At 32.1% G+C, this 118,405-nt stretch overlaps 2 protein-coding genes and 1 long non-coding RNA gene across 6 annotated transcripts in view; 2 read left to right on the top strand and 1 right to left on the bottom strand.

Moving 5' to 3' along the window:
- LOC127705065 (V-type proton ATPase subunit S1-like) overlaps window positions 1-20,191 on the top strand; it is a 25,858-nt gene extending 5,667 nt beyond the window's left edge. Inside the window, exons 2-9 of the mRNA XM_052209344.1 lie at window positions 11,021-11,141; window positions 12,831-12,908; window positions 13,658-13,877; window positions 14,299-14,384; window positions 14,930-15,156; window positions 15,895-15,939; window positions 17,691-17,922; window positions 18,158-20,191. Coding sequence (XP_052065304.1) covers window positions 11,021-11,141; window positions 12,831-12,908; window positions 13,658-13,877; window positions 14,299-14,384; window positions 14,930-15,156; window positions 15,895-15,939; window positions 17,691-17,922; window positions 18,158-18,367 — 1,219 coding nt within the window. The 3' untranslated portion in view covers window positions 18,368-20,191. The remainder of the gene's footprint in view (window positions 1-11,020; window positions 11,142-12,830; window positions 12,909-13,657; window positions 13,878-14,298; window positions 14,385-14,929; window positions 15,157-15,894; window positions 15,940-17,690; window positions 17,923-18,157) is intronic.
- On the bottom strand, window positions 795-4,331 carry LOC127705334 (uncharacterized). The gene is made up of 3 exons (XR_007983837.1): window positions 4,247-4,331; window positions 2,706-2,866; window positions 795-1,793 (listed from the first exon to the last, which is right to left on the bottom strand). It is a non-coding gene; the product is annotated as an uncharacterized LOC127705334 (long non-coding RNA).
- Window positions 20,192-32,208: 12,017 nt separating the features above from the next.
- LOC127705124 (cAMP-dependent protein kinase type II regulatory subunit-like) lies at window positions 32,209-101,315 on the top strand. Of its 4 annotated transcripts, XM_052209395.1 has the most exons (16): window positions 32,209-32,605; window positions 39,008-39,043; window positions 44,395-44,444; window positions 51,892-51,975; window positions 58,928-58,969; window positions 71,801-71,865; window positions 73,601-73,742; window positions 77,469-77,570; window positions 83,562-83,636; window positions 87,168-87,233; window positions 90,541-90,601; window positions 92,049-92,117; window positions 94,846-94,937; window positions 95,619-95,645; window positions 96,419-96,458; window positions 98,366-101,315. In XM_052209395.1, exons 1-14 carry the CDS (start codon window positions 32,371-32,373, stop codon window positions 95,637-95,639), a joined length of 1,140 nt encoding a protein of 379 aa, XP_052065355.1. In that variant the 5' UTR covers window positions 32,209-32,370; the 3' UTR covers window positions 95,640-95,645; window positions 96,419-96,458; window positions 98,366-101,315. The 4 variants fall into 4 exon arrangements, with proteins under 4 accessions (XP_052065355.1, XP_052065350.1, XP_052065343.1 ...); XM_052209390.1 differs by lacking the exon at window positions 96,419-96,458; XM_052209383.1 differs by lacking the exon at window positions 95,619-95,645.
- The last annotated feature ends 17,090 nt before the right edge of the window (window positions 101,316-118,405 follow it).

Below are 118,405 nucleotides of genomic sequence, written 5' to 3' on the forward strand. Positions count from 1 at the left end.
AGGTAATTCAGTGGTTGTCGTTTGTTTATGTGTTACATATTTGTTTTTCGTTCATTTTTTGTACATAAATTAGGCCGTTAGTTTTCTTGTTTGAATTGTTTTACATTTGTCATTTCAGGGCCTTTTATAGCTGACTATGCGGTATTGGCTTTGCTCATTGTTGAAGGCCGTACAGTGACCTATAGTTGTTACTTTCTGTGTCATTTGGTCTCTTGTGGAGAGTTGTCTAATCATGCTCATTGGCTATCATTCCACATCTTACAATAATTCCACACCAAATATATTTTTCTGTTTGTTTATCATGTTTATAGTAATCGAGATGCAGACTTGACCCCGAATATATGCTTGTTTCATGAAATGAGGTCAAGATTAGGCGAATCTGCAACCATTTCTGACAGACATGGCAGACATGGTTTTCTCTTTTGAATTTTTTCATATTTTTCTGGTCAGGGCTTTTGTAGCCGACTAAAGGCATGGGTTTTTCACGTTGTACTACAATGCTTAAATCAAGTTATTGAAAAGTCTGGAGGGTAGTTGTCTGATTGGCAATCATACCGCATCTCTTTATTTTTAAGATGAAAACAAGTAAATATCTTATGATGTGTGTCAATCAGTTACTGTCTCATTTGTTTTGTATACGCTACATCTCTTTTTAGTCACATTGACAGCTTCAGGCATGACATGAACCCAGATCTAGAGTGGCAATACAGCAATTGTAAGGGGGTTAAAAGTCAAAAAAATTTGAAGAGTCTAAAGTTGAATAAGTTACAGAAACTAGATACTGAAAAATTAAATAAATAAATATCAACTGTTTTAATCATCTTGTATTTCTAATAAAGCCATATCAAGATCTTCGAAGTATTCATAGGCCGACAAATTGTAGTCTTCAGTATCGCTATCTGAAACAGCAGAATCTTCTTGCTCCTCGAGCTCCTCAACAACTTGTTCTGACAGAAATAACTTCTCAAGAGGTAACATATCACAGGATTCACAATTACAAGACTTAGTACACAAGTCACAGCATGAATGTTTCCTGCTTTCTTTCTTCATCAAATCATCCAAGTCTGAATTTCTGAGGAAATTACACATTAGATCCTTTCTCCTACAATCTTTAGCTTTAAGAATTGCCTTAACTTCCGGTTTCAACTTCTGCAAGTGGTATCCATTGTATAGGATAATGGCAACTGATGGATTTCCATCCCTCCCCACTCGCCCTATTTCTTGCAGCAAATCTACCAGATTATTTGGAGGTCCAAATAATACCACTCCACTACACTTTTTTACATCTAAACCCATTCCCAGGGCACTGGTTGACAAAATAAGTATCAAAACACTACTTTCCTCCTTCAATGCATTAATTATGATGTTTTTGTTAACATCTGGAGTTTCAGAATGGAACATCTCAATATACTTGGCACAATGTGGCAATTCTGTTACAATGTATTTATAAAGTTTGGAAGTGTCATTTATCGATGAACAATACAAAAGTGTACGTGGGAAGTCCTGACTTTTTTCCTCTAATGCATCTACTAACCATGTCATTCCCATTTCAATTTAATTTTTAATTTTGGAAGATACATGTACTAGTTTTATATTAGACTTGTTTGGTGATAAATTAATTTCTGTTGTGTCCTCCGCTAGCTGCAATATTTTCATGACTTTTTTCCTAAAGCTTACAGTGCAAGTTGCACTTAAAGCCAATACTGTAGCATCGGAAAAGAGTGATCTTAGTTCACCTACATTTGAAAACCATTTTTCGAAAAGCCTTTTTTCTGTCTCCTTCATCTTGGCCCCTGAAAGAAAAATAGAAATAAGTACTTCTATAAAAACTTTTATAAAAGGTTAATATCAGCACCTCTTGCCTAGATTGTTAATTCTTATGGCAAAACAAAATTAAATACATGTATGTGCTTGTCCATATTGTTATGTAACAGCCTATCATTCAGTGGTTGTTGTTGGTTGCTGTCTATCACATTTGTTTAGGGTTTTATTTTTCATACATTCTTATAATTACATTGTAATGGTTCATCATTTTGCAAGTAGTGGTCTTAAAAGAGCTTACTTTTTAGTATTAGGTTATCTCGTTCTTGAAAGCTGTACAGTTCTGTACCAGTGGTCTTAATTTTTTACTTCTATATTTTTGAAAATCTAAATTCATAAAAATGGGAAGGGAGTACACATCAATATATAGAAACAATTCATCAAAGTTTCATGCAAATTAGTTGAATAGTTTTTGAGTTACTGTCTGACAGGTTGACGATTGAAAGACAGTCACAGGTTAGGGGAGGGTTGGGATCCCGCTTACATGTTTAATTAACCCTGCCACATTCTTTATAGTGCCTGTCCCAAGTCAGGAGCCTGTAATTCAGTAGTTGTCATTTGTTTATGTGTTACATACATTTGTATTTGTTTTTCGTTCATTTTTTATGCATAAATTAGGCCTTTTGTTTTCTCGTTTGAATTATTTTACATTGTCATTTCGGGGCCTTTGATAGCTGACTATGCGGTATGGGCTTTGCTCATTGTTGAAGGCCGTACGGTGACCTATAGTTGTTTATTTCTGTGTCATTTGGTCACTTGTGGAGAGTTGTCTCATTGGCAATCCTACCACTATTCTTTTTTATATAGACAACGGTATACCATAATACGTCCTGTAAATGTGCGAATAGAAATGAACATGGGGAATAAACATTGTATCCACTTACCAAATTGCTATTGTGTGAAACTCATCAATTACAACCAACTTAATGTTCAACTTCTTTCAACAAGTTCTCCAATAGGGATCACCAACCAATGTTTCTGGAGATGCAAAAATGACATCTATCAACCCCTCTTTGATTTGATCGTCACTCTGGGGAAGATGATCCTAAAACGCAAAAAAAAATGTAGGTGGGCAGTCTCCAAAAAGACATATTTCTATGATAACTTCTATAATTTAAATGTACACTGTACAAATACCCTTTCTCCATTTCACTGCGTTTGATTAAAGATTGAAATCCAATGAAATAATTCTTATTGTTGTAAAGTCCAATACAGAAATGAATATAGCTGAGATTTCAATGAATGCATAGCATATTTTCTCGATTGTGAGATGTTTCTGCCAATGTATCTGTTTGGCCATCCAACAAGGTCTTTTAGACTGCACTTTTTCATATTTTTTTTTTATTTTTTCATTGTTTAACACAAACATGACAAATAACAATCTAATTTAAAAATTAAGTTTCCCGCACGTTTCTGAGCCATGTAAAGCTGATTATGCTGTATGATTTTGCTCATTGTTGAAGGTCAGATGGTGACCTATAGTTGTAAACTTTGTCATTTGTTGTCTGGTGGAGAGTTGAGTTGGCAATTTTACTTCAAGTCTTGTACATGTACGACATCTTCTTAATCTTATATGCATGTATATTTGTTTTGAGATAGATTATTAGTACATGTAATTAACAACATTTCCCTTGGACTCTGGTGCTTCATTAATACAACATGTAGTATATATCTTTATACAAAGTATGAAGAACTAGCATTATGGCCAAAACGACTGTAAAATACTGGCAATATGACCGATACAATCTGTTCTCGGTGAAATGAGACAAATTTATGTGCTACCATGGCTATGATCAACTGCTTCTGCAGTTTTTTTTTAACTTTGCTCATGTATATCTAAGTTTCATATTACTGCTTTGTTACTGTTAGTCATGTGTATGTGTTGATATACTGAAGTTTAAATGTATGTTCCTGCAAATAAATTTTATTTTATTTGATAAGGCATACGTGTACATCTTTGCCTGGTCAGATGCGGATCCAGGACTATGGAAAAGGGGGCCCTGCATCTAGACACCATAAGGTGTGGGAATAATGTCTTAATACATTTTTGTAAGATAGAGGCATTGCATTAATTATATAAGTAGCTCAAACAGCATAGGCGGATCCAGGGGGGCCTGGGCCCCCCTTTTGTTGGAAAAATTTAGTTGATTATATAGGGAATCACTGAAGCATGACTGGAGCGGGCCCCCTCTTAGGTCAGTCAGTGGGCCCCCCTTACAAAAAGTTCTGGATCCGCCACTGTACAGGGGGATAACATGTCACCCCCTAACTGATTTCTCATGTGTTATAAACATCTTTATTATACAACACTGCCAACATAATAATTATAATATAAATTAGGTGTTTATTGGCATTAAATACTATAGTATAGACTATTCCATTTATTGAAGCCTTACTACCACTGCATGCTTAAAGTTATACTAACCTTTGTATGCAGCAGATATATTTCCAATGTGCGAGAGTTTTTCCACCTGGTCCTGCATCAGAGCTACTAAGGGACAAAAGACTAAAACTTTTCAGTCAGAACTGTTTTCAATAACCTCCCGGACAACTGGAAGGTACAGTTGAAACGGCAGTGTCTTGCCAAAACCAGTCGGTAGTACAGCCACGCACTTCTTCTTGTTAACTTAACACTCTAAAATTTCCTTTTGCTCCTTCTTTATATCATTTATACCAAATTTTGGCAAAACTTTTGTCAAAAACGTTGTCCCAACTGGGCGCATCCATGTTTTTTAACGATCCGATAATGGTATACAAGCCCCGGCGTGACTTTTTACCCCAATATACCCCAATATACCCCAACATACCCCAATATACCTCAAAAAGCAGATTAAACATAATTTGGTTGAATAACAATGTTACACTAGGCATTTAAATGTTATTTTAACGACATTAATACTTTATTTTATGAATATATTTAATTTTAAATCACTTTTTCCCTCATAACTTGTTCTGTTCATGTCAGCCGCTTACGATCACAAAATGACTTTTTACCCCAATATACCCAAATATACTCGAATAAACAGTTTCAACACAATTTCCACGATAAGAAATGATATAACAAGCAGATATATTAAAATTGAACACAACTGTTTACATTTTTTGTGCATTGAGAGGCTTTTAAAACACGGGTTCTTTATTCATGTATTGACGAAGGTTACACTAAAAACCCGAACGAACGAACCTAAAAATATACCGGTAAATTTTTGCAATTTCTTTTTTCTCCCTTAAAATTTTGAGATTGTAAATGCATTTTGTGTTTTGTTTTCTATATGATGTTTTTTTCTAAAATAAAACTCGAAATTTTTTCTCAAATTTGGAAATATTTTCTCAAATATTTGTTTTCTTTGAAAATAATATATAATCCTTATATGTTAAACATTTAAAGTTTTCTTTTTATGTTTATAAAATGTTTGTATCTTTCACTCAGTTAGGACATTGGTCAGCAGAAATTCTATGTTGGTCAGGTCGGTGTGTTCACGCTTCTTGGACCAACATCTGAAATTGTTTGTCATGCCAAGAAATCCTTGCTCAAAACTCCGATGCCGTCCCTCCTACGGCATCCATTACTAGTTAAAGATTAAATAGAACAATATAAACCTTTCAAATGTAGCGTTTATAAAATAAAAATATTCCCTGTGGAACACCCCCAACCCCCTTTTTTGCGCTCTCTATTTTCAACCCTCGAATTAAGCTTTCCAATCTAATTAATTTAAAAATTAAAACCTAGCTTTCTAACCGATCTATTCGTGTACCGGACCGGCAACTCTCGTTATCATTATAAGAAAATCTACAATGCCGTTATACACATGCGTGTTGTCTGCTTGGAGTCTCCGCACAGGCACTTGACTCAGAATAAATACCGAATATGGAAAGTGGAACTACAATTCAAAACATAAAGTCCGAAGGCACATAGAAGAATTTTTTTTTTTTTTTTTTGCAAAGGATGCCGGGGTAACCCTCCATGTGTTCAAAATATACATGAAATATCATAACCCCGAGTTTTCGATCTGTTACATGCCAAGAAATCCTTGCTCAAAACTCCAGTGGTCCTCCTACGGCACCCATTTGTAGATTTGATTTTATTCAACAAAATAATGTATGTCCTGCATGTACGTATCGCTTTGAACACGGACATATGCCTATACCAAATGGTCAATATTAATCATCCATGTAATTTGCTCTATGGTAATTTTTTAGCTTGTAAAGGTAAAAAATCCATGTCGGAGAAAGGTGTTTTTTTTTGTCCAAGAGATTAATGAAATTTACCGGTAAATGGAGTTACAGTGAATCCAATTCAATTTAACAATGGTGGGTTGAACCTGGTTTTATGGCAAGCCAAATCTCTCTCTTATAGGCAATGTTAGAAATACCGCTAAATTGACAATAAAATTTGTATTTATGGCGAAATAATACACTATAAAATCTTGAAATTACTGAGGCAAAGGGTTTTTTTTTTCATTGCGAACATATCAAAAGTATTATGCATAAAAAAAATCGGCACTTTACAATCTTTAATTAAGCACAAAAAAATTTATCAATAAAAAAAAAGAGTGCACTCAAATATCTTGGCTGCTTTATTTATCATGATTGAAGAATGTTGAAAATCTGTAATATATCTTGATTGCTGTTTCATTGAATATCTCACATCTACTTTATTAATATTCAGAATGCTTTAAAATTGTTTTTAAAATCAGGAAAAGAAACTTGAATTGTGTCTTGTGTCTTACTAATCGTTGACTGAGGAAGAAAAAAATGAAGACACATATTTGCTAATTCAATCTTTATATTTCTGTGCTCTATGACGGGTACGTCATAAGTATAGGAGATATCGATATGGCGAGGAGTGAATTAATCGGGTTATAAAAAATTGGTGTTTTTTTTTTCGAATGATTTTGATTTTTTTTCTAAAATAAAATTTTCTATACAAATTCGCATTTTTGCTATTACAAAGGTATATATAGCTATTCTATAAGAATTAAACAACTTGAATGATACAATTGTCCGAGGAAAATGCTTTTGATGTTCTGTTAAAAGAGGAGAAAGTTTAAGATATCCAGGGGACTCCACAAGATTTGAGAAAGAAAATCGTTTTTCCAATTCAGTTAATCATATAAATTTACATACTCTTAAATAATTGAAACAGTGTACTTGTCGGATTTCCTATCAGCGAACAGAATTAATCATCATTCTATAGAGAAACACTCCGCATTATTTTCTAGGACTCTCACGCAGTACTAGTTATCTCTCAAAAAGCCTGGAATACATTACCGAAATCGACAGTGAAAGCTCCAACTATATGGAAGCTTTCAAGACTGATTACATAGATGAAGGAATGTTTTTATCCTGCTCCAACTGTACAGCATGCACCATATTTTTTTTTTATCTTTGGTCTTTTATTGTAAATAGACATTACCAGCACCTACGTAACGCACAAGTATTGAGTACTCATTACTGAGTTTTTTTAACTACTATATCAAAGAAGAAGAAGAAGAGTGTTGGCTTAAAAAACTTTTTTCTTCGAATAAATATTAAATATGCTATCTGCAGAATGGTAGATACAATTCGGGAACATTCAGACTTTTTTAGATATACCTCCTTCTATCATCTAAAAATATTTTTTTCTCGTTTTCAGTCCTAACTATAAAGGTTGGAATTAGTGATTACTTATGAAAATAAATAAATAAAAAAAAATATACAGAATTTCTTGTCTTGATGTCTTTCAATGTTAACGTTTAGGTCCAAGTTTTTTTTATTTATTACAAACATATAATTCTTTAAAACTTGGTTGATTTTAATTGAATGACTAGCCTCGACTTTAAAATAAGAAGGAAATCCAATGAATAAATAATTCTTAAGTTTAAATGAATCCAACCGTAAGATAGATGTCCGTTAAAGTCTTTAAATCTCCCCATTCAGTCCTGAGTCGTGGCATCAGAAAAATTATTTTCCCGTCTAGATGAATGGAATTTATAACTTTTTAATTTGAAATTTATCTATTGAAAAGTGAAAAATATAAATAAAACTACCATCTTTGTAGTTTCTGGTCCGTCCAAGTTTACGTAAATTTTAAGCATGTGATGATTAAACATAATTTGTTCAATGAAAATTCGAAAATCTTATTTCATGTAGGAGAACATTTTTCAAATTTTATTTGAGACAATTATTTTAAAAATATAAATATGAGAAAAAAAAATCAAAATTGAAAAAAATATTTCAAAACATGAGTAAAATATTTCTAATTTTATCTACATGTATGAAAAAAACATTTCAAATTTAATTCAGAAAACACAAATGTTATTGAATAAAACTTAAATTTGAAGGAGTGAAAAAGAAATTGCAATTTAAAAATTGCCCTGTATATTTTCAGGTCCATTCTGGTCTTTAGTGCTACCATTATCAGTATTCGAGTTAACTATAGTTTAAAAAGCTTCTAAATGCACACAAATGTGCATAGGATTTTTTTTTGAAATAAATATGGTTAAAATATCATTCCAGAACATGAATGTTGCACTGAAACGTTTTATTGGAGTATATTTGGGTATATTGGGGTAAAAAGTCATTTTGTGATCGTAAGCGGCTGACAAGAACGGAACAAGTTTCAATGAAAAAAGTGATTTAAAATTAAATATATTTATAAAATAAAGTATTGTTGGTGTTAAAATAACATGGAAATGCCTAAATTGCTATTATTATTCAATAATATTTTGTTGAAACTGTTTTTTGATGTATATTGGGGTATATTGGGGTATGTTGGGGTATATTGGGGTAAAAAGTCGCACCCTACAAGCCCGTCGCTGATTGGTTAATCGAAATTGATTTTTCTGCACGCTGATTGGTCGGTCAAAGTTCACCAAATTTGACCCTAGACATGACCCTCAAGCGGCTGTTGTTAGATCTCCCACGCGCGACATATAAACAACGAGGAGCAAGTGCGGAGATTTAATTTTAATTAGATTGAAGTGTTTCTCGTTTCTCGTTTTTTATATAGATTAGACTGTTGGTTTTCCCATTTGACTGGTTTTACACTAGTAATTTTTTGGGGCCCTTTATAGCTTACTGTTCGGTGTGAGCCAAGGCTCCGTGTTGAAGACCGTACTGTGACCTATAATGGTTTACTTTTATAAATTTTTACTTGGATGGAGAGTTGTCTCATTGGCACTCATACCACATCTTCTTATATCTACTTAATGTCTGTAATGGTGTCGTAATTGAATGCTTTTAAGTTTTAAGTCAGCTTTAAATATTAGAACTGGAACCTGTATAAGCTCATGTTAATTGCACATTCCTATATAAGTTTTATTCTTTATATGTATTTATACTAATATTATTTTGCACTTCTTGGAGAAATTCTCGTAAGTACATTTCAAGATGAGGGATCTGTATGGCTTATTTTTTACCCGAAGACAAAGGTATAAAGGTACATCTTCAAGGACACATACACCTTATCGCTATTTGTAAGACATTGCTGGCCACCAACAGATGTTTCTTTTAAAACTTTGACATTATAAAAGAAAATGACTGATGCAACAATGCAAAAAATATTGTTTTATGACATCAATAGTTCTAATGTAATAAAAGCATTGGTCAAGTAACACAGATTCTGAAATAGTGATGAGGTTTTTTCACACCTTGTGAATGCATCAAAATCCCCTTTATATACATAAATAAGAAGATGTGGTATGATTGCCAATGAGACTACTCTCCACAATAGACCAAATGACGAGACATAAAAATTAACAACTATAGGTCACCGTACTGCCTTTAACAATGAACTAAACCCCAAACCGCATAGTCGGCTATAAAAGGCCCTGAAATAACAAATGTAAAACAATTCAAACAAGAAAACTTATGGCCTGATTTATGTTCAAAATAATGAACGAAAAAACAAATATGATTAACAGCAACAAGCGACAACCACTGAATTACAGGGTCCTTACTTGGGACAGGCACATACAGAATGTGGCGGGATTGAACTAGTTTGAAGGTGCCAACCCTCCCCTAACCTGGGACAGTGGTGTAACAGTACAACTGAAGAATAAACTATAAAAATCAGTTGAAAAGGTCTTAACTCATCAGATCGATACAAAGCAGAAATACATCTGACAAAAACACAGACCAGATGTGGAAGGGTACTTATACATCCTCACAACAAAAAAGACACTATGTACAGATCTGAGAGTACTCGCAGTTACTGACAGCTAGTTCAAAGCCAATAACAACTAATAAAAAATCATGCATCTAAGACTAAAATATCAATCAGTACTCATCCAACATCCAATGGGTTTAGTGTAAAGGTGCCATATATTAACAGTCAGAGAAAAACATGACCCTGTGCAATTCCAAGATACAGGTATCGACAGATTGTAGAGCCCATGAATGTGCATATATGTATATAAAAATAATATTTTGTTTGATTTTAAGTTACTGATAACAAAATCAATTTTAATACCAATAAAAACAATATTCGAAGTTCTAATTAGGCCAAATAAAAATATATATGTGCTTCCAGTAACCCGACCAACCCTATAACTTTTTTTTCCATTTCTGTAAAATAAATTTTGAAGAATTCATTTTGGGGAATGTGAATTTGTCATCTGAATTTGCAGTAGAAGTATCCACTACGGCTAAAAATGCAACAAATTCTTAACAGAATGCAACAAAATTTACTAAAAACGTAACATGCCTGTTTATTTTACAACCAAACATATAGAAAATGGTGAACTTCCGGTAGGGATGTGTCTAATACCCAACCTCGGTGAACACACAATTTTTGTACGGATTTTGACAATCCCAAAGACAAATTTAAAAAAAAAAAGCCAACCTACCGACCCTATTTTTTTTTCAGGATATAACTGGAACCACACATATATTTTTATTTGGCCTTACAGTGTTGAATTGGTAACCTTTTGGAATAAGTTTATTTAAAGAATCGATTAGTTTACCCGGATCCAAAACTCTTTTAAAGCTAATTTGAAAAGTCTCCAACATACATGTATGATCAGTGTCCTTTATTTTGTCTTTCTCCCTTCGCGGATCTCTCAGTCAGTGGAATATCAAAATTAGCTTATAATTCATGAATGTTTTCTGTTTTCTATAAAGAGCAATATTAATATAGTACATTTGTAGTAAAAGTACATTGTAACAATGCATAGATGTTAAGCAGTATTAGTTTGTATCTTTCCCTATTGTTTTGCAGGGGATTAAGTGATCTGCCACAGAGCTACACAGGACAGACCATTAATTCAGATGACTTTCAACAGTCCTATGTGAAACCTTTAACTAAAGATAACAACTTAGTGGTTTTTCTTCAAGACAGAGTAAGCTACATGTAGATAAATCATCATTTGTTTATCACTGTCCAGTACCGGTATATACAATTTTTGTTTTTAATACCTGCAATCAAAAAGGAAACTTCTACTAGTACAAATCGTTCTTTGATTTATCACTTGTCTTTTGAGTTTGCTTTTAATAGTTCTTATCTTGGTAAAATACATATTAAAAGGAAATAAATAGTGTTTTTTTTCAAGACAGAGTAAGCTACATGTAGATAAATCATCATTTGTTTATCACTGTCCAGTACTGTGGATTCATTTTTATTCGTGGTATACCAATTTTCGTGAGTTTCGTGGGTCACAGCGAACCACGAATTTAAGAATTCAACGAAGAATAATCCCGAGAAATGTGTATGGAGTCGAATGTTTATTTCCGGTTATGTTATGCAGTTCTAGTATAATGTTGACTAGCGATAAACATGGTAACATAACACATGTTTTTATTGAAAGAAGATACAAGTATTTTGATTAAATCAATAATAAATATATTGAATATCAGTGATAATTTACTTTTTAAAATTGATTAAAACTGTTCATGGAAAATTTGGTAATTACCGTGTCATAGTTTGGTTTACTGGTGATTAAAAATCAATAGGATTAAGTTCGGGTATATTGCCCGTAGGTAATATTGTTTATGACAGGAACATTTATTTTCACACCTTTTACTTATATGACTGTTTATTATATCGTGATTAGGGAAATGAGCTTTCAATCATAGTTTTGGATGCCTTATAAAATTTCGACAAGAATTTATAAATTGTAAAACAAACAAATAATTAGTTGTCTCTGTCCATTATTGTAGTAGAAGTTTTCAATGAACACTTTAACCTAGAATGACCAAGAGAGGATTTTGACAATTCAAAACTTGTTCAATGAATTCCTTCTTTTTTGTTTGTGTTATTATTGATCAAACCAAGGAGGTTATGTGATCTCCTAAATCAAAAAGAAATCCACGAATTACGTATCTGAATTTATTTTTTTGTTGTAATCAGCGATCCACAAATTTACGTATACCACGAAACGTCTTTTTTTCTCTATCCACGAAAATTGATACCCACGAAAATAAATGAATCCACAGTATATACAATTTTTGTTTTTACTACATGCAATCAAAAAGGAAACTCCACTAGTACAAATTGTTCTTTGATTTATCACTTGTCTTTTGAGTTTGCTTTCAATAGTTCTAATCTTGGTAAAATACATATTAAAAGGAAATCAATAGGTGTAACATTTGTTGTAGCAATTTGTTATTTTGATTAAAAAGATATTGTGTGAATGAGTGTCAAATTTGGTATTACGGACTCCGAGTTATTTATATGTAATTAGGTCGGAGAAATATATCAAGTATATTGTTACTTGACTTTGTAGCTTTTAAAACTTATATCGATAGGAAATTTCATATGTTTTGCCATCCACTAATTTGCATGGCAACAATTTATTGTTTGACAATGACAGTAAAGCAATTAATAGATGTATGTAAAGTTCCATAAGCCTGTTATTTGTAAACCAGTTTTTGGTTTGGTTAATTATAATAAAGTAAAGAAAGTATTTTTTGAACTACTGAGTATACCAGAATAGTGTAACCAGATAATGCTTCAATCTAGCATTTTATAGTGTCTGGTATTTAGACACATTCCCAATGGCTACCTAATAACCATTTTGTTTCCATTTCAGTTGAGTCTTCAGGATTTGAACCACCATGCAGATGTTTACAATCCATACAGTGATGGAGGAGCTTTTAAAAACATCAAGGTAGGGGATTGTTATGAAGAAGGTTAATGTGAATTAAAGAAGGCATTGGGTATATATCAATCTTGATCTGTGTCTATTAGGTGCTTTGAAATGATTTTCAGATATTCTGTATACAATAGAAAAACAAAGGATATGGGGGGGGAGGGGTATCCATCCAAAAGACCATGACACAAGATCAGTACATGCACAGCAAAAAAATAAGCAAAGGAGTAGCCATTTTAATATATATTGATACTGTAAAATAGTTGATATTTTACTGTATATTTATGATGAAAATCTGATAATGGGTTGATTGGGTTGTTTAAGTGTATTTTTAATGATGGATCCAATTGTTATTCTTTGTTTCACCGCTGAACTGGAAGAGGCCTGATAAGATCAGGTGAAACTTATCAACATTGATTCAAACACTATGAGGTTAGTGATATATCAGTGTGTTATGCCAAAGCTGGGTCCTTATATTTGATGTTACAATGCTGTGACATGAAATTTTATGAGGAGCTGAGCAGAATGATGCAGGCAGAGAGAAGACCTGTTAAAGCACTTATCAACAGAAACAGACTAAGTTTCAAGCAATTTACTTACAATTGTTTATACATAGATTAATTTAATTATTACCCATACCAATGTAGTGAACTTAATTTGAATTATCCTGTTATATAGATTGTATTAACAATATACAGGTAGCAAAAGAATAAAGGAAATTTGTTTAAACTATTTTTGATTTCCAATTTTTTACATTTTTGTTTTAGTCCTTTATGGAAGACCATTTTTCGGCACAGATATCATCAGTTATGTCTCCATGGACTGGTCTAGAGAACATAATGAAAGACTTTGAGGGCAAAGTTCATAAAGTTATGGAATCTGCTGACCTTGACAAACTTAATCTTGGAGGACAAGCTAACATAATCGTTGTTCACTTAAAACCAGTTCAGGGATCTAGTAATGAAGGGAAAGTTTTTTCAGACAATGGTAAGATTAGGTGAAAAATAAATTATTTGGATAACTTTTATATAAAAAGAAGTCAATACCCCAAAGCCTAAATGTATGGTAAGATGAAATACCAGGTCTGCGCATTAAATACTCATGTGGTATTGAAATTGTATCTGTTTCTGCCCAGAGACTGGTAATGAAATTGAATGTGTTTTGTTAGAATACACTGCAATACAGGATTTGTACCTACCCGGTATACAGATTATACATGGCCAATTACCATATTTATTAGTTCATTGTAATACATTTAAACTCAAATGACAATTGATTACTTTGGTAAGCATGCATTGTATTGGGTAAAAAAAAAATGAAATATTGATTCATAGTACTTTATAATCTTCTATTGCAATATGTTAAATTTAATACTGTCACTTAAAATGTATGTATTATCTTCCTACAGATGTGAAAATGGCTGAAGTAACTAAACAGCTAACAAAACGAGGGGTCAAATACACAGCTGTGTATACAGGAAAAAGTGCAACAAAGGTATACATTGATCATTATGTGTAGTTCTGTGGTAAATCATTTCATACATGTGCTTGTAAAGGAGTCCTACTAGACAGTACCCGCTGAATACCACTATAATTATTCACATATGGTGAATAAGGAAGTTTAATAGTGCTTCAAACTTTTCACTTGCATGATCCTTCTGACAATCACCTGAATCTGTTAGTTTAAACTTTACTGAGAAAATATTTAGAGGTTTGTTTTGTCCGAGAATGAAAGTAATTTTTTCAGATTATTTTATTTCCCTATTTCATGTTTAAAAATTATTAATATTTGTCTCAGCCAAGTTTTAAACTCTTATATTCCTGTCAATAGGAATACACAATATTTAATTGATGCTGTTTTTTTGGGGAGGGCTCTTCCCAATGTCTGGATATGATAAAAGTAGCAGACATGATACCATGATACATGAACCAGGTTTATATTAAGGGATAGAAGCTCCTGGTGGCCTTTAATTGTTGTATATTAGTCTTTGAAGCTATCATCATTACCATGAAATTACAGTTTTTATGAACTCTTTCCAGACTTCTAATGTTCAGGGTTCTGGTGCAAGCAGAAGACTACAAGCTGTAGATGATGTGGCTAACAGCAATGCCACATTTTTGAATATTACCTGTCCTGGCAGGAACTCACCATTCTACTTCTATCTGAGAGGTCTAGAAGTAATGGCGCAGAGTAACGAGTCAAATTACAATAATAATAACGTCACACTGGAAGATGATGGCACCTCTTGTGACAATGATACAGCTGTGTAAGTTTTAGATATACATTTATTTACATTTTGATGCATTTCTGACCAGGAGATTTAACTTGCTGTGGATAAGGGGGGGGGGGACTTTTCTTTTTAATCATTACAGAAGTATATTCAATCTTCCATGTCATAGCTTGCAATATTTATTAACAGGTTGTTATGGAAGAATCTATATTTATCATACATTATCATACAGTAATAACAATATTTACAAATACAAAAAAGAAAAAAAATATGAGGGGTGGGGCAGGTAATTCAGATAATATAATTTTGTAATAGAATTAATAAATTACATGTAATCTGTAGGCACTTTTTGTCTATTTAATCATAAAATAGTCCCCACAACTAGTAGCTTAAGACTACTTAGCTAAGACCCTGCAGTATCTTTCTATCTATCTTCAGTTTTGTGGTAAATAAATTAGTGTTCTTTTTGAGATCAGTCTACTGGTAATGTCTGTACCAAACATATGAAATGTAACATATTTGTTTGCTTGCACTTGAAATTAAATTTTTTAGTAAGAATGTTGTTGTATTGATTCCAATTGTCATATAGAAATCATGATTGATTTTATATTGGCTTCATATAGGAACAAAAGTTGAAACACATTTGGTAGATATGGACTTTCATGGAGAAAAAAAAGTATGGGTCAACTAGATGAGATAAATAAGTTTTATATTTTGCTCCATAACTGGATGAATTATAACAAATAAGATATACATAAATTTACCAAATTCCAGGTTAAAGCTGAAAGGCAGTGCAGAAGAAATGACATTAAAATTGGAGTAAGTAATTATTAATACACAAACTTTGCTATTTGTCTTCCAGAATTTTTATAATCTGCATATGTAATGACTGTCTTGTCTAAAATCTACTCTCGTGATGTTGAAACAATATAAAAATAAATATAAGTTATCAGTTTAAATGATAGTAAAATTGATTTATGAATGTTTAAGACTCAGTGCAAAATAGAACATGGATATTCTAAATAATAACTTGTACATGTAAATGTGAGATGAATATACCTAGGCAATCCCTGCTTTGTACTAGACCAATCAGATATTGAACATGCTAGATGGAAACAGCCTGCAGGAATATTTCATCAGCCAGGCATATTATTTTGTCTCTGAACTGACAGTTCTTTGCCCTTACTCAAATATATAACATGCTTGTCAGTCAAACAGCAACACATTTTAAGTCTTAGTTATGTCCGAGGTTTGAATGGAATTGTGGACCTCAACCACATAAGAGCCACTTAAGACATAAATGTGACTACCTTGGCAATTAAGTTAATTTCTAGTGACTGTATATAGATATAATAATACATTGTAGATATTAATATTCAAAACATTAACATTATTTGACTTATGCTTTTTTATCACTTTGGACATTCAGAAATGACTTACATTCTTAATTTCTTAAAAACTACAAAAATGTTGGCCAATATTACTCTATATGGCATTTCCCAAAAATCACTGATAAAAAACCCTCCATGAAGTGCTGAAGAGACAGACCAAAATACAAAACACTAAAGAATTCATAACTGTTTGTCTCCAACAAAATAATATATAAAATACTATCCTTCAGAGTATTATGTTCATGTAAAAGACTTGCTTTTGCATTTGTTTTTTTTTATATTGTCCAAAGTCACTTTGTTAAAACTAAATAAGATTTTCTAATAAATGACGTTTATTTGTTAAAAAATATTTTATTTTAAATTTATGAACATAGTATTTATTAATTGACTGATAGTTAATACTTAAAAGGTACAGCTGAATACATTTCAAGCAAATTCAGCATGAGAACATTTAAATGTCAAATGATATTCACTGCTTTGGATAGACCAACATAAGATGATATCGAGGTCAAATTTTATATTCACTAGCCGTCAAGGTAGCACTAATCTGGATGATATTATTCAGTCTCAAAGCCTACCAATCTTTTATTTGCTCATCATTTCCTAAATGCAAAATGCTAAGTGGATAAATAGCTTATACTTATTTCATAGTAAATGGGTTTTTGCCATCCTAGTGATCAAACCCACATGTCTTCCATTAGCTTTATTGATAAGGACCACTGATGTATATGTAGTTGACATCGTATTTAAAAGACACAATTGATATGACACAAAAGACGGACTTTCAACAGTAGGTAACTTACATCAAGCAAAACTTGTTCATATTAGAGGGGGCTGATGGGTTATTTTCGTCCTTCGTGATCGTGGATGTTTGCTTTCCGTGATTCGCTTTTTCATGGATTTATTATCCGTGACTCGTGATTAGTGCATTTCGTGACTCGTTTTCAATTCAATTTGATAACCGTTCTCCGTGATGAAGGTTTTAAATCGTCGTTTTTTTGTGAACAGTGGTGAAGATGTTTAACTGTTGTTTTTCGTGAACAGTTTTGTTGTATTTCCTGTGAACTGTGATCATCAAATTTAACATTTCTTGAACCGTGATGAAAACCCCCCATTACCCCCCTCCTATTTTAATTTTTGTAACTAACTTTTATCCTTGTAAATATTTTCTTATAACAGATGGTCCATGTGGATTGACAACATAACAGAATTCTGGATTATTAGAGAGAATATGGTATTCCTAGAATGGAAAAACAGCAGTAAGACTGTCAGTGCTAATGAGACCCTAGTCATCAAACCAGGAGACCTAATGGCACCAAAACACTTCTCTTACCATTGCTCGATGTACAAGATTACCACCTTACGTGCCAATTCAACTGCTAATATCACATTGATGTTTGATGGTCTTCAGGTATACTTTAAGTCCATGGCTATTTTATACTGTCTAAATGATATTTGATAACCATAGAGGGGGGCAGTCATTTTTTAAGGAATGATTGTGTCAGTAAGTAAGTCTTTGAATAACATTTATAATGTATTAGTATAGAAGAAATAAGTATGAACATCTTTGTCTTTATTCAAGGTGACGACTTGTACCTATGTGAAATAATTTTAAATTAACTTAGTTTTTTTATTATACATTTCAGTTCCAGCCATTCAATATAATGGATGAACAGTTCTCTGATGGTTGGGACTGTATAGTATTCTTCACGCCAGGGATATGGATGGCCATTATCAGTGTCTCCATCATGATATTGATTGTTCTGTATGGATTAGGGATGATTGCTTCATTGAAAACCATGGACAGATATGATGATCCTAAAGGAAAGACAATCACAGTCAATGTTAATGAATGATCATAGCAAAATATGAGAGATCTTTGTTTCCATTATCTAAAGTCGTAACTAAAATGGTCTATTTTTTCAATTAAATACTTGAATCTGTAATTAGAGATACAATTGAATCACTTGTGAGAGAGAGAAATTTCCATTGCCAGAAAGAGTAAATTTATTGTGGTAAAAGTGTGTAATAACAGTATCAAATCAGTAATTGGCAAAGATCATACTGGATATACATCTATATGCTTATTTTTTTTATTCTTTGAATGTTCTGTATTTGTCCTATTTTGTAACATGACTGGAATAGTTGATGTTAGTGTATATTTGTTACTACAAAGATTAAATGATTAATGGAAACTTAATCTCTCATTTTGAATTGTACTGTAGACACTAGTTCTCTTATATTTAAGGAAATCATTTTCTTTAATTTCATTCATACTTTTAATGTCTTTAAGTTTTCTTGATTGTTATATTGTACCTGATAATGCCAAAAAAAGAACTTAAAGTTATAATTTTTCTGTTGCTTTTGAAATTTTGGTTAAATTTGTGCATTTTCTATGTAGCTTAATTGTAGAAATCACATTTATTAGAGAGATGAGAGACTAATCTCTAATTATAAACTATATTAAAAATAAGTGACAAATTAAGAAGGAAGCAATTTTATTGGATTTGGTCTGTACATTCTGTTGCTGTCTTTTCAGGAGAACATCGTGACATACTACTGACAAAGTTGTTTTGATTTAAAAGTGGTTTAAGTACCACATTTTGGGAAGGATATAAAAATCAGTTCATCAATTGAATAAGTAGTTCCCACACTTTATTTTTCTTTTAACTAGATAGAAATAAAAGATAGACCATATAATCAATAATTTCATTTATATATTCAGATGTATTTTCTTTAATGCTTATAATATTACCTTCTACATACCTAATACTTCAAAAACTGTAGTCAGCATATTTTAACAAAAGTTTACCAAAATTGACTTAATAACTAAAGTTGTCATGAACTTTGGGAGTTCAGATTTCCTACACTTCTGGTCTGGTAAGGTCAGAGAAATCTTAGGTCAGGGATAGTCCAACTTTGGTAGCTTAATCTGCACTGGACATATGCAACATTTAAAGACCATATAAATGATTGGTTTCTCCTTCATCATCCTCTTGAACTGGAAAAATGTAACAGTAACAAAACAATTTTTTTTTAACTGAAGAAAACCACAAAAATTGTACCAGAACTTTAATAAATTAAACAAAGGATGATCTTTATTAACAATATAAAATCATACAAAATGTTTTGTCAACAGTTTTTCCACATTGGAAATGACCCATTAAGAGTGGCCTTTTTCTTTTTGCAAGGACTTACCTTGATTTATAGAGAACAACATATTTGTGGTTTATTTTAGTGAGTAAAGCAATCTATCAGTTTTCATAGAGAAATATATCTGATAGTTTTTCATACTGAAGTTGGAGTTAAGATTGTTGTCAGTTGTTTGAGATACTTGTGTATCAGTTAAAAGACAGTTTTCAAAGAAATTGTAATGGACATGTATGTTTAAAGTGAAACAAATACTTTAAACAACTAAATTTCTTGAGCTTTTTCTATGCAACTTTAGCAAGTATCAATTGATAACATCAACAAAGTTCCAAAATTGAGAAAATGAATTGCTCTGAATTCTGCTGAAATGGGAAAAATAAATTTGTTCCTGATTACAAAACAAAGTTGCACCCCAAAAAAATCCCCTTTTCTAAGTGACATATTCTGTTAAATTGTGTGTCTTGCATTTTCTATAGAAATTCTTTAAGTACTTTTTGTATCCTAGTAATAAAATGAGGAATAGAAACTTGTTTCCTGTTTTGTTATTTAAGATAATTGTTGACAATTTTATCGATTTGTGCTGTGTGTTAAGATAGTTTTATTATGTTTTTTGGCATAGAAGAAATACATTAAGGCATTTTTCTGTCAGTCCATATGCCTTCAATATTTTAGACCAAATAGAGTTATAATATATGTTTTAGCTTCTTCAAGCTTTAGGTAATGGATCATCTTGTTGAATAAATGTTACCTGATGAACAATAAATCTTGCTTCTTACATTGGTTAAACATTGTGCTTTGGTTCCTTCTTACATTGGTTAAACATTGTGCTTTGATTCCTTCTTACATTGGTTAAACATTGTGCTTTGGTTCCTTCTTACATTGGTTAAACATTGTGCTTTGGTTCCTTCTTACATTGGCTAAACATTGTGCTTTGGTTCCTTCTTACATTGGTTAAACATTGTGCTTTGATTCCTTCTTACATTAAATAAACATTGTGCTTTGGTTCCTTCTTACATTGGCTAAACAGTGTGCCTTGGTTCCTTCTTACATTGGCTAAACATTGTGCTTTGGTTCCTTCTTACATTGGTTAAACATTGTGCTTTGGTTCCTTCTTACATTGGTTAAACATTGCTTTGGTTCTTTCTTACATTGGCTAAACATTGTGCTTTGGTTCCTTTCACATTGGTTAAACATTGTGCTTTGGTTCTTTCTTACATTGGCTAAACATTGTGCTTTGGTTCCTTCTTACATTTGCTAAACATTGTGCTTTCCTTCTTACATTGGTTAAACATTGTGCTTTGGTTCCTTCTTACATTGGTTAAACATTGTGCTTTCCTTCTTTCTTACATTGGCTAAACATTGTGCTTTGGTTCCTTCTTACATTGATTAAACATTGTGCTTTGGTTCCTTCTTACATTGGCTAAACATTGTGCTTGGTTCTGCATGAAAACAAAATGAGCCCTATAAAATGATTAATTGTTTCTTGCTCAATGTCCAGTTGGCAATATTTAATGGGTATTCAGAATGAGAACAAATTTACTAATAAAACAATATTCAGCCCTGTTAGAGGTCAGAGGTCAAAGGCACTGTCCATATTTTCACATGCAAATTATTTTTCTAAAAGCACCTCAAATTCAAATTTGAAGTAAGGTCTGGAAAATTCATATGGCTTTGCATTTTTTTTTATCAGAATAAAATAGATCTAGTATGGTTTAAACTGTTTTAACTTGATTATTTTACCTTTACAGTCCTGACATACAAGTAGATATATTGATGTGGTTGACAAGATAAGAAAATATTGAAACATAGAGATTTGTGGTTTTGGAGGCTTTTTCTGTATTTGATCCTATTGGTTATTGCTGAATGATCAACAAAACCTTATTAAATTGGTCATTTTAACAAAAAAATATTAAGGGGAACCCTTTACCTTAAAAATCTATGTCACTTGACAGCAATACAGAAAAAACACTGTTGTGTGCCATCTTCATCAAACTTAGAAAAGTAGTTTTCCATTAGTATATGATGCCCATTTGATAATAAATTCAAACATGATCAGTAAAGGAGGAGAGGCATTTTAGCGCACACTTGTTTTTTTTTTGTAGCAAAAATCAGGTCGTTGGTTTTCTCTATTGGATTGTTCCACAATTTGTATTGCCAGGGACTTTTATAGCTTACTATATAGTATGGGTTTGGCTAATTAACGAAGGCTGTAAATTACCTATAGTTGCCTACATCCCTATCCTTTGTTATCTGCCATGTAGTTGTCTAGTTGGCAATCATACCTCGTTTTATTATTACATAAGCAATGTGGTGTGGTCAAACATGATTATTAGTGCTGAACCTTCTCCCTAGCCAGGGACACATAACAAGAACAAACTATCAAAAACATTTGGGCTTGGAAGGGGAAGGTCAGTAATCAAGACCACCTGAAAGCAGTCATTCAAATTATTGTTATATTGAATTTTGAAAGGCACTCTGCATTAATGGTGAAATGATATATTGTCAATGAAAATAACATTTGATAAATTTGGTGCATCATAGACTCTCAAAAAACCGAGAAAAATTTTCTACTTTTGAATTTTGTTATTTTGTATAAAGAACATTTTCTATTAATTTATTAAAACAAACAGGAGTGCAATTATTGATTTTATGACAAAAGCTTTTAAGATAAAGGTTTTACTACAAGCATAACATAAATTTACCATTATCAATGATCCATATAAATGATGTCCAGGTCTGATAAATCCTGCCAGACGGACATGTACACCTTACAATCGTTTCATACACTAAACATAGTGAACTTCCTGCTCATAGTATCTGAAGAACACACCTATCCATGAAAACTTAACATTGACCAATTAACCGTGAAAATGAGGTCAAGGTCAGATGATACTTGCCAGACAGACATGAACACCTTACAATCATACCATACACCAAATATAATTGACCTCTTATAATATATGAGAAATTGACCTGACCACATAACTTTAATATATTGCTTAAAGTTTAAAATTTCTTAGAAACAGACCAAAACACAAAACTTTACGTTGACTTAGGAAACATAAAAATGAGATCAAGGTCAGATGATACCTGGCAGATAGACATGTGCACCTACATTCATTCCATTCACCAAATATAGTTGACCTACTCTTATAGTATCTTAGAAACGGACCAGACCGTATAACTTTAACTTTGATCACTGATGCATGAAATGAGGAAATGGCCAGATGGTCCCTAGTGCCCGACAGGTATGTATATGGACACCTTACAATCATTCTATGCACAAAATATAGTTGACATTTTGCTTATACAAATTTATCTGAGAAACTATTCAAACCACGAAAACTGAATATTGACCAATGAACAATTCAAATGAGGCCAAGTTCAGACGAACCCTGCTAGATAGACATGTGCACCTACAATCATTCCATGTACCAAATATAGTAGTCTCAGCCTACTCTTATAGTATATGAAAAACGGACCTAATCACATAACTTTATCCTTGATCACTTTCCATGTACTAAATATAGTAGTCTCAGCCCACTCTTATAGTATATGAAAAACGGACCTAATCACGTAACTTTATCCTTGATCACTTTCCATGTACCAAATATAGTAGTCTCAGCCTACTCTTATAGTATATCAAAAACGGACCTAATCACGTAACTTTATCCTTGATCACTTTCTATGTACCAAATATAGTAGTCTCAGCCTACTCTTATAGTATATAAAAAACGGACCTAATCACGTAACTTTATCCTTGATCACTTTCCATGTACCAAATATAGTAGTCTCAGCCTACTCTTATAGTATATAAAAAACGGACCTAATCACGTAACTTTATCCTTGATCACTTTCCATGTACCAAATATAGTAGTCTCAGCCTACTCTTATAGTATATGAAAAACGGACCTAATCACGTAACTTTATCCTTGATCACTTTCCATGTACTTAATATAGTAGTCTCAGCCCACTCTTATAGTATATGAAAAACGGACCTAATCACGTAACTTTATCCTTGATCACTTTCCATGAACCAAATATAGTAGTCTCAGCCTACTCTTATAGTATATCAAAAACGGACCTAATCACGTAACTTTATCCTTGATCTTTCTATGTACTTAATATAGTAGTCTCAGCCTACTCTTATAGTATATGAAAAACGGACCTAATCACGTAACTTTATCCTTGATCACTTTCCATGTACCAAATATAGTAGTCTCAGCCTACTCTTATAGTATATGAAAAACGGACCTAATCACGTAACTTTATCCTTGATCACTTTCCATGTACTTAATATAGTAGTCTCGGCCTACTCTTATAGTATATGAAAAACGGACCTAATCACGTAACTTTATCCTTGATCACTTTCCATGTACCAAATATAGTAGTCTCGGCCTACTCTTATAGTATATGAAAAACGGACCTAATCACGTAACTTTATCCTTGATCACTTTCTATGTACTTAATATAGTAGTCTCAGCCTACTCTTATAGTATATGAAAAACGGACCTAATCACGTAACTTTATCCTTGATCACTTTCTATGTACTTAATATAGTAGTCTCAGCCTACTCTTATAGTATATGAAAAACGGACCTAATCACATAACTTTATCCTTGATCACTTTCCATGTACTAAATATAGTAGTCTCAGCCCACTCTTATAGTATATGAAAAACGGACCTAATCACGTAACTTTATCCTTGATCACTTTCCATGTACCAAATATAGTAGTCTCAGCCTACTCTTATAGTATATCAAAAACGGACCTAATCACGTAACTTTATCCTTGATCACTTTCTATGTACCAAATATAGTAGTCTCAGCCTACTCTTATAGTATATAAAAAACGGACCTAATCACGTAACTTTATCCTTGATCACTTTCCATGTACCAAATATAGTAGTCTCAGCCTACTCTTATAGTATATAAAAAACGGACCTAATCACGTAACTTTATCCTTGATCACTTTCCATGTACCAAATATAGTAGTCTCAGCCTACTCTTATAGTATATGAAAAACGGACCTAATCACGTAACTTTATCCTTGATCACTTTCCATGTACTTAATATAGTAGTCTCAGCCCACTCTTATAGTATATGAAAAACGGACCTAATCACGTAACTTTATCCTTGATCACTTTCCATGTACCAAATATAGTAGTCTCAGCCTACTCTTATAGTATATCAAAAACGGACCTAATCACGTAACTTTATCCTTGATCTTTCTATGTACTTAATATAGTAGTCTCAGCCTACTCTTATAGTATATAAAAAACGGACCTAATCACGTAACTTTATCCTTGATCACTTTCCATGTACCAAATATAGTAGTCTCAGCCTACTCTTATAGTATATGAAAAACGGACCTAATCACGTAACTTTATCCTTGATCACTTTCCATGTACTTAATATAGTAGTCTCGGCCTACTCTTATAGTATATGAAAAACGGACCTAATCACGTAACTTTATCCTTGATCACTTTCCATGTACCAAATATAGTAGTCTCGGCCTACTCTTATAGTATATGAAAAACGGACCTAATCACGTAACTTTATCCTTGATCACTTTCTATGTACTTAATATAGTAGTCTCAGCCTACTCTTATAGTATATGAAAAACGGACCTAATCACGTAACTTTATCCTTGATCACTTTCTATGTACTTAATATAGTAGTCTCAGCCTACTCTTATAGTATATGAAAAACGGACCTAATCACGTAACTTTATCCTTGATCACTTTCTATGTACTTAATATAGTAGTCTCAGCCTACTCTTATAGTATATAAAAAACGGACCTAATCACGTAACTTTATCCTTGATCACTTTCCATGTACCAAATATAGTAGTCTCAGCCTACTCTTATAGTATATCAAAAACGGACCTAATCACGTAACTTTATCCTTGATCACTTTCCATGTACCAAATATAGTAGTCTCAGCCTACTCTTATAGTATATGAAAAACGGACCTAATCACGTAACTTTATCCTTGATCACTTTCCATGTACCAAATATAGTAGTCTCACCCTACTCTTATAGTATATGAAAAACGGACCTAATCACGTAACTTTATCCTTGATCACTTTCTATGTACTTAATATAGTAGTCTCAGCCTACTCTTATAGTATATGAAAAACGGACCTAATCACGTAACTTTATCCTTGATCACTTTCTATGTACTTAATATAGTAGTCTCAGCCTACTCTTATAGTATATGAAAAACGGACCTAATCACGTAACTTTATCCTTGATCACTTTCTATGTACTTAATATAGTAGTCTCAGCCTACTCTTATAGTATATAAAAAACGGACCTAATCACGTAACTTTATCCTTGATCACTTTCCATGTACCAAATATAGTAGTCTCAGCCTACTCTTATAGTATATCAAAAACGGACCTAATCACGTAACTTTATCCTTGATCACTTTCCATGTACCAAATATAGTAGTCTCAGCCTACTCTTATAGTATATGAAAAACGGACCTAATCACGTAACTTTATCCTTGATCACTTTCCATGTACCAAATATAGTAGTCTCAGCCTACTCTTATAGTATATCAAAAACGGACCTAATCACGTAACTTTATCCTTGATCACTTTCCATGTACTTAATATAGTAGTCTCAGCCTACTCTTATAGTATATGAAAAACGGACCTAATCACGTAACTTTATCCTTGATCACTTTCCATGTACCAAATATTGTAGTCTCAGCCTACTCTTATAGTATATCAAAAACGGACCTAATCACGTAACTTTATCCTTGATCACTTTCCATGTACTAAATATAGTAGTCTCAGCCTACTCTTATAGTATATAAAAAACGGACCTAATCACGTAACTATATCCTTGATCACTGATCAATGAAATCAGGTCGAGGTCCAGTAAACCCTGTCTGACGGACAAAAAGCGAGACACAGTTGGTGTCCATATATAAGAATTCCGATTGTCTGTTGAAAAATACTTCTTTTAAACATAACAAATCTGTTGTCAATAAAAAAGGAAGCATCTTGATTATGTCAGTGTCAGAGAAATTTTTGGGATTTTATATTATATGTTTTGTCTATTCACAAAACAACATATTTTTATTTGCGTTGGTCATTCTTTTTTAGCTCAAATAACTCTAGTGGTCATGTGAGCTATTACCATCACTTGGCGTTCGTTGTCGTCATGGTAAACTCTTTTTTTAAATCTTCTCTTCATCTACCAGACCAACTAGACCATACTTTGGCTGAATCGTCCTTAGGGTTTCTAGCTTCAAGTTTGTTTATTGTTTCCCTTTCTATTAACAAGCGCGGCTGCCGTGTTTGAAAAAGATCATAAAGGGTAAAATGCATTTAGTGTCTTATAACTTGAAATCATATTAGATAGGAAAATCTGACAGATCAAAAATGCACAGAATTTTTCCTATTTTCACCAAAACTATCAGATGACTCTCTAAAGGAGTTTTTATACGCTCGTTTACGGGACGTATCATTGTATACCGTTTACGTCTGTCTGTCCGTCCGTCTGTCCGTCCGTCCGCCGTCCGTCGTCAACATGTCGGACATTAATTCAAAAACGCTTTAACCAATATGCATGAAACTTTGGTGAATTGTTAATATCTATTGACGTGAGCTCCCTTTCGTTTTTTATAAATTTCAAATTTACCATTTCCGAGTTTTGGGGTTTTATTCATTAAAAAAGGGTGATTTTCCAGTTTTCGGACAATAACTGAAAGACGATTTCTCCAATTTGCATGAAACTTTTGTGAATTGTTCATATCTATTGACTTGAGCTCCCTTTCATTTTTTATAAATTTAGGATTTACCGTTTACGAGTTTTGGGGTTTTATTCATTAAAAAGGGGGGATTTTCAAGTTTTCGGACAATAACTCAAAACAAATTTCACCAATTTGCAAGAAACTTTGGTGAATTGTTTTTTTCTATCGACATGAGCTCCCTTTTGATTTTTATGAATTTCAGACTATACGTTACCGATTTATGGGCTTTTATTCATTACAAAAAGGGGAATTTTCAAGTTTTCGGACAATAACTCAAAAATGCTTTCAGCATTTTTTATGAAACTTTGGTAAATTGTTTATATCTATTTTTGTAAGCTCCCTTTTGATTTTTTTAAATTTTCGATTTTATGTTTCCGAGTTATAAGATTTTATTTGTTTATAGTCTGACAACAGATTTACTAAGTATTACGCAACAGCACAGTGTATTGCACAACAGAAAGTTATCTTTCATATAACCAATTTCAAGTTCTTTGACTACATTTATTCAGAAACCAATAATACTTGTATATCAAATATTTAATTACAATCCAAATTCAGACCTGTATCAAGCTTGAATATTGTGTCCGTTTTTGCCCCAACTGTTCAGGGTTGGACCTCTGCGGGCGTATCCAGCTGCGCTCAGCGAAGCAGTTTATTGCCTTTAAATGACAATTTTTGACTTATTTTCGTTTTTAACCTTTCATTTCATAATGATCAACAATAAAAGTTCTACTTAAATGCCAATTTGACCGATAAGCACTAGATGATTCCACATACGAGTTATTGCTCTTTAATGACATTTTTTGACTATTTTTTCTTTTTTTGTCTTACAAAACTATAATAGATATAGATAGAAACTGTAAATAGCAAAAATGATAAAGATATACAAGAGCTAAAAAATTTACCAATTACCGAAACTATTGGATGACTCCTTTAGGAGTTATTATCCTTAAATGACGATCTTTAACTAAAATTTTGTGTGTTTGCCTATATATTATCTAGAAAACTATAATAAATTGGTATAAACTGTAACAGAAAAATTATCCGCAATACAAGATCTACTGACAAAAATACCAATATGACAAAAACGGCCATAAGATGAATTATAGTTAATGCCCTTAAATGACGATTTTTTACTCATTTTCGTGTTATGGACAATTATCTCCAAAACTTTAATAGATGTGATAGTAAGCTATAAACAGCAAAAATGATCAGCTATACAAGATCTACAAAAATATGAAATAATAAAAAAAAAACAATGAATGACTTCTTACAAGAGTTAATGCCCCTATAAGATTTTTTTTTACTAATTTACTTGTTTTGACTAATATCTCATAAAATACAATTACAAAGGTTGAAACTGTAAACAGCAAAACGTGATCAGCAATACAAGATCTACAAAAATGCTAAATGACCGAACCATTGGATGACTTCTTATAGAAGTTATTGCCCCTATAATAATACTGTTGACCTTTTTTCTTGTTTTTGACTAATATCTCCAAAACTCTAATAGATAATAGAAACTAAATCATAACACAGAGTGTGCATGCCTAACAGGAGACGTTCATCCTTTCGAGGCAGTGGTCCCTCTTGGTTTCGAGTTCATGCGATTCCTTCTGGTTTCTTTTTCTATTGGTTTGTGTATGATAAATGTATTTTTGAGCTTTGAACATATGTTTGTCAAATATCCCGAATCAAAAAAAAGTTTTACTTACTTACTTAATATCCCAGTGATTTTGAGATAAGAATATTACCGAAAGAAGGTTTGCTTCATAACTAATCCTTGACACTGTAAAATTTGTTCTGGAACTAATTTTTTGGCCAAATGTGAAATAAGTTCCGGAACAAAAATCATAGCTCCATGAATTTTGTTTCAATTAATATTAAAAAGTTTTAAATAAGTTCCTGTGACATTAGTTTAAACGAACATGTGAATATTTCATAGAAACTAATGAATAAGTTCCGCTCAAACATTATTGCACACCGAAACATTTTCTTGTTACACTTAAATTATAATGCAAGCTAAATGCTGTACTGAGTGTACGTGCATGGGATACTTTGCAATTGAAGGCATGACTGTAACTATAGGATGAAGATAAGAAATAAAAGCGATGGTAAAGTATCATAATTTGTATTTATGTTTTATGCGGTATTCCTCCTTGTTTCCTGTTAACTGTCATGGCCCCGTGTTCTAGTCATACATGTACTTAGGACATGGCACAGTTTCAAAAGAGTGTGTCTTTTTTTCTACATGTCTTTTGATATATATAAATGATCAAGTCACTTTGTCCTTTTCAAGAGGGACGAAAGATACCAGAGGGACAGTCAAACTCATAGATCGAAAACAAACTGACAACGCCATGGCCAAAAATAAAAAGACAAACAGACAAATAATAGTACAGATGAAACAACATAGAAAACCAAAGACTAAGCAACATGAACTAGTACAATTTAGTACATATGTTCCTTTTAAACTATACTTTTTTTTCTGAATGATTTTTCTTATTCTAATCTTTTCTGGTTCAAAAGTGTCATTTAGATATTTTTTACAGAGTATATAATTAAACATTTGCTATACTCCATAGGATCCAAACTGGATGATTTACACTTTTTATCTATTTTATTATTAATATAATAATTATTTTTATAATGCACTTGAATGATAACTTTAAACTCACTGATGACAAATGCTCAGTATATCAGATAACTTGTTTAACCAGTGGAACATATTTCACAGACAAGGAACTTATTTCACCAGGTAAGGAACAAATCTCATAAACCCGGAACTTATTTCACTAGGTAAGGAACAAATTTCATCAACCCGGTACTTATTTCACCAGGTAAAGTGTGGAACTTATTTTATAGAGATGGAACAAATTATATAGAAATTACCTGTGAAAAAAGTTCTCCCAGAACATATTTCCTGTGAGATAAGTTCCACTGGAACTTTTTTCACAGGAACAAATTTTGGCTCACATATTCACATTTAAACAAAGTAACATATAAACAATGTCATTGACAAAACATTTGGTCTTTTGGAAGCCACTGTGACCTGGGGGAAAATACGTTTTCTTATTCGATTTGTAGACCTAGGTTCATGCAGAGACATATGTGTATATATGTCTATATGGTTCATTCTGGGACTATTATACTAACAGTATAATAGTCCCAGGTTCATTGGAGACAATTCCTGCTCGATTTTTTTTCTTTTTCAAACAACATTGATATTTTCTAGAACTTCAAGTTTCTTTCGTTCTTCAACTTTGAATAGGGAGTGCAATAATTTAGATAAGTTTGAATTGACAAACAAATTTTCATATGAAAGAATCCAAAAAAATAATTCATTTCATTTCATATTTACTACCAACGAAAACCATATTCAAATTAACCCGCTGCATTTTTATGCACCTGTCCTAAGTCAGGAGCCTGTTGTTCAGTGATCTTCAGTGGTTGTCGTTTGTTGGTGTGGTTTATAGGTGTTTCTCGTTTCTCGTTTTTTATATAGATTAAACCGTTGGTTTCCCTGTTTGAATTGTTTAACACTAGTCAATTTTGCGGCCCTTTATAGCTTGCTGTTCGGTGTGAGCCAAGGCTCCGTGTTGAAGACCGTACTTTGACCTATAATTGTTAACTTTTTATACATTGTGACTTGGATGGAGAGTTGTCTCATTGGCACTCATACCGGCCACATCTTCTTATTTATATCTCTTATTACAATGTTAAATTGCTAACCTCTGATAATAGGGAGCTACCATTTGATTTTTATGGGAGGGGGGGGGGGGGGTGGCTAGAATGAAATTTGAAAAAAATGATAGGCAGGACAGGAGTTTTGAGTAAAAAAAGGCAGGATGAGACACTGGCAAAAAAAAGTCAGGATGACAATTTAGGTAAAAAAAAATAGTCAGGATAAACTTAAAAAAAAAAGGCAGAACCGAATAGAGTGAAAAATAAAAAGGCAGGACAGAGATTACAAATTAAAAAAAAAATGGCAGAATAAAATTTTTCATCCTAGCCCCCCCCCCCCCCCCCCCCCCCATAAAAATGCAACGGATCGATAAACTTACATGGTCTTACATCGTATCTAAATTCATGGACTCTTAAAACAAAATCACCGTAAAAAAAATTAGGATGTGATATCACGTATTAAAGTGATATATACGTTACAGTTCTACAGGATTAAACCAAACTTCCAAACCAAATATCTGCATCTATAAAAGAATTTAGTGAAGGTTTTAAGTAATTTGTGCTAACGAAATCCTTGACTTTTAATCTATATTACAAAAATGTGTACATAAATACAAACCGTGTAGGTGGAAAGTGCCATTTCACCAATATCAGTGCAGTTGCTCGTTATTATTGTCACTAGTAAATTGTAGGTTCTTAGATGTATTAATGGTTATGCGCATTGATTTTAGCAGACGATGCACGTATTGCTAAAGATATATTTTCAGAAAAAATGAATTAAAATCTCAACTTTTAATTGTGTTTGTTAAGGAAAGATCATATAAAATAGTGTTTATCCGATGATCTTATCAGTTACACTTATTTGCGTGACCAGAAACGTTCACAATCGATGGCGCTTCCGCCAAAGATGTTTGTGAAGCAAAATATAGTGCAACAGATTAAAATATATTATATCAAATAATTGCCTTGTTTTAACTTTTTTTTAAATTTCGAAGCAGTTAATAAAATTGAAGACCAAAATAAATCAATTTATCATAATAAATTGTTTATGAAAGCAAAAGTAATTATTATTATGTACGAAACAGTGGTGACGTAAATTATTGGCAATCAGATAGAAACAGTGTGGCGAACGGTTCAACAGAGATGGGCGACTAAGACCCTTGACAGCTATTGATGTTTTACATCGTGTTATTAGATGTTTTGATTAATTTGCATTCATTATCAATTGTATTTCTGTAGGATTATACTTTCTTTCTAACCATGAATTTTGAAATACCAACAGGACTTACGGATCTTTTACAAGACTTCACTGTTGCTGTTTTAAAAGAGAGACCACCAAATTTAAAACAGTTTGCTGCTGATTATTTTGCAAAACTTAATGAACAGAACAATGAAGAAGATGGGGAAGACAAACCAAGGGGTGTTAGATTTGCTGGTTCGCCAAATCCTGAACCAATGCAGACTGAAGATGATGAGGATTCTGATGAACCAATGGGTAATTACAAATCCACATGATTATAAAAAATCAGAACCTTTAATTTACATTGTACTTAGTTTAGGATCATTTGTTTTTGGGGCTTGATAAACCTCATTTTAATGGGTCATCTCTGAGTGAATACACTTGAGGCTAGATGTGTTTGTCCCCTTACTACATGTACATGTATATATAGTATATATATATATATATATATATATTGGAAAATATTTTTAAGGTGCTGGGCTTTCAAGTCCTTCTAAAAAAAAATTAATAGACAACTGCAATTTCCTGCACATTTCCTACATGTATGTCACAATGCTTATGTCATTACTTCACATGATTTTTCAAAGATGTCATTTACGCAAAATGACATCTAGTCAACTGTTAAACTCATTGAAAAAGAACTTTCTATATGTGCCTGTCCCAAGTCCAGAGCCTATAGTTCAGTGATTGTCGTTGGTTCGTGTCTGTCATATTTGTTTTTCGTAAATTGTTTTGTTATAAATTAGGTCGTTAGTTTTCTCAATTGAATTGTTTCATATTTTCATGTTGGGGCCTTTTATAGCCGACCGTATATTATGGGTTTTATCATTGTTGAAGGCTGTACGTTTGCCTATAATTGCTTAAATCCACTTCATTTGAACTTTAGTGGATAGTTGTGTCATTGGCAATCATACCACATCTCCTTATATTTTATATGGAAATTGGTCTATGGTTTGCATGCTTTTTTAAAATGTGGCAGAGTAGAGAATTTTAGAAAACCAATAGTTAAGCTGTATTTTTATATCCGAAGTAATTAATGAATGCCAGACATCAAATTGTAAATAAAGATATTTTTTGTACATGTAACATCACTAACTTGTTCAGTGTTCCATGATCATGAACCCAGCTTTGAACTGTGCATGAATAAAGTACATGTAGATGGGGTATACACAATGTTCTAGCTACTGTTTGAAAATAAGCACTCTCTTTAGCCCTTCCACACTTGTATAAAAAGGGGCATTTACCATACATGTACAAATGTACTACACACACGTCTACAAAATCATTTTATGACATTACAAAGAACTATGATCATATCTTTTAAATATTCTAGAAAGATATGGTCATTGTCATTATACATGCTATATTGATATGAAAAAAAGTATGTGAATAACTTCATGCTTTGTTACTTGCATCTTTGAATAAATTTGTCTTGTGTCCTATGATCATCTTTTGCATTATCAGACATTTTTCCTTTACAAATTTAGGAAAGAGATCAGGTATTTCATTGAACATTGATTACTGTGTTTGTTTGTACTTCAGTACTTGGTTTCAATTATTTTGTTAATCTTTAATTATAATTTGTTTTAGGCAAAGTTCTAGAATAAATATGTGTGTTTACAGTACCTGGGCCGACCCTAACTTTTCTAAAAGAAAATTGTGCAAAGTATATTTATTTTCAAAGGTATTTTTATTGAGATGTTCTTGTTGTTTAACTGCTAGCTTGATATTGAAAATCGTCAACAAGTGTTGTGTAAAATCAAGTAAAAACATATCTGACTGACAAAAAACAATTTCCAAAAAATGGCCTCCATTGGCTTCAACCAGAAATTCAATACCTTATTAGATTCATGAATTGGATAAGGCTGTTTCCAGGTTTGCAGATCAAATAAAAAAAAAAAGAAAATGTTTTACTAAACTATCAATCCTATTTTTTTAGTAGATGGTAGTAAACACACATACATTGTATTTATCTTTGCCTTATAACAATCATACATTAGTTTGTTTATGCCGTAAGTTTTCTCATTTGATTTGTTTCATATTTTTCATGTCAGGCGTTTTATAGCCGACTATACGGTATGGGTTTTTCTCATTGTTGAAGGCCGTACAGTTGCCTATAATTGCTTACATCCACTTCATTTGAATTTTTGTGGATAGTTGTCTCATTGGCAATCATACCACATCTCCTTATGATTATTTTTATATACATAAAATTAAATCTTTAATAATCATCCAAATGTTTAATTTGTTATTGTTGAGATCGATGTAGAAGGGAGACATAGCGATCCTACATTCTGGCATTTGCAGTTTCAATATTTAGGTTCAGTCTATGTTTAAAGTTTATTCGGAAATCTATATTTTTATCAAACTTTCATTGAAATTTAGAAATCTTGGACAGAATCTTTTTTATGATCAAAAGTCTTATCCATTTCATAATAAAAATTTTGTATATATTTGTTTCATTTTTCTGTATTTTGCTAATAAAAGGACTTACATGTAGGGTTTTTTGACAGTTAACTTGAAGATAAAGTCTGGGGACAGAGATTTAAAAAAAACTTTTTCAAACCTTCATGGAACTTTTTGAAACTTTAGCAGAAACTTTTTATGGACATTTTGAATTTTTTGTTTGTTATCGATTAATGGACTTAGTTTTTGGCACTCTACATTGCACCTTTACCATGTTTACAGTGACAGCAGCAATTGCAGTCGAGATTTACAAATTTTTGTTCATTTTTTTCAAAATATTATATATTGTTTATTGTTATGAATTTAATGATTATTCTGCTCAGCAATGGGCATCATGATAGGCATAATATATCTTCTGTCCTTCATCTCATTTCATTGATCTTCAACGTTTTTAGTGAACTATCTTCTACCTTCTTCAGTTGAGGAAGTTTAAACAAACCACTGTTATTAGTTTTACTTTATTTATTTGCATACATATATACATGTATGCATAAAAAATTGAAATAATTTAAAGACCATTTATGAATAAATTTGCGTTCGATTTTCCATTATTTTCATTTTTATCCGTAAACATATTTTAAATTTCAATTTTTAGAATGAGGCTGGACAAGTGAAATAATTCAATATCTACATGTGTTGACCTACATGTATGCAAGTGTATCACCTCAGTCGGGGAACACTGGTTTAATTTTCAGTTAAATGTTTAGGAGTGACCTATAGTTGCTAACCTTCTACATGTACATGTAGGTCATTTGGTCTCTGATGGAGAGTTGTCTCGTTGGCAATCAAACCACATCTTATTATAGGACCTTAAATTATTTTTTTAAATTGACATCCAATTGGAGTCAAAATCATAAATTTATTGACGAAAAATCAATATGTCTACCATTTGTGGACCAATGCTTCAATGCACATAGATTTGTGAAGGTAGTAATAACTCTGATTAAAACCTACACATGTATTGTACATCGTCACAATTATATCAGGTACATGTATCTTTATTCAGCTTTGAAGACATCCAGTTAATGAATGATGGTTATGAGATTATAAAACATTGTTAAAACTCTTTTCTTACTTGAAAAAGGTGCAGAGGCACAACTTTTTTTTTTCATTTCCTCCTTGATGGGATACTGATTCATTATACCATTATAACTCAATGAGACAGCAACCCAAAGCAAAATAAATACTCTACATGTGTACCTTCAGATTATACTAAATTTAAGTGGCATATACATGTGTATAGTCAGTGATAGTCCTGAGCACTACATTTTGTACATGTCATTGCATGTAGGTGGATATATATATATATACTAGCAAGTACCAATTTTAAAGTTTTTGGTTAAATAACCTGGCCTTGACATCAAAGATAGAGTAGACACAGACTGAGCAAATTTCGATGGTCCTGTACAATATTTAAATGACCTCATTCCTTAATATCTGTCCTGATAACCAATGAAGTGCAGTTCTTCTGGAGACTAAAGTTTGTTTTATACTCCTGTTATAGGTGCAATACTGTAAATGTTGAAATCTTTACATATATATATATTACTGTGATTGTTGAACAATGGACAAAAAAACTAGAACAATTATGTCAATTTCAGGAAAGGCTGAATACAAATAATGTTATCAAAATTAAATATATTTACATGCAAGTTTTTGTTTTTGAAACCTATCCTGTCGCAATTTTAGCAGAACTTTATAAAAAGTTCACAACAAAAATTTCTGAATTTACAGTAATCGGCTATTTTTCACCTGTTTTTATGTGTGTCACCAATGACAAAAACAGGTCTAGTAACCTCTCCATCCTTTCTGTCATTATGTCTGTCCAGAAGACCTTAGTTTTCTTAGCTTCTGTTAAAGGGAATGATTTTATATTTGGTCTGCAGTTTGTTAATGTTGAGTTGTAGCATGTAAGCGATTCTTGCATCTGCAGTACTGCCGTTTCCTGTTTGTATTATTGGTAAACCTTAAAAGAGGTTTCAAAAGAATTACAAAGTTTTGTCATGCAATTCATTAAGGCTCAGCTGTTTCTGTAATTACCGGTATTGGTATACATGTATGTGTTATCTACTGTAGATTTAGGCTTTTTCTTATTTCATTATAAGGAACTTGATTACTTGATAGTTATAAAATATTGAGCTGTATTTACTGCAAGACATTGTCACATTGTCATATATATCATGTTTATGGATGACGGAAAAAACATATTGCTCATCAAGGATTGTATAGGGTTTCATTGTGAGTTATATTACATCAAAACTCATAGCAGACATTGAAGACAAATCATTAATGGAAAATATAATGGATTTCTTGTATCAAGGCACAGGAAAATACCAAGCCAAGACGTCAAAGATTTATTTCTTCTAAATAATATGGCATTTTGTACGGAATTCTCTCAAGTAAATGTTGTGAACAGTAATTTGATTTCCTGGAGCATCACTTTTGTGTAGTTCAATATACACTCTGTCACAGCAGTCTTCATTAAATAGCATTGATTAAGTCTGTCAATAATATACTTTTTTCTATGGAGTACTGTAAACAGCGGAGGAGAGGTGTTAGTGGTCACAGCACAGGTATTTGTCACCATTTTACTAATTGGCTCAATATCATCTCAGAATTAACAGCTATAGATTGTATTTCCTAAGTGTTCATTTATTTGTTTCTTGTTTTAAAAATTTTCAAAACATTTCTCAGTCAACATTGAGTAGTATTTAGCTGTGTAATTTGCTGCATGCATATATATATTTGAATGCTACATACATTTTTGTACATGACATATGAAAAGTAATCATACATGTACCACAACTCCTTATTTTGATATACATTTGTTTAATATATGTAATAGTTGCAATTTGGCTCATACAGAATGAGAAAGCATTGATAACTTGTTTCTGAGCTTACCAAAAGGGCTTATTTGCAGTGTCTACTGACAGTAACTCTCTGCATGCGCAGCAGCAGCAGTGTTCTCTAGGCAAATTTTATATATTATGGAGTGTTATCTGCATACAATAAAAAAAATTTATACTTTGTTGAATACTCAAATTCATTGTTTATTTACATTACATCCACGAATTTAATTGGTATCCCATGAATGATAATAAATCCACAGAAGAATCATGGTAAATAGAGAATTTCGAAATATCGTCTCATTTTTCATGTCTCAAGAATATGAACATGATGAAGCATGGCATACTGGTCATTCATGTACAAAGTCTAAGAAAATCATTTCAAGCATCATATTTAAACAATATCATGAATATAGCATCATATTTACCATGATGCTATCAGGCCCTTAGGAAAACACTGCATAGAGATCATTTTTATTTGTCCTTGGGTAGTTTTACCTCCTGTAATGTTGATTGCCTAAGCTTCTTATAATTCCTTAACTAATATTGAGATAGCAGTTATATATATGTTATGCCAATGGCAAAGACTCATGTGCGAATCTTTTTATAATGTTCATGTACAGTATCTGATTTAATGCAAGTGGTCATTAAACAAATTAATTTATATTTCTTGTCAACCGATGTTAAAAGCATAAGCAACTTTTACTTATTTGGAAAAAACACCAAATTTTCATGTTTCAAGAAAAAGGTAATCAAATCTGAAAGTTATGCAGTTTTTCTCTTTTGTTTAAACAACATTATTTTCATTTTACCTGTAAAATTAGATTTTATTACACTTTCTTAATTTTGTAATGTCATTGGGTTGCTGTCTCATTGTCGTATACCCCACATCTCCTTTTGTTCATACCTATATAGTCTCTATACAAGTATGTACATCTGGAAACAGTTGAATTTAGTGACAGCCTGTGGTCTACTTACAACCCAATAAAAGGAAAATAACTGATATAAACTTCCTTTATAGTATTATTATTCATTGACAAATGATTGAGATTTAGTTTAAATAATAACCACAATTTTATCTCGGGTCACAAAATGTTAGTTTTATAAAGATTCTAAGCATTGTTCATATAGAAGTTATAACACTACATAAACATGCATACATTGTATCACACTAAAACTTTTTGAAGTTGTAAATAGGTTTGTCTTAATGGGATCAAACTAAAAGTTACTGACTGCTTTTTATTTAATTAATCGTCATATAATTTATTTTTATTTTTAGTAAAGCATCGAAATGAAATATTTTTAAAAGTCATTCTTCTAATGCATATAATGTTTTTTTTTCCAGAACCACCAACCAGAGGGTTTACAAGAAGACAATCTGGTAAGGTTTAAGTATAATCTGTAAACATATATATCATGTATATGTGGATTGTTTATTGGAATTAAAATACAGTGAAATGGGATTAATATTTAATTCACTTTTTATAAAGACATGATCATTGCAAGTATGAGTTTATATTGATTAAACTTGAACTCACGATTTCTGATCTGAAAAAAAGTTGGGTTAATTTTCCAATCAACAAACCAGATTGTGCTGAATAGAACCCTATTGATTGTGATAGGACTGTGCTTCTGTTCATTTCAGATGTACAACAGTTTAAGTGTAATAACATAACTGGCAGACCTATTTTATTTAAAGATTTTAACTGTATGACAGTAGAAAATGTTGTGCCTCTTTTACTTAGCATTTCTTTAGGTTTATATTACAACAGCTTTGCTCTAATAATTTTAGAGCTTTAAATGATTCCATGAAAAATTTCATTGTCACAAAACTAATAAAAAATGCACAGCTTTCTTTTCAACATGTTTAAGTTAAATAAAAGTTATTAAAAAAATGCAAAATTCTTGATCGTTTCACTAGCTTAAATTACAAGCTTGGGTAGATTTTATAAAAAAAAAAAGAAGTCAGCCATGATTTGGATGAGATCTTGATTAATTCTATATTGATGATATCAGGTTACAATATGTATGAATAAAGAATAAGGAATATGATAAGTTATTATTAGATTTAACCTCCATCCTCAAAGGTTTCCATGTGTTATGGTTACAGAAAGAAATCGTTATATTACACCAATGTAACTTTGTTATGGAATCCATACATAATAATCTTTCTTTGTAACTTCGGTTGATAAAAGGACCTGGGGATTCAAATGAAAATATCTTAATGATATTGCAGAATAGATTAACTTAAAGCTTTATTTCCTACAAATTTGAACATGAAATAAAACAGGAAATTGGCGGAACATCTGATTTTTCTTGAATGACAAGCAAATGGAAATACAGAAATGCTGCAAAATATATAAGTACAAACATGTCAGACAAAGATGTACAAAAAATGTATATTATAGTGAATTTAGTTTAAAAAACACAAATTCTGGATTAGAATGGTACATTTGTACTATAGACTATACATGTAGATCTATCATGAAAAGCCAAAGTGTATTGGAGCTTAAAGTGATTGATTGTCTTTGATTACCCAGTAATGTATACATGGAATACATGAACATGTGGTTAGATTTAGATTCTTCATTTATTAGTGTCAGATCTCAAACAGTAAAAAAAGGAATGTTACTTTGATACAGTATATTTAGGTCACCTCTCTGTTCCTTATGATGGGTTTTACTTTGCCTATGTTTGGGTTTTTACAATTTGTTTCAGAATTTATGTTTTTAAAATAAAGAATGTTTGTCTTCCATGAATGTAAAGTTCTATGAAAGCATTGCAGAGGTAGGATTGAAATTATTTTTAGATATACAGAATCTATGTCCATGTTGGGATGTACATGTGAATATATGGAAGATCTTAAATAAACAAATTTCATGCCTTTTGTTGCTATTGTGTGATTGAACAGAGTACATAGCTGTCAAAAATGTCAGAGGCAATCTTTGATTTTAATTCGCAAACTTGTGTTTTTATGCCCCCGCCGTAGCGGAGGGGCATTAAGTTTTACCCTTGTCCGTCCCAAAATTGGTTTCTGTTCTCTAACTTTAGTTTGCCCCAACCAAATGTTGTGAAACTTATACACAATGCTTATTACCGCAAAACACAGTTTCCATTCTCTAACTTTTACATGTAGTTTGCCTCAACCAAATGTTATGAAACTTATGCACAATGCTAATTATCACAAAACACAGATCAAGTTTGAATTTTGGTGGTGTCACTTTTATTGTTCTATAGTTATGCCCCTTTACAAATGAAAAAATTGCTTGATTTTTTGTTTCCGTTCTTTAACTTAAGTTTGCCTTAACTAGATATTATGAAATGTATACACAATGCTTATTACCACAAAACTCAGATCAAGTACAAATTTGGGACGCTTCACTTTTACAGTTCTTGAGTTATGTCCCTTTATAACATTATATGCAAGGGAGGGCATCATCTACTTCCCCATTTATTTCTTAATGATTGTAAGAACCGTCTTAGGCAGTATAACATGCAAAGTATCCTTAAAAGCTATAAAACCTTCAAGAAATCACATTTTCAACTTCTCTTCTGCCACTTCTCAGCCATTTTCAACAAACTGGTGAATGAATGATCACAAATGATCTATGGCAGAATCTAATTAAATGATTCTCATTTAGTTCTGATCATGGCTGCAAGGGTCAACCTATGACTCTGGTAATATTCAAAAATCTTCTGATGCAACTTTAAGGTGAGATGACTCAGATGTTTTGAAAATTTAGTGCATTGATGACAGCAGTGCCACCCAAACATTTTTTTCAAAGGTATCTTCTTGAGAAGGATAAAGAATAAGATATGATAAGGCCACTTTCTGGAATTGCAGAGGCTCCTTAATTTCTTGGATAAAAAATAATTATAAATCTGCTAAAAACATATTTCAGATGTTCATAGTGACATGAACTAGACAATCAATTATCGGTACAATGTATCGTGTATTTTAAATTTTGTCTTACAAATTTGCATTAGGGCTTCAAACTTCATGAATTTTGTGCAAAATTACAAAAACTGTTAGAACAGCCTTATTTTGACAAGGTTTGATATCTTGTCAAAAATACTTAGACCAGGGTTTTTTAATTTGTTGGTTTACAGATTTTTGTCGAGCCTGCAACATTTATGTTGCAAAAGCAAGACATAGATATCCTAGTTTCTGTCGTCGGCAGCTGAGGCGTCAACATATAGGTTCAGTTTGTGGTTAAATAGCCATCAATAACTTTATAAAACCTTCATGGAATTTTATGAAATTTGGACAGAATCTTGTTTATGACCAAAACACAGTCTCAGAGCAATATTTTGAAAATATTTATTTTTCATTTTTCAGTATTTTAGTGATACAGTTAACATTCAGATTCAGTTTGAGGTTAAAGTTTATCAGTGACCAATAACATTGTCAAACCTTCATGGAATTTTATGAAATTTGTACAGAAGCTTGTTTAATGACCAAACTATAGTATCCAGAGCAAAATTTTGAAAATATTTTTTTTATTTTGTATTTTACGTATACTGATAAAAGGACTTTGTTTTTATTTTTACTGTTAACAAGTAGATACAGTCTGGGGTTAAAGTTTGTTACACATCCATTACTTTGTCAAAGCTTCATAGAGTTTTATGCCTTTACACTTTTACACTGACAGCTGCAGTTGCAGGTGAGACACAGGGTTCCGCGGAACTCCTTTCAAATTTTTTATTTGAAAGATTCAGGTAGGCCGGTTGGGAAATTTTTTTTTACATGATATGAACTTTGTACTTCAGCTTTATTACAAAATTTGTCATTTTTGTCATTTTTATACGACAGCAAAAAATTTTTTGTGGTCGTATATTGGTATGACGTTGTTGTCGTCATCGTCGTTGTCCGAAGACACATTAGTTTTCGCACTCTAACTTAAGTTTAAGTGAATGGATCTCAATGAAATTTTACCATAAGGTTCAATACCACAAAAGGAAGGTGGGGATTGATTTTGGGGGTTATGGTACCAACAGTTAAGGAATTAGGGGCCAAAAATAAGCAATCATTTTTGTAACTTCCAGACATAACTTGTGTGTTAGTGTATGGATCTCTCTGACGTACCACAAGGTTCCATATCACAAAGGGAATGCTTGGATTGATTTTGGGGGTAATTGCCTCCAAATTTTAGGAATTAGGGGCCAAAAAGGGGAAAAAAACAAGCATTTTTCTAGTTTCATGACAATAACTTGTGTGTAAGTGTATGGATCTTTCTGAAATTGTACTACAAGGTTTCATATCACAAAGGGAAAGCTGGAATTGAGTTTGGGGGTTATTGCTCAAACATTTAGGAATTAGGGGCCAAAAAGGGGCCAAAAATAAGCATTTTTCTAGTTTCCAGACAATAACTTGTGTTCAAGTGTATGGATCTCTCTGAAATTGTACTGCAAGGTTCCATATCTCAAAGGGAATGTTTGGATTGATTTTGGGGGTAATTGCCTCAAAATTTTAGGAATTAGGGGTAAAAAAGGGGAAAAAAACAAGCATTTTTCTAGTTTCATGACAATAACTTGTGTGTAAGTCTATGGATCTTCCTGAAATTATACTTAAAGGTTCCATATCACAAAGGGAAAGCTGGAATTGAGTTTGGGGGTAATTGCCCAAAAAGTTTATGAAAAAGGGGCCAAAAATAAGCATTTTTCTAGTTTCCAGACAATAACTTGTGTTCAAGCATATGGATCTCTCTGAAATTATACTGCAAGGTACCATACCACAAAGGGAAGGCTGGGATTGATTTAGGGGTAATTGCCTCAAAAGTTTAGGAATTAGGGACCAAAAAGGGGCAAAAAACAAGCATTTTTCTAGTTTCAGGACAATAACTTGTGTGTAAGTGAATGGATCTTTATGAAACTGTACTACAAGGTTCCATACTACAAAGGGAAAGCTGGGTTTGAGTTTGGGGGTAATTGTCCTAAATGTTTAGGAATATGGGGCCAAAAAGGGGCAAAAAAACAAGCATTTTTCTAGTTTCCAGACAATAACTTGTGTTCAAGTGTATGGAGCTCTATGAAATTGTGCTGCAAGATACCATACCACAAAGGGAAGGCTGGGATTGAGTTTGGGGGTGATGAATCATAAGGGGGTTCAAAAAATTTGGGGGGGATTTTTTTTTCCTTTTTTTTTTTCTTTTAAAATTTTCCATTTTAAATTGGTTATTTCTGATTTATATATAAAAGCAAATAATAATGATATGGTTTGAATAGGTAAATTAATTTTTTTTAAGTTCTTAGACCACATTCATTCTGTGTCAGAAACCTATGCTGTGTCAAATATTTAATCACAATCCAAATATCAGTGCTGTATCAAGCTTGAATGTTGTGTCCATACTTGCCCCAACTGTTCAGGGTTTGACCTCTGCGGTTGTATCAAGCTGCGCCCAGCTGAGCATTTTATTATTCCAGTTAACATTACATACTGTCTGCAGATAAGTTTTTAAAACATTTATTAGATTCATAAACCATCCTGGATTCCTACCAAACTTGAACAGAAGCTTCTTACAATCAAAAGATATTATCTAGAGGAAAATTTTTAATAATTATTTCCCCATTTTTGTTGAGCCTGCTACTAACAGCAAAAGTAGGCGAGACACTGGGTTCCACGGAACCCTTATGAATTTTTCCTTAAATATAAGTCCCGAACATTTTTTCTCAGCTGCTTTAAATGTTTTGCATGTCATCGTCATACAAGTTCTTAAAAATGTATATTTTCAGTATCTGCTGAACGATATGATCCTGCTGATGATGAAGACTTAGACGAAAAAGTAAGTAGAATGAAAAAACTCTTAATAAATCTGGCTTTCAAATCAAATATCTTATTTTACTGTCTGTTTTAATTGAATTTATTAGTTCATTGTTGAAAAGAAAATGACAGATAAAATTGAGACACATAATCATAATGTCTTATTAAACATCTTTGAAGAGTAAGAAGCAGGGTTTCCAAAAAAAGTTATGGCAGCCGCCATAGCAGGATTTTTTTTTATCTGTTTTTAACAGCTTTAGACTTTGTAATTTTAAGCATGTAATTTAATCTAGGTAACCATTAAGGAATTTAGGGCAATGAATTTGGTTGAAACAAATGAAAAAGATTACTTTATACTCTTGATATGGACAGTTACTGGTACATTGATTATAGGTCTGTTAAATGAAAGTGCATAGTCTGATGGGTGGAACACATGTATGCCTTGACTTTTTATTAATGCAATAAAATTAACTTGTTTTAAAAGCACACTTTTGATATACTAGAAGTTGACTCGACTACATTTTGCACCTCTCAAATTATACCACGTAGAGGCATTTCGAATATTGTTCAAATTTCCTATACATGAATTAAAAGATTTTGTGAAGTGTAAGTCATCTGTTTTCTAGCTGTTATGGTTCCTTAGTGTTTGTGTAGTGTAAGACTGTAAGTCATCTGTTTTCTAGCTATTATGGTTCCCAGAGCTCCAGATAAGAATTCACAAATTGGGGTTTTTACCCACCATTTTTTCATGTAATTGGGTGATAAAGTTTTTTAATTGCATTATCAATTCCAATTCACCCCTCAAGCAAATATCAAATTGGGGTTTTCACCACCAAGCTCCTTAATGTATTGGGTTTTTTCATCAACACAATATTGAATATTTAGGCATGTTATAATCACATTATATCAACCCCAGATGTGTTTCCATCTTAAATGTGTTTCTTTCTTTGTAAAATATGTGCTAGCTGTTTTATTTGGTTTTATTCACTGACGAGCAATTGTACATTTAATTTGTGTCCCGTTTTAAACGTTCTGTCAGTTTTGTATTTTCTCAAAACTTATGTAAACTGCAGCTGGTGTCACTAGTTGGACAGGAACTAATTGCCTTTCTAGATCCCATATGATCACCCTACAGTTTAATTATATTTGGGGTTGGTGTGGCTAAGTGTTAGATTTTTGTGTAATATATGTGAAATTTAGGTGCTGTAAGAAAGTTTTGCCAGTCCTTTCACCTATTTGCCAGATCTACTTTTTAATAAAAATAAAAAGTAGTTTCCAGATTTAAGATATACCCCAAAACCTTGAGGTTTATAGGGTGGTTTATAATGACGGAGACCACATTCAACTTAAATTTACAAATAATTCTGCAACATCAAGTAAATAAATGACAATGTTATACTGCACTTGCCAATAAGACAACTATCTTAAGCATCTAGAACAAAACAAAGAAAGTGTCAAGCTGCATTGACGTAAAAAACGGATATATGTTTATTCACTCATCAACTAAAATGAAAAAAATAATATATAAACTGTTTTCGTTTAATTCAATTTACATAAATCTGGGTTAAGTTGTCCCTTATCAGAACTTTTGGTTTCCGATGCTTTCAACTACATATCATGTCATAATTGATTTGGTCTTTCACTTTTTCCAACTGATTTCGTTTTTTGCGTGTTTATCGCTCTAGCAATGTTCTCGTTATGGTACGCAAACACGCCCGTGCGTTCAATGGCCGCTTCCTAAAATCACTAGCTGAGTCTTGTTATCATCATAACTTTCCCTCAGCTACCAAAAAGAAGCCGAAAACATGCTTCTATTCAATATTTTTACCGGACATTTACTTTCGTTTTAATTCATTGTATGTTATGATAAATCCCGAGCAATTCGAAAAAATATGACAGCATGTCACACGCTAATTGGATAAACGCCGAGAAGATCGAAATGTTTTGATAAACACGTGTACCTTTTGAGCAACGGAAAATTCCAACAGGGACCCATTGCAGCTACTTGATGCAGGGCTCTATTTTTAGAACGAAAGGACATTTCCAATTATAAATATTATAAAAATAGATTTACGCGACGACTGTAATCAAGTAAGGGTAAATAACGCAAACGATAGCGAATAAAAGCGTTAAGAACCCATGTTTTTGGCATATAATTGGGTTTTCCTTTGAATTAATTGGGTTATTGAACCCTGCAATGGGCAATTGCATTGGGTTTTTAATTATTTTTATTGCGTGATCACGCAAATACGCAGCTTATCTGGAGCTCTGGGTTCCTTAGTGTTTGTGAAGTGTAAGTCATCTGTTCTCTAGCTGTTATGGTTCCTTAGTGTTTGTGAAGTGTAAGTCATCTGTTCTCTAGATGTTATGGTTCCTTAGTGTTTGTGTAGTGTAAGACTGTAAGTCATCTGTTTTCTAGCTATTATGGTTCCTTAGTGTTTGTGAAGTGTTAAGTCATCTATTCTCTAGCTGTTATGGTTCCTTAGTGTTTGTGAAGTGTAAATCATCTGTTCTCTAGATGTTATGGTTCCTTAGTGTTTGTGTAGTGTAAGACTGTAAGTCATCTGTTCTCTAGCTATTATGGTTCCTTAGTGTTTGTGAAGTGTAAGTCATCTGTTCTCTAGCTGTTATGGTTCCTTAGTGTTTGTGAAGTGTAAGACTGTAAGTCATCTGTTTTCTAGCTATTATGGTTCCTTAGTGTTTGTGAAGTGTAAGTCATCTGTTCTCTAGCTGTTATGGTTCCTTAGTGTTTGTGAAGTGTAAGTCATCTGTTCTCTAGATGTCATGGTTCCTTAGTGTTTGTGTAGTGTAAAACTGTAAGTCATCTGTTCTTTAGCTATTATGGTTCCTTAGTGTTTGTGTAGTGTAAGACTGTAAGTCATCTGTTCTCTAGCTATTATGATTCCTTAGTGTTTGTGAAGTGTAAGTCATCTGTTCTCTAGATGTTATGGTTCCTTAGTGTTTGTGAAGTGTAAGACATCTGTTCTCTAGCTGTTATGGTTCCTTAGTGTTTGTGTAGTGTAAGACTGTAAGTCATCTGTTCTCTAGCTATTATGGTTCCTTAGTGTTTGTGAAGTGTAAGTCATCTGTTCTCTAGCTGTTATGGTTCCTTAGTGTTTGTGAAGTGTAAGTCATCAGTTCTCTAGATGTTATGGTTCTTTAGTGTTTGTGTAGTGTAAGACTGTAAGTCATCTGTTTTCTAGCTATTATGGTTCCTTAGTGTTTGTGAAGTGTAAGTCATCTGTTCTCTAGCTGTTATGGTTCCTTAGTGTTTGTGAAGTGTAAGTCATCTGTTCTCTAGATGTCATGGTTCCTTAGTGTTTGTGTAGTGTAAGACTGTAAGTCATCTGTTCTTTAGCTATTATGGTTCCTTAGTGTTTGTGTAGTGTAAGACTGTAAGTCATCTGTTCTCTAGCTATTATGGTTCCTTAGTGTTTGTGAAGTGTAAGTCATCTGTTATCTAGCTGTTATGGTTCCTTAGTGTTTGTGTAGTGTAAGACTGTAAGTCATCTGTTTTCTAGCTATTATGGTTCCTTAGTGTTTGTGAAGTGTAAGTCATCTGTTCTCTAGCTGTTATGGTTCCTTAGTGTTTGTGAAGTGTAAGTCATCTGTTCTCTAGATGTCATGGTTCCTTAGTGTTTGTGTAGTGTAAGACTGTAAGTCATCTGTTCTTTAGCTATTATGGTTCCTTAGTGTTTGTGTAGTGTAAGACTGTAAGTCATCTGTTCTCTAGCTATTATGGTTCCTTAGTGTTTGTGAAGTGTAAGTCATCTGTTATCTAGCTGTTATGGTTCCTCAGTGTTTGTGTAGTGTAAGACTGTAAGTCATCTGTTCTCTAGCTATTATGGTTCCTTAGTGTTTGTGAAGTGTAAGACATCTGTTCTCTAGCTGTTATGGTTCCTTAGTGTTTGTGAAGTGTAAGACTGTAAGTCATCTGTTTTCTAGCTATTATGGTTCCTTAGTGTTTGTGTAGTGTAAGTCATCTGTTCTCTAGCTGTTATGGTTCCTTAGTGTAGTGTAGTGTAAGACTGTAAGTCATCTGTTCTTTAGCTATTATGGTTCCTTAGTGTTTGTGTAGTGTAAGACTGTAAGTCATCTGTTTTCTAGCTATTATGGTTCCTTAGTGTTTGTGTAGTGTAAGTCATCTGTTCTCTAGCTATTACGGTTCCTTAGTGTTTGTGAAGTGTAAATCATCTGTTCTCTAGCTGTTATGGTTCCTTAGTGTTTGTGTAGTGTAAAACTGTAAGTCATCTGTTCTTTAGCTGTTATGGTTCCTTAGTGTTTGTGTAGTGTAAGACTGTAAGTCATCTGTTCTCTAGATGTTATGGTTCCTTAGTGTTTGTGTAGTGTAAGACTTTAAGTCATCTGTTCTTTAGCTGTTATGGTTCCTCAGAGTTTGTGAAGTGTATGTCATCTGTTTTCTAGCTATTATGGTTCCTTAGTGTTTGTGAAGTGTAAGTCATCCTTTCTAGCTGTTATGGATCCTCAGAGTTTTTGTAGTGTAAGTCATCTGTTCTCTAGCTGTTATGGTTCCTTAGTGTTTGTGTAGTGCAAGTCATCTGTTCCCTAGCTTTTATGGTTCCTTAGTGTTTGTGAAGTGTAAGTGAGCTGTTCTTACATACTAGTTTTCAATCTGAAGTCGTATAAATTATTTGTAATAGGGAACTTTTTGAGAACAAAAAGACTTAAATATAGAATTTATATAAATAAAAGTAAATCAGAAATTACCTGCCAACTCCATCCTGTATACCAGTTTGATTAAAAATATATAAAGTACATGCATATCTAGTAAATTAGCAGCCAACCATTTACTTACATGTATATAATTGAGTAAATAAATAGAATATCAAACGTCATATGAAATAAATGAATTCATAATTCTATAGTTACATTCTGATCAATATCTTTAGGTAATCAAAGTATTTCATTATTCCAAGAAATCAGTGGGATTCTGAAAAAGAATGTTTAATTGATAAGATTTTCGGTAAATAATTAATATTTTCGAAATGTCAGATAAATTGAGATATATACATAAACAGCTCATTTTTAGCTCACCTGACCTGAAAGGTCAAGTGAGCTTTTCTCATCACTTTGCGTCCGTCGTCCGTCGTCCTGCGTCCGTCGTCCGTCGTCCGTAAACTTTTACAAAAATCTTCTCCTCTGAAACTACTGGGCCAAATTTAACCAAACTTGGCCACAATCATCATTGGGGTATCTAGTTTTAAAAATGTGTGGCGTGACCCGGTCAACCAACCAAGATGGCCGCCACGGCTAAAAATAGAACATAGGGGTAAAATGCAGTTTTTAGCTTATAACTCAAAAACCAAAGCATTAAGAGCAAATCTGACATGGGGTAAAATTGTTCATCAGGTCAAGATCTATCTGCCCTGAAATTTTCAGATGAATCGGACAACCCGTTATTGGGTTGCTGCCCCTGAATTGGTAATTTTAAGGAAATTTTGCTGTTTTTGGTTATTATCTTGAATATTATTATAGACAGAGATAAACTGTAAACAGCAATAATGTTCAGCAAAGTAAGATTTACAAATAAGTCAATATAACCGAAATGGTCAGTTGACCCCTTTAGGAGTAATTGCCCTTTATAGTCAATTTTTAACCATTTTTCGTAAATCTTAGTAATCTTTTACAAAAATCTTCTCCTCTGAAACAACTGGGCCAAATTAAACCAAACTTGGCCACAATCATCATTGGGGTATCTAGTTTAAAAAATGTGTGGCGTGACCCGGCCAACCAACCAAGATGGCCGCCACAGCTAAAAATAAAACATAGGGGTAAAATGCAGTTTTTGGCTTATAACTCAAAAACCAAAGCATTTAGAGCAAATCTGACATGAAGTAAAATTGTTTATCAGGTCAAGATCTATCTGCCCTGAAATTTTCAGATGAATCGAACAACCTGTTGTTGGGTTGCTGCCCCTGAATTGGTAATTTTAAGGAAATTTTGCTGTTTTTGGTTATTATCTTGAATATTATTATAGATAGAGATAAACTGTAAACAGCAATAATGTTCAGCAAAGTAAGATTAACAAATAAGTCAACATGACTGAAATGGTCAGTTGACCCCTTTAGGAGTTATTGCCCTTTATAGTCAATTTTTAACAATTTTTCGTAAATCTTAGTAATCTTTTACAAAAATCTTCTCCTCTGAAACTCCGTGGCCAAATTAAACCAAACTTGGCCACAATCATCATTTGGTTATTTAGTTTTAAAAATGTGTGGAGTGACCTGGTCAACCAACCAAGATGGCCGCCACGGCTAAAAATAGAACATAGGGGTAAAATTCAGTTTTTGGCTTTTAACTCAAAAACCAAAGCATTTAAAGCAAATCTGACATGAAGTAAAATTGTTTATCAGGTCAAGATCTATCTGCCCTGAAATTTTCAGATGAATCGGACAACCCGTTATTGGGTTGCTGCCCCTGAATTGGTAATTTTAAGGAAATTTTGCTGTTTTTGGTTATTATCTTGAATATTATTATAGATAGAGATAAACTGTAAACAGCAATAATGTTCAGCAAAGTAAGATTTACAAATAAGTCAATATAACCGAAATGGTCAGTTGACCCCTTTAGGAGTAATTGCCCTTTATAGTCAATTTTTAACCATTTTTCGTAAATCTTAGTAATCTTTTACAAAAATCTTCTCCTCTGAAACAACTGGGCCAAATTAAACCAAACTTGGCCACAATCATCATTTGGTTATCTAGTTTTGAAAATGTGTGGCGTGACCTGGTCAACCAACCAAGATGGCCACCACGGATAAAAATAGAACATAGGGGTAAAATTCAGTTTTTGGCTTTTAACTCAAAAACCAAAGCATTTAAAGCAAATCTGACATGAAGTAAAATTGTTTATCAGGTCAAGATCTATCTGCCCCTGAAATTTTCAGATGAATCGGACAACCCGTTGTTGGGTTGCTGCCCCTGAATTGGTAATTTTAAGGTGATTTTGCTGTTTTTGGTTATTATCTTGAATATTATTATAGATAGAGATAAACTGTAAAAAACAATAAATGTCGGCAAAGTAAGATCTACAAATAAGTCAACATGACCGAAATTGTCAGTTGACCCCTTTAGGAGTTATTGCCCTTTATAGTCAATTTTTAACCATTTTTTCGTAAATCTTAGTAATCTTTTACAAAAATCTTCTCCTCTGAAACTACTGGGCCAAGTTAATTATAGATAGAGATAATTGTAAGCAGGAAAAATGTTCAGTAAATTAAGATGTACAAACACATCACCATCACCAAAACACAATTTTGTCATGAATCCATCTGCGTCCTTTGTTTAATATTCACATAGACCAAGGTGAGCGACACAGGCTCTTTAGAGCCTCTAGTTGATTTTCACGTTTAATTAACGAACAGTTTTACATAGTTAATAATATTATTGAAATATTGTATCAATTGCCCCCTTTTTTTTTTATAGATTTATGCATTTGTGTTATTGCAGGTTGTATATCCAAAAACAGATGACCAGAGACAAAGACTTAATGAAGCTGTGAAACACATTTTATTATTTAGATCATTAGAACCAGTAAGTAGTAATTTGTGATTTTAAAGTAAATAGTAAACATGCTTTAGGTTTTCTATTGCATTGTTTCCATGATTTCAAGAGTAAACTGAGGAGAAATGACAACATAGCCATTGGTTTAAGGGTAGTATGGATTCATCAAATTTCATGATTAATACCAAATTTTCTTGGTTTGGCAGAAAGTATTTGTTTGAAGGGTGCTGTATATCCTAGTTAGTTGTGTCCTCAGTGTGAACTGTTCTATACTTGTACCATAATTAACCATATGATTGCAAAAGAAATGTTATTAGTACTAAAGTTACATCATTACTTCTGTCAACTTCAGATTTGCACCAGCTTAAAAAACCTGCTGTAATTTCATCTGATGAATTGCCATTGCAAATGGATAACTAGCTTTTAAATTCATTATTGATAAACCATGGTATTGAATGAAAAATTATGGTCATCACTATGCATAAATAGGTCATTAATGACTGGTACAGTAATAAACTCTACACTAAATTCTTTGTATTTTACAATTTAAAGAGACCCAGTCAAGAGCAGCCATTGTCCTTTTAAATTAATAACTGATATTATGGCTGTCCTTATGGAAATTTATCTTTTGATGAAGACCTAATGGTTTTGTGATTATCAACTTTACTCAGCTAACTATGTATGGAAAACACATTAAATCGTTCTCTGTGTTTATGCATGGCAGTAAAATTAAGGAAGCTAGTCTAATGTGTTTCAGATAGATAGATGTCAGCAGTTCGCTTTTCTTGTCCTGTATCATGCAATTTATTCTGAAAAATGATTGTTATGGCTTGCAGGCATGTTTTTGAAGGTTAAATGTGGGTGGTTATATTCTCAGTTACAGAAGGTAGATGAGTTTATTGAATAGTTCTTAACAAATAGATGTGCAGAATGCAAAATCCTTTGAATAAATGTTAGTGACATTTAATTCAGGCATACAATGTGGAAATAATATGCAATCTATTTTAGTTTTTTGATTTCTAAATGATTTTCATGTTTTGTCAGGTTGTCAGAAAACTTGTTCATTAACATGATTAAGGTGATGGAAAATTGGAATTTTCTAACTGTAATTTTGACATAGATATTGTTTGGGTAACTTTTGCATGACAAATGACTCACATGACTATAATTTCAATAAGGACTATCCCATTGATATAAATGCTGGAGTGTTGTTGGTTGCGGATGGAATTTTTAAGTCCCTTCTTCCTTACCTTCCACATCCATTTGAATGAAATAGCCCTAAGTGGAGATACATGGTAAAAAATATATGCCAAAAGCTGCAATCCAACTAATAAGATAGATAAGAATAGAAGGCGTGCCAAAGGTTAACATGCACAACTGACCAGTCCATATGTTAAACTCTGAATTTAGATTTAAGGTAGATCAGGTGTCTTTTTCTGAGCATCCCTTCTGGGCATGTTGCAAAAATACTTTTTTGGTTTAAAATGTTTTCCCAAGTATCATTCAATATACTACAGAAACATCTAAAACTTGAAATTTAAAGATTAAACTATAAAAAAAAGAATTGTTGTTATTATTTTCAGAAAAAATCCTTTTAAAATCAAGGGCAAAAATACATTGAATTTCATAGGACAATTTGTGTGTGTTTTTTTATTTTTTTAAGGAATAAAGGCCTGTGACCCCTATTTTTATTTGATATTTCAGAAGTATTCATGCAAAGCAATTTTCTCATTGAATTTTTACCAATTGTATCGTTTTAAAAATGTTTCCTCAAAAAGGCAAAAATTAAGTTTCACCTATATATAACCCATATAAACTGCGGTTTTCTTTAATTTCAATGTATTTTAACAAAAAAAAAGGTCTGTGACCCCCAGGTTTTATTGTCGAGCCGTCGCAGAAAGCTCGACATAGGGATAGTGATCCGGCGACGGCGCCTACGTCGGCGGCGTCAGCTTACTTCTTAAAAGCTTTATATTTTAGAAGCTAGAAGACCTGGATGCTTCAAACTTTGTATATAGATGCCTTATGTTACGAAGTTTCCGTCTGTCATATGTCCATTGTCCTTGACCTCATTTTCATGGTTCAGTGACTACTTGAAAAAAAAGTCAACATTTTTTGTAATGTTAATTTCTTTCTTATTATGAGTAATAGGATAACTATATTTAGTATGTGCGTACCTTGCAAGGTCCTCATGCCCGTCAGACAATTTTCATTTGACCTCGACCTCATTTCATGGATCAGTGAACAAGGTTAAGTTTTCGTGGTCAAGTCCATATATCAGATACTATAAGCAGTAGGTCTACTATATTTGGTATATTGAATGATTGTAAGGTGTACATGTCCAACTGGTAGGTGTCATCTGACCTTGACCTCATTTTCATGGTTCAGTGGTCAAAGTTAAGTTTTTGAGTTTTGGTCTTTTTTTCTAATACTATATGCAATAGGTCAACTATAAATGGTGTATGGAAATATTTTATGATGTACATGTCAGTCTCACAGGTTTTATTTGACCTTGACCTCATTTTCACGGTTCATTTCTCAGTGTTAATTTTTTGTGTTTTGGTCTGTTTTTCTTCAACTATTAGCAATAGATCAACTATATTTGATGTATGGAAGGATTGTAAGGTGTATATGTCTGTCTGGCAGGTATCATCTGATCTTGACCTCATTTTCATGGTTCATTGGTCAATGTTAAGTTTTCATGGTTAAGTTTGTTTCATAGATACTATAAGCAATAGGTCAACTATATTTAATGCCTAAATTGATTGTAAGGTATACATGTCTGTCTGGCATGGTTCATCTGACCTTGACCTCATTTTCATGGTTCATTGGTCAATGTTAAGTTTTCTTGTTTAAGACTGTTTCTTAGAAACAATAAGAAATAGGTCAACTATGTTTGGTTTATTGAATGATTGTAAGGTGTACATGTATTTCTCATTGGGTTTATCTGACCTTGACCTCATTTTCTTGGATCATGTTAAGCTTTGTATTTAGGACTATCAACATAAAATCAATGGTTAGTAAAGAAGGCGAGACATTTCAGCATGTGCACTCTTGTATTGAAATTTGAAAGTACATTGACCAAGAAGTCTTTTACAGAAGTTTAGCCAAAAAAATTATCGTCAAACATTAAGACACCCCAGCTACCTTAAGACTTAAGAAGTAATTCACATTATTGTTATAAACAAAAGTAAACTTAAACATCTGCAACATTGACAACTTCTGTAAATTCAGAAATTATTGCAATGTTTTTTTTATAGTGAAAAATGCGACAGGGTTATAATCGCAATAATCTGAACTCTCATTTTGAAATTTCTGATATGAATTAAACAGGATTTTTCTCAATATCGCATAAATTAAAATCTCATTTTAGTCTAAAATGACGAAATCGCAATAATAAATGAACGCAATTATTTCTGAATTTACAGTATATAGAATGCTTGGTTATAATTATGCCCCCGCTGTAGCGGTGGGGGCATTAAGTTTTATCCTTGTCCATCCATACGTACGTATGTAGGTACGTCCCAAAATTGGTTTACGTTCTCTAACTTTAGTTTGCCTCAAACAAATGTTATGAAACTTATACACAATGCTTATTACCACATAACACAGATCAAGTTTGAATTTTGGTGGCATCACTTTTACTGTTCTAGAGTTATGCCCCTTTACAAATGGAAAAATTGCTGAATTTTTCGTCTGTTCTCTAACTTTAGTTTGATTCAAACAAATGTAATGAAACTTATATGCAATGTTTATTACCACAAACACAGATCAAGTTTGAATTTTGGTGGCCTCACTTTTACTGTAATTTAGTTATGGCCTTTACAAATGGAAAAATTGCTGAATTTTTCGTTTTTGTTTTCTAACTCAAGTTTGTCTCAAGCAAATGTTATGAAACTTATACACAATGCTTATTACAACAAAACTCAGATCAAGTAAAATTTGGGTAGTTTCACTTTTACCATTCTGAAGTTATGTCCCTATATAACGTTATATGCAGGGGGCGGTGGGGGGGGGGGGGGGGGGGGTCATCTGTGTCCCATGGACACATTCCCCATTTATTTTCTGTTCTTTATAATGTTAAGAAGCAAGTTTCATTTAGAAATTTAGAAAGAAACCACTAAACATAATTCATGACAGAAATTGTAATCAAGTCCATCCAATTTCAAGTTTAAATAGATTCAACTTTCCCAAATGACTGTATCAGTATATTCACAAAATTTATACCAAAGAAATGAGGTTCAATTTCACTAATTACTTAATAAGTCTGACCAGTACGAGTTGTTTACATTTTTATTTAATCCTTATGTCGCCTTGTTTCTTATTAAATGTATGAGGTGGATTTTAGTTCTATGGGATTATATGGGGTATAAACTGGATATGGGTTTACGACCACTTAAGAATTGTATTCTAACCAAGTTAATGTGCAAATTGTTAATGTGCACATATAAGATCATTGAATGTATATATATTTTATTTTATTTTGTTGATGCAGCTAATCAAAATTAACGCAAATACTTTCATTTTGAAGAATTTTATGAAATGTTAATGTCTGGTTAAGGTGACTAAGGTCACTAACATGATTTAACAGATTATCTTATAATCCACAGGATTTGTTTATAAGAATCAGTAGTTAATTAAATATGGGTTCCTTAATTATGTTAATTATAAATAAGAAATTCAGGACTTTTTATACGTTCAGTTGAAGTTGTTGACATTGTATCCTGTTTTCTACAAATAAAGTGTTTAGAATGTAGCAAGTTATTAATATGATGTATGCCTTATAAATAGCTTTTGTCTGAACTCCATTGAAAGTAGTATGGATGCTTATCTCATGGTAAAACAAAAGTGGCCTTGGCATTACTGTAATATTTAAAACTTTTTTTTTAAGCCGTACTTAAACTTAATATATAAAGCTTTTCTGAAAGAGCCACATTAATCATTAAGTACTCCAGTACCTTAATAGCTGACACTCATAAACTGATATTGTAATATCATCTAATATTGTGCAAGAAATTTTTGAATTCCAAGACTTTTTGATAGATCCCAAAGAACTTTGGATGAGAAGTTAATATGAAATTCAAATTTCAATACATGGTTTCAGTTAAATGTGATAGTTATTAAAAGAGTTAATTGATCAAGTTTAGGTATATTTAGAAGAACAGAAAAAGAAAAATTGCTATTAGTAATTGCCTTTACTATATTATTTGAAAAAAATATATTAATTTTTTTTAAATAATACATTTTGTATTTGATTACCTAAACTATATATATGTTAAACAGACATGTATTTAAAAAAAATGTCAGATTTGCTCTAGAAAGAAACCATTGCTGCTTGGCCATAATATTCAATTCAATACACTGTATGCACTAATACCTTCTATTTGCCAATTGCATCTATAAGTTGGTTAGTAATAACAGTTTGTGATAATGCCCAACCATGAACCCATTTTCATACCCTTTGCAATCACAACAATCTGTCAGAATATACATATTATTAAGTATGAATGCAAACATAAAAAAGTAGCCAATTATATGTAGTGATACAGGTTAAGACTGGGTTTTTATACGACTGCAACAAAATTTTGCGGTCGTATATTGGTATGATGTCGTCGTCCGAAGACACATTGGTTTTCACACTCTAACTTTAGTTTAAGTGAATGGATCTCTATGAAATTTTACCATAAGGTTCAATACCACAAAGGGAATGCTGGGATTGATTTTGGGGGTTATGGTACCAATAGTTAAGGAATAAGGGGGCCAAAAATAAGCATTTTTGTAACTTCCAGACATAACTTGTGTGTTAGTGTATGGATCTCTCTGACATTGTACCACAAGGTTCCATATCACAAAGGGAATGCTGGGATTGATTTTGGGGGTAATTGCCTCCAAATTTTAGGAATTAGGGGGCAAAAAACAAGCATTTTTCTAGTTGCATGACAATAACTTGTGTGTAAGTGTATGGATCTCTCTGACATTGTACCACAAGGTTTAATATCACAAAGGGAATGCTGGGATTGATTTTGGGTGTAATTACCTTCAAATTTTAGGAATTAGGGGCCAAAAAGGAGCAAAAAACAAGCATTTTTCTAGTTTCATGACAATAACTTGTGTGTAAGTGTATGGATCTTTATGAAATTGTACTGCAAGGTTCCATATCGCGAAGAGAAAGCTGGAATTGAGTTTGGGGGTAATTGGCAAAAAAGTTTAGGAATAAGGGGCCAAAAATAAGCATTTTTCTAGTTTCCAGACAATTACTTGTGTTCAAGAGTATGGATCTCTCTGAAATTGTACTGTAAGGTACCATACCACAAAGGGAAGGCTGGGATTGATTTTGGGGGTAATTGCCTCAAAATTTTAATAATTAGGGGCCATAAAGGGGCAAAAAAACAAGCATTTTTCCAGTTTCAGGACAATAACTTGTGTGTAAGTGTATTGATCTTTATGAAATTGTACTGCATGGTTCCACATCACAAAGGGAAAGCGTGGTTTGAGTTTGGGAGTAATTGCCCTTAACGTTTAGGAATTTGGGGCCAAAAAGGGGCCATGATGAATAAGGGGGTTCAAAAAATTTGGGGGGGGGGGGATTTTTTTTTCCTTTTTTTCTTTAAAATTTTCCATTTTAAATTGGTTATTTCTGATTTATATATAAAAGCAAATAATAATGATATGGTTTGAATTGGTAAATTAAAAATTTTTAAGTTCTTAGACCACATTCATTCTGTGTCAGAAACCTATGCTGTGTCAAATATTTAATTACAATCCAAATTCAGTGCTGTATCAAGCTTGAATGTTGTGTCCATACTTGCCCCAACTGTTCAGGGTTCGACCTCTGCGGTCGTATCAAGCTGCGCCCCAGCGGAGCATTTTATTGTCTTGTAATTTAGGAAAAATAACCTACAATTCTTTGAAAGAATTTTAAAACATCTGAATTTCTAATGATATCCTTGTGTAAAAAGTAACTTTTTGATTTGTTTTGTAGGAACAGATGCAAGAGGTGTTAGATGCAATGTTTGAAAAAAAGGTGTGTATTTATTTTATGTTGTTACTGAAAGACTGGTTTTTCTACAACTTTAAAATAAAGGAATAACTCTACTTAAGATATATCTGTAAGTTTGATCGCTGAACCTTAAATGTTATATTGGCTTCCAAACAAATTATTCAAGAAATAACTTCTTGCGTCATTTGGGTCGATTACAAATCATATTTTCATTGACTTGTTCAGTTAAAATTATAGTATCAATGACCAAAATTAAGTAATAAATGTGATCTGAACATTGGAAATTACGATAATCATATCAGCTTGTGCAAATTACCAGATATGGTGTGTAAGTTATTATCCGACTTGAAGAGTTTCTAGATTTTGTTGATACCCACAAAACAAAATAGAATTCTTACCCCACAGTGACTATATTTTTTTAGGACTGGATGAAGGAAACATGACATTTTTTTTGCCTGATTAAATTGTGTCAGACTCGGACAATGAATTAGAGAACTTTGTCAAGTTTAATATGCAATTAATCAATTACTCCTGATCATCTTCCTTAAAAGTCAGATTTAAATGTTATCAGCGAATACTGCTGAGTTGGTATTCTAGTCTTTTTGATGTTGCTTTAATTTACACTGAGTGTAATGAATATAAGATACTAAAGTGGCAATAATAAATCACACGTTAATGAAGGACATACAACTCCTTGATGCATGGCACCAGGCCTTATCTAGTTATGCCATACAGTGGACAAGTTCTGTACTTGATTGCAAATGAACAAGTGTTGGGTTGTTTGATTTTTTTTGGACTTTAAGGATATACTTAGGTCAGGTTTAGGAATTTGTGTCAGATGTTTGGACTCCTTGGTTATTTTCCTACAATACAGGGTAAAATATTTTGCCCACAACCCCCATTTTTCTTTTCATATACGACTTCAATAGCTCATAAAGGTCATTTACCAAAATTTAAGCAGATTCTAGATTTCTTTTCTTTCGATTTGAGACCCAAATAATACCAATGCAAATATAAGGTAAAAGTCTGAGTCGGCTTTTTCCTGCGTTTTTTTTTTAAATCAAATATCTCAAAAAGGAGCTCCATAACCTATCAATATATTTAGCTTATTTCGTCCTTAACTAATGGTCTTCCGACTTAAAGTATCAATTTTAAATTCTAGATTTTTTTTTAATTTCACCTAATTACATCCTTAGAAAAAGCATTTCTTCTTATGGGTTAAATAATGGTTCATAGTATTTTCACTACTTTTATGGGACTAATTATACCCCAGGCAATAAAGTTGCATAGGGTTTAATGTTTTGTAACCTGTTCATCGGTCTGTCTGTGTGTCTAACTATTCACCAGTCTGTCAATTGTATAGAATGCATAAAAAATCAGTGTCAGAGTAATGTTCTTGTCTTTTGACTTTCATTTTTCCTGATGTCCAAAACTATTAACATAACCTGTCACATCACCCATTTACTGCAATAGCTCTTGAAATGATCTTACAGCAAATTGTTTAACATTACAGTGCTGTATGCAAAAATTCCACTAATCTATTTTGGATCAGAACTTTACTAGAGACAATGAATAACTTTAGTAAACAAGTGGTGTTTCTATAGAAACCCTTAATTATGAAGTTCTATTGGAAGTCATGATTGAAGATTCACTTATATTTTAGTTTCATTAGGTATACCAATAATTCAATACATGTATATATATTCTTTATATATATATAAAGTCTCTGATTGATTGTATATAATAAAAACTATAACACAAGTTTCCATACGTTTTGGCCATTACGGCCTTCTTCATTGGAATAGTTTACAACATTGAAACAACAATTACATCGCTTGGATACATTACGTTACAATTACTACTATGATGTTCATTTGCCACGTTTTTTTCTTTTAATAAATATATGTATAGAATAAAGGATTGGTGTTTTTCGGATTAAATTTATAGAAGAGTTTTGGTATAATAATTGTCTCTTTACATTTTTTGTGATTTTGATGGGTTAATTTCTGAATCTGAGTATGATAATCACTTCTCCCTATTCTAATGGAAGAATAAATTCTAGATTAGGCCCTGTAATCGTACTCAAAATTTTTATGAGTGTAAGGCCTGGAGTTACAGGGCTTCAATGGTCAAAATAAGTAGGGCATTCGAGGCACAATTGTTTATTAAATTTATTATTATATATATTTATCACACCTCTGGTAAATTAATGACATTATGATAGGTTTAACGCTGCCACATGGTCACGTGGTGACCCCCTATGGATCTGTATGAGGTCAATAGATTTCATACTGGGTGAACATGATTTATTATATATATATATATATATAGGTTTGAAGTTTCTGTCATAGGTTATTTGTCTTTTAACAACATTTTCTTGGTTCAATTACTTATTAAAGTCAATGTAAAGTCTTTTGCCTAGGTCAGTTTTGTAGTTACTGCAACTTTCAAGTAATATTTCAACTGTAACTATATAACTATAATATCAGTCACAATCAATCATTCAGGGGAACATTATTTCCTTCTACTCTTATTTGTTTATTTGATGTATTGTGAAAGTGAAATGTCTGCCATGTAGTTAAGAAGGATAAAGAAACTGAAGAAGGCCAGTGGTCAAAACGTCTTAAAAAATGGTGTAATTACGACAATAAGGAAACTATAATTGTTCTTCAGAATCATTTTTGGTGTACATGTCTGTTTCTGACCAGGGTTCATCTTAATTTGACCTCATTTTCCTTTATTTTTTTACTAGCATTGAGTGTAGTAATAAGATTATTTCTAAATAAGGTTTTTTGTTAGACCTAATTTCTAGAGCCAATCATATGATTGCAATGGCCCTTTGAAGTTTGAGACATATGATTTGACCTTGATCTCATAACTTTTAACACATTGATCAGTGACAATCAATCAATCATTCAGGTGAAACATTATTTCCTTCTATTTTGTTTGTTTGATGTATTGTGAAAAGTTCTAAAAGATCTTCTTCAATGACCAAAAAGACCAATACATCAAATGACAGTCAAAACAATGCTGTGACAGTAATTAAAGTAGGTTTGACAAATATCAACTTTCCTTTTAATCTCATTAGTGAGTATTAGTCCAAAATGTATAATAAAACATAATCTGTAGCTGAAGGGTAGGTTGAATGACGGTATATATTGATATCAGGTCAAAATAAAGTAAAATCAGGGTTGTAATACGAAGGACAGGAAAAAAAACTTATAACAACTGTGAAGCTTGTTACAACTTTGATTTTGGTCTAATTTGTTAGTTTTTCACGTATCCAGAATCAAGCAATGAACTGCATTGCCAAATCAATTTTTCTCTTTAGTAATGCTATAGATCATGAGGAAATTGAATTGTATGTTAATCTCTTATTGATGACAATGCCTTATGAAGGTATTCAACTTTATCACTTTACTTTGACTTTTAATCTCCTTTGAAAAAGACAGGTAGGACTGAAGTATTAAATGCATTCTTACTATAAGAATGTATCCAAGGGTCCTGTTATTGGGCTAATACTATTTACATTAAACATTGATTTAAGTGATAAATTGTAAATACATGTGAACAACCTTACAATTTAAACCGGTTCACCTTAATTTATTTCTCATTTCCTATTTTCAGTTTTGAAAGTCATAAACAAACAACAGTTTGGAAATCCTTATATAATACAAAGCTTAATAAATATTTATTCTTTATGAATTTTAATGTTCTGTTCACCATTTAAGTAAATTTATATTGCTGTACATTCAGAAATCATTGATATTTTATTAAGTCTCCCAAACGAAGTTTGGGAAGACTTATTGTTTTTGCTCAGTTCTTATTAAGTCTCCCAAACGAAGTTTGGGAAGACTTATTGTTTTTGCTCAGTTCTTATTACTGTAAATTCAGAAATTATTGCGATGTTTTTATTTTTGCGAAAAATGCGACAAGGTTACTATCGCAATAATTTAAACTCGCATTTTGAATTTTTTTATATGAAATGAACAGGATATTTCTAAATATCGCAAAAATTTAAATCGCATTTTAATCTAAAATGACAAAATCGCAATAATAAATACACGCAATAATTTCTGAATTTACAGTATTATTATTATTCTTCTTCCTCTTCCTCTTCCTCTTCCACCGCTTTTAAATTTGAACTTGTCCGCACCCGTTCTCCAAAACCGCTTGTCAGATTAACTTGGGGTTTCACAATATGTTAGACTAACATGTCTAGTGGTGCAATCAGGGTTTTGTTTGTGCAATGGGGTTTATTAAGGGGTACTTTGAGGGGCAAAAAGAAAAGAGGGTTTTACTATAGAACCCAATGGGATTTTATTTTTTTAAATTTTCAAATGATTATAAATTGAAAACCGTTTGTAATAGACACAATCTTTTTAATTGAAAATGTTCTAAATGATAAAACCCATTAAATGAAATACAGGGTTAGTCCCCAGGGGTCATCCCCACCCCCTGCCATTTAAGAAAGTTCTAATACCTTGTAAGTGGTCAAGATCCCCACCCCTAAACCATATATATTCTGGTTTGTCATGCTAAGATGGTTTGAATGATATACAGGGTTAGTCCCCAGGGGTCATCCTGACCCCCTGCCATTTGAGAAAGTTCTAATATCTTGTAAATGGTCGAGATCCCCACCCCTAAACCATATATATTCTGGTTTGTCATGCTAAGATGGTTTGAATGATATACAGGGTTAGTCCCCAGGGGTCATCCCGACCCCCTGCCATTTGAGAAAGTTCTAATATCTTGTAAATGGTCGAGATCCCCACCCCTAAACCATATATATTCTGGTTTGTCATGCTAAGATGGTTTGAATGATATACAGGGTTAGTCCCCAGGGGTCATCCCGACCCCCTGCCATTTGAGAAAGTTCTAATATCTTGTAAATGGTTGAGATCCCCACCCCTAAACCATATATATTCTGGTTTGTCATGATAAAGCACATCAAATGAAATACAGGGTTAGTCCTCAGGGGTCACCCCCACCCCCTGCCATTTAAGAAAGTTCTAATATCTTCTAAGTGGTCAAGATCCCCACCCCTAAACCATATATATTCTGGTTTGTCATGCGAAGATGGTTTGAATGATATACAGGGTTAGTCCCCAGGGTCATCCCGACCCCCTGCCATTTGAGAAAGTTCTAATATCTTGTAAATGGTTGAGATCCCCACCCCTAAACCATATATATTCCTATTTGTCATGTCTCGAACATTTGAATGACGTATTCGGTCAGTCCCCAGGGGTTCCCCCACCCCCAATGTTCTAATATCTCGTAAATGGTTGAGATCCCCACCCCTAAACCATATATATTCCTGTTCGTCATGTAATGAACATTTGAATGACATATAGGGCCAGTCCCCAGGGGTTCCTCCCCACCCCCAATGTTCTAGTATCTTGTAAATGGTCGAGATCCCCACCCCTAAACCATATATATTCTGGTTTGTCATGCCAAGATGATTTGAATAATATACAAGGTTAGTCCCCAGGCCTCACTAATGCATATAACTTTACTGGACCAAACCAATTTTCACTGGACGTTGCCCAATGTCAGGCGACCCTGGGAATTACGAATTATGGGAGCTTCGTTTGGGAGACTTCGTAACAGCATCCTGTTACAATCATTTCTTGTTATTATTATTATTCTTCTTCCTCTTCCTCTTCCTCTTCCGCCGCTTTTAAATTTGAACTTGTCCGCACTCGTTCTCCAAAACTGCTTGTCAGATTAACTTAGGGTTTCACAATATGTTAGACTAACATGTCTAGTGGTGCAATCAGGGTTTTGTTTGTGCAATGGGGTTTATAAAGGGGTACTTTGAGGGGCAAAAAGAAAAGAGGGTTTTACTATAGAACCCTATGGGATTGTATTTTTTTTAATTTTCAAATGATTATAAATTGAAAATCATTTGTGATAGACACAATCTTTTTAATTGAAAATGTTCTAAATGATAAAACCCATTAAAATGAAATACAGGGTTAGTCCCAAGGGGTCATCCCCACCCCCTGCCATTTAAGAAAGTTCTAATACCTTGTAAGTGGTCAAGATCCCCACCCCTAAACCATATATATTCTGGTTTGTCATGCTAAGATGGTTTGAATGATATACAGGGTTAGTCCCCAAGGGTCATCCCGACCCCCTGCCATTTGAGAAAGTTCTAATATCTTGTAAATGGTCGAGATCCCCACCCCTAAACCATATATATTCTGGTTTGTCATGCTAAGATGGTTAGAATGATATACAGGGTTAGTCCCCAGGGGTCACTCCAACCCCCTGCCATTTGAGAAAGTTCTAATATCTTGTAAATGGTCGAGATCCCCACCCCTAAACCATATATATTCTGGTTTGTCATGCTAAGATGGTTTGAATGATATACAGGGTTAGTCCCCAGGGGTCATCCCGACCCCCTGCCATTTGAGAAAGTTCTAATATCTTGTAAATGGTCGAGATCCCCACCCCTAAACCATATATATTTTGGTTTGTCATGATAAAGCAAATGAAATAAAATACAGGGTTAGTCCCCAGGGGTCACCCCCACCCTATGCCATTTAAGAAAGTTCTAATATCTTGTAAGTGGTCAAGATCCCAACCCCTTAACCATATATATTCTGGTTTGTCATGCTAAGATGGTTTGAATGATATACAGGGTTAGTCCCCAGGGGTCATCCCCACCCCCTGCCATTTGAAAAAGTTTTAATATCTTGTAAATGGTCGAGATCCCCACCCCTAAACCATATATATTCTGGTTTGTCATGATAAAGCACATGAAATGAAATACAGGGTTAGTCCCCAGGGGTCACCCCCACCCCATGCCATTTAAGAAAGTTCTAATATCTTGTAAGTGGTCAAGATCCCCACCCATAAACCATATATATTCTGGTTTGTCATGCTAAGATGGTTAGAATGATATACAGGGTTAGTCCCCAGGGGTCATCCCCACCCCCTGCCATTTGAAAAAGTTTTAATATCTTGTAAATGGTCGAGATCCCCACCCCTAAACCATATATATTCTGGTTTGTCATGATAAAGCACATGAAATGAAATACAGGGTTAGTCCCCAGGGGTCACCCCCACCCCATGCCATTTAAGAAAGTTCTAATATCTTGTAAGTGGTCAAGATCCCCACCCCTAAACCATATATATTCTGGTTTGTCATGCTAAGATGGTTAGAATGATATACAGGGTTAGTCCCCAGGGGTCATCCCAACCCCCTGCCATTTGAGAAAGTTCTAATATCTTGTAAATGGTCGAGATCCCCACCCCTAAACCATATATATTCTGGTTTGTCATGCCAAGATGATTTGAATGATATACAGGGTTAGTCCCCAGGCATCACTAATGCATATAACTTTACTGGACCAAACCAATTTTCACTGGACTTTGCCCAATGTCAGGCGACCCTGGGAATTACAAATTATGGGAGCTTCGTTTGGGAGACTTCGTAACAGCATCCTGTTACAATCATTTCTTGTTGTAATTGTTATTGATTGTGAACAATTTTGCTCATTGTTTAAGGCCATACAGTGACCTATAGTTGTTTATTTCTATATCATTTGGTCTCTGGTTGAGAGTTGCCTCATTGGCAATCATACCGAATCTATAAAAATTTGAGATTTACTAAAACAGTTTCTACTCATAGGAAAAAATTTTTTTTAGGGGGGGGGGTCAATTTTTTTCCCTCAAGATTTAAGAAATAGTCAATTTTCCAAAGAAAAATTGGGGGTCAATTTATTTTGCTAATTCTTTGTATATAGTCTGAAAACAAGATTTACTATGTATTGCGCAACAGCACAGTGTATTGCACAACAGCAAGAAATCTTCAATTGAATATAAATTCAAATCATATAACCAATTTCAAGTTCTTTGACTACATTTATTCTGTGTCAGAAACTTATAATGTGTCAAATATTTAATTACAATCTAAATTCAGACCTGTATCAAGCTTAAATATTGTTTCCATTTTTGTCCAACTGTTCAGGGTTGGACCTCTGTGGTCGTATCCAGCTGCACTCAGTGAAGCAGTTTATTTGATTTCTGTTTTACTATTTCACCAAGTTTTCTAATGGAAAAATTTTGTTATTAATTTGGAGCAGTATGGCAGATGGCTCTAGCTATTCATTACCTTGCAATAACTTGAGAACCGTTCAATTAATGCTTTTAAATTTTGATATTTTGTTACTGATTACAAGACAAGAGGTCTACTTTGATATTGAAGATTTTCATTCAGGAGATATGCTCCTTAATTGATTGGATAATGACACTTTAAATGAATTATGTGCCACAACTTTTGATCTTGTCCCTTTCAAATTAATGTTTTTATCCTCTTGAAAAATGAAGATCAACATTAGTTTTGATCATTTTCACTTTTACCTTCCAGACCAGCATTCAAAATGAGTGATTTGTCATTCTTACTACAATCTGTAAAGTTGCTATAACTTGCAGAACATAAGACGATTTTCTCTTGAGAATAGTCTCTGTAAGCATAAACTGCTGCGCACATGAGTACATTCTGAGTTTCTGTTACTAGCTTACTGGTACTTTTTAGTAGTGTAAGGAGTAAGTGAGAACCATACTTAGACTAAAATTTCTTCTAGGTACTAAGAGGTTATTTTTAGCACCTCATCTGTTATTCCTGGTATGATTAAATACCCGTTCAGGACTTTATGTAATTATGGTATGCTATTGTCCATTTATATGTTTGTCCTAGCATGTCTAACATTAGCACAATATTGCTTTGATTAAAGTTTCCAAACTGAAAGTTTTTCCTTTAAGGTAAGATTCCTTGCAAATTTTAACTGCAGTGTAGTGACTTTTATCAATCATGACTACAACCAGCTAAGAAGGAAGACTTGAAAAACAAATGAAACAAATTCTAAAAAATCCTGTATCGAGCCATATGGTATGAATATACACTATGTGATCCCCTTAAAGTGTAACAGTTGATGACCTCAATTACTGTCATATCTAGTCAGAATAATTACTAAAGCAGAACTGCAGTTTATGACCTAGACCTGGTTTTATTTACAAGTACATTAGGTATTACAACACAACTGAAATTAAAAAAAAAGTAATTGATCATTATTGAGTCATTTGAAATGTTGAAGAATATGTTCTTTTAAATGCATCCTATGAAATCATACAGTTTATAGACTTGATGAATGGACTTAGGCGTTAATGAACTAATTATGAAGTAATGAATTGCCTTCACTTGTAATAACTGCATTGATTATTGAATCGAGTTATAAATGATGATATAATTATTTCCTCTCAACATAAAGCGCCTGGATTGGAATCTTTAAATGTTAATTCCTTCTAGCCAAGTAGAAATTTAATCTGAGGATGATTAAGCCTATTAATACACATTTCTCTTTTTTCTGTTGATTCATGTAATGTACATTTTCAAAAATTAGATTAGAGGATATTAATGAAACAGTAGAACTGTTGAAGTGTTCAGAATAGATATGAAAATAACTGTCAGAATTGTCAGATAAATATTAAAATTTCAACATTTTATGGTATCAGTCCTCAGATATGATTGTCAAAATAAAATGCTCCTGTCCATTTATTTTGCCAAATTTAAATCAGAAATGAAAATACTTAGGCTGATTTTAGTTGCTGTTTATAATAAACAAGTTGTGGAAAAAATACTGATAATTTTTTGTCAATTTGAAATTGAATTCTTAACATATATATATATATATATATATATATATATATATATATATATATAAAGATATCTTTATAAACAAAAATATCCTAATAAATATATGTTCTTTAACTGTATGTACCTTTATTAACCCTTATCATGCAGGGTTATTGACTGGAAACAACAGACACAATGACCACCTCTCAAAACCATCATATTATCAAACTGATTGAATATGAATTCTGGATGTATTTTTACTCTTGACTGCAAATTATTTTCCATTCAGCCTTATTTGTTCATTTAGTGATATGTCAGACATCTTAGATCTGAGTGGTATGATTAATGCAAGTTTGATTTCTGTTTGATATAGTCTGGAGGTTATCCAAATGATGTATGAGGTTGACTCTCTTTTCCTGATTAGCTATTTTCTTATTAGCGGAACAGTGATAGAATTTTGTTATACACAAATCAGATTGTGATAGATTCAATTTTTACAAAATTCGCTTGCTGTAATTGATTTCCTGGGGCAATAGCTGGTAAATTACCTTATAAAGAAGTTTCAGTTATCATTACTTAATATAATGATGCAGGTAATTGCCTCTTAATAAAATTTACTGATTTTGTTTGGTCTTACCCTAGCTAAAGGACAGCATGACAGGTTGTCAGTGTGACTCTATAGTTAATGTTTATTGGGTGTATTAATTAGACATGTTGGATAAATAGATTGAATCAAGACTGAAAACGAAATCATAGAGATGTATCTATAGAAAGTAGCATTAAACTTAATTGAACATGAACTAAACTATAGTACAACTTTATGCACTAATTAAAGAAGATAGTTACATGTAAATCACACAAGATAAGTATGCCCTCAAAACCCAGGAATGAATGTAACATCACAATTAAATATAGTTATTGGTATATTCCTATACTTCAAGTAAGAACAAAATCCATGGGATGATTAATGAGGATTTCCCTATGCAGTGTCAGATACAATTGTTCTCCGTGGCAAAGTCTGACAGATGATGTTACAGGACTCCAATAATAAATAATGATTGTCCTTTTGTGAAGCAGCCAGTACAGAAGTAGGAATAAATAAATTGCTTTATGATCTGGTTATCAAGCTTTCCTTCATTTCATCCATTTCAGTTTACTGGAAGACATCTTAAATGTAACCATATCTTTCATCCTCAGTTGATGTTTTTTCTTTACTTTGATACAAGTTGTAGGTGCCATATTTACATGGTTTCAAGAGGTGTTTGTAAAATCCTGTTTTGAAAAGCTACATGTATCTGAAACGGTATAGTTTTTGATACTTTGATTTCATTGTTTGGTTTATCCTCTAGAAATATTAAAATTTGTTTCTTCATCCCATAATGAGAATAGGAATTTGTGGGGTAAAATTTAAAAACTGTGAATTATTATGCTGGGGTTTGCTAAACAAAATTTGAACTGAGCCCTTTAACTTTAGCTGAAATTGTCCATAGGGCTTATGTTTATTTTTCATATCGTCGTCCGTCCTCTGTTGTCTGTCGTCGTCGAAAACTATTTCAAGAATCTTCTCCTCTGAAACTACTGGGCCAAATACTTTTAAACTTTCAGTGAATGTTCCTTAGGGTATCTAGTTTATAAATTATATCCGAAGTTTTGATCCATTAACAAACATGGCTGCTATGGCTAAAAATAGAACAAAGGGGTCAAATGAAGTTTTTGGCTTTTATTTCAAAAACTATAGCAGTTAGAGCATAAGTGACATGGAGTTAAAGTGATGAATAAGTCAAAATCGATCTGCTATGAAATTTTCAGACCAATTGGACCACCCATTGTAGAGTTACTGTCTGAAATAGTTTATTTTTATGAAATTTTACTGTTTTTGGTTATTATCTTAAATGTTATAATAGATAGAGAGAAAGTGTAAATGGCAAAAATGTTCAGCTAAGTAGGATCTACAAATAAGTCAAATGATCAAACTAGTCAATTGACTTCTTAAGGAGTTATTGCCCTTGAAACTTTTATTTTTTACATTTTTTCATGCAAGTCTATTACTTTTAAAAAATCTTTTTCTCTGAAACTACTTGGCCCAATACTTAAAGACTTTATTTGGATGTTCCTTGGGGTATCTAGTTTGTAAATTGTATCCAAAGTTTTGATTCATCAACAAACATGGCTGCCATGGCTAAAAATAGCAATAAATGTTCAGCTAAGTAAGATCTACAAATAAGTCAACATGATCAAAATAGTCAAATGACCCCTTAAGGAGTTATAACCCTTAAAACATTTTTTTTTTTTACATTTTTTGTGAAAGTGTAATTACTTTTTCAAAAATCTTCTTCTCTGAAACTACTTGGCCAAATACTTAAAGACTTTATTTGGATGTTCTTTAGGGTATCTAGTTTATAGATTGTATTCGGGGATTTGATCCTTCAAAAACATGGCGGCAGTTTCTTAAAATAAAACGTAGGGGTCAAATGAAGTTTTTGGCTTTCATATCAAAAACTAAAGCAGTAAGAGTAAAACTGACACAGCTGAAAGCTTAAGTGTTAAACAGGTTTAGATCTACCTGTCAAGTAATCTTCAGACCAATAGGACAACTTATTGTTGGGTTACTGTCCAGAAATAGTTAATTTTTAGGAAATTTTACAGTTTTGGGCTATGTACAAAATGTATTATCTTTAATATTATTATAGAAAGAGAGAAAGTGTAAATGACAAAATTGTTCAGCAAAGTAAGATCTACAAATAAGTCAAATGCCTGAAACTGAAATTACAGGTTAGCGATATCAGGCTCTCATGAGCCTCTTGTTTCATGTTTTATATATATATTTTCAAGATGGCTGTTTTATATGAGCACTTCAGTTGATTGTTGAAGACCTTCCAGTAAATGTTTAGAGGAAGAACAATGATAAACACACTATTTCTTTAACATATTGTTATTTCCCAGTAAATCATTAGATTGTTGTACCTTACACATCCAACTCATGTCCCTTTTCTTCAAGTGGCATATATATGTATATATATATATATATATATATATATATATATGTGCTATAGAAAAAGAGAGTACATTTTATAGTCTATCAGATTCAATGGTAAGTTGTCCGAAAAGATATGGCAATGACATACTTGTTAGATCATTAACAAATTATGATAAATTTAATTTACATGATTTGAAATATTAAAGGTAATTGTATATATATATATTACTTACAGGTAGTAGTAGATGAACATGTAATTGACCAAGGTGATGATGGAGACAATTTTTATGTAATAGACAGGTATGTTAATTACCTTAGTTCTCAGGGAACTCGGAAGCAGTGTTTGTTAAATTATTGATTGGAAAATGAAATTATCAATTCTTTACTTGTCTCTGTCCTCCCCATCATGTTTAGCAGTTTTATAAAAGATTTGACCCAAGTTATCAAAATATATAAGATATGGACCTAGTTTAATTTTGATAAAAATAAGGAGATGTGGAATGATTGTCAATGAGACAACTATCCACCAAAGAAGAAAGGACGAGGATACTTTTCTGGATCATTTGAACTTGGGAATCTTCAAACAATTTAAATCTATTACTAATCAGAGAATAAAAATACAAGATGGCAATACAAACTTATGAAAGCCTAAAACACATCACAGTATATGTCTTCAGCAAAATCTGCAGTGAATAATACATGCATGTTTACCCATTTATAATAAAAATTCATTGTTTATGCTACAGCTAGAGGTCAAATGTGTTACAACACCTCAAAATTAAGCTGAATATTTCATTAAAAACACATTTTTAAAAATTGCCCTGAAGCTTTTTCTTATCTTTTTTGAATGCATTTTTTACTGTTAAATACAGAAAGATCTGCAAGTACTTGAAATTGTTTTGAAATATTTGTATGAAATAAACTTTAATAGAGAATTTACTGTTTAAAGACAAATCTGAATTTCTGTTTGAAAAAAATATTTAGGTTTATAGCATGTGTAGTGAGTTTGTATTTGAATAATGATATCTCAGTAATGAGATGTCATAAACATATTTCTTAATCACTGCAAATAATAAAAAACTGAACACATGAGTTCAACAGTAATAATTTCATTAAAGTCTGATATGAAATAACTTTTTGACATATACAAATTTGAACTGTGTTTTTATATGAAATGTGTTGCTTATTTTTTGAGGTGTGAAACACTTTTACCTCTGACTGTAGAATAGTAATGGATTTTCAGTTTGCTTTTCATCTCTGATGTTTTGGTTTTGCTATTTGATGAATACCTTCTACCAATATTGATATCACGAACATGGGTCATTACACATTTGATAAGATTTAAATATTCCTAACCTATTTAGGTTCATTACGTCTAAGTTTTCCATTTGATATGGCGGTTCAGCAACAATAGAATGTCATTAGAATGTCAGATTTAAATCTTATTATCTTGTAGGAGTTTAGAATTGTGATTTACGGACTAAAGTCAATTGTGTGACAATAATTACAACAAAGAAAAATCATAATCAACCTGATTGATAAAATGTCCCACTCAATTTTATACAGTGATATGGTAATTTTGTCAAAATACGTTTACAATGGTTTGAAAACAGCTGATAATACATAATTTCTCTTCATTCTAAGTTATTAATCCATTATCAATAAAGAATCTTGCAAAATAAGCTGGTATAGTAATGAAGTCTTTTGTGACTAATACTTGATACATACCATATTAGGTATCCTGAGACGTAAATATCTGATATGAGAAGTCTGTTCTAATTATCTTGACAATATCATTTCCATTTTAATCAGAATTAGTTGGTTTAGATGGGCTGTCCATACTTTTAGCGATATATTGCTATGATGGTATACATAGGAGAATTCCATCAGGAAAACAGAATTTCCTGTCTAACATCTTATAGTTTGATCTGACTGACATGTTGTTTTGATTTTCTTTGAATAAGAAAATGATTGTGTTTCCGGTCTATTAGTATATATTTTGGTTTAAATGACACATTTATATCTTCTCTTTCAGTGGAAAATACGATATATTTGTAAATGGCAATCTGGTAGGAAACTATGACACCAATGGAAGCTTTGGTGAATTAGCATTAATGTACAATATGCCACGAGCAGCCACAATAGTTGCCACAACAGAAGGAACATTATGGGCAATGGTAGGATTTTAAATAATGGTCCCTTAAATAATTTCAGTCAATCAGATTTTTTATCTGTTATCAGCTTTGGGCCAGTGTGAGCTTTTCTCATCACTCAGTATCTGTCAAATTCCGTTGTCTGTTGTTCTTTAACTTCTACAAAAATCTTCTGAAATCCTGGGCCAATTATAAGCAAACTTGGCAACTATTATCCTTAGGGTATCTTGTTTAAAATTACATACAATGATCTAACCTATCAAGCACGATGGCTACCAAGGCTTAAAATAGATTATAGGGCTAGAATGCAAGTATTGCATATTATCTTGAAAACCATTCTGGCACTGGGAGGGGAAGAAATGTTTCTTTTATGACATGGAAAAGAAGTGAAAGGTATGTTTCACCTACATATTTTTGTATTTTAATTTTTTGATGTAAAGTATGGATATAATTTTCAAATTTAAGGCATCATGAAGTGAAACTATACTGATATAATAAATATCCTTTGAAGTTATTGAAGACCACATGATTTTTGTCACGCCTTGACGGAGTCAAAAAGCGAAACATAGGTATGCTGTTTCCAGTGGCGGCGGCGACGTCATCAATGAATTAGTTTGTGATTAAGTCTAGTTCATGGTGAACCACTAGTGGTAGGTCAATGATATTTGGTGTGCAGTTGTATTAGCATTGGCACATCTCATTACCATGGAGATTATTTGGCCCCGCCCCCTCAGTCAAGGTCTATTGACTTTGAAACTTTGCTTAGTTTACATGTATTAGTTTGTGATTAGGTCAGTTTATGGGGAACCACTAGTGGTAGGTCAATGATATTTGGTATGCAGTTATATAAGCATTGGCATATCTCATTTCCATGGAGATTATTTGGCCCTGCCCCCTCATTCATGGTCTATTGACTTGAAACTTTTGCTTAGTTTTCATGTATTTGTTTGTGATTAGGTCAGTTTAAGGCGAACCGTTAGTGGTAGGTCAATGATAATTGGTATGCAGTTGTATAAGCATTAGCACATCTCATTTCCATGGAGAATATTTGATCCCTACCCCTCATTCATGGTCTATTGACTTTGAAACTTTTGCTTAGTTTACATGTATTAGTTTGTGATTAGTTCAGTTTAAGATGAACCACTAATGTTAAGTCAATGATATTTGGTATGCAAATGTATTGGCATTTGCAAGTTTCATTTCCATGGAGATTATATAACCCCACCCCCTAATTATGGTTCAATGACTTTGAAACTTTTACATAGTTTACAAGTTAATGTTTGTGTTTAGGTTTGTTTAAAGGGAACGACTTATGAAAAGTCAATGGTATTTGGTTTGCAGTTGTATTAGCATTGGCACATCTCATTTCCATGGAGATTGTTTAGCCCTGTACCTTCAGTCATGGTTCATTGACTTTGAATATTTGCATAACTTACATGTTAAAGTATTGCTATTTTAATTTCAACATTTGCATTATCAAATGAACAAATCGGCAAGACATATCTCTGTGTTAACAGTTTATTTAATATCGAATTCGTGACATGCACAAAGTAAATAGGTAATGTTTAGTAAAAAGGTAATTTAACATAATAAATCTATCAAATACACTTGATATTGACTTCCAACTTTCTGGAAGGATTTGACACGAAAACACTTGTGTTCATGCTTAGAATTTGTCTCATTTAAAAAAGATTAAGTGTGCCGTACAAATGGATTCCCTTTTCTATAATTTGTAATGACATTCAGATTGAATTCTACTTTATAACCTCCTTGTTATGAAGCAGCAGGTGTACTGGATTGCCTTTTCTGTTTGTCCATTATCTTAGCCAGGAGATGTTTTTGTTTTTATTAAATATGGAAATTAAGTTTAATTTGATTGAGCAGTCCTTAGTCATTATATTTAAATGGATTGAATTATAAGGCAGTGTTCCACCAAATGACAGACTAATTGTTATGTGAAATATAACTCCCAATGAATTTACATGAATTAAATGCAAAATACTGTTAGCTGTGTAAATTTAGACTTTATACCAAATTTCCTTTTTAAAATGATAAATGTGTACTATTTGTTATTTCTACAATTGAAATTCAGTTATTTGCCAAGATATAGTACTGTTAATTCAGAAATTATTGCCAGGTTTTCATAAATGCCAATAATGCAGCTTAGTGAGGATTGCAATAATAAGAACTCACATTCTAATATCTGATACATATATATCTATGCAGATTTTCCTGGAAATTGCAATAACTAATCTTGCATTTTTGTCCATTCCATATAAAAATCACAATAATATATACATGCAATAATTTCTGAATTTGCAGCATATAATATATCTTGGATCAATTTTAGAGTCTGTTAATATTCTTTTTTTAGAAAAATTTCCTAGTACACAGTTAAAACATCTTCCATTTTTCTAAATTCAAAAATAGTAGATATTAGACATGTTAGATTTTAAAACTGCTGTCACAAAGAAATGAACCTAGCATTACCAAGAAAAGTTGTTAAGTAGAATAATACTCCTGGTGGGCTGTTTTATTGACTTGCTGTTAGATATCATTGACATTTCACTGATGAAGTGGCGTGTGTGTGATATATTTCATTCTGAAGAATGAATTCATTGGAAAAACAAAACAATAGTATTTACATGCATCAGAAATATTGGCATTGCTTTTGGTATAAATAGGTAATTTAAGACTTTGTCCAGAAATTGTTTCCTTATACATATTTGTAATCATGCTTTAGGAAAACACAAAATATACCTCATGAACTGCTGTTAATGTGAAGAACTGAAGAAAAAATGGAAATGGCAGTCTGAATATTTCCCTAGTGAATCGCTTGACTGGCCATAATCCTATGAAGTTAAGATTTGGTGAAAATTGATTATTAATGATGGGAATCCATAATGTAAGGTGCCCATAGGTCTACTGAAATCCTTCTGTACTTATATAAGTATAGCTAGTTTGATTAACCAATGGGAAAGGATTTGATTATAAAATTAAAGGATATCCAAGGTATTCTAAGAAAAAAAGAAAAAGGAGGGGAGGATTGTTGGACAACACTTTTGTACCCAACCACTCATTATTTTATTTTTTCATTTGTAGCAGAATTGTATTTGTTTAAACTTCTATTTATAACACACAGAACATTTATATGTGGCTTCAAACCCTCGCATATACTTTTTTTATGATCCCGCCACAGTGGAGGGGGCATTAAGTGTTACCCTTGTCCGTACGTACATCCCGAAATTGGTTTCCGTTCTCTAACTTTAGTTTGCTCAACCCAAATGATATGAAGCATATACACAATGCTTATTACCACAAAACACAGGTCAAGTTTGAATTTGGGTAGCGTCACTTTTACCGTTTTAGAGTTTTGCCCCTTTACAAATTGAAAAATTGATGATTTTTTTGTTTCCGTTCTCTAACTTAAGTTTGCCTTAACCAAATATTATGAAACTTATACACAATGCTTATTGCCACAAAACTCAGATCTAGATTTCGAATTTGGATAGCGTCACTTTTACCGTTCTTGAGTTATGTCCCTTTATAACGTTATATGCAAACAGGGGCATCATCCCATTGACACATTCTCCATTTATCTTAATAGCTCTCAGATAAATGCAGTACATTATTATTTTTTTGTTATATTGATGCATATATTTTATTTTCTAAGTCATTTTATGATGAACAGTTTAGAATATGTTTCTTCAGAGTAAAGCAGTTAATAGATTTTATATATTTTCCCTCTAGGATAGGCAGACATTTAGGAGAATTGTTTTGAAAACTGCATTCAACAAAAGAAAGATGTACGAGACTCTAATTGAGGGTGTACCAGTATTAAAAGCATTAGAGGTTTGTTTTATTGCTTATTACCTTTAATCTTTATGTGATTCAGTTTTTAACTGCATGAAGAGTGGTCAGAGCAGGTGAAGAATCCTCTCGTGTTTACCTGTATGAAATTGTTAGAGTGTTTTATATTACCTATAACTTATTATTACTTATACTTTAAAGTTTAAGAGTGAAGTTGAAATCACTCTATAACATTAGGTAATGAAACCCCCTTTAAATGTGTATATGTATAAGAAACTCCAGGGTTTAAACTACTGTTAAATTTTGAGTGTGATATTACAGTTAAAGTTCTAATCTTATAGTTTCCCAGTAAGAGTATTGTAGACGATTCATTAGTTGAGAATCATGAATATGTATCTAATGCCACAAGGTTTTAAGCCAGTGATATTGTTTGCCTCAAATTACAGCCGAAATTCGGCTTTTTCCCCTAGAGAAAATTCCCAATTACTAAAAAAAATGGCTTAAAATTCCTCCCAAAAAGTTTTACATTTTCCCAAAACAGTGATGGCATTGGCAGTAATGATTGTAAATATCGTATTCATGTTATTATTTTGATATTAGAAAGCACTTTTGAGATCCGGTTTTCTGATCAGAATCATCATGGTGTTTGTAAAACATGTGGTTTTCAATGCATTAAGTACCATCATTGCTTCTGTTTCTTTCCCCTCTCCGAAAAGTACCTTTTAGGTTGAAAATGTCTGACAACCAAAATATACATGAAAACAACAGTGCAAAAAAGACAGCAAAGGTCAGCAAAAAATCGCTGATGTGTTCAGAATAAAATATACAATTTTCCCAATTTCCATAAAAAATATGCATTTTTCCCAATAAAAAACGGTAGAGGTAGTTTTGAAAAAAGACAACAATATCACTGTAAGCAAACAACAAACCATCCAGTTGCCCACGAAGGCTGCAATATTATTTTACTAAAAAATGAAGAAAAGTTGAAAGATAAAATATCTTTGAATGAAAAGTTTTGTACTGTTTTATATCAGTTTTAGCATAAAAATAGATTGCCTCTTTGCTATGAAAATATAGAATTACTACAAACAGAGAACACAACAACACATGAGATTAAATTATTGTATTATAGGAAGTTCTTTTTAGAAAAATTGCTTCTTCAAATTCTTTAAGAAATTTTTTGAACCAAAATTAACCTGAATGATCACATGCATTGAAAATGTTCCATATACATGAAATATGAATTGAAGCCTTAAATTTTACCTTTTCTTTTTTCTTTTTGAAACCTTGTATTTATTATAGAGATTAGCAATGGCAAGATGAACTGATTGGGGAATCAAAGGAAGTGTTAAAAAATGTCACTTGTCATTTGACTATATCAGATTTCTCAACACTTCTATGTTGTTAGTTGGAATATAATATAATAAAAGCAGCTGTTACGGAAATATAATCAGAAAGAAAGGAAATTGACATATCAATTTGAAATTTGTCAGTTGCAGTCTTCTGTGATGAAAATTCAAGATGTATATTAAAGAAAATCAAAAATGCTTATTGAACAAACTCCATTATGATATTCAGGAAGTTTACATAAATGTAGTTCAACACGGAAAGTCCATCATTTATCTTAATTTGAGTGATTAAATATTGGTGTCATTGGAATTATTGATTTTTAGCTGATTTAGTCTTTTGGAGTTAATGACCTTTAATGATGACTATTATGAACTTTTAGTGCCTTTTATCAGTTTATTAAAAAAAAAGGGGGAGGATATTATAAAATGTATTCAGAAAATTTTTTCTTGCCCTAAATATTTAATTTGTCAAAGAGGTTGATATTTATACCCCACGCAACAAGTTGCGGAGGTATAATGTTTTTGACCCGTCTGTCCGTCAGTCCGTCAGTCCTGTTTCTTGTCATCGCAACTCCTCTCAAACCAGACAACAGAATTTCACGAAACCTTTTTAGATAATAAGGACATACTATGTAGTTGTGCATACCGACAGGAAATTACGATTCAATTCTTTTTCTAGGAGTTACGCCCCTTTGAACTTATTTACTTTAATGTACTACTGCAACAGTTTGTCATCACAACTCCTCTCAAACTACACAACAGAATTTCATGAAACCTTTTCAGATAATAAGGACATACTATGTAGATGTGCATATCGACAGGAAATTACGATTCAATTTTTTTTCCGTGAGTTACGCCCCTTGGAACTTATTTGCCCAATATACTACTGCAACCTTTTGTCATTGCAACCCCTCTCAAACCACACAACAGAATTTCATGAAACCTTTTCAGATAATAAGGACATACTACTTAGATGTATATATTGACAGGAAATTACGATTCAATTTTTTTTCCAGGAGTTACGCCCCTTTGAACTTATTTGCCCAATATACTACTGCAACCTTTTGTCATCGCAACTCCTCTCAAACCACACAACAGAATTTCATGAAACCTTTTCAGATAATAAGGACATACTACGTAGATGTGAATATCGACAGGAAATTACGATTCAATTTTTTTTCCAGGAGTTACGCCCCTTTGAACTTATTTGCCCAATATACTACTGCAACCTTTTGTCATCGCAACTACTCTCAAACCACACAACAGAATTTCATGAAACTGTGTAGATAATAAGGACATACTACATGTATATAGGTGTGCATATTGACAGGAAATTATGATTTAATTTTTTTTTCTTACACTTATTTTATTTCTCCAATGACAATGTGGGGACGTGGGGTATTCACTAAGGTTCTTTCATTTATTTTGATATTGCTATTCACTGAAGATTATATGTAGTTATTTAGAGACGACAAGTAAAAAAAGTGGTTAGTTGACATAGAAAGTATAACTCTATTCTTTAGCCTTTCCTCTCTGATTCAGCCAAAGCCTGAAACCGTTTGTTATTCAAATTGGAATGGAAATAAGCAATCCCTGTACTGTAATTATTGAATAATATTCAAACAAGTTTATAAAATAATCTATTATAAAATGTAGCAATGCATCTATGAAAGGATATGAAAAGGCTTATTGAATAATGAATTATAAATGCTGACCCACTTCCTAATTTATAATGTACATCACTTTAGATTGACTGTTCAGTTTAAAAACCAAACAGATTAATTTCTATAAGGACTTGGTAGTCTCTTATTCAAGAAGATGGAAAGCTATTTAAACTCAATCAAATTGAATTTAAATCTATAATGAATGTAACTGTATAACATGAAGTAATGCGAACCCATTTAAATGTGTATAGATATAAGAAACTCAAGGGTTTAAGCCTTTTTGTTCAAACTTGAGTATGGTATAACAGTAAATCTTTTAGACTGTAAGTTTTCCAGTGGGAGTAACTATAAATTTGATTAAGGAAGTAATGCCGGATATTGTAGTTTGTATGTTGACAGCACACTAGACTGCATTTGTTGTTTTCAGAATGTTGCATAGGTATTTTGACAAAAGGTACGGTTTGATCAATAAGAAAACTACATTCTGCATGCAGTTATTTTAAATTTGATAGTTGAAGTAACCATCTGATTATTTTGTTTATTATGGAAATATCTCATACCACTTAATTCTGGAATTAGAAATAGCTGCTTCATTTAGTTACAGACTGGTAAACCTTGGATTTTACATCAAAATATATGATCTCATCCGATCAAAATGAGTATTACAAACAAATTGCAGTAGAATTTTGGATTTAAGTGTTTGATTTTTTAATAATTGATTGAAATGGTAAAACTTTGTTCTATTAGGAGGCCTTGTTTGCCCAGTGGACCCAATAGTTCTACTGTATCACTCGCCTGTCAACACTGAAGTTGTGTGTTCGAATCCTGCACAGGGCACGTGGGTTAGACTTCAATCTTTAATTGACAAGGATTGCCAGTTTTAATGAATTTTCCTGATGAAGATGGATATTTCTCTCTGGGCACTCAGGCTTCCTCCACCAATAAACACTGTCTGTCAAGAAATAGCCAATAGTGCTAAAAGTGGCATTAAAACACCAAAAATCAATCAATCAATCTTGTACTATTAATTTCCATAAAACATTATATAGACTTTGAATTTTGAAACTTGCTTATATAAACATCAGAAATTAAACATTAATAAAAAAGAAAAGATGTCAGTGCTTTTGGTTAAGAATTATGTTGATGGCAGAGTTGTTTGTGACGTTACCTCATTGGCAATCAAACTACATCATTTTTATATTCATTTAAATTTCATTTCCTTTATCAAATGTTTTTCAATAAGCCAAGCTTATTTAACATGCAGATGAATTTCTTGGAAGAATTTTCTTTAAGATCTTGGTTGCAAACATAATTTTTAGCATAATGACAATTTACAGGGGGTGGGAGGTTGTAGGATTCTACGAATTTGATTGTTAATCTAGCAACAACTTATGTTTCTTGAACGTTTCATGTAAATGTCTGAGACATGTTAGCTTAAATGTTTTGACTAAAGATCAATACAGCATTAACTTGGTGTTTAAATTGTCGTCTATATTAGGTTTCCATTATAATCACATTTTATTGGCATCTTTCTTCCTCAACCTTTTACATTTTATTACATTATAGTTTTATGTGCTTTAGATCACTCTTCCTGTGTAATGTCACGACAGCAATTTATCTCAAGGTCTTTTACCAGGAGAGTTAAAGTTTTGTTAATGTTGAAAAACAGGGTAGTAATTCTTGCTGCCACAGGTTCAGTCAGCGTTAAATTTGTAGCACAATAAGTTCAGTGTCCTTGGAGTCCTGAATTGATTTTTCTCTACATCTGTCTGATATTCATCTGGTAGTTCTACATTATCATCTTGGTAATGGCTTCATGACATTGTTGAATCTGTTGAAGCAGAATTTTACAACTATTTGATCGTATGGATGAAGAGTTTTACATTAAGTAGTATTGAAATCAGACTGAAGTTGCACTCTCAGAGTCTGAGATATAAATACTCTTTCATGCAGCAAGATCTTGCATACTGAATTGCCACACATTGTTTTGTGTAAATTTTAGATAGATAATAATTAAATTGTGGATCTTTGGGCTTCACTTCTTTTGTAATTGATTATTAAGTAATGGCTATGCTTGATTTTTGTCTAGCCTGTAAAAGGAAGTGAGACATAGCTGTGCTGTTTATGGTGGTGAGGTTATCATTGTTAAAGTTTGTGACTAGGTCAGTTAAAGGGAAACCACAAACCATTTTAAAAGTTTTTTTTTACAAAAACAGGTTAAAAAGTTCGTACGGTTCATGCAGCAAAACCATGGAATAAGTTTCATTTATTTTCATGACATCCTGTATGCATTTGACAGTTTTAAAAACAATGACCCAAGCTTTCAAGTCCTCAACAAATGACCCAAATTATGTGAAAAATTCTGGATCCTGGTGAGTCACTAATGTAATTCAAAATCAAGTTTTCATCATTGAAAATTCTCATAGAGAATGTATAAATCATCCAAATTCTGGGAAAAAAACTTAAGATGGGTCAATAATGCAAGAATTTCAAAATTTAAAACTTCTGGCAGGAAAAGGATGTGGTAGCAATTTTTTTATGTCCAATCTGCAATGATATGTAGCATTATATCGATTTGTCTGTTTGATCTGTAACAGGTTAAAGTTTTAGTTGGAGGTAGTTTACCATGAAGTTGTGGTCACATCAACTTGAAAATTTATACACCGGTTCGCTATGATGTGAACTTTCTAGAATATGCCAAATTAGGATTTTGACCCAGATTTAGCAGTTCAGTGAACACAGAAATGTGAAAGTGGGAGCTGGACATGGTTTCTCATTGATACATACTGGTATTCTTATTTTTAATGTTAATTGGTTGTGTCAGATAAATATTCAGTATTATGACACACTTATCAAACAAACTATTCAGCCCTTTTCTCTCATAATGAAGTACTCTATCACAATCCATGTGTTTCATTAGCATTGATCTGTCTGTCATTTATAAACATTTAAAGTAATTAAGACTTAGTATATAAATTAATAAGAGTAATTGATATGTATGTTCATATTCTGTATTTCAGATTTATGAAAGACAGAATGTTGCAGATGCCTTATTTTCTAAAACATTTGAAGAAGGTTCTTGTATAATAAAGCAGGTAAGTGTGATAAAGTATGCAATGTTAAGAATCAATGTAATATCAAGTTTAGAATAGAATGGTTCTAGTTTTATCTCCAGCTTTTCTTATTAAAGAAAAAAATGACTGAAATCAGATTGAACCCCTCTCAACTGCCTCTGGTAAACAATTTTCCTTCAAACAAGATAGGTGAAAAAAAGATTGTAGTGCCCCATATTAAGCACAGTTCACAGTCAACTGTCATTGAATGCTCACCTTTAATAGGCCTCTCTATCAACCAGCAAGCTCAATGATGCTGAATATTTCCACTTTCCTTTGACAACACTTTACCTATCAGTGTTGGAGACATTAGGTTACTGAACTGGTCTTCAAAATTTAAGTAATTATATGCCATAATCAAGGTAATTTAGGATTATACAAATGTGGCTACTATCTTGGATTTCAAATTATCGTACAGATTTTTAGTGTTTAGCAACTTTTAACCTATGAATGCTCTGCAGTTGCATGAATTTAGTTTCAAAGGAAAGTATTTATCTTTTCTTATGGGAATAACTTTTCATAACAAGACAAAACAGCTTACATAATTCAAAATGGGAGCTTTTCACCATAGATTTCTACCACATTTAAATTTGCAACATTGCTTGTATTTTGAAAGACACCAGAAATCAAAATTGACATTTCTGTGGGAGTTCAGACAGAAACTGTATTAAACAGAAAAATGATCAGCAATACAAATTCTAGTAAAACATCAATATGTCTGAATTGATAAATTTACTCCTCATAGGAGTGATTGTCCTTGAATGACTATTTTTAGAAATCTATAATAGAAAGACAGAAACTGTAAATAGCAACAACAAATGGATATACTGGTTTATCTATGACCATCCCTCCATTTCTGAAATTCTCGTCTCATTTTAATAGGAACAATAAATCAGTGCTCTATGTAATTTGGTATCATAATCAATATAAAAATAAGAAGATGTGCTTATGATTGCCAATGGGACAACTAACCCCCAAAGTTCAAATGAAATGGATGTAAGCAATTATAGGCAATCGTACGGCCTTCAACAATGAGAAAAACCAATACCGTATAGTCGGCTTTAAAAGGCCCTGACATGAACAATATGAAACAATTCAATTGAGAAAACTAATGGCCTAATTTATAACAAAACAATTTAAGAAAAACAAATGTGACAGACATGAACCAACGACAACCACTGAACTACAGGCTCCTAACTTGGGACAGACACATAAAGAATGTGGTGGGGTTAAACATGTTTATGAGCTCTAAACCCTCCCCTAACCTAGAGCATGTTGTACTGTGTGAATACAGTGATGCATTTTATTTTATACACACATTGCTCATCAACTTTTAAACAGTTTACCTAATACTTTATATATTCTAGCACATAATGGCCATGTATGGAATTTCAAAGCATTTTTCTCAAGAACTATGAATCATTACTTACTGAAATTTGGTATCAAGCGTGATATTCTTACCCATCATGGCCGTGTATGAAATTTTCGCCAAACTGCAAATCAGAGCTTCCTAAAATTTGATATTAAGTTTTATGAGCATGCTATACAGTGTGATGCATTTCCACATGCATTGTTCATTATTTTCCTGTTTACTGAATTTTTATAAAGGGATATCATTAGTGAGCAATAACTCGCAGTACATGTTGTTGGGATTGGTAAAAGTAAGCTCCCTGTTTATATTAAAAAATTGTGGTTTATCTTTCCAGAGTTGTGAGAACTAACTGTCAGATTTAAGACAATCTTTCACACGCCACACACTCTAATATGCATTCATCAGTTTAATTCAATCTTTCATTGTTATTTAATAATCGATTAAAGTACATTGAAGTTTGAAATGTTCAGATTTGCTATTCTAGAGTTATGAACCCTTTATGGTCAAAATTTAAAGCAATATTTGTATCCTGAAGGATATCTTCCTTCAGGATTTTCTGTAGGGCCATTTTACTGACTTCTGATTGAATGTCTACTACTATATTCTATTTTATTCTTTTAAAAATTTCAACTTGCATACAACAGGTTCTTTTGTGCTATCAGCACAGCTATTTATGTTTATACTCCACACAACCTGAAATTTATAAATTGAATACTGTATTTGCCTATTTGATTCAGTATTGCACACTTTTAACACACATTTTTAGCTAGCTTTTCTCATCACTTGGCGTCCGTCGTCGTCGTCGTTAACTTTTTACATTTTGAACTTCTTCTAGAGAACCACTGAATGGAATGAAACCAAACATGACATGAATGTTCCTTATGAGGTGCTGACCAAGTGTTGTTACTTTGAAGCCGATCCATCATCCAAGATGGCCGCCAGCGGGGGACTTAGTTTAATATAGAACTCTATGGGAAATATTTACAAATGTCTTCTTTTAGAGAACCACTGAATGGAATGAAACCAAACATGGCATGAATGTTCCTTATGAGGTGCTGACCAAGTGTTGTTACTTTGAAGCCAATCCATCATCCAAGATGGCTGCCAGCGGGGGACTTAGTTTAATATAGGACTCTATGGGAAATATTTACAAATGTCTTCTTTTAGAGAACCACTGAATGGAATGAAACCAAACATGGCATGAATGTTCCTTATGAGGTGCTGACCAAGTGTTGTTACTTTAAAGTTGATCCATCATCCAAGATGGTCGCCAGCTGGGGACTTAGTTTAACATAGGACCCTATGGGAAATACATACGAATGTCTTGTTTTAGAGAACCACTGAATGGAATGAAACCAAACATGGCATGAATGTTCCTTATGAAGTGCTGACCAAGTGTTGTTACTTTGAAGCCGATCCATCATCCAAGATGGCCACCAGCTTGGGACAGTGTTTAACAGAGGACCCTATGGACAATACATACAAATGTCTTCTTCTAGAGGTGCACTGAATGGAATGAAACCAAACATGGCATGAATGTTCCTTATGAAGTGCTGACCAAGTGTTGTTACTTTGAAGCAGATCCTTCATCCACGATGGCCTCCAGCGGGGGGACTTCCTTTAACATAAGACCCTATTGGAAATACATACAAATGCTTCTTCTAGAGGTGCACTGAATGAAATGAAACCAAACATGGCATAAATGTTTCTTATGAGGTGCTGATGAAGTGTTGCTACTTTGTTGCTGATTTACTGTTCAAGATGGCCACCAGGATTTTTTTATTTAATTACAGGGCCAATATTTAACCAAATTTGGCCTCACTCATTATTAGGGTATCTGTTATGATTTTAATCTATTTTAACATGATTTCGAAAACCAAAGTAGAATCAGGTGAGCGACACAGGCTCTTGAGAGCCTCTAGTTTCTCTTTGCAAAATAGACAAATAGACTAAGCTTCAACTAAACCAAAATTGAATTCAATATTTTAAGAAACAAAAGAAGATTGCTTGTCTTTATGCTGAAGTAGATACATGTACTAGAACACATACTTCATTACTACATGTCATTTTCTGGTTTGTTTGGTGACATTGTACTTTTCACCATTAAAGAATTACTATACTGGTATAATTTTTCTTTGTAGGGTGATGATGCTGATTGTATGTACTTTATAGAAGATGGAGAATGTCGAGTTACAGTTACTAATAAGGTTGTATTGATAAGTAATTATAGGTCGTACCTTGTATATGAACAGAAGTGTTAATTAGCTGCTAAAGATTTTGTTATTTTGGCCTAGTTTTCATGAAAAAATTGTCTGGTTGAAGTCATTTGTGAAGTGAAATTATAATCAGTTGTTGGTAAACTGATGAAGTAGTCATGTTACCACATTTAATTACAAATGCAACCTTTAAAAGACTAGTAATTTGTAGGAAGCCATGCATTTCATTAATGTTGTGTAATTTTTTTATTTCCAACATGAAAGGTTTCAAATTTAATGAAGCGGAAGGAAAAGTTTATTGTAATCAATTCTTTTAATGTTCTTAGTTTAGCTCCACAATACAAATAAGAAAAAGACTATAAATTAGACATATGCATTGGAAATGATCCTCAAAAGACAAAAGAAATATTTTAAAAATAAAAATAAGTAAAATAAAGTCACATGTGAACAAAAATAAGTTCAAAAGACCTCATTTATGATTGACATAAGTTACTAACTAACACAATTATTCAGTTGGAAAAAGAAATGAAGTTTAGGTGTTCACACATTATTTCTTTAAATGACCTTGGAACATATAGAATATGTTATATTGATATATTGTATGAAAGTGATACTACCGCCATACGTCTCTTTTAAAATTCTATATTGTTATTATAATTACTCCTTTGTGTTGATATTAAGTACTACTGAATTAAAATTTAAATTTTACAACAGATTAAAAGTTTCTTTTTATTCCATGTAATTTGTATCTACTAAGGATTAACACATTTTTAAAAGATTTACAGCACATACATGTAAATAAAATGTTACATCAATACAAATAAGTGTAGAGTCCAAAGATACATGTATGTACTTGCATGTGTGCAAAGGGCAAAGTATTACAAGTGTGAATTTTCGGATAACTGACTCAATTGTATAGGAAAATCATATTTAATTAAAAGAATAAGACAGAGAAAATATACTCTATATGGAAAAAGTTTCCGTACTTTAAAGATAAACACATTTATTTAATGAATATTGATATCAAATGGACCTTGGCCATCTTTTTTCTCAAAAGCTATCAAATTCTTTGAATAGATTATTCCTTTGGGGATTTGAAGAACAGTAATCTTTTTTTTTTATTATCCTCCCACCTGTAGAAAAATAATACTGCACACCACATCCCTAAAGGATAAATGACAAAAACAGACAATCTCAATTAAGGATTTATGATGTCATGTAAAAATCACATTGGAATAAGATATCTGCATCAAATAAATTTAAAACTTTTTATGCCTCTGCCGTAGCGGAGGGGGCATTAAGATTTACCCTTGTCCGTCTGTACATACGTATGTACGTCCCAAAGTAGGTTTCCGTTCTCTAACTTTAGTTTGCCTCATCCAAATGTTATGAAACTTATACACAATGCTTATTACCACAAAACACAGATCAAGTTTGAATTTTGGTGGCGTCACTTTAACCGTTCTAGAGTTATGCCCCTTTACAAATGGAAAAATTGCTGAATTTTTTGTTTCCGTTCTCTAACTTTAGTTTGTATCAACCTAATGTTATGAAACTTATACACAATGCTTATTACTACAAAACACAGATCAATTTTGAATTTTGGTGGCGTCACTTTAACCGTTCTAGAGTTATGTCCTTTTACAAATGGAAAAAATGGGGCATCATCTGTGTCCAATGGACACATTCCCCATTTATTTTTAATAATCACAGATCTGGAGAAACATAATTTTGTGCTAGGATCCTAATCAAACTGTCATATTGTAATGTTTATGTTAAAATTTTCACAATAAAATATTGTTTACACTAACAACAATTGAAATTTAGGTAAAATACTTATTCCAAATTGATTCCTAGTAACAAAATGATTTTTGTGGAATTGAAATCTGTAAATTTAATTATATTTATTCTAAAATCTCAAATTTTGAGAAATATATTTTTGTTAGGATTGCAGAAATAATTGATATATTGATAGGATATGCTATTCCAAATTTATTGTACATTGTAAGTGTCAAAAATTATCAGTCAAGTCTCTTTTATTGAAATGGCTGCCAGAATACATTAAAACAATCATAGTCAGCTCAGATGTTAAAGAAACTTGATATTTACATCAGGGCTTCCAAAATTATTTTTAGCCAGCCGGACATTTTATATATTATCCCGATTTTATTCCCTTAAGACTAAATAAACAAAAGGCAATTATGGTAATCAGTTGCCGAGTTGGCCATCCCAATGTCAATGATTGACATGAAAAAAAAACGATATTAAACTTTCTTTGATTCAAATTCGTAAATTCCGTGTACGTTTGCAAAGCATGAATGAGTGTAAGTAGCTCTTTCTACGTTATTTCTTCAAGAAAATATTCGAAATAAACGTGAGATAAAGGTATCAATGACAGTTTAAGCATTTTTTGAAGAAATTAGGATGCATAATTAAATTTCACACCTGTGCACATGCGCACACGTGTACTAGTTTAAACAGAGACATGTCTCTGGTTCAAACAACGTGGTTATGACGATTTTTCATTTTCACCTTTTTAACTTTTTCATCAAATCATATTTGTAAAGGTATTTCTGATAATTAAAATCTTTTTGACTAAATTAATTAGATGCAAACCGCTAATGGTAAGAAAATAACTTTGAATAGACCGATCAATGTCCGGTTCAAAATAGTTTACCTGTCATCTGAACAGGTAAATTTCAGCTGTTCGACAACTAATTAGCCTTGATTGAAATGAGAAGGTATTAAAGTAGGGGTTGTTTTGATAGTACTTAATGATCATGTCACTTTTATGACCGGAAATGTGTGGCTGGTAAAGGCAAAACGCTGGGTCAAAATGATCGCGAATTATGTTAAATTGACCGTCTCTTAAAGCCTTGAAAACTAAAAAGTAGATGTCCGTTTCATGCTTTGCCCAGCCAGACTTTTACCGGACATTATACAAATGTCCGGAATATATGACCGTTTTGGAAGCCTTGATTTACATAGAACATATCTACAAGTTTATGAAAATTGATACCATATTAAATGTATTGTTTTTTTGTATATCCATATTAATTATTTGTTTCTGCAGCTGACACATGACACAAAATGTGGAATTCCCTTCCTGACATAGTCATTTTTCTCGTTCAGTAAAGTTTCTATGAAAAAAAAATTCTTGATATATTTTTTGTAATCTGCCAAGCTTCCAGTACAGTAGCCTTTAAAATTCTATGTGTTAAACAAGTTAATACTGTGAATATTGATTGTATACACTAGCTATAAACAAGTTCTTATATCAAGGATGATTATTTTGCAGGCTGATCCTAGTGGAGAAGAAGTTGAAGTTAAGAGATATAACAAAGGAGGCTATTTTGGAGGTTGGTCTAAAATTCTACTATAAAAATGAATATGTATTGAAGACGAGGTATTGATATAGTATTAAACACATTTTTTTCTAGACTTTATTGATGTGTAAGCTTGGGCCAATTAACTCTCAATTATTTGGAATTTTATGTAAATTTTATAAGTCAGTTGCCCAGTTTTCACATCAATAACCTCTAGAAAAAATGTGTTTAATCTTTTATTATTCTCAACCTAAACATATGATATTGTTTTCATTCATTTACAACTTTCTTGGAACTCCAGAAGTCAATTCATTTGTATTGCGCATGAATAGATCACAGTGTGATCGACAGTGTGTACATAGGATCTTAGAGTTGTTTCTGTACAATATGATATGAAACCTTCTACCAATGCCTTTCAAATTTTGATATATTGTTATTGATTACAAAATGGAGGTCAACTATAATGTTGATGATTTTCACTATTGCTGTTCAGGAGTTATGGTCCTTGATTGCTTTAAGAATAGCACAAGTAAATGTGATGAAACTGGGTTTGCTGTTATTTTGATTGCCTCTTATTAATTATGACATACAAAATGAACAGTTCATCCATAATACAGTACAGTTTTCAAATGTCCTCTGTTAATACTGATATCAATTCCTGGACATCAACAAGGGACATAATTCAACCTTCATCTTTGCATGATTGAAATGATTTTGTGTATAAATGTCTGTTTCATAAAAGTATGTAAGTGTGCTCAGGTTGAGGTTGCAACTTCCTTCACACAAAGTTGGCAGTTGAAAATGTTTTTGTTACTCATTCAGTGTACCGTAACACAAGTGTCCTTCATTTTACCACCTATAAAGACATAACAATGAATTTATATAAGCTGTGATTTTTCTTTTGGCAAGGTACACTTTATAAAGGTTATTTATTACATTAGAGTTTCATTGTCTTTAATCTTACAGTTCGAAAAAATCATTTTACATTAGTGATAACCAGTTTCTATTATGGCTTTTGTCCCTGTGATGGGATATAAAAATAGACGATAAATATCCAGATAATCATCAGCTGAAACTTGTGATATCAGCAAATTTTATTTGAAATTCAAGACTTGTTCTGCATTGTTAAATTTCCTATGGGACTAGAACATTCATAGATGAAGATGAATTCTTGCTATTATATGCCTAAAAATAATTTTTCTTGGTAAAAAAATCAGAATTGTTAATATCGTGATATTGGTAAAATTCTCAAATTGACAAAGGATGTATCAGTTGAAAATATCTTTCTTTCTGTGTAAGTGTTGGTCATGGATGATTCAGAAAATATCAGAAACGTACATTTAAAAAAAAAAAAGTCCTTTAGATTAATGTTATTACCAGAATGTGTCAGGTGCACAGAAGGTGGTGGTTTAACAAGGAAACCCTGGACATTTTCTCTAAAGTCAGGACAGCTATTTAACTACAAACATTTTGATTTCAGAACTTGCCTTAGTAACACATAAACCAAGAGCTGCTAGTGTATATGCTGTAGGTAGAGTAAAGGTAGCTGGTAAGTAGACAATGTAGTTTTTATACACTTGTAAATATTCTATGACATAATGATGCTCTCAACATATAACATAGTTTTTACATTGAACCGTATGTAAAAAAAAATTAAAGAAAAAAGCGTTTTTGAAAAACAATCCTCAGTTATCCTTCATAAGATATTCTTAAACAGTTTTATATATAATGACTACTTGTGATATTCATTTATGGCCTCTATATCTAAATAGAAATTCTGTCCAGACTAATGTCAGACCAGAAACCTCTTATAAAGAATCTTTTCTCATTCATTCATATTCCAAGGTTACATTAAAGACACTGACCTATCTTTTATATTAAAAAGTAGCTATTTATTTAATATAGATGTAATTCATTGTACAGAACATGAGATGTGTCAATCATTATCTATAATCAATTATTCCATAACAAAAGAGTGGCCTTTATAAATGCAGAAGTAATTTGTGTGAAGGTTGATGATACACATCAATATAATTATACTTTTATACCATTAATGTCTGCATATTAGCTACAAGTACAACAGCATTTTATTTATTATTTTGGTTTCAATTGAGCCTAAATAGTAGACAAAGTATCATCATTTGTCCTGATTTAATCTGTTTGTTATGCAAATCAAGGAAACCATGTAGTGGAAAATTGAAAAAGCTTGTAGTCAATATCTTGTCTATAAAATGATTTGGCAGACAACTAATCATCATTATTTTATGATTATATTTGACTAAACATTGACACCAGAGACAAATCAGGATGATTTTCTATACTTTTTTATTATTGATTATTGTGTTTAGCTGTCATGTTTATAAATGGTCAAAACATTCAAAGTATTTGTTTTCAATATTAAATGTTTTAATCATTTCTGATTGTGGTCCCTTCATAGCAAAGGTGATAATTGTCTATGTGTTCTCTGTCTTTGCCAAAGTGTGATTTGGTTGAATTCAAAACATTTCACTATTTCATTTTTGAAACTACAACATTTTTTGGCATCTTTACTTCATTTTGATTTCATTTAGTTTTGTGCTTTCCCATACTTTAGATTTTAGTTTTTGCTTCTGAAAGTAAGATTTAGACTTATATAATGCAGTCCTTTCCTATAATTGTAAGATTTGATAAAAGTTTAGGAGATTTAAAATGTTGAGTTTTTGTATCATATTGATTACTTGTGTTTCCAATAGCTCAAAAAGAGAAACACTGGTTTTCCAGTGTCCAGAAGTTCACAAGAGAGAATTTGTATCGTACATCATGAATAAGTTAGAACTAGTCAAAAGGATTAATAACAAACTACACTGTATTTGTCCTCAACATGTATCCAATGTTTGCCACTGGATGACAACATTCAATCAGGCTAAAGAAAGTGAATAATCAGGCTCTTTTTATTTTTTGTATATTGTTTTTTGGAGCTGTCATTTACCACAAAAATTGTTTACTAATACCTGCTATTATATTGTTTTGTCTGGGATTTTGAGGATTTGCAATTCCAAAACTTAGGACTTGGTCTTTACTGCTTATATTAATTGAAGATGGCGTGCAACACCCTTTTCACTTATAAAACTTGAACATAAATATGCTCCCTGGAAAATAATTTCTTGAGCATATAGTCTTATTTTATTCAATAAGTAAAACAAAAGAGAATATTCAGAAGACTTTTTAGGGACAGTTTCAAAATTAAGACTACTGTAAATTCAGTTATTATTGCATGCATTTATAATGGCGATTTTTGGAGAATGGACAAAAATGAGAGATTAATTATTGCGATTTCAGGGAAATCTGCTACAGATATCAAAATGCAAGTTCTTATTATTGCCATACTCACAGAGTCGCATTATTCGCATTAAAAAAAACCTCACTGTAATTTCTTAATTTACAATAAAAAAAGTATTCATCAAGTGGAAAATAAAAAAGGAAACTGATTGAACATATGCTACCTTGTATCACAATGTCTCAACACAGATCATATATCACACTACTTTGTATCACAACGTCTGAACACTGATCATATATCACACGACCTTGTATCACAATGTCTCAACACGGATTATATATCACACTACTTGTATCACAACGTCTGAACACTGATCATATATCACACTACCTTGTATCACAATGCCTCAACATGGATTATATATCACACTACTTTGTATCACAACGTCTGAACACTGATCATATATCACACGACCTTGTATCACAATGTCTCAACACTGATCATATATCACACTACCTTGTATCACAACGTCTCAACACTGATCATATATCACACCACCTTGTATCACAACGTCTCAACACAGATCATATATCACACTACCTTGTATCACAACGTCTCAACACTGATCATATATCACACTACCTTGTATCACAATGTCTCAACATGGATCATATATCACACTACATTGTATCACATTGTCTCAACACGGATCATATTTCACACTACCTTGTATCACATTGTCTCAACATGGATCATATATCACACTACCTTTGTATTTTAATGTCTCAATATGGATCATATATCACACTACCTGGTATCACAATGTCTCAACACGGATCATATAGCACACTACCTTGTATCACAATGTCTCAACACTGATCATATAGCACACTACCTTGTATCACAGTGTCTCAATATCACCCAAAGTTACTTGTTTGCCACTTCATGACTCTTGTATCATACTTATACTGATTGAAGCACAGATTATGTTTTATTACATTGTAAAATTCTTTTTCAGTGCTAGATGTACAGGCATTTGAACGACTACTAGGACCATGTATGGAAATAATGAAGAGAAATATAGATGAATATGAGGAACAGTTAGTTCAGGTATTTGGTTCCAAAGCCAATGTGCATGACCTGAGATGAACTACAAGGGTGGACTCTGTTATTTCATTTTTTAAGTTCCATAAAAGGGAATATTCCCCATTTATGATATTTTCTTAATTAGGTGTTATGATGGATTTTGGTGGTGCTGACGTTTTCATTAAGATTAAGAGATAATGTGGGATTATTGTTGGTATTTCACATGTACATGTATTTGAACTCCACATTTTTTCATAAGCAATAGTATTATTGTAATTTTATTATTAGATAGATGTATTCCAAAATTAGTCTCTTTCTACAGTAACTATTCTGACTCATTGTATTTGTCATAATTTTACAATTGCACAGCATTTTGATTTGTTAACTGTGCATCTCTATCAGAAAATATTTGTCAAGTTAAGAAAACAGCTATGTGAAAAAACACTTTCTTGCCAACCTTGAGACAAAATATATGACTTGATAACATATACAACGTAGTAGGAAGTGGTACTGTCAATATTTAAAAAGTTTCCATTCCTTACTGCAGAAGTTTTGAAGGTAGAAAATGTACTCAACCAGAAAATGCATTTGAAATTAAAGTGCAAAATGCATCTGGCTTAATGACCTACAATGTGTTTCATAGTTAGGACTATATATTTAGAAAACAAAGCATTTATTATAATATTTTCTGTAATATAATTTTAGCTTGATGCCCAACATTTATAGAATGAGGTAAAAACTGAGTTGACACTTTTACCCCCTCCCCTCTTACTTCACTACCTCTTTTAATATTGATATATTCTACCTCATTAGAAAAATTAACATCACTTTTATTATACAGAAAACTCCAAGATATATTTAGGTCTCAAATTATATGACAGACAGAAGATTTGTTTCCTTAGATAATGTAGATATTTTTTTTAATTTAATTTTTTGGCTTTTAGTATATTGTGTTCCCTTTTGTACTCGGATCACATTTCTCAGTGAAGTATTTATTTTAGTCAATTCTTGCTTATTATGAAAATCGAAGGGACAAACTAGATATTATCCTTTTAATTTAATGCCCTAAACATTTGTAATCATTTTTGAAAGAATCTCTCTGAATTGTGATTTGGTATTCTCAGGGAAAATAAAAAAAGAATTTAATAATTAAGACTTACCAAATTTGGGTATGTGATTTTTGATCAATCTATGAAATCATTATCCCTTTGTGAATAACATATTTTGAAAATGAAAATTATTGAATTCTAGCTATTTTGGTTTAATTTGAAATTTGAAAGACTTGTACTTCAAAGCAAAATTAATAATTGTATTAAGCATACATGATTTTGGTACCCTATGATGTACGTGTGTATGTCTCTCTTATAGTCACTATGAGTGAATCTCTTTTCTCACAATTCACTGTGTGCTTATCTGGTTTGTAGTCTTACTTGTGTAATACACTCTTAATTGATACTATGTGCAAATCTTAGTGTAGATGTATAAATCTTAAATTTATTTTGCAGCTTGACTTGGTTGATGCCAAGCCTCGATAGTATCATACATGTAAGAAATTCTAATTTCTTGGTGTAGTCTTTCTTATAACACAATTTGATATGAAGGTCAATGGGCATTGGTTAAGGATTAATGCTAACACTTTATATTAACATGTTTTATGAGTTTCTAATGTGGTGTTATAACTAAATAACCATGCTTTGGCTGATGGGGATTTTTTTCCAATTCTTTTTCAGTAAATTTCAACCGAATATAGTAGAATCAGTATAATTGATTATTTTTAATTTTATTGTTTTACTTTCCCCCTTTTTTGGTTTAAAGATTTTGTCTGGAAATTATCAAAATTGGTTCTTTTAGTAAGAAAAGAAACAGAAAGAAAATTTATTGAATATTATTTTCCATTTCTAACTCATTTGATTTTCAAGTATACATCATTATGTATGATTTATAAAGTTTGACCTGATTATCAAATAATTTAATATTGTTTCGTAGAATAGCTTTGTCATTGATTCTAGTTGTTAACCTGGTAATTCCTGGAACAGCGATATAAATTCATCATACTTGCTAAATTTATCTACAATGTACAGCTGTATTAATGCAAATGTTTTCTATCAAATCGCTAATTTTTTTAGAAGGAACTTTCTCTGTCTTGTATGATTTTAAAAGATTGTGAAACAAATCCTGTTTATGAAATTTAATTGAATAGGATTTACAAATCTATAAATAAAGCTAATAATAACTAAAATGAACAAAAGCTTGACAGCTTGTATGTTATGCTTTATAGATATACATATACTTTTCACATGGTATCTAGACCATGACTTGTAATGCAATGACTTTTTAAATTCGGTAAAAAAAATACGATTTATATAAAAACTAGATCAAGAAGGAAGTAGATGCTTAAATGAAGTGATACATTACAGAAAACTTCATGTTACTGCTTTTGTGCTGTTCTGTCTTTATTGATGAATGAAGATCACTGTAGAATGTTGTTAATTGATAGTGAATGAATGTAGTAGATAATAAACATATATGATGCTGTAGCTTTTAATCTTAATTCAAAGCTCTAGTTCTGTAGCACTTTCAGAATTGTCTAATATTCTACTTAATTGCCATGTGAGGTATTGTTATAAATTTCTATGTTTTCTGTTCAGGGACTTTTATGAAAATCAGATTCGATGACCTTTCGAAAGCACAAATTTTGATCCTTAATAGTTTTTTCGTATTTTATTTAATCCCTTTTCCATTCATTATCAAAACTGGAATATATAACATTTCTGTCTGCAACATGCTTCAATATAAACCAGTTTCATCTGCCTTTATGCAGTAATCAGAATTGTCCCATTCCTGTTGCTCTGGTCAAATATTTAGCTTAGTACTCTTATTAGTGCACAATGTTATGTGAAAAATATGATGTATAAAAGCATTTTAAGAAAATACAGTAAGTATACTTGCTAATAGTTTTGTGAAAAAATCAATCTTTGTAAAGCCACAAGTTTATGGAATCATTTTCATTTTTCGTGAATAGTCAGTGAAGACTTAATCCTTTTAAGTTATGACCATACCAAAAGCAACTCCAAATATATGAACATTTTTGCAACTGACCGATTCCTTACACCTTTAACGATTCAAATTGCTAAATAGCCTTAACATATAATAGTTAAATTTGAAGTCGAAATCCAACCATATAAGTCAATAAAAGAATTTAAAATGTTGATATGGTATTGTATATGTATTGTTGCAGTAAATATATACTGGTACCTTAGATATTTGTTGTAACCTGTAAAATTGTAGCATGATTAATTGAAGTATTTTTTGTGTCTAGTTTAAAATTAAATTTAATCAAACTGATTTACAAAATAACTAAATAAAAAAAGTGAATGAATGAAAACAAAGAATAAGATATATTTGGGAAGTTATATTAACAAGAATCTAAAGTTTAAGTTTCGTTTTTACAGATTGAGATTTATAGGCAATATTCATCGAAAACTTGGGATCGTAAAAAGGGAGGCAAATCTGTCATGTCAGTGGAGTATGAACTGTGTGAAGTACATATATATTTACTTGTGATCTCTTTCCAATTGTATTTTTGCTCACCAGACTGGATTGGTCAAAGTTCATGCCAAAGGTGCTGTTAACAGATCAGGAATAATTTGTATTAGTGGCACTTAAACCAAATTGTATTATAGTACCATTAATTTAAACCTAGAATGTAAATTTAACCAGTGTGTTTATTCAAATATGGTTGAGCTATATGAATCTTTATTATAAACCAAATGTGTAAAGTTTATCCATTTGTAACCATTTGTGAAATCTGTTCAATCATTTTTCTTCCAAAAGATATTTGGATATCGCTGATCATCTATCAGACGAGCTTAATGAGGTCCATATGTCATGTGTGTACTTTTAAAACACTAAGGACGTCATGTTTATTGTATCTGGTATCTTACATTGATGACAGGTTTCTGGGTAAAGGTGTGGAAAAAAGTGTTGGTTAATGGTCTGCTGCAGAATTATAATGATGATATAATCTAATAATAACTAGCTTTATCATTGATTTTATTCAACCCATGTAGGACATAAGTATCATTATCTTCAGATTTTAATGAAGATTGATTCTGTCAAGTCTCCAGAGAGGAATCATGGAAATGCATTGTTATACTATAATTGAATTCTTTTGACTTTTAAGTTGTATGAGATGGTTACATTATATGTGTCTTTTAAAACTATTTAATTCTTCAGTACTGTTTTACGGGTTTTTATTTTTACTTTTGTTGTTGCTTGAAAGTTCTTTGAAATTTGAATACTCTTAAGACAGGTTTTCTTATATATGCCAGATTTGATTTTGGAACAGTCATTGGGAGTGGACAGAAGCAAGTAGAAAGTTGACTTTATTCTTTAAAAAAATATTCTTCCAGTTTCCATTTTATTTTAAAGTATATGTAAAATATATGGCTAGATAAGGATAGTATAGAGAGGATGATACTGATAGATTGTATAAACTTTAGTTTGGGAGTTTACCATGTTCTTGACTAATTTGATTTAATGATATATTGTAATATAATTTACTTGGTAAATAAAGTTGTTATTTTTATTGAATGTTATTAAGTTTATTACAGTTTTGTATATTTTTGTGTGACAGTATACACAAATTGTATGACATTCCATTCAACATGATCTTTTTAGATGATTTTCAGATTCGATCATCTTTAAGACTGTCCCCTGGTAAATAATTGGATGTGTTCTAGTCATAATTCAGTACATTCAGATATTTTATTTTTTTATCTTTTTCACCTGTGACTGTTCTTTTACCTGTGAAAATCAAGGAAAATGACTGACTTTATTTGCAGAAATGACCTAAAAAACCAAATTGAAGCTTGCCATAAGATTTTTGTTTAATGTGATGACTTGTGTTTCTATTGGATGTGTGTGTTTTGGTTTTACTTTACAATCTGTTAAGATTTAATATAATAGTTCAGAGAAGAATATCTTCTTTATTACCAAATAGTTTAATGACCTAGTATAGTGAAGTTTGGTTCAGGCTTGTAGAAAATTACATAAAATTTAGTGTAGGACAAATAGAAGAACTTTTCAGTAACCTTGTAAATGAAAATGTCCATTGTCTGGTTTTCAATCAAAGATTGAAAGAAAGGAGGAGGTGTGGTAAGAGCTGTTATCTGGTCCTTGAAATGGCTAAAGTAATGAAATTCTTCAATCATTTCAAAATTTGTTAATTTTATTGATAAATGAAAAGCTTTGTATAATTTGGACTCTTTATTAAAGTGCAGAAATGTCACTTGTGATTCTGCTTTATGTAAATGCAAAATTTGTGTATTTTTTTTACATAGGTTTTAGGTGAAATACCTGTAAATATGAGTTGAGGCCTAAAAATAATTTACCCATGTTGACATCTTTGAATAAGACTTTAACCAAAGTATATTTTGATGTGGCCTTAGCTCATATCTAAATATTGATGACAAGATCTTAAAATCAGGCTATTTTTGCATATCTGGCAATTTCGCAATAAATGGAAGAAGTTTGAAATCTTAACCAAATACCGGTATTTAAGACAAAATCAGAATAAATATAAATATTGATATCTGATGGACTAATAATGTTTTATGAACTTATAAGGATGTTATTTTGTAGATAATACTTTTTGATTTTAAAATTCAAAGGGCAAAAGAAGTGGCTTTATCATACCTCCTTTTTTTGATAAATTCTTATTGCTTTGCTGTTTGAATAAAAAATGGAAGCATTTAATTCTGTTAGCAAAGCTTTGATAAAAAAAAATCTTATTCTGTTAACAAAATTGATTTTATTTATTATCATTTATATGTGGAAGAAAAATATCAATTGCTGATTGTCCCACAGAATTTGTCAACAATAGCAATATTTAAAGAAGGATTTTTTTTTATTTTGTATTTTTTGGAGTCCGCCATTAGGGTACAGACTCTCCAAGCCTAAGAAAGTGCTGTAGAATTTAATATTTACTATAAATATGTTGAGTATAAATTATTACTTTGTAGATGTAGATTGTTAGTGCTGTAATTATATTTCCCTCATGCAAGGAAATGCCAATATAACTAAAAATGATATGCATGAATGGTACTTTTTGAATTCATGAACAGGTAATTCATCATGCAGTATGATAGTATAGACACATTCTCATACATTTACTTCTGTCTTTTATACTTGAGCAGGTGTTTCTGAAGAAAAAAATGTTATTGGATCATTTAATGAAAAATGCTATCATACCATAAAAATTAGTCATATTCTGGACTGAGTATGAAAATATCACAATTATTTATTTAGTTCATGCATGTTATTTAATGGTTTTGTAAAACAGTTGTGTGTTGGGAAATATGAAGAAATGTTCCTTAATTGATTAAAGATTTGAAATACTCATGACTAGTTATAGTTGTACTGCCATACTAGGTATCATATAAACAACTAATTAATGAAGTCAGGTAATAATTTAAATACTAGAAATTTACACATTTTTGTTAGCATTTATTAATTCCATTGTTAAACAAAGGGTGAAATGTGAGGGTAATAAATGTGACTTCAGAAATGCTGCATACAAATGATTCAATAAAAGTGAGAACTTTTAAATGCAAGTATGTATCATTCTCTCATTATTGGCATTTATAAAACATTGCAAATATTTTTGTTTATGCAGTACGTTTTACATAAAAGGTGATAAGGATATTTATGACACATTTGTAGAGTATGGTGTTATAAATACTGTAAACCAACTTATTTTTGTGTTTTTTGTCGCGCCTGCAACTTTTGTCGCAAAAGCGAGACATAGCGATCCTACATTCCGTCGTCGGCGGTGTCCACAAATATTCACCCTGTGGTTAAAGTTTTTGAAATTTTAATAACTTTCTTAAACTCTCCTGCATTTCATCCAAACTTGGACAGAAGCTTGTTTATAATCATAAGATAGTATCCAGAAGAAAATTTTGTAAAAAAAAAAATCCTGTTTTTCTGTATTTTACTCATAAATGGACTTAGTTTTTCTGACAGTTAACATTACATTCACTCTGTTGTTAAAGTTTTTGAAATTTTAATAACTTTCTTAAACTATCCTAGTTTGTACCAAACTTGGACAAAAGATTGTTTATAATCATAAGATAGTATCCAGAAGAAAATTTTGTAAAAAAAAAATCCTGTTTATCCGTATTTTACTCATATATGGACTTAGTTTTTCTGCCAGTTAACATAACATTCACTCTGTGGTTAAAGTTTTTCAAATTTGAATAACTTTCTTAAACTATCCTGTATTTGTACCACACTTGGACAGAAGCTTCTTTATGATCAAAAGCTAGTATCTAGAAGAAAAGTTTGTAAAAATTTATTTCCTGTTTTTCCGTATTTTACTTATAGATGGACTTAGTTTTATTCCAGTTAACATTACGTAGAGTCTGCAGTTAAAGTTTTTAAAACATTAATTAGATTCATAAACCTTCTTGGATTTTTACCAAACTTGAACAGAACTTCTTACAATCAAAAGATAGTATCTAGAGGAAAAATTTTTATTAATATTTTTTCCCCTTTTTTGATGACCTGCAACTAACAGCAAAAGTAGGCGAGATACTGGGTTCCGCGGAACCCTTACAAATTTTTTTCCTTCCAGTTGCAAATTTTCGCAATGAATTTTATTTGCATTAGTTTTTTCCTCAGAAAAGTTATTAGCTTACAAAAATATGTTAGTTTACAGTTTATAATAATTACCACTCAATAGTTCTAGCCATATATACTTGCTAATGGCAAATAACTGGTCATGCCCTGTCCTAGTAACATAACCATTTGTCTGGCCTTGAATAAATATTGGAGAATGGCAAATATATGATTATATCAAAACAGTGACAAATGGAATCAAATATCATATGGTTTCTATAAAGCTCAATATTTCAGAAGGAAGAAGAGCTAGGAAATGTTTATTTTCTATATAGATGGCTAACTGGTTGAATTTTGTCTTCCATATGTCCTTTACTTTATTTTCATGTTTGAAAAGACCAGTTTCTCATTTATTATGAGTCATTAGCTCAACAGTTTTTGAAAAGATTGAAAATATTTCAATTTTTTTCCTCAGGCATCACCTCACTAACTAGGATGTAGCCATGTTTGCAGCTATATCTGCATACACTGAATATATAGTTCCTTATAATTCCTATGTCAATATAAATATGTGGAAAGTTTGGGTGATATCTGGAGAGCTGTTATACTAGTCATCAGCCTCATCAATTTGCTTGTTAGTCCTGTTGTATAGTAAATGTATTGATTTAATAAAATTAAGATTGGCATCTGTAATGATCACCAAACAATAAAAGGCTGAAGTTTCAATTTTAAACTCAGATTATTTTTTGTAAATGTCAGTTATATATTGGGTTTTATAACAGTTAGAATAATCTTGACCTTACAAATCATTTACTTCTAACACTTATAACACAACTTCATACACAATACTAAAAAGAAATATCCATTTCACCTTAAAAAATGAAAAACAAAATGCATGCAGCTATTTCTTGGGACATTGGGTTTCCAATTTGAATTTTACTCAAGAGTTTGGTATTTTTGATATTTTACTTTTTATTAAAAGGTTTATTGTGGATTTATTTTATTTCATTTATGGAAAATTAGAAGTCATTTATTTGAAATGACCTGGAAACTTACTAGGTGTGTACAGAAACAACAAGGATTAATATAATTGCTCCTTTTTGAAGAAAAAATATTTGGTTATTTCTTCTATTTGAACAAATGTAAACATACAATTATAACTGTGAAGATGGTTTGATGAAAATATCAATTACAATTTAAAAGAAATTTTTATGTGAACTGCTGACATTGACACCTATTTAACTCATTTAATCTGCTGAAATTTTGCGTTCCTTTCTGCAAAATGGCATTAAAGCAACTAAAATTATATGCAATAGTGTTTTATCAAGTTTTTTGTGGGAAAAAACATATAGTTCCAGATCTTGAAGAAGGCTTCAATTCACAAACTAGTTTGTAGCCATGTTTGCCTGTAATTCTACAGTCACTGAAATATGATTTCCAATGCTTCCCATGTTGAAGCAAATATGCTCAAATGAACTGAAAATTTAGTTTAATCATTTGAGATGCTTTCCTTAAGTATGTATGTCGGTACTAGTTTTGTCAATTTACCTGCTAGTTTGATCATTGCTTTGAGTAAGAGTACAGAGACATATTTTACAAACAAAGAATATGTTTATGTTTTCCTCAACTTAGCCATAAAAGTGGAGATAACTTTTATAAATAAATGTGTAGAAACTTTACCTATTGATTATGTTGGAAGAAAAATGAGTACCGTGACCCCAAGTTTTATTTTATTTCTCTGAAAAGCTCATTATAAGAGTTATCTTCTCGTATTTTATCTCAAAATTCTATTGTTTAATTTTCTTTCTATCAAACAAAATTGGTATTGGAATTTTTAATCTATACAAAATCTATTTTATTTTCTAAAAGCATGATATAAACTACATTTTGGCAAATTGATAAATAAAATTTAAATTTAGACATTCCATCTATCTTAGATGCACATTTATTTGTATAAAAATCATGTAAAACTTATCTAAAAAGTAAGTTATCTAAAAATCTTTTATTCCGTTCAAGTTTTAAATATAATCTATATATTTCTCTATGAATGTAATAAACTATAGTGCAGTCGTGTATTAAAAGATAGCATACCGTTGAAACTAGCATAAGCATAACGTTGTAATCCATTTGCAAATTCTTTGTTTTACATACATAAAAGATCAGAAGATAAGTTACCAATACCAACATTCAATTAACTTTCCAATTTTACCCCCTCATAAGCAAAGCTAAGTCACAGATGTCATTTTAATTTGATTTTCTATTCAAAATGACATGCTCTCAGTCAATCTAATAAAAATCAGCTGTTTGTTAGGCTCCGAATGTTATTTGTACTTTTTACGACACAAACAATCTCATTATTTAAACTAGGATCTAGTAATGGAGTCAAACAAACAGCTGATTTCAGTCATATTGGCTTTAAATTACACCGAGTATAAAAAGATTAAAGGCTGCCATCAACAAATTACCCCCAACTGTGACAACAACAAAAAACCTAAAAGTTACAAAAGACATTGGAAATTAAAAATTGACAAAAAGTTGTGCCAATTACGACTAAATACACTATGCTTGGGATTGAAAAACCTTAGTGTTTCCGTAAATACAACATTTCAAAACAGAAAATAACCGTATCAACTATATATCATGCCAAGACAAGAGTGCTGATTACTGGGCTGGTGATACATCCGAGGACGAAACGTCCGTCAGCAGTGGCAACGACCCAGTGATTGTAAAACCCCCATCAGATATTCCAAGCTAAAATTTTGTGAACGCCAAACGCGTGTTTCGTCTACATTAAACTCATCAGTGGCACTCAAATCAAAACATTTGGAAAGCCATACCTAGTAGAAAGTTAAAGAGCATTTAGGAAACCAAAAATTCCAAATAATTGTCCAAAAAAACAAGTATAATAGATAACAAAAATAACACATGGTATTAAAACAATAATTAAAAGACTTAAAGTGTTCAACTTTCTGATATGAAATCGTGTAGTACTACACTCGAATGTCGGTGTCTACGCTTCAGCAACATCATGAACAGTACAGGAGGGTATATATGCACGTATAAAAAGTATAAACACTTTGGCGAATTTCAACATTCAAACATTGTCACGATGTGGAAAGACAAATAACTAACAATAGCAGATCGTATAAACTAAATGACTATTATACAAATGCTAGAAAGAATTAACTCTTTCTCCCTGAAAACGATAGTGGAGTTCATGGGAAAACATGCATATGGCTGTGAACAGTAACTGAGTGAGCTCTTAGATCGATACTTTGTGTGTGTTTGACTCTTTGTAGATGTTGTTTGCCCTATTTTTTGTCTTTTATTGTTTTCAGTATAAAGTTGTTTTTTTTTCTCTTGAATTTTTTAACATTTGCCATGCCCAGCTGTCTGTTATAGTTTGCTATAAATATACGGTACGTGTTTCATACAGCAGGGTCATTAACAGTACAGAAAGACATGATCTTTTGCAATTTCAAAAATAAACTACTAGTATACAGCTGAAAACAAAAAACAGTCTACGATATTGCTAAAAACTATGAATTAGCGAATCGATATATATTCCCCAGAATATGAGACAAATTAGTAACTGAACAACAACAGTATAATTATGACCATTATTACCGGTATATCAATAAGTCATTAAATCAAGGAGACAGATTTGAAGGACGGTTCCTTAGTTTTGTTTGCTTCCAACCAATACTACCGTAAAAACCTTGAAACAAAATGCCACTTTTTTTTTAAATTCCTGAAATGGAATCATTCTGCCATAATTAAATCTTCATATCTGTACATTTTTTTTCCAATTCAGGATATCTATATCCCTGCTGTAATAGTGTTTTACTACTGCAAATATTACGTGTGTTGAAATCCGAGACTTCACTCAGTAAACACGTACTTGTAGAACCAACTGATAAATATCAAGGAAAAGAAAATGAAAAGTGGTTCCGTTTATCAAAAGTTTTGGTATGAATATAACCATGCGAAATTATAATATCAAGATCTAAAAAGGAACTCCGGTCACTTTTAATGTTTAATTTAGTTAGAGTGGGTTCAGGTAGATAAATTTCATTTGTGTATATACTGTTTAAACAATCTTGATTGTTTACAAACATAAATGTCTAACATCAACCGGCAAAATCTACATCATCGCGGCATACCTGTGTGATAACATGACTAGGAACCCTGATTTGTACTAGACGGGCACAACTGATTTTTAACGTGCTAAAGTTCACTAGGTATCAGTCAAGGCAGGAAATCCTGTTACTTTACCCGTACACATTATTCTGCTTCCAAGTCGAACATATGTTTGTAATGTTCCTTGCTTGGGAGAGAAAAAAAAAGATAAAAGATGTGTTGGAGTTAGGCTATGGCTCATATTCAGTTGTGTCCAAAAATACCTATAAAGTTGCCCCTTTTTGGAAAAATTTATCAATTTCGACATTTATAGGATATAATAGTGACAGCGTAATTGACATTTCGGCACTTAAGATTCCAGGTTATATCATGCTATTAAGATTATCAATGGATATATATAAAATTTGAAAGGGTTATTTTGTTTTACTATTTTTGCTATTTTAGGGACCAGATAACGGTTATTTTTTTTTTTTAACGACATTATATATTTATTCACCAAATATGCTTGTTACATTGTTACACCAAGAAACCAAGCATTTCTTGATGTATCCTGTTATATTCCACTGATTACCCAGGTTAGTAGTCAGCTGCTGGTATATATGTATATATTATAATAATATGTATAAATTTCTTGAAATACAATTTTACAACATTTTAATGCATTATGTTTTATTCTATTTAATCGTCTAAACTTCTTTTTAGTGACTTAAGTAATGGATTAAATTTCATTGTTCTGTTTTCGTTATATCTTTTAATGTATTCTTGAACAAAAATTTGATAAACATTTACATTTGTCAATTTCTGATTAGATACATAATATGATTTATAAATAGAAAAACCTAAAATTGTTAGGAAATAATTCAGACCAAAATAATTTTTGTCAAAAATTTTATATCCGAAGACTAATTGCTTTAACGATATTCTAAAATTTAAATTTGATTTTATCATTAACTCATAAATACTTTTCCAAAATTTTTCTAAAAATCGACAAGAAATAAAAAAGTGGTTATAATCTTCTTCTTCGTTACATACATTACATAGACCGTCATTCTTCTGTTTCCATTTAAACAATAAGTGTTTTGTTGGTAATATGAATTGTAAAAGTTTCCATCTATATATTTTTAACTTATTCTCTTCTAAATAATGAAACATGAAAACATATAGTTGGTTAATACTAAGGTTCTCATTAATTTGTAAAATACGCATCCATTTGCTAACACCAATTGATGGTTCAATTTTATCTTTACAAATTGACTTATATAATATATTTGTTGAAAAGCTTGAAGCCTCAATGTAATTTCCTTTCCAGATCAGTTTCTGTCTAGGAATATTTACAATACTTTTAATAGAATTTTCAGACTTTAACATCTGAAGCCAGTCTTTTGGGATGGCTTTTTTTAAAATATTTATTTCTGCAATCCAATTATTCTTGCAGTCTAATTTTTGCAGAATAAAATGTTGAGATATATTACCAGTGTCATCTATAATATCATTGACAAATATCAAGTTACTCTTAATCCAATTTTCAAAAATAATGGTTTTATTTTCGAAATTAATCAGTTTGTTCCCCCAAATTACCTGTTTTCTTATTTCTGTGAAGTTGGTAGGTTTTTTTGTCTGTCCACCACCTGATATTACCCAACATTTAAATACTTCTCTATAAAATTCAGGGATGTGTTTTATATATTCTAGAATTTTCTTCTTTTCAAAATTCATCTTAAAAATCAACCAATTAATACCCACCACACTGAGATATTTTAATGGAATCAACTTCCAGTTTGAAATATCATTACTAATGAGTTTACTTACACAAGATGCTTTCAGAGACATAAAATAACTTTGTATGTCGATCATTTGTAACCCCCCTTCTTCGTATGCCTTTATCATGGTATTTCTTTTAACCTTATCTGGTTTACCATCCCAGATGTATTTATAACATTTACTTTCTACATCTTTTCTAAATTTGTCTGGAACTGTACAGGCATTTGCCAGAAATGTAAAAAGTGGTAAAACTAATGTTTTTATAATAAGAATTTTCCCGATTAAAGTTAAATTACGTTTTCCCCATAAATGAAATAATTTATCCATTTTCTCAATTTTATTCTCCCAGTTTAATTTTTCACATTCTTCTCTGTTATGACCAAAATATATTCCTAATGCTTTGACTGGTTTATTTGTCCAATTAATCCCGGCTACCTTATCTTTACTATTTTTCAGTTTTCCTATCCATATACCCTCTGTTTTATTTTTATTCAAAGTTAACCCAGAAAATGATCCAAAAATTTCTATTTCATTCATAGCAGCTTTGATTTCTTTCTTATTACTGAGAAATAAAGTCGTATCATCAGCTAATTGAGAAATTTTAATGCTATGATTTTTATTATCTAGTTTAACCACGAACCCTTTGATATCTCTGTTTTTTCGAAGTCTTAAAGCCATGATCTCCACGGATAAGACGAAAAGAAGAGCTGATAAGGGACACCCCTGCCTTATTCCTCTTGAGTTATGAAATATTTCTGAGATCCATCCATTATTAATAACACAAGTTTGTAACCCAGTATATAATGTTTTTACCCAGTTTATAAATGATTCATTAAATCCAAAATGTTTCAAAGTGATTAACATAAAATCCCATTCCAAGGAATCAAAAGCTTTAGTAAAATCTACGAAAACTATTGCCCCTTCAATCGAATATGCGTCCGCATAGTCAATAATATCTTGAATTTGTCTCAAATTAAAACCAATAAATCTGTTTTTAATATACCCTGTTTGATCTTCATTAATAATTTTTGGTAGTATCTTCTTTAAGCGTTGTGCTAGAACAAAAGACAATAGTTTTAAATCTACATTTAGTAGAGAAATTGGCCTATAATTATCCAACAATAAATGATCCCCCTTTTTAAACAATAATGTCAAAATACTAGTACGTTGTGAGTGCGATAAACTTCCTTTTTCATTACCAGTGTTTAAAACCTTGACTAGAAAATATCTTATTTTTTCCCAAAACATCTGATAAAATTCAACTGTAAGACCATCTAGCCCTGGTGCTTTATTTAATTTCATTGCATTAATAGCTGAAGTACATTCTTCCATTGTTACTTCTCCGTCACAAACTGATTTGTCAACGTTATTTGAATTAATTTCTAATTCAGTTTCACAAATATAATTTTCGACTAAATCTTTCTTTTGACATTTTGAACTGTACAGTTTTTCATAATATTGCTTAATTTTTGTTAATAAATCGGCCTGATCTGTTGTTATATTTCCATTCTCGTCACTCAGTTTATTTATCGACTTTTTTACCTGTCTCTGTTTTTCTAAACCTAAAAAATATGCATTGTTTTTTTCCCCAAATTCAACCCATTTCTCCCTTGACCTAACCTGTGTACCTCTAGCTTTCTGTTCGTATATCTTACCTATTTTTAATTCTAAATCTTTTATTTCTTCATCTAAATATGCATCCTCCTGAGGTAATGCATCTCTTAACCTATTTCTCTCTTCCAGTTTTTTTTCTAGTTCCCGACTTAGTTCTCTGTTTGCTTTTGCTTTATTTTTACAATATGCTATGCTTACCTCCCTTATTTCTACTTTTAAAACGTCCCACAATAATTGACAATTCATATTATTATTTCCATTAGTATATTTATGAATAAGATTACTTATTAGCTCTTTGTATTTTTCCTCTTTTAAAATAGAGTTGTTAATCTTCCAATATCCCTTTCCTCTTTCTGACACACCAGTTCTAATACTTAAGAAAACGCTTTGATGATCAGTAGAATTAATTACAGCTGGTTTAATTTTACAATTCTCTACTAATGACTTGAAATCTGAGCCAATTAATATCATGTCTATTCTACTTGCCTGAGTTTTATCCCTCCTTCGCCATGTAAATTGTTGAACGCTTTGATTCAAACATCTCCAAATATCAATTAGTTTGTTTGATTTTAACATTAATTTCAAACTATTTACTGGTTTTGAAATCTGGCTATTTGGTCGTGTTGTTTTTCTATCTATAACATTTAAAGTATCATTGAAATCTCCCCCAACTATCGGTATACCGATACCAAATTCCTTTATATTATCACTTACCTTTTTAAAAAACGTATTTCTAGATGCTTTATAATTTGGTGCATATATACATACCAAAGTGAATATTGTGTCGTCAATTTGTATATTGAGCAGAATTTCTCTCCCGTCAGTGTCTCGATTTTCATTAATAACAGTAACGTTTAAACTACTCCTAATTACAATAGCGACCCCCCTACTTGCTGTCGTGCCATGACTGTAGAAAATATTAAAATCTTTATGTTTCGACATTTCTTTACTAACATTTTCGTCAAAATGCGTTTCTTGCAAAAAAGCAATGTCACATTTATGAGCTTTTAACCATTCAATAACCCTCTCTCTTTTATTTCTATTGTTTATACCATTTACATTGAGACTACATACATTTATTAAATTTTTCTGAACCATATTGTGTTATCTAATTCAATTTTCAAACATGTTAAATAAAAATACTACAGTGTGAAATATATACATTACAATACTTCTACATCGAAGTATGATTTGTTTTCTTTTCAACATAAACAATAACAAAATACTACAATTAAAATATGCTTTGAATTCGGTATACGAATTACAACTATATTTAACGATATTATACATAGCCTTGTCTGTATGTTTACCTATCCGTGACCTTGTTACACTATTTAAATTCATGTTGAAGATAAGTTGGCCCTCTAGGCACGTGTTTTTGTTGTGTATTTTAAGTAGTATCACGACTAAAAATGTTATCATAAATAATAACTGTAGTACTGACATTATTAATTTGGATAGTAATTCATATATATATGTATTGAAATTCCGTAACCTTTGTGTGTATAAATAACCTAAAAGTGCTCGACTATCAGCGTTAAAGTGGATGTTTTTGTAGTGTATTATTGCATTTGGATTTAACACGAAACAAGCCGACAAGTTAGCGTTATAAGGTGTTTCAATATCTTTTGACACACAAGTGATGTTTTGTAATTTGGAGCTTTGTTGCTGAGAAATTTGTGTACACATTTGTGTTGTGGTAAAATGAATTGCAACTAAAAACCCGTATAAATATTGTAATATCAATAATTCATGTGGTAACTGTAATCCTGTACAAGGTAAGACATTTTTTATTACTATTTTATAGTTATTAGTTCCAGTATCTATAATGGTTTCTTTTTTTAATAGTCTTCTGATTGTTTTATTATTTTCTATTCTTTCGTATTTCTCTAAATAGAAAGTACAACCGTCACGCATGCAATCATCGATTTTTTTTAATTTACATGTATTCTTGTGTTCATAGAGTGTTACTATAAATACATTTGGTAAAAACCCGTCTAATACAAATATTTTAAATGAAATCACATATACCTTTAGTTTACCATTGCAGTAGTAAAAAATAGTGGAATACGGGGAAATGTTTTCCCTATATGTCTGATTTAAAGGCATACATAGTTTGTTAAACTCGATTCTTTGTAGTCTACTTATAGCATACCATGTACACAGAATTAAAAATAACTTTGGGAAAAACCAGTATATCAGCTGTTTGATGTTAACAACAAAATTGAAAAAATTAACATACTCTATATCGACAAGACATAGTTTGTTCATTTTCATAACCAATCTTACGGTTATCGTTTTATATACAACACCATATAATATTTTGGACATCAATCTTGTACTTCTCATTAAATTTGTTTCATCAATCATTTTTACTCTACATTTGAGCTTAAACATTTTTCTTTTCAAAGTTTTTTTGGTTTTTTTTTTAGTTATGGTATATACTAAAATAAGACACACAGATAATAAAAAAAACCAATAAAAACTAATATAGTTACATAGTAATGATCTTTTATGTTGTTGGAGGTACATAAACATATTTTGAACTCTGTTTTTGAGCTGAGGCATTATCATTGTTTATATTTTTTTTTTGTATTTTTAGTGTGATAAAAAATGTGATATTTTAAAAGACTTTAAGATTGTTATGATGTTAAACACACTTGATTACTATTTTGCTTTTGCTTTCTTTGGTCCATGACTGTCACTTGTTCTATCATGAAGTGCCTCTGGTGGTGTTGGAGGTGTATGACTATGAGTCCTAGAACCAAGACCTCTCTGATTGTTTGGAGTTCTCATGAATTTGTCAAGAGATTGCTGTGACCTTACAGCATTATCGTCATTTGTTTTCGTTCCACTTTTTTTAGAGCCCAATTTTCCTGTGTTATGCTTCTCTTTAGTTTTACTTTGTTTTTCTGTTACAGGTTCATCTTCATTGACCTCTGTGTGTTCATCATCTTTGCTGTTTTCCTTTAAAACTTGTTCTGTATTTGTCTCTTCATGTTTATCATTGACTTCTTGTTCCATGCCATTATGAGTCTGTAGTTCTGTTGGACAGTCTATCATTTTGTGTCCACTTATGTTACATATCCTACAAACCCAATCATTTGGACAATTGTACATTACATGACCTGGTTTGAGACATTTGTGACACTTTTTGACACCTTCGTAGCTCACTAAATTTGCTCTTCCCTGAAACTCGGGTTGACCTGAATGAAAAATTCTTGCTAAGTACTTCCCAATCTGAAGATTTCTTGGAATGGGTTTTTCAAGTAATTTACTGATCACTAACCTATCTCCTGTTTCACAATTTGTTACTTTTCCATCAATCCTGAGCCTTTCTCGAGAAAATGCCTGAATATTACACCCCTGTAAAGTTAAGGCACGATGAATCTGTCCATCATCCGCTGAGAGAGGAACGTTTTTCACTTTTATGCGTATCGTATCAGGTTGTAATAAGTTAGATGGATTATGAGGGTTTTGTGAATGCAAGGGGACCTGCCTGCCACGGAGGTTTATACCTTGCACTAACAGCGACAGTTTGTCTTCCTCATTATCCATGTAGATACGCCACATTTCTCTAATGCGTTGGATGCCTTTAATACATTCCGCGGGGACCTTTTCTCCGACAGCTTTATAAATTTCGACATTGGTTATCCACATAGACCGCTCCGGTTTCATAGAACCATGCACGTCACTATCTTTTAGAAATATGGGTTTTACAAAATTACTTGAAGTTGAAGCTGAAGTTGAGTTGGGTTGATTATCATTTGTATTGATTACGTTGTCATTGTTTTGTTCTGTGTTATTATTTTTTCCGGACAGTGCTTCACTATAGGACGCCATTTTTTCTTTGTTTTGATTTTGAGTTTTAAGTTCACTGCTATATTCTGCGTCTACACCATGTAGGCCCTCAATCAACCTCTTAATTCTATCATTTGTCATTTTTCTACACAATGCTTCTACATCATTAGCCATTTTCAGTTATGTTTACCTTTAATTAACGATTTTTCTGGAGAGCTATCTTAGTTAGTCTTAACATACCAAGGACGGCAACTCTCCTGACCTAACGGTTATTATCACATCTCCTCCTTTTAATCCTCTACTAAAAATGCGCAAATACTTATGCACTTTTCGTAGAAATATGGATCATAATCTATAAATAAGAACACCGAGTACTTTTACAATACTGTTTCTACTCTGTTTTATTGATATTGGTTAGTAATATACTGTTACGTTTGAATATCCCAGTGATCGAGTATTTGAATATCAGAGTCCAAATAACACCTTGAAAATACTAGTATGATTAGTCTTGTTTGATTTATAAAACTGTTATGCTTCAAAATTTATTGCAGTTTATTATCAAGGAAAAGCAATCACAACTCTGGTAAATTAGCTAAGCAATTTTTCTTCACAAAACTTTGAATTTTTCGAAACACTAAGGATGTTTTACCCCAGGAATAGATTACCTTAGTTGCGTTTGGCAAAACTTTTAGGAATTTTGGGTCCTCAATGCTCTTCAACTTCGAACTTTGGTTGGCTGTTTTAACTTGTTTGATGAAAGCGTCCGTGATGAGTCTTTTGTAGACGAAATGCACATCTGGTGTACAAAATTGCAATCCTGGTATCTATGATGAGTTTATTTACAACCACTGGGTTGATGCCACTGCTGGTGGAGTTTTTCTCCCGGAGGGTATCTTATCACCAGCCCAGTAGTCAGCACTTCTCTGTTGACATTATTTATCAGTGATATTGTCACAATTATAAATTAATTGTTCACAAAACTTTGATTTTTTCGAAATACTAAGAATTTTCTACCCTCAGGAATAGATTACCTTAGCTGCATTTGGCAAAACTTTTAGGATTTTGGGTCCTCAATGCTCTTCAACTTCGTACTTTGGTTGGCCATTTTAACTTGTTTGATGAAAGCGTCCGTGGTGAGTCTTTTGTAGACGAAATGCACATCTGGTGTACAAAATTTCAATCCTGGTATCTTTGATGAGTTTATTTAGAACCACTGGGTCGATGCCATTGCTGGTGGAGTTTTTTCTCCCCGAGGGTTTCACTAGCCCTGTAGTCAGCACTTCTGTGTTGACATGATTTATTAGTGATATGGTCATAATTATAAATTAACTGTTCACAAAACTTTGAATTTTTCGAAATACTAAGAATTTTCTACCCCAGGAATAGATTACCTTAGCTGTATTTGGCAAAACTTTTAGGAATTTTGGGTCCTCAATGCTATTCAACTTCGTACTTTGTTTGGCCTTTTTACCACGTGTTGAGTTCGTCACTGATGAGTCTTTTGTAGACGAAACGCGCGTCTGACGTACAAAATTTCAATCCTGGTATCTGTGATGAGTTTATTTAAAGTATAAATTCATCCCTTTCTAAAAAAAACATACGTTGGCCATTCCCTTTTTATGAAACAATGGACTAATTCAATCGGTTTTTTAGTTCAGAAAGAGGAATATTAATGTAAAGGGTAGAGAAGTCAAATGTATTATACTACTACACAAACTAAGATTGTATGAACTCTAACAAAGCTTTGTAATTTTTAGTATCCACATCTGATTCACACCGCAACTTGAGTAAGTGATTGCACAGTATTTTGAAACCTGTATACAATTGCTGATAAAATAGATATTAATACTATAGAAAGAGATTTCGCGGAGCATTTGACAGTCTCCGCAATATAATGTTGAATGTATGGACACTTATGAAATTTTGGTATCCAGTAGAGTCCTTCGCCTTTGGTTGAAATTCAAAAGTAGCATACAACAGACCAATGATTGTTCCGGAATTCCTTGTTAGTGTGTTGTGGGAGTATATACATGTATTGGGTTTCCAAGTAAAGCGTCATTACCTTATTCCTTTATCAAACAGTTTATGTGAAGCGATTTACAAACACAATAGATGTGGTAGGCTTTGTCTGCGGGGACAACATCATATTTGTTTTGGATGGCCTTTGTGTACCACATTTCCCAGAGTAATATGATTGACAATGTTCATGTATCAGTACTTCTTCTATTTCTACCACTAAGTGACCACCGCCATTAGGTTGTGTAACCTGTCACTGTTTGGTGTGCGCTTGCATACTCAACAAGTCCAAAATATTTTATAACAGAAAGAAAAATGAAATTCTGTGCTGTACATAACATTTATACAATAACATAGTGCAAATAAAAACATGGGACTTGAAATTTAATGGGTATGCAGTAGTCTCTTGAACGACTCAAGACTTTCTGCAGCGTTCATCGAGGCAGGTCGGGTGTTTCAATCTCTAATCGTTTTTGGGTAGAAGGACTCTTTCCTGATGCTGGTCTTGCAAGATGGTATTTGGAAATAGTGATCCTTGGTATGACTTGATAATCTGTCTGGTGGTATAAACTTATCATTAACATCAATTTCACTTTCCTCGTTTGAAATTTTGTATAGGAGGGTTAGTCTAGAATTCTTTCTTTTCTCCTCTAGTGTTGGCCATTTTAGTTGTAGCATGGTCTCAACTGATGATGTGTTGTGGTACACGTTTGTTACGTACCTTGCTGACGTGTAATAACATGTACAGTCAGATCATATATCATTGTGGAACTTTTTCAGGTGCAATCAGGATGTTTGTACTCGAACTAAAGTCATTACGAATTTATAGACACCAATTATTCACTGACGTTATTTGTACTTCAAGACATATATGTTTGACCTTTATAAAATTGAGAATGGAAATGGGGAATGTGTCAAAGAGACAACAACCCGACCATAGAGCAGACAACATGCATGTTCAATGTCAAATTATGTACGTGCGCAATTGAGGCTTCAAGGTTGGCTGCATATTGTAACCAGTGCAAACATAACATCATGAGACATTTATATATTGTCTCCTATCTGTGCTTAATACAGACTGCAGCATGCAAATTACGTAATTCTTTATTTGCGTGTTAGCAGTTTGATTACCCAACTGTGATTTGTAAGTCGCAATTTGAACTACTGGCATTGTGCTCGTCAAACTTCTTAATTGTTCAGTTATGCACTCAAGTTAAACTGCAAGAAATCATATCGATAAACTGAGTGTTTATTCCTACGATTATTTAATAGTTTTATTAAACATACATAAACATTTCGAAAATCATAAAAAAAACAAAATATTTATAATCATTCCGTATGATTGGATTTAGCTTTTTCTTGGTTATAGGTTAACGAGATATCAACTTCAGTCTTGGTTGTATCTTAGTCAAGTATTTTAAACCTAGCAGACCCGAAAAGTTATGATTTAGTGTTGTGGTATTAAGTCGCGATAAAAAAAAAGTATATATCTATTATTGTCTTGTGAAATCGTTGATAGAGGAATATCCTTATGATTGCTATTAATTAATTGATTTATTGTTTCAGATTTCCATCATTTCTGATGTCAATTAAAGATATGAGAAAACAGTGTTCTACTCATTTATGATGGAGATCTACTTGGTCTTTTCAGGGCAAATATAAGTCGAGGGAATGCCTGAATTCCGCCATGAAATGCCTACTGAACTTCGTGAATTCTTCCAGTTTCGAGAAGACCTCTACACAGTAGATGGTGTAGTCATGTATAAGGATCGCATCGTAATTCCACCTGCACTCCGCAAAAATTTCTTGGCAATACTCCACTCAGCACACCAAGGTGTAACATCAATGATGTCAAGAGCAGAATCGTCAGTCTTTTGGCCTGGAATAACCCCTGATATCACTACTCTACGAAATGAGTGTAATCAATGAAATCGAATGGCACCATCACAATCAAGTGCTCCACCAACACCACCTGTTTATCCGATTTACCCTTTCCAATGTGTGTGCGCTGATTTTTTCCATTAAAAAGGCGTCAATTACCTGGTGGTCGTAGACAGATATTCTAACTGGCCAATCATTGAGAGGGCCCACAATGGTGCACAAGATCTAATTGACTGCCTACGAAGAACATTTGTTACTTACGGGATACCCGATGAGTTATCCTCAGACGGAGGACCAGAATTTACTGCCTCTACAACAAGACAATTTCCTTAAAGTATGGGGAGTGCATCATCGCCTTTCGTCGGTTGCTTTTCCGCATAGCAATTGCAGAGCTGAAGTTGGCGTAAAAACAGTCAAACGTTTAATCACTGATAACACTGGACCAAACGGCGAACTTAAAACAGATTCTTTACAACGAGCAATCCTACAATATCGCAATACACCTGATAGAGACACAATATTATCACCAGCTATGTGTGTATTTGGACGCCCTATTCGTGATTTCATTTCGATTCTTCCTGATCGGTATAAACCGCATGACATATGACGTGACACATTATCGAAACGCGAGGAAGCCTTGAGGCATAGACACATGAAAG

The sequence above is a fragment of the Mytilus californianus genome, unplaced genomic scaffold, assembly GCF_021869535.1.
Source record: "Mytilus californianus isolate M0D057914Y unplaced genomic scaffold, xbMytCali1.0.p SCAF_1, whole genome shotgun sequence".
NCBI classification, from domain to species: Eukaryota; Metazoa; Mollusca; class Bivalvia; order Mytilida; family Mytilidae; genus Mytilus; species Mytilus californianus.

What these genes read in the sequence shown, in the direction of transcription:
- LOC127705124 (XM_052209378.1), top strand. Translation starts at nt 32,371, where the DNA reads ATGAATTTTGAAATACCAACAGGACTTACGGATCTTTTACAAGACTTC. An exon ending in ATGAAGACTTAGACGAAAAA is followed by an intron (nt 44,445 to 51,891) that starts GTAAGTAGAATG and finishes GTGTTATTGCAG; the next exon opens with GTTGTATATCCAAAAACAGA. An exon ending in ATGCAATGTTTGAAAAAAAG is followed by an intron (nt 58,970 to 71,800) that starts GTGTGTATTTAT and finishes TATTACTTACAG; the next exon opens with GTAGTAGTAGATGAACATGT.